General features: G+C 40.3%; 1 protein-coding gene and 1 long non-coding RNA gene across 3 annotated transcripts; one reads left to right on the top strand and one right to left on the bottom strand.

Moving 5' to 3' along the window:
- Positions 1-7,003: 7,003 nt before the first annotated feature.
- LOC131478566 (uncharacterized) lies at positions 7,004-14,074 on the bottom strand. The gene is made up of 3 exons (XR_009244552.1): positions 13,430-14,074; positions 9,864-9,995; positions 7,004-7,105 (listed from the first exon to the last, which is right to left on the bottom strand). It is a non-coding gene; the product is annotated as an uncharacterized LOC131478566 (long non-coding RNA).
- Positions 14,075-19,559: 5,485 nt separating this feature from the next.
- KLF8 (KLF transcription factor 8) lies at positions 19,560-62,498 on the top strand. 2 transcript variants are annotated; one of them, XM_058659024.1, is made up of 5 exons: positions 19,560-20,211; positions 49,966-50,530; positions 53,228-53,339; positions 54,308-54,447; positions 62,135-62,498. In XM_058659024.1, exons 1-5 carry the CDS (start codon positions 20,146-20,148, stop codon positions 62,314-62,316), a joined length of 1,065 nt encoding a protein of 354 aa, XP_058515007.1. In that variant the 5' UTR covers positions 19,560-20,145; the 3' UTR covers positions 62,317-62,498. The 2 variants fall into 2 exon arrangements, with proteins under 2 accessions (XP_058515007.1, XP_058515008.1); XM_058659025.1 differs by lacking the exon at positions 19,560-20,211 and adding an exon at positions 40,109-40,400.
- The last annotated feature ends 45,476 nt before the right edge of the window (positions 62,499-107,974 follow it).

Raw genomic sequence — 107,974 nt, 5'->3', positions numbered from 1 at the left:
CCATCTTCTTATATGGCACTCGACGTCCTCTGCAGGCATAAATGAGCCAGCTGTCATGTGCCCCTTATGCACCTCAGCATGCTGCCCACTACTCAGGCTTCAGCAATCAAGGAGGCCCAGTCCTGACATAGTCATTGCAAGGTCGGACAACAAACCCAATGATCTTCCCTGTGGGATGACCCCAGGCCTAACTCTCAACATGTGCCAGCCAGCACTGGGTCTGGTTCAGTCCATCACCTATCGGACTATGCACACACACTGGTGATTGTAGTTGCTTGGTCAGTTCCATCCCCAGCCTGATGTCCTATGCAAACCTACAGGCACTGGGGCCCAGCCTAACTCAGTCTGCTGCAAACATGGCCCTTACACACCAGCAGAGACTACAGCCTAGTTGGGGCAACCCCCAATAACTTCTACCAGGCCCGCCCCAGGCACTGGTTCTTGTGTGTACCAGTAGGCACAGCAGACTAGTACAGTACATGCAACATCCCAGTTGGGCTCTCGTATACACCTCTAGGTGTTGCAGCTTAGGTCAGCCTACCTACCCCAAGACATAGCCCACACATAAGCCAATTGGTGCTGCCACCTTATCCAGCATGGCTCTCATGCATTCCAGTGGGAGCTGGAGCCCAGCACAGTGCCCCTAATTTCCTTACTAGGCCCACTTCCAGTCCCTGACCTTTCACTTTCCAGGAGGTACTCCAGTCCAGTCTGGTATGACTTGCACCCTCTCCCAGCACATGCCTGTAGATACTGTGGCAAAGCCCAGCCAATTAACACCTATGCTGGCTCTTGCATGCACCAGTGGATGCAATGACCTGGCTTAAACCAACTCTCCCCCAAACCCAGCTGACATGCAGCCCTTCGGTTGTTGAAGTCCTGCCCAACCTATTCTGCCCCAGTTCCAACTCCCATGTTTATCAGTGGGAACAGTGACCCAGCAGGGGAATCTCCACAGTTCCACACTGGTGCACTCCTAGCCTGGGTTCTTGCATGGCCCAGTCTTGCATGACCCATCTCACCTTGGCATTTACTGGTGGATGTTACAGCCTGGCTCCATCCAGGCTGCCCCTAGTGCCACTTCATGCTGAGGGTACTGCAGCCTGGTCCAACCCAGCCAGGCCCCAATACTAGTGCTAATGTGAACTGTCAGGTGTTATATCTCAACCCGGCCTGGCCTATACTCCATCCTGTCGCACTTTCCAGCAGGTGTTGCAGACTGGCCCAGCCTGGCCCACCCCCAGACTTGACCCACATGTATGTTGACAGGTACCATAACTATATTATCTCATTTAATTCTCATGATAATTGTATCGATTGGATATGACCACCATTTTCACTTTACAGAAAATTAAGCCTAAACACAAGGAGGTAAACTGACACATCCAAGGTAGCATTTCAAACGGCTGATAAAGATAATACTCTTGCACAGGAAATCTTGATTCAGAACCCATATACTAAACTTTACTACTTGTAACCAACCTGTAGAAATTTTGAAATAAAATCAAACACAGTGCTCGGCATGATAGCCTTGTGGCTAAATCCTCCCCTTGCAAGCTCAGGGATCCCATATGGGCACAGGATCGCATACCGGCTGCTCTAATCCCCATCCACATCCTTGCCTGTCTGTGGCCTGGGGAAGCAACAGAGGACGGCCCAAAGTCTTGGGACCCTGCACCCACGTGGGAGACCTGGAGGAAGCTCCTGGCTCCTGGCTTCAGATCGGCTCAGTTCCTTCTGTTGCGGTCACCTGGGGAGTGAACCATCACATGCACAATCTTCCTCTCTGGCTCTCCTTCTCTGTGTATCTGCCTTTCAGATAAAAAAAAATATTTTTTAAAAAATCAAACATATTATCAGACTTTAAATAAACCAAAGTGAATCAATCATTTAGGTTCCATTTCAGTTATTTTTAATGACAGAATTTGATAATAAATACTGTGATATAAACATCATAAGAAATACATCTCCATCTATTTTTCTATGACTGAATTTTTAAAAATTTATTTATTTTATTATTTTATGACACAGTTCCATAGGCTCGAGGATTTCCCTTCTTCCCTACCAGTGAAATTATATCACTTTCAAAGGCCAGGCTTAGGTACTTACAGATTTTTCCAATAGACACAGGGGAGAAGTGGCAAGCATCAGAAGTTCCATGAAAATATTCTGCTTCTATATGATATCACAGGTTAAGATAAAAGGTCTGTAGACTTCTAAATGGTGATTTTTCAAAAAATGCTAAAACGAATCAAACAATTCTGTAAAGTTGCACAATACAAAATCAAAATTATATTTCTATACACTAATAATGAACTATTAAAAAAAACTCTGTAAACAATCTCATTTCCAACAACATCCAAAAGAGCGCAAGTAATAAAGTGAAAGATCTGGACTATGAAAGTTGTTAGACATTGACAGAAGAAATGGGACAAACATGGAAAGGCATATTTTGTTCATGGATTGGAAGGACTGACACTGTTAAGCATCTATGTTGGTGCAATGTATTGTACAATTTCAATTCAACCCATACCAAATTCTAATGACAGTTTTAAAGAAATAGTAAATACCTTAAAATTAGTATTATACAACATAGAGATAATTAAAACAGTGTCAAACAAGATCAAAACTGGAGGCATTATACTTCCTGATTTGGAACAATCTTATAAAGTTATAGAAATTGTAACAATCTGTTGTTGGTACAGAAGCAAAAATATCAGATAATCTAGTGGAACAGAATAAGCCAGAATTAGGCCAGCATGTATAATCAACTAATCTTTTACTAGAACATCAAGAACTTATAATGGGAAGAGGACAGATTTTTTGCAAAAATGGTGCTGGAAAAACTGGATACCCCCACGTGAAAGGTGGATTTCAGAAGTAATGATACTTTGCAGTATGTGTCTCTACTCTCAGATAAAAGTTGGACTCCCAAGGAAACATTCTAATATACCTTTACTAGGATACTAGATTTTCTACGTTCGTCTATACCTTTTATGCCATGATGCACTTAAATAGCAGAAAGTTAAACCTATACCTGTTACTAAGGCACAAGACTACTGTGATAATATAGAAGAAAATGGTGGGAGGGAAGAAACGGAAGGAGGAAGAGCAGAGGGAGGGATGAATGGAATTGGACTTTTTCCTTATATTTATATGCAAACAATGAACTCAAAATGGATTAAAGACATATGAAATATGAAGTATAAAATTCCAAGAAGAAAATTAAAAGAGTATCTTTGACATGAGTTTTTGGAGATGAGCTAATGGGTATGACACCAAAACTACAGGCAACAAATGCTAAAATAAATTACTGGAGTGCCTGGCTTGATAGCCTAGTGGCTAAATCCTCACCTTGCATGCACCAAAATCCCATATGGGTCCCAGTGGGAGACCGAGAAGAAGCTCTTGCCTCCTGGCTTTGGGTTAGCTCAGCTCCGGCCAGTGCTGCCACTTGGGGAGTAAAGCAGCAGACAGGAGATCTTCCTCTCTGTCTCTCCTCTCTATAAATCTGCCTTTCCAATCATTACCATCATCATCATCTTCTTCTCTAGGGCCCTGAGTGGTGGCCTAGCAGCTAAAGTCCTCGCCTTGAATGCCCGGGGATCCGATATGGGCACCGGTTCTAATCCCGGCAGCTCCACTTCCCATCCAGCTCCCTGCTTGTGGCCTGGGAAAGCAGTCGAGGACGGCCCAAAGCCTTGGGACCCTGCACCCACGTGGGAGACCTGGAGGAGGTTCCTGGTTCCCGGTTTCGAATCAGTGCAGCACCAGCCATTGCGGTCACTTGGGGAGTGAAACATCGGACGGAAGATCTTCCTCTCTGTCTCTCTGTCTCTGTATATCTGATTTTGCAATAAAAATTTAAAAATAAATTTTAAAAAATAATCTTTTAAAAAATTAAAATAAATGACTGGAACTATACAAAGTAAAAATCTTATGTGGAAACACTCAAAAAAAGTGAAAGGGAAACAATATTTGCAAACCATATATCTGATAGGAAAGCAATGTCAAAAATACAAAAAGAATGACTGCAACTTAATAACAAAATAATACTAATGCTAACAATTTGATTAAGGGGCAAACTTTTTTCAATGTTATTTTCTGCAAATTCAGATGTGAATGCATAGTTAACTTACATGGTTCCTCTGACAGTAAAGGGAAGCCAAAAATTTAATGCCAAGTCCCAGATAATGAGATTACAAGAAAATATAAACAGTGTCTGCCTGAGTTACAAGGGACAGATATTTGATACAGAAGTTAAGACATAGCTTGGAACTATGGTGGAGTTATACAAAATAGTGCCTACAACTAACAATATTGTATACTTACTAGTTGCTAAGAAAAGGACAGGTGCCACGGTGCAGCAAGCTAATCCTCCATCTGTGGTGCTGGCATCCCAAATGGGGGTCAGTTTGAGTCCTGGTTGCTACACTTTCAATCCAGCTCCCTGTTAATGGTCTGGGTAGCTAGCAGAGAATGGCCCAAGGGATTGGGACCCTGCCATCTGTGTGCAAGACCTGGAAGAAGCTCCTGCCTCCCAGGTTGAAACCAGCCCAGCTGTGGCCATCGCAAGCATTTAGTAGAAAGCATTCGGGGAGTGAACTGGTGGATGCAAGATCTGTCTCTGTCTCTCTTCCTCTCTCTACAACTCAAAATTTCAAGTCAAAGAAGTAAATCTTTAAAACATTTTCTAAGAATGTGGATACTAAGTGTTCTTACCAAAAAAAATAAAAATAAAAGTAAAAATAAATGAGGTTAAAGGAAACTTTGGGGCTTGGTGCAATAGCTCAATGGCTAAATCCTTACCTTCCAGGTGCCAGGAACCTAGATGGGTGCCAATTCACGTCCCAGCTGCCCCACTTCCTGCCCAGTTGCTAGTGGCCTGGGAAAGCAGTTGAGGATGACACTGAGTCTTGGAACCCTGCACCCGTGTGGGGGACCTGGAAGAAGCTCCTGGCTCCTGGCTCCTGGCTTTGGATCGGCACAGCTTCATTGTGGCCACTTGGGGAGTGAATCAGCAGACCGAAAATCTTTGTCTCTCCCCTCCAAAAATCTGGGCTGCCTTTCCAATGAAAATACGCAAACCTTAAAAACAGTGACAACTTTGATACGCATGATGGTCTCATTTATCCCCAAATTCACTGACATGGAGAGATGAAATAAGCATATTTTTTTTACATTTTAATCATATCTCAATAAAGTGGTTTTGTAAATTGAGCCCCCTGAAAAGCACAGTAACCTAAGTATGGCTTACCCCAGTCATTTCAAATAGACTCATTTTGCTAGACTTAAACAAAAATACCAGTCATATTATTTATCAAGTGGAAATAACAGAAAGCCATAAACATTCTGATAATTTGAAAAGGACAAGAAAACATTTGTTTTGAAAGAGATCTTCCATCTGCTGATTCACTCCCCTGCTGGCCATGAGGGTTAGGGTAGGGTCAGACTGAAGGCAGGAGCTTCTTCTGAATCTCCAATGTGAGTGCAAGGATTTACGTACATGAAACTTGCTCTGCTGTGTTCCCATGTGCATTAGGTGGGAGCTGGCTGGCAAGTGGAGCAGCCAGGAATCAAACCGGCACTGCTATGGGCTGCCAGTGCCGCAGGCACAGCTTAACACACTGTACCAACGCTAGGCCTTCATTAAATGTTAGCAACAGTCCTCAATATTTCTCTGACTTACAAAATCTAATCAATTACTAAATTCTTTTGTTAAGAACTCCTAGAGGTGGAGTTGGAAGAATCAAATTAATGAATCAATTCATATATGGAACTACTCCAGATTTACTGCAGCAGTGGCCCTAGTGAAAGGCAGAGCAACTATTTGCTTTACATTCCAACAGCAGGAAAGAAAACCCATCATTAATGTCTGTCTCTGTGTAGAGGAAGATTCAGGGTAACCTGTTCTTAGACGAAGGAATCACAGAACCTTGATGCTTTGCGTTGGATTAATTTAAAGTTAGCTTACCTATCTGAGACACCATGTATAAGCTGTAAAGATCCACTCTGATACAAAGAGAAGGTAGTAAGGTATCATACCTGAGCTAGAGTTCTGGAAACTGATTCAAGAGCTTGGATTACAATGCTAGAAAGCAGAGTCCATTCAATAGCAAATGTACAAAAAAAATCTTGAGGTGTGATAAAAATAGCCCTTTTTTTCTATGCCAAAAAAAAAAATATTCTGTGAAAGGAATTCCTAACGAAGTTGGCTGTTTCCAGTATAAAAGCCTAGCAATAAACATACCACCAATATCTTCTCTTAAAATCAATAATCCTTCACTTTTACTATAAGCAGGTTGTAATTCTTTCTGAGCAATGGAACATGGAGATCAAAACAACTGAGTGTTTTTAGGAATAAAAAAATAAAAATTTTAACCTTTGAAAGTAAAATCTAACCTGTTTACTGACATACATAATTATTTTGACTCATAGTAACCAGTCATAAATACAGAGGAAGTTTGGAATGCCACTAGAGGTTTTGACTCTTTAATTTATGCTAGATCCCAAAGGACAAGTCTCAAAAACTTGTCCATCCAGATCTGTGGAGGATTGGATTAGGCTTTTCCACTGAGGTATTAGCGATGTGAAAAAGAATCCAGAGTTGGGCCCAGTGCAATTGCTCAATGAAAAAATCCTTATGCACCAAGGGCCAGGATCCCACATGAGTGCTGGTTCTCAACCCAGTAGCCCTGCTTCCCATCCAGCTCCCTGCTTGTGGCCTGGGAAAGCAGTCGAGGACGGCCCAAAGCCTTGGGACACTGCAAGTCCAAAGCCAGGAGCCAGGAACTTCCTCCAACTCTCCCACGCAGGTGCAGGGTCCCAAGGCTTTGGACCGTCCTTGACTGCTTTCCCAGGCCACAAGCAGGGAGCTGGATGGGAAGTGGAGCGACCAGGATACGAACCAGCACCTATATCAGAACCTAATGCTTGCAAGGCGAGGACTTTAGTCACTAGCCTACTGCGCAGGGCCCCAGAGGGATTTTGTTATGTTTTGTTGTTGTTGTTGTTTTGTTTAATTGTTTCCTCTGTAGATCAGGCAACAGCAGGCTTCTAACCTTTTCAGAGCAATACTATTTTGGAAGATATATCTTTCCACTCACTAAAGAGAAAAAAAAAAAAAACCAGACCATTAGTCCTTTAGGGGCAATCCTCAGATAAACAACATCAGCATTACCTTTAAGCTTTTTTCTTTTTAAAGACTTATTTATTTTTATTGGAAAGGCAGAGTTAGAGAGAGAAGGAGAGACAGAAAGGAAGATCTTCCATCCACTGGTTCACCTCCCAAACTGCTGCAGCTGCTGGAACTGAGCCAATCTGAAGCCAGGAGTCTGGAGCTTCTTCCAGGTCTCTCTTGTGCATGCAGGGGCTCAAGGACTTGAGCCATTCTCCACTGTTTTCCCAGCCCATAAGTAAGGAGCTAGATCAGAAGTATAGCAGCTGGGCCCAGCTGTGTGGCCTAGCGGCTAAAGTCCTCGCCTTGAATGCCCTGGGATCCCATATGGGCGCCGGTTCTAATCCCAGCAGCTCCACTTCCCATCCAGCTCCCTGCTTGTGGCCTGGGAAAGCAGTCGAGGACGGCCCAATGCATTGGGACCCTGCACCCGCGTGGGAGACCCGGAAGAGGTTCCTGGTTCCCGGCTTCGGATCGGCGCGCACTGGCCCGTTGCGGCTCACTTGGGGAGTGAATCATCGGACGGAAGATCTTCCTCTCTGTCTCTCCTCCTCTCTGTATATCTGACTTTGTAATAAAAGTAAATAAATCTTTAAAATTTTTATTTTCGTTGCAAAGTCATATATATAGAGAGAGAAGAGACACAGAGGAATATCTTCCATCCAATGATTTACTCTCCAAGTGACTACAATGGCCTAAGCTGCACCAATCCGAAGCCAGGAGCCAGGAGCCAGGAGCTCTTCTGGGTCCCCCAAGTGAGTGCAGGGTCCCAAGGCTTTGGGCTGTCCTCAACTGCTTTCCCAAGAAGTGGGGCCGCCGGGATGAGAACCGGTGCCCATATGGGTTTCTGGTGTGTTCAAGGCAAGGACATTAGTCACTAGGCCACGGTGCTGGGCCCTGACATACAGGAATTTTAAGTGCTTTCTTGAATTTTAATTCTTTGTGAGGTACTTTTTTTTTCCATAAAATATGTACTATTCCCATAAGCCTGTCACCTACTTTGTTTATGTTTCTCTCCTAATGTGTTTTAAGCAACACTCATGTTTGCTTTGTACTGTGTCATAGCTTTTACAATCTGAATAAGGAATCTTACGTTTTGTAATTTCATTTTAAATATTATAATTTGATTTTTTTGCAAAATAGATTGTGATGCAAAGTTATTTGAGTGTAAGAATAAAAACCCATCTTGATTATTTTATACAATGCCAGACATTTTCATTGCTTTAAAATGGGAATAATGAGAAAGATCTTCCATCTGTTGGTTCGCGCCCCAAATGGCTAATTCACTACCTAAATGGCTCTAATGGCCCAAGCTGAGGCAATCCAAACGCAGGAGCCATGAGCCCCCTTCAGGTCTCCCACACAGATGCAGGGTCCTAAAGACTTGGGCCATCTTCTCCACTGCTTTCCCAGGCCACAAGCAGAGAACTGGATGGGAAGCAGAACAGCCAGGATATGAACCAGCACCTGTATGGGATGACCACACTTGCAGATGGAGGATTAGCCAATTGAGCCATCATGACAGCTCCTAAAGTTGTTCTGCACCAAGCAACCCCCTTGGTGACCATGAAAAAGTGCCTCTTGCTTTACTTCTACCTGGGTCATGACTAGAGGAACCTTCCCCATTCTCATTCCAACAGAGAATAGTCAAAGATATGAATGTTCAAAGAGAATTGCCATTTGGGGAAACTTGTACAGTTTTGAAATAATTCCTTATCCAGACCTCTAGTGTTCTTTTACTGAGTATTGTATGCTCATTGTATCCAGATCAAATCGTAGCAGCTGAAGAGTGATGGATTATATGAGCATGCAAAAGCAACTTAACTTCTCTGCCTCCATTTTCTCCTCTATAAAATAGGGGCTTTGCTAAGAAAAAAAAATAGGGGCTTTGTACTTGTGTGGTTGTGACAGTAACTAAATATCTTACTATACATAAAGTACTTAGAGGAGATGGTAGCACACAGCAAGCACTCCATAGATATTTGTTTTGCCGATGTAAATATAGACTAATTCCAACCAGAAGCTGTTTCCCCAATTGTCATTCATGAGATAAGAAAACCTACTTAGTCTCCCCCCACCTCTATGACCACTTGTCATCTAAGCAAATTCAGGAATTTTGCGGATTAGGGAAATGGAAGATGAATACTACATTCCAAAGTGAATAAGGATATTCTTCCATCAGCCAGTCAGTGAAGAACTATTTCTTTTTTTTTTTTTTTTAAGATTTTATTATTATTGGAAAGCCGGATATACAGAGAGGAGGAGAGACAGAGAGGAAGATCTTCCATCCGATGATTCACTCCCCAAGTGAGCCGCAACGGGCCGATGCGCACCGATCCGAAGCCGGGAACCAGGAACCTCTTCCGGGTCTCCCACGCGGGTGCAGGGTCCCAAAGCTTTGGGCCGTCCTCAACTGCCTTCCCAGGCCACAAGCAGGGAGCTGGATGGGAAGTGGAGCTGCTGGGATTAGAACCGGCCCCCATATGGGATCCCGGGGCGTTCAAGGCGAGGACTTTAGCCGCTAGGCCACGCCGCCGGCCCGAAGAACTATTTCTTGAAGAAGTACTTTGCTGTAAGCAGTGGATGACTTCCATGGTCAAAACCAGCCTGGATTCAGCCTTCACCGAACAAGGTCTAGTGGGAGCCACGAGCAGAGAAAACATAATTACATACATTTTTAACTTACATAATTACAAACTGTCACTATTGTTGCTGAGGAAAATGGTTCTGCCAAATGCATAAGGAGGGAGAAACATGCAGCATACATTTATGAACTTGAGTTTGTAAAGCATAGTCCTAAGCAGCCGGTCAATCCAGGCTGAGGAAATGAGACGATGGAGTAAAATATGAGCTGTTTCTAAAGGTCTTGATTGAATAGCACACTAAGAGATTTTTATTTTTATCTTGAGAACAATGAGACACATTTTTTTAAAAGACTGATTTCATTTTTACTGGAAAGTCAGATTTACAGAGGGAAGGAGAGACAAAGATCCTCCCCCCACTGGATCACTCCCTAAGTGGCTGCAGCAGCCAGAGCGGAACTGATCCAAAGCCAGGAGCCAGGAGTCCCCTCAGGGTTTCCCACCCAGGTGCAGAGTCCCAAGGGTTTGGGCAGTCCTCGACTGCCTTCACAGGCCACAGGCAGGGAGTCAGAAGGGAAGTGGTATAACTGGGATACGAACCAGCGCCCATATGGGATCCCAGCACATACAAGGCAAGGACTTTAGCCACTAGGCTATCATGCCCGGCCCAATAAATAAATCTTTAAAGAACGAAAAGATATGACCCAAGTAAGTAATTATGATAAGATGCCATTTTACAAACAATTCACCCTATTTGTTCTACTCTAATTATATAAATGAACAAATTTGCTACAGAAATTTAGAAAATGGGAAAAATATAATAAAATTCATCATACTGCTTCATCCAACCACAAGTCTAATCTTGTGTCCAACTCAAATGTTTTTTTCCAATTAAATACTACATGACTATTACAAAAAAATTAGGTAAACTTTCCTTGTTGTTCTACTGTCCATCTCTTTTTATATTTTAAAATGTATTTGTTTCTGTGGCAAAAGTTTGACTGTGTATGTTTAACAAAATACAAATGACAATGTAAACATTTTTGTGTCCTTTTTTTATGATTTATTTTATTCTTTACTGGAAAGTCAGATATACAGAGAGGAGGAGAGACAGAAAGGAAGATCTTCTATCCAATGATTCGCTCTCCAAGTGGCTGCAATGCCCAGAACTGAGCCAATCCAAAGCCAGGAGCCCAGAGACTTTTCCAGGTCTCCCACACAGGTGCAGGGTCCCAAGGCATTGGGCCGTCCTCGGCTGCTTTCCCAGGCCACAAGCAGGGAGCTGGATAGGAAGTGGAGCAGCCAGGATTAGAACCAGAGCCCATATGGGATCCCGGCACATTCAAAGCAAGGACTTAAGCCACTAGGTTGCTGCTCTGAGCCCTTGTGTACTGTTTTTATACCTGATATCACTACATAAATATTTTCAGTGATAATGAAAATAGTTGAAACATTTAACGCTTTAAAAAACATTTATTTATTTTTATTGGAAAGTCAGATTTACAGAGAGAAAGAGAGACAGAAAGGAAGATCTTCCATCCTCTGGTTCATTCCCAAAGTGGTCACAACAGCTGGAGCTGAGCTGATCCAAAGCCAGGAGTCAGGAGCCTCTTCCAGGTCTCCCACGTGGGTACAGGGTCCCAAGGCTTTGGGCCATCCTCGACTGCTTTCCCAGGCACAAGCAGGGAGCTAGAAGGGAAGTGGAGCAGCTGGGATACCTACTGGCGCCCATATGGAATCCTGGTGCTTGCAAGGCAAGGACATTAGCCATTAAGCTACTGTGCCGGCCAGAAACACTGAAATTCTAATTTTGTGTTAATGTCCATCATTGCTACTGTAACAAAATACCAAAACCCCCAAACCATGGCAATTTGTAAGTAGTAGAAATGTATTTCTCGAAGTTCTGGAGGTTGGAAGGGCCAAGATGAGGGTGTTGGCAGATTTGATGTCTCATATGGACTGCTCTCTGCTTTCAGGATTGCATCTTGTTGATGCATTCTTCAGAGGAGATAAACACCATGTCCTCACAGAACAGCGGAGACAGAGCAGTGGAGGTATTTAGCAACACTGGTACAGCCAGTTAAGCCACTTGTATGAGAAGGCATCCCATAGGAGTACTTGTTCGAATTCTAGCTGCTCTACTTCTGATCCAGCTCCTGCACATGTGCCTTTGAAAGGAGTAGAGGAAGGCCCAAGGACTCGGGCCCCTGCAGCCCATGTGGGGAGACCCAGATGAAATGCCCAACTCTCAGCTTCGGCCCTGTCCAGTCCTAGCCATCGCCACCATTAGGGGAGTGAGCTGAGACAGGAGAGATCTGTCTCTTCCCCCTCCCTTTCTCTGTAACAATTCCTTTCAAATTAAAAAAAAAAAAATGCATTTTTAAAAATAAGAGAGAAGAGACAGAAGGGAAAGGGAGCCAAGCAAATGGCTCCATCAAGCCCTTTTGTAGCAGCACTAATATCTCCTCTCCATAAATCTGCCTTTCCATTAAAAATAATTTCTTTTTAAAACGTGTGTGTGTGTGTGGGGGGGGTGTGTAGTATGATGTCTCAACTGGCTAATCTTCCACCTCCAAACACCATATGGGCTCTCAACTTCCCATCTAGCTCCCTGCTTGTGGCCTGGGAAGGCGGTAAAGGATGGCCCAAAGCCTTGGGACCCTGCACCCACGTGGGAGACCCAGAGGAACCTCCTGGCTCCTGGCTTTGGATTGGCTCAGTTGCAACCATTGTGGCCATTTGGGGAGTGAACCAGAGGATGGAAGATCTTCCTCTCTGTCTCTCCTCTTCTCTGTATATCTGACTTTGCAATAAAAAAAAAGTCTTAAAAAAATTACTGATGGTTAAACTCCTGATCTCAAGGAATTTACAATCAAATGCCATATAAAAGGTGTGCTACTATGTCACGAGCGCTGTGGAACAGCTATCTCAGATTGCCATAAGAACCACAAGAGGTACCATTAACTCAATTTAAAGATCCAAGAAAGAAAAGTACAAAGCATTCATGTAGGCTCAGGGAGGAAATGCCAAGTTCTATTAATTATTCTGTCATGGGCAGAGGAAGAAGAAACCATCTTGCTTTTTTATTTATCCTTTGGGTATTGGACCTCCCTCTTACACAAAGTGTCATTTACCAAACGGAGAGGAAAATCATTGTTTGCTGAAGTTCAATTCTTTATGTTTCAACTTCATAACTTAATATCTGAGTACCACCTGTACCATTATGTACTTGGTATAGTTCTTGAAATGAACTGGCATGTTGTACCAAAATAAATGTCATCAAAAATAGCACTACCATAAATGGAAAGCCAATTTTATTCTCCATAAATAGAAGGTAACCATAAAAATAAATACACATTATTAGAAAATATTTATCTATGTAACACTTAAAGTAATTTTTTATGCCACTGTTTGTGTGCATGCCACATGTTTAAAAATGAAATAACCTCTTTACACCCTTCTTAACACCATTCAGAAATTGGGTGACTTAGTCTTTCTAACATGGTGTGCCTCCAGAAGTTTATTTTCAAGATATATTCTTTCCACTTGTTCACATTATGTAAACAATTGGCATTTCCTGTGTCCTCATGCCATACTAATTAGACTTTCATTCTTGGTCAAACCATTTACCTTACCTTAGGAAATGAATTACTACTACTAATCCACCTACCTTCATCCTCCATTCACGGCTGACCTGATTTCAGAAGATAATGTCTTGTCATTGTCGCTCCCTGGTAAACTTCTCCAACTATATTTGTGGAGTTGACTTGATGGAAAAGATTACCGCAGTGCAGGGTCATCTGGGCAAAGAAAGAACAGAGGAAATAAAGAAGAAAGGTACGATACTGCGACAGGTGTTAGTGGAAGTCTTAAGGAAGCAGTGAAAAAATAAACTCCCCCTTCTTTCTTCCATTTACTTCTTGAGGGAAGTGATAAGACTTAACTGGGAAGAAGAGTAAAAGTCGAACAGTGGGAGATATGTACTCACCTCTTTCTTTTTTAGGAGATTTATTTTTATTGGGACGGCAGATCAGATTTTATGGAGAGGAGACACAGAAAGATTTTGCAGCCATCTCCCTAGGGCCGCGCTCTTGGTGGTAAAGGTTGCTTGTGGTCACACAGGAGGGTAAGAAGGAGCCTGTCTTTGGGATCTTTCAGGGCCCTGGCGCCTCTTTGGATTAGCTCAGTGATAAAGAAGTTCCTGTTCTATTTATACATTTCCTTAGACAATCTCATTTATTTATTTTTTTTTAATATGAAAACAAGACTTAAAGTCTACTTCTTGCACATTAAATAGGGTTCTTCCCTGATTCAGAAAAATACATTTGGGGGATCAATTAAGGATGTTATCCCTTTCCTGCAGGTGAGGGTGAAGCTCCCAGTTTTTCTGGTTTGACTTGCTGTTTATAAAACCTCTTCCCTCCTCCAATTTATGGGTGTGGTAGCTTCTAAGAGCAAAAGGAGCGTGAAATACCCATGCACACTCAATCTCCTATACCTAACACACAGACACACACACACACAGACATACACACACGTGCACACAGATCTAGTCAAGCTCTTTGCTCTTAAAGTTAGTAGCCGGAGGCACAGCTAAACTTACAGGAGTTAACAGGCTTGCTGGAGCGTGTCTGCAATGGAGCTAAGCCAGGAGAATTTCAAACGCAGACCACATGGTTCTGGCTAATTGGTCATTCCTAAACTACATTTAATAATGCCTCTGAGTGTCCCAAGCAAACAGTTTGTTTACTAATGTTTATAAATTGGTTTATTTATATATACAAGGAAAGGCGCTATGGGGAACACGGGGGCGTGTTGTCAATGGCCAGAAAGAACTGAGCCTAAATTTGGTAGATTTCACAGCTGAGAGTAATAATTAACTTTTCTGGCGAGCTTTCTTTGCGATAGAGCCTGTGCTTGCTAAACCATAGTCTCATTAAGGGATGATGTAGGTTTGGGGAGGCCCGAAGCTCATACAACTTTGGGGAATCTTTTTAAGAAAACTATGCTGATCCTGTCCAGAGTCTTGGAAAGGGGATCTAAAGCCTGAGTTCATGGATGTCACTGTAAGCTAGCTCTATATATTAGCAATGCTTTTGACAGTTCTGTGGAATATGTGTAACTGCTAGAAGTGCATCTGTAAAATAAATGGGTGGGGTGACTGTCTCGCTGTGTGAGCGCATTTGCGGAAGGTTGTATGTCTTGTGAGGTAAGTCTGTTTCCAGGCCTTCTCTCAGCTGAGTAGACTCCCCTCTCCAAAATAGAGTGATCCTTTGCTGACAGTAACTTTAGCCCCGTCCTCTGGGACAAGGGAAGAACTTAGCATTGGTTCTACATAACAAAGGGACAAGAAATCTTCTGCTAGCTCAATCCTGGGGGGTTGGGGTGTAGGGGTGTGTGTGGAATATACCCTTTGAACTGCAAGCCAAGAAGGCAAGCCAGGGAGGGCAATCTTCTTCGCACTAACTATGAGATAGGCACTGGTTTTGGCTAATTTTTTTGTCCTTTGCACAGCTGTATCTTAAGAATGAGGGTTTTTCTGTTTATGTACTCCTTACCTTCCCTCCTGTCCCTGGGCCACTCCGTTGGACTCCAAACACCCCTCCTTTTCCCTTAGCCTTCTTCACCCTTTTCTGCCCCACCTCCTTGTCAACCCCAACTACTCAAGCCTCTCTCTCACTTTTTTTTTTCAGTATTGTTGTTCTACTGGGAGCAGAGAGGGTGGAGTCCTCTTACGGAGGCTTTTCCTCCTCCCCTCCCTTCAGCCCTCAGGCTGGGCTCCACCCAGGTAGTTTGTCAGCTGGATTTCTGGAGGAGGGGGAAGGGGAGGAGAGGGAGGAGGAGAAAGCAGAAAAGGAAGAGGAGGAGGAGTAGGGGAAGGGAACAGCATCCTGTGGCTGGTTACGGGTCAGGTGTCCGCATACCTCTCAGCCTTCCCTCCTCGTGGCCTGCTTAGTTTAACTCTTAACCTTCCTCATCTGCTCTTTGGTTACACAGACTTGGCGCGGGCTGCAGCTTCCAGCAGGTCTCCAGCAGGCCGAGGGAGCTGGGAGGGGTTGAAGGTCTTACAGGTTGCTGGTAGGTTTACTTCTTAAACGGCTAAAGACAGCAGACGCGTGATGCTTCCCGGAAACAGAAGCAATCCGCTAACGAGGCAGAGTTGTCCTTCGCTTCTCGCTTGCATCCTTCCCTATGACAGAAACAGTCACATCCTGACTCTCGGTGTGTCAGATACTCAAATAGTTAGCAAATATTTGACAGGTGGCAAAAATATAAAGGAAAAGTCCTGCTTTCGCATTTCCTGTGGCTATGGAATACAGTTTCTTGTGAGCTATCTTAGTGTCCAAATTTGAGTGAAAGCAGCTTTATACGTAAGACTTGGAAGGGAAATGTGTACTAATAACACTGAATATGGTGAAACTGACAGATCCTCCAGGGGAGCCTCTTGAAAGGAGTGGATGTTCTCATCTTCCCCCAAATCCTAGAGATCCTCAATATGCTGTACTGATTAAGTGCAAATGGATGCAAGAATAAATGGGGAAGAATCTTGGGGCTTATTTTGGCAAGTTTCAATGATTTATGTTTTTCAAAAGTTGATTTCCCACACATAAAGTTGAGGCAGTATTTCAAAAACAAGCAAAAAACTAAGGCTTAAAATAAGTTAGCCAACAAGAAAGACTGCTAATATAAATATAAACTGTTTAGTTCTCTGGAAATGGGCAGCTCTGCTTGAGCAGCTTTTCCAAATTGAACAGGGAACTTGAGATGACCTTAAAGCAATTCCTACCTAACCAGAGTTGTACTGGTTATACTCTTCAAAATTTTACTTGTTATTTACTCATTTTCATCTGCATGTCAAAAAATGCATTCATTCTTCATATAAACAGTTTAGTGTCCCTTCCAAGGACTTGGAATCTAGAAACAGCTTTCCAAGTGTTGCTAAAAATATCTTTAGTTGGAGTGTTGAAAATCCTATATAAAATAATGCTCTCCAAATTTTATTTCTATAATAATAACATGGTATTTTTTAAAATTTATTTTCAGTTTATTCGAAAGGTAGAGGCGCTGGAATGACGGATCACTTGGTAATCCTTCTCCTGCAAGTGCTAGCATGCCTTTAGGCATCGGTTCCTGCTCAGGCTGCTCCACTTCTGAGCTCCCTTCTCACGGTCTGAAAAACAGCAGTAGAAAATGGCTCCAGTGCTCTCGTCCCCGCCCCCAAGTGGGAGATCCAAATGAGGCTGCTGGCTTGTCATCGGCTCAGCTCTGGCCGTCGCTGCCACTGGGGGAGTAAAGCAGCACATGGAAGATCTTTTTGCCTCTTTTCTCTGTAAACCTGCCTCTCCGATAAAAACATAAATTTATAATATATATATATTAGAAAGGTAGAAAGACAGAGCCAGATAGATAGAAGGAGAGATTTTTCAGCCACGGATTCACTCCCCAAATGCCTGCAAGAGCCAGGGATCAACCAGATCTATGCTGGAAGACCAGAACTCAATTTGCCTTTCTATTGTACCTGGCTGGAAACCAATTACCATTATCTTCTGGAATTTACAGTCTATGAAAAGAAACCTCTGCTGCTTGAGAGACAGGAAGAGGCCTGATCACAGAGTGGACATGACCAGGAAGTTGGATTAGAAGCAAACTAGGGGGCCCAGCAGCGTGGCCTAGAGGCTAAAGTCCTCGCCTTGAACGCGCCAGGATCCCATATGGGCGCCGGTTCTAATCCCGGCAGCTCCACTTCCCATCCAGCTCCCTGCTTGTGGTCTGGGAAAGCAGTCGAGGATGGCCTTGGGATCCTGCACCCACGTGGGAGACCCACGTGGGAAGTTTCTGGCTCCTGGCTTTAGATTAGCTCAGCTCTGACTATTGTGGTCACCTAGGGAGTGAATCAGCAGATGGAAGATCTTCCTCTCTGTCTCTCCTCCACTCTGTATATCTGACTTTGGAATAAAAATAAAATAAATCTTAAAAAAAAAAAAAAAGCAAATTAGGTACTCCAATACAGATGGGGGGAGTCCCAAGTGGGACTTAACTACCAATCCAAATGCTATACAAGTAAGTAAGTATCCAAGAGATAAGGTGATTCTTTTTTGAAGAATGTGTAAAGTTGAGGAGTGGTCTATATAGATATATGGTTCCTTATCTTTCCTTTAAAGTTGGGCAGGGGTGGGTGCAGAAGATGGTAATATATATATAGAGAGAGGTCTTTGTAAAACTGTGCTAAGGGGACATTTTTCTTGCAACAAATATGTGCACACATAAATTAATGAATTAATTATATTTAATTATTTAGTTATTTAATCCCATCCTTACTAAAAGATCAGTTCCAGGGTCCTGCCTTGACTGTGGAGCTGCATAGTGATGCCATTGTGGTACCTGGTGAACTACAAGAGGAAGAACACACTGTTTTGGTTGGAAGATGAACAACTGATAAGACATTCAAGCAAAAATGTCAATAAGCAAGAGGACGTATGTGTTGAGAAATACTGGGTTATAACCTTCAGTTGCTTTTATTAAAACATTTTTAAAAAGGGAGGAACACCGGGTGTACAGTAGTAGCTGTTTTTCAGGGTTGTTACCAGAAAGAAATGGAAAAGTGATGAATCCAAGGCTACCTGGCCCAGTGACCTGCCCGTATTAGGTGCTGAGTAAATGATAGCTATTATTTCTTCTGTCTCAGTGGTCCCTCCCTTCCTCTGCTTCATTTCTTGTCTCTCTTCTTTCCTCCCCTGAAGAATTTCGCCAGGGTCCAGTCCCTGAAAGGGGCTGTGACGCTTGGGAATTACTTCCTGGCCTTCAATGAAAATGGGCCGACTTTTAGGCTAAGGCAAAGAAATCCTGGAATCCTGGCTCCTATCCTATGCATTTAGCTCTCCGGGGATCCTTCCCAATGGCTGGCTGAGAGGCGGTCTCAGGGGGCTTTCTTAAGTCTCCCTGCTGAGCCACACCTTATTCTCAATTCATCTTCAACTCCTCCTTCATCCCCACCCACTCCTTTACCTTCAACTCCTTCCCTTATCTTTTGCTAGAAAAAGCATCCAGCTTCTTTCCTGTTAGCCTCATCCTAGAAAAGGCACTGTGACCTGGCTGTCCTTGAGGGTGTCACACTGTTACCATGGAGAGCTAGGACGGTAAATATCGCGTCCTGTTGCGCCAGCGTTCTTGTTTTTCGCTTTCCTCATTCCTTTCTTCCTAGACAGCTCCCAATCCCAATCGCTGCACCTCTTTCACCCACCCCTGGAGAGTTAGCATAATTCGAATGAATAGGTAATCAAGCGGTGCGGTCGTAAGCCTCTTGCTGGGACGGAAAAGGGAATTGATTTGACTTGTACCTGCGGCTGCTGCTGCTACTGCTGCTGCTGCTTGGGAGTAAGGGAGGCGTCGGTCTGGGGCGAGGCCAGCTCTCGGCCAGGGCCCCGCCCCACCCCCACCCTACTCCCTCCGCCTTCTCAGCCCCACCCTTCTCCACCTCCTCCCACTTTGCTCGCTCCTCTAGCGGCCGCCAGTCCCTTTTAAGGAACTCCACCCTAGGTGGAGTCCTCACTATAGTCACACCTCTCCTCTGGGCCTAGCTGGGCGGAGAAAGAGGAGTCACTCCACCCACTCAGGTTGCACAGAGAGCACTTTAGGTTCTGACTCGCGTGGGTCGCGAGCTCCCCAGTGGGGCAGTTAGGTGCCTCCAAGAAACCCGGCCCTAGAGGACCCCCGCGAGTTGCTGCCCCCCCCCCCCAGCCCCTACGCTCGGCCGGTGTTCTGTATGTTCCTACCAATCGTCGGCATTTTCTCCTTCCTTTTTTCTTTTTAGGAGGGCGCTGGGGGTGTGCGGTGGCAACGGCGACGTTTAAGGGATCCTATTTTAATATTTCCTCGTGGGTTCTTGAAGGATTCCTTTTCTGACTCAACTTTGTGTTTAAGTGGTGTTTTCAGGTTTGGGTTGGTTTTCTTAGCCCTGCTCCCGGCCCTCTCCTTTTCAAGGGTGTGTGGAGTTCAGAGGATGGGTGGAGAGTGGGCTGGGCCGGAACTGAATTGGTAGAGGTAAAAGGAGCGGAGGATCTTCAGTCTCAGCCACTCCGGCCCGCGAGCCCACTTTATTTTTAGCCGAGGAAAGGCTGCAGGAGGAGGATTCTTTTTAGGAAGTCTGTTCCTGCCGGCCCCTGATTTGGGGCTTGGATGCTTGAGAGCTTTGTTTTCCTCGTTCCGAGGGTGGCCCAGCTGGCTCTGAGTCGACTCTCCCCTTTCATCCCCCTCCCCATTTTCTAGCCGGAGAAAAAGGGGAGGTGGGAGATCAAGAAAGAGAAGGCGAGAGAGCGCGTTGCCTGGTGCGCTGTCAGACAGAGGCGAGTGTGAGAGGAACAGCTGTCTTGCGGTCAGCTCTGGAGTATGAACCTCCGCGAGGACTGCGTGAGCTCCGGACACTTCAGGACTCCGCAGCTAGTGACAAGGGCGGTAAGTGACTCTGGATTACGACCTATTTGCTCTCATCTCTTCCTTCTACATTTTGCACCCCCCACCCCGCTTCTCTCTCTCTCTCTCTCTCTCTCTCTCTCTCTCTCTCTCTCCCCACACACGCATACCCCCACACTCCCTACTTCTCTCCTGTGGGTTTTAACAGGGACTGGGGAAATAGAACTGTAAGAACACTATGTCTGAATCAAATGAAACAACTCAAGGAAAAATGACTTTGCTAAAAGGTTGAGCAGAAAAGGAGAGGGGGATTTTCCTGAAATGAGTGAAAGGGGTTAGAATAGATGGATTTGGTAGTTTAGTATGTCTTGGCTCAATGCTCTTCAAATCCCCTTTAAGTAAGGGTTGTCTTTTAACTTAACCCCGCACAGTCTAAGTCACATCTGGAGAGAACCCAACTGAGGCAGCCAGTGCTCCCAGGTAACCCCACTAAGCTGCCGCGGGGATCCAGAGATGCTTTCAAAGAGAGGGAGGAGGGCAAGGGGGTTAAGGTGCAAACCTAGGGTGTTTGGGGCACCTAGAGCACGAGGCCCCGCAAGGAAAGCTGGGGAGGAGCTGCTTTGGGTGTGCCGGCTCTTTAAGGCTCCAAGGAGGAAGCTTGAGCCTTGGCCTAGCCCAGACCCACTAAGATGTGGCCTGGAAGGTCTTTTCCGTGTTGGTGGAAATCGGGGTGAATGGCTGCAATGGTTGGGGTGGACTTGCTCAGTCACTTGATGAAAGTCTTTCGGTGGCGTCCCCCCAACCCCCTTTTTAAACTAAGCATTTGAGGAAAAATAAGGTACTTCCAAACAGGTAGCCAAAGGGGCAGCACCTTTAAAAAAATAAATTCCTTTGGTATTGTCTTTTGTGAAGAATAACTCATATTAGGTGCCTATCACACAGTGTGATAATAACCGAGCAAAAAATTTTAATTTTGGATTTGTTTAATTTTGAATTAGAAAATGGTGAAACCCGTGACGATCTTGGCAGCAAAAGGTGTGGTTTGAAACCCTGGTTCCATCAGTAACTGTGCCATTACAGCGGTTACTCTCTCCTGTGTAGTATGCAGATTAATAATTCCATTTAAAACAAAAAAAAATATTTGGATAGATTAACTACCACATGGTGACTTGCACTTACTTTCTCCGTGTAGTTTTGAGAGTCTTTCCGTGAAGAACTGCTAATAGAATTTTGCTTTGCTCTCTTTCAAACACCTTCTAGATGAAGTGAAAGGACGCCTTAGCTGGTTGTATTAGTTTATTCAGTGACTGCACCCAGAATACAGGTTTTATTTGCTTCTGATTTGATGTTGTTCCCACTGGACCTTATCAATTATAAACGGCCACTTGCCTACCTTCCAATCATGCTTTGGGCAACTTCACCAGGATAGAACCTTTGGATAGTAGAAACCAGTGACTCAGAAGTGATCTCATCCTTTTCTTCAGGGTTTGAGGAGTTAATCTTTGGTGACTATTGGAGACATTGAGGATGAACTGGATATAGTGTATGTAGGTTGGTTTTGAGAGTAGACAAGCAGAAAACATAGGGCAGACAGAAGAATAGCTATAATAAATAAAGGTGAGAAATACACCTATCTAATCCATCCTCAAGACCAGGCTAGTTAGTTAATGGCTCTGCTTTCAGGGTCCTTGGAACCATAGATAGCTCTTATCTAGGCTTGCAAGATCCATCGGAAAATAGAACCTGAAGCAGAGCCCTACCGCCATCTAGCACATGCGTTTCTGAAATGGGCCCTTACTGGCTCAACTATTGGAGTTCAATAACCCAGGTACAACATCTAATCTAATCACCACCTTGCCAGCTCCTCCGTGTTTGGCTTTGAGGAAATGGACCACTCATGTTTTCACAGCTGACAACGACTTTGTTATTATTTGGTACATTTATGTATTTACGCTTGCCCTGAATCAGTTGTTGTTTATGCTACCTTTAAATTGTTGAATGAAGAGGATTGCCTTTGGATATGTAATTAATTAAACAGATAAGTATTGGCATACTACACATTAGACACTGAGACATTTTTTGAAAATATATTTAGCTTTGTTTGAAAAGCTAAGTTTCTAGAGAGTTTGAAAGAGAAAATTTTCCATTTGTGGTTCATTGTGCAACAGTAAGGGCTGGGTCAGGCGGAAGCCAGCTACCTGAAATTCCATCCAAGACTTCCATGTAGGTGGCAGGAACCCAGTATCTGGGCTATCATTGATTGTTTTTCTGGGTACGTTAACAGGGAGCCGGGTAGGAAGTGGAGCTGTCAGGACCTGAACTGGCACAGGCAATTGCTGAACCCATTTATCAGAATGCTGGCCGCTCTTTTTAAAATGATTTTCTGAGACTGAGAGAGAATGAGTGAGTGAGCGATCTCCCATCTTTAAAAGACCATTATAGCCAGGACTGGGCCACGTTAATCCAGGAAGCTGGAATTCAGTCCAGGTCTCCCAAGTGGGTGGCAGGACCCCAACTTACTGAGCCATCACCTGATGTGATCCAGGAAGTGCATTAACAGGAAGCTGGATCTGGACTCAAAGCCAGGCATTAGAAAATGGACTGTGGGCATCACAAGCTGGGACATGACCACTGTGATGGAGGTCCATCTCCCCCCACCCCTCAAAATACAGTTGCTTCTCTATTTCCATTTCAAATCTCTCTCTCTCTTTTTTTTTTTTTTTTTTTTTTGCTTCCCATATAAACCATAATCTTCCTTGAAGTCCTGCTTTGGCCCGTGTTCCTCACAGCAAGTCCTCTTCTTGTTTCCTCAGCTATGTCTTACATATCATAAACTCCTGCTCACTTGATACTTAACACAAATAATTGTCTGATAATGCACTGTTGCAACAAGTTTTCCTGAAAAACAGTCTTTATATATTTCTTCTATCATTAATCCCAATGTAAAGACCTGATTCTTGTTTCTGGAAATAATCTTTTTAGTTCCCATTTCACTTTTTCTGCATTTTCTGGAACTGCATTACTCTCTTCCCTGCATTTTGGTTATTATCTCTTTTCCGGAATGAGAGATGATTGATGATATAGGCTGTCGTCGTTTTCTTCCAAGTGTTTACGCAGTACTTCTCCATGTAAGCACTTGCTATGTGTTTTGTAGTTGATTCTCTGAAGATCAAAATCTGAAAGGAGCGTTCTTGTGAATAAAGGAAAGCTTGGTTGTGATGATTGATCTAGATAATCACCTAAAAAAACTGCTATCTCATTACAAAGTCGAATGTGATTAGATAAATAATTTTGTGGTATGGAATTTATTTGTATTTATCCAAAGAAACTATGAGACCATGTTTGATTTTGTTTCTGATTTTTATATAATAATTTATTTAGAATTCAGATTTTTTATCTATTTATTATCCCCGATTCAGCTTAATTGTCCAACTTCTGTTTCCTCATTTTTTTTAGATGATATAGTAATTTGTGATTATAAATAATGAACACACTGGATCCAGTGCATGACATCTAATATATATTTAATAAGAATAGGGTCTCATTGGTTTTATTTTGTGTAATTTGTTTTATTGTAATGTTTTTTGTTGGGAGGAGAGAAGTGTAAATTAGCATGATACAAATCCTTGTTTAAATACCTGGAGCATACTTGAGATTCTGTATAGTATATGAAAAATGTTATCTGTATACTTAGAAAAAAAAAATATAATGTGAACAACTCAAACATGCAATCATTAAAGGGAAAAAAAAAACAACTCTAGACCCCAATGACGTTATTTCATATTGCTATCATTTTAGGGTTTGTTGTAACTTTAAATTTGTCATAGCTGGCTTTAAGTTACAAAATCCAACTTACTATTTATTTTTTAAGATACACTTTTTTAAAGATTTATTTATTTGTTTTATAGAAAGTCAGATATATAGAGAGGAGGAGAGACAGAGAGGAAGATATTCTATCTGATGGTTCATTCCCCAAGTGGCTGCAACGGCCAGAGCTGAGCTAATCCAAAGCTAGGAGCCAGGAGTTTCCTTCGGGTCTCCCACACAGGTGCAGGGTCCCAAGGCTTTGGGCCATCCTCCACTGTTTTCCCAGGCCACAAGCAGGGAGCTGGATGGGAAGCAGGGCTGCTGGGGTTGGAACCAGAGCCCATATGGGATCCTGGCACGTGCATGGCGAGGGTTTTAGCCACTAGGCTAAACCACTGTGCTCTTATGATATAATTTTTAAAATTTATATTATAATCAAAGGCTTAATGGGTCTACTGAATAATTAATTCAACAATAATTTCTACCAAATTAACTAAACTCACCATTTCTAAAATAGAACAGATGATTACTACCATATTCTCATCTAGCTTTCATTTAAGATTCCGTTCTGCTTCCCTCGTTTTGTAGCATTATAATCTTAGTGAACTGATTCAAGCTCTGCACTAGAGTTTTCTTAGATGTGAATCTGGGTTAGCAGAAACTATTTACAAAAAATGATAATCACAGGGGCCTGGCTGGGCGCGGCAGCCTAGTGGCTAAAGTCCTTGCCTTCCATGCACCGGGATCCCATGTGGGTGCAGGCCTCCCGTATGGGTGCCTGCATTCCATATGGATGCCGGCATAGCATGTGGGTGCTGGTTCATGTCCCGGCAGCTCCACTCCCATCCAGCTCCCTGCCTGTGGCCAGGGAAAGCAGTGGAGGACGGTCCAAAGCCTTGGGACCCTGCACCTGCATGAGAGACCCTGAAGAAGCTCCTGGTCTCTCCTTCTCTGTATAAATCTGACTTTTCAATAAAATTTTTAAAAAGATAGTAACAAAAATAAAAAGAAACTATTTCATGTTGCTATTGTGAGGAATAATGTCTTTGTAAGGCTCTTGTGAGAGGGCCCGGTGCTGTGACCTAACAGCTAAAGTCCTCGCCTTGAACGCACTCGGATCCCATATGGGCGCCGGTTCTAATTCTGGCAGCTCCACTTCCGATCCAGCTCCCTGCTTGTGGCCTGGGAAAGCAGTGGAGGACGGCCCAAAGCTTTGGGACCCTGCACCCATGTGGGAGACCTGGAAGAAGTTCCTGGCTCCTGGCTTTGGATTGGCACAGCACCGGCCATTGCGGCTCACTTGGGGAGTGAATCATCGGATGGAAGATCTTCCTCTCTTTCTCTCCTCCTCTCTGTATATCTGACTTTGTAATAAAAAAAATAAATAAATCTTTAAAAAAAGGCTCTTGTGAGAGTGTCCAGCTCTCATGTCCCATGCTCAACATGCTGGTGTCAAAAGTTTCCACTTGCTTGGTTTTCTCATCTCCCTAGTGGCAAAAGCTGGTTTTGGAGGTTCTGTGTGTGTGTGTGTTTGTGCGTGTGGCCCTTGCTTTGTTTATATTCTAATTGTCATCTCCTTAATTTTAGTCAAAGGTGCACTTAGCCTACAAACCAAATATGACTCAGGCTTATGTTTGATATACCCTAGAATCTTCTAATTTTCTTTTTAAAATTTTAAATTTTAAATTTCATTTTAAAATTTTCATTTTAAAAATGCATTTTAAATTTGTGCTGTATTTTATATGGTTCATGCCCTGATACATACAAAAGCTTACAGAGTGGAAAAAAAAAATCCCTGTTTCCTATCCCCTGGCCATCCTTTATGTCTCACTAAAGGCAACTAAAGTTATCTGTTTATTAGGAATCTTTAGATATTTAATTCATACTAAGCAGTGGATATATACATATTTTCTGCTCCTCCTTTTTGATACACAGTTGGTGACATGTTCTCCTTATTGTTGTACAACATGCTTTGTCTGCTTAAAATTGTACTTTATAGTGCTTTCTACTTAGGTACATTTAATAATGCCTCTTTATCTTGTGTGACTGCTTTGCTTTTCATGCTACGAATTAGCTATGATTTTCTAAACAGTTTTCTATTGCACAGCATTTGAGATATTTCCAAACTTCTGCTGTATTGTTTGTTGTAAGCAGTGTCTTAGAGGGCTGGAGCTGCCATAACACAGCAAGGAAACACTCTCTGAGTGTTTTCACCAAAATATTGTTTTTTCCCAATCCTAAAGTATGGAAGTTTGAGAATCAGGATGCCAGCACAACCAGATGGCCACCTTCTCTCTGTATGGATTTTTGTGCAAAGTAGGGGGAGTTAAGTTTGCTATTTCTTTTTATAAAGATGTTAATATTATCAGGTGAGAGCCTTGAGAATTTACCTTGATTACTTCCGTGAAGGTCCCCTTTTTCCAAACATGATCATCCCGACAGTTATTGCTTCAACATTCAAACTGAGGAGAAGTAGAAGATTTAGACCATAGCAGTATGTTGATTTGCCTATCACGCACTTTAAAAAATTAGATTCTATCTTAAACTTTGCAGTTCTATTTCACTTAAGTAATAAGAAGATACTGAGCATTCACTCTTGCTAATGGTTATATGAGGTTGAGTTGTTATCCCCTCCCTCCTTGTAAAATTTTAAAGTATTTTTTAAAAAATATGAGCTCTTAGTTTAAATGTATTGTACAGGGGTGTTATTGCCGCTTGGGAGGACTGCACCCCATGCCAGGGTACCAAGGTTCTGGTGCTTGCTATGTTTTTCATTCCAGCTGCCTACTAATATATAAACTGGGAGATAGTGAAGTATGATTTCCATAGTTGGATTCCTAGATATTGATTGAATTCACAGATCCCAGCTTCAATCTGTCCCAGTCCCAGCTGTTGCAAGTATTTAAGAAGTGAACCACACACACACACAAAAGAACCTCTTGCAGTCTGACATGCGTTCTTTCTCTCCCCTTTCCTTCGTTTGCCTTTGAAATTTGAAAATGAAATGAAAAAAAAAATGAAATCTATTTTTCAAAAAATTGTTGGGTAATTTATTTAATTTTTGCTGGCATTGTGGGACCAGGCCAGCATCTACCGTGGGCTGCTGGTTTGCTCTGTCTGACCTAGACTGCAAATTCTGAAAATTCTGTATTCCTAATGCTGAACCTGGTCTTTTCAAGACAGTTATCAGTCTAGCTTCTCTCCCCCTACTTTTTTAATGCCAAATGTAACCTTGATCTAGGCTTGTTCTTTGAATTTGAGGATAATTATCCCAGCTTTTTTTTCTTAGCTTTTTTAAATTGGAAAGTCAGATACACAGAGGAGGAGAGACAGAGAGGAAGATCTTCCATTCACTGATTTACTCCCCAAATGGCTGCAACAACCAGAGCTGAGCTGATCCAAAGTCAGGAGCCAGGAATTTCCTCCAGGTCTCCCACATGGGTGCAGGGTTCCAAGGCTTTGAGCCATCCTCCACTGCTTTCCCAGGCCACAGAGGGAGCTGGAAAGGAAGTGGAGCAGCTGAGATTAGCACTGGTGCCCACTTGCATGCAAGGTGAGGAATTTTAGCCACAGATATATATTCTATTTCTTTAAAACTGGTTCACTGGGCTGCCATGATGTTACAGCAAGCTAATTCTCTGCCAATGGAGCCAGCATCCCACAATGGCACTGGTTTAAGTCCTGGCTATTCCACTTCTGATCCAGCTCCCAGTTTATGACCTGGAAAAGCAGCAGAGGATGGCCCAAAGGCTTGGGGCCTGCAATCATGTGGAAGGCCCAGAGAAGTAATCTGGTTTCAGATTAGCTCAGCTCTGGCCATTGCAGTCAGTTGAGGAATTATCAAACAGATAGAAGATCTCTCTATGTCTCTCCCTCTATCTCTTTATAATTGTTTCAAGTACATTACATAAATCTCGAAAAAAAAGGCTCTGATGGATATAAATGAAAGTTGGCACAGAAAGAACAAATGTCATACTTCCCTCTCACTGGGTAGCTAAATACTAGGATAGATGGATCAGATTGAGTTAGTTACTGCATTAATCTTACCATCTGGGGTTCTTTAAAATGGGAGGGCCCAAGACTCTTCTTTAGACTATTTGACTTGGTGCTTTGGGGCTTGGAAAGGCTATAAAAAGACAATGGCTCTGTCTCTATGTACCTATGCACTATACATGGAGAAATTACACTGTTTTGTCACAAGTTCCTTTTTGATTATTAAAGTGACAGCATGTTTAATTTGTTGGAGGAATCTGATACATGAAATGCTGGCATCAAGTTATAATGAGGATTCTATGAGATTTTGCATGATGCTGTAGAGCGGTTTTTCTTAAGCTTTTTCACCCTTCTTCTAAAGTGGACATGCCTTAGTGCCAGACTGAATTTTGACTCCTAGAGGTTTTCTTCTTGGATTAAAATCACAATTAGTGGTAATAATTTAATACTTCTCCTAATCTCACCTTCCAAGGTGATTTTTCTTTTAAATTTTCTTTTATTTAAATTTTTCCTATAGAAGCTTAAAAATATAAGCATATTTTGCATTGATATTTTCTTAAAAATTTACTTATTCAAAAGGCAGAGTTCCAGAGAGAGAGGGAGAGACAGAGAGATCTTCCATTTGCTAGTTCAGTCCCCAAATGGCCACCAGAGCCAGGGCTGGGCCAGGCTGAGGCCAGGAAACAGGAGTCTCCTGCATGGGCGCGAGGGCCCAAGCACGACGGCTCTCTGCTGCTTTTCTCAGACGTACTGACATGGAAGCTAGAGCTTACATGGAGCAGCTAGGAAGCAAACAGGTGAGATGTGGAGTGCTGGCATTGCATGTGGTGGCTTTATCCTCTACCTTTATGTTTACATCTTATAAATGATTTTTTACACGTGTCATCAAGATTAGTCTTCATACAAGGGGACAGGGCTAGGCTGATGTATTTTGATCTAAGGAGAAAACTGAAACATGGTCAAAGCATTTGTCTAAAATCAAAAGGCTTGACTCTTGAGTTCCATGGCAGTACATCTTATCATTAATTCACTCTGCTTCATTACTCAAACTTAGCTGGTTATTGTAGGAAGGATGTTATAGTCTATATATATATATTTTTTTTTTGGTCATTGTCATTGTCATTTACAAATGACATGTGCTGTCAACTTTCATTTAGTTTTGTAGTAGCACGTTCTCACTCTTAAATTCTTGCTCTTTTTGGCATCTGGGTTGGTCCCTACTTCCTCTCATCTCATTCCAGTGAAGCTGGGGTTTCCTGTCTTGGAGTCACTTCCAAGTACCTTCTGAGTGATTGAACTGAATACTACACATGTCCTTCAGTTTTTGTGTAGCTGGAATAGGAAAGTCATTAGATGCTAGCTACTGAAATGGCACAACTAGGGGTTTCTTCAGGTTATATTTTCCAGGGATGCTTATGGTGATGTGTGTTAGCCTGTTTGGAGTAAATGGGAGAAATTAGAGGCTTTTCCATTTCTTATTATAACATAGTTTGTTAATAGGAATTGTTTACCCTAACAATTTCTGAAGCCAGGATCCAGGAGCTCTTCCTGGTCTCCCACGCCGGTGCAGGGTCCCAAGGCTTTGGGTCATCCTATACTGCTTCCCCTGGCCACAAGCAGGGAGCTGGATGGGAAGTGCAGCTGCCGGGATTAGAACCAGCAGTCATATGGGACCTCGGCACTTGCAAGGCGAGGACTTTAACTGCTACACTATCACACCGGGCCCAATCTGTCCCTTCTTAAATAACCCCCTGGCCTATGGAGAAGGATCAGACACTACAACCTCCAGACACAAAAGTTTGAGAGCTAAAGTAAAAAAATGGTTATTATCGTAAGTAAGTAATTGGTATGTCTGATGCCCTTTTGCCTGGATGTTTCGCATTTCAATAGCTGATGTATATATTATAACCTCCTTGGTTTTTTTTTTGAAAAGATTTATTTATTTTTTATTACAAAGTCAGATATACAGAGGAGGAGAGACAGAGAGGAAGATCTTCCGTCCGATGATTCACTCCCCAAGTGAGCCGCAACGGCCGGTGCTGTGCCGATCCGAAGCCGGGAACCTGGAACCTCCTCCAGGTATAACGTTCTTTGTACGTTTCCTTATCACCTCCCTCATTGCCAGCTTTTGTGAAACTTCTAGTCTGCTTTAGACACCAGAGCAGCAATTCCTTCTCTAGGGAAAAAATGAGATTTATAAGACCCTCTTTTTAAAAAGTGATTTTTTTTTCTATCACGTGGGGCATTTTAAGTTTATTTTTTTGTATAGTAATATAAAAAGAATAATATACATATAATTTAAAAAATTTTATTTCATAGATACAATTTACAGTTCTAACATTACTGTACTTCCCTCACACTCTCCCTTCTTCATTCTCCTCCCTTTCTTTTTTAGTGTGAGTTTTGTAATAACTTTCAACTTACTATAAATAATAGGCTTGATGTGCCACTAACCAGAATATTCACCAAGTAGAATGTAGGAAGATCGTTGTTCCTTAAGGAATATAGAAAAGATTTATAAACAATAATCAAATAATAAGATATCAATAAAACTGAGACTTTAAGAATGTTTGTGGACCCTAATTTTGCTTAGTTTTCAATTGTAACAGATGAAATAGTAAAGCAGGACAATTTAGCGAGGAGTATTGTTCCTGACGAATGTCTCTGCCTGTCCCTACCAGCAGTTCCTGTTGCTCTTTAGAATTCTGCTCAGGACGATCCAGTGGCTCTTAAAGTTAATTTTGAGGGGATGACACTAACTAGAAGTGGTGGAGACATTCCTAATTTTCCATCACCTTCCTTTATCCATTTGGCTAACGTGTGGTGTGTACAAGACAAGGAGTCTCTTTCTGCCTTCTTGATTGTTGCTATCAAAGCCTGTGAAAGGGCCCGGTGCAGATGGCTCAGCGGCTAAATCCTTGTTGCTTGGGAAAGCAGTTGATGATGGCCTGGGGCCTTGGGACACTGCACCCGCCCTGGCTCCTGGCTTCTGCTTAGTTCAGCTATGGCCCTTCAATGGAGAGTGAGTCGATGGATTGGAAGATCTTTCTGTCTCTCTATAAATCTGCTTTCCCAATTTAAGAAAAAAAAAAAAAAGGCTTGCAAAAATAACTAAGTAAAGCCCGCACAGAGAAGCAGCTGTGCCTGCAGATGTTGCTCCAAGCATTCCCATTCTGGATCATTCATTCCTTCACTGCGCATTGACACTGAAAGACAGGGATGCAAAAAGCAATGGAACTAGATGACTTTTGGGCAATCCATCTGGTTATGAGGGAAACAGGCAACTCCTCTCCGGGCCGGATTCTGTGAAAACTCAAAAACAAATCAGCTCAGTAAGTCCTCATGATAACTCTATGAGCTTGTACTATTATTGTTATTCATACTTTCCAGATAAAAACACAGAGGAATTGGAGAACTCTGCAGGCTTCAGGCTCCTGATTTCCAGCCAAGCTGCTTCTGTCATGGCCATCTGGGGAGTGAACCAGGGTGTGCAAGATCTCCCTCTCTGTAAATCTGCCTTTAAAATACAAATAAACAAAGCTTTTTAGAAAAAAAATGAAAAAAGGTTGCAGAGCCTGCACGTGGCCCAAGGCACTCACTTCAGAGCCCATACATTTTACCATACAGTGTTAGATATGTGAAGTATTCTAGAAGAACATCACTGGGATATGAGTTTAAGAGTTATTTCTGAAGTGAAATTTATTGCAGGTGATAACCAGAAAGATAGAGAAGAGTCAAATATAAACATTTTTAGGCTGATAGACCAGGTCGATAGTGGCACCAGAAATTAAGATTGGAAATATAAGAGATGGAGCAAGTTTGGGAAGTCAATGAATGTAAGAATACCCAGGAGATATTGTTCTGATCCAGAGATCATCATGGGTGATAACGATGATAATGATGGCCAGTTGAGAATTTCTTAATTTTAATTCACGTGTACTGACATGGACTCCTCACATTAACCTCACATTAATGAGGCGCTCCTTACTGCCCCCTTCCATACCACCACTCCCCACCTGCTGACTCTCAGCAGAAGAAACTGAATAGAATTCGTAGAATCTAAATGGCCTGTGGGCTTCATTCTGTTTCTGCAACCGTACTGTTGCTTAATCCGTAGGAGTTGCAGAATAGATAAGAGACAGCTTTCAGCTTTTGTAAATTGCCCTGGCTAGAAACGGTGAGGCCTAGGTGAAGGCACCATAAATTTAGAAGGAAAACAAAAATCTCTGTTGGCTCCTACAGATTTTGGGGACGACTACCAAGCAGGTTCTCTTGGCTTTTTGGTGCCCCCCCTGTGAGCTATGCAAGAGTTACATGACCTGATATTTGTCAGCACGCGTTCTAGTTCTGTCCTAGGGCTCAGAACAATCTACGTACCCTGACTGTCAACTCTCCTTTCCTAACTACCCTTTAGATTTCTGCTATGGATGATATCTCTTTCTTTTATAATTCCAGAATTTAGGAAAACATAGTACTGAATTCCCCTGTCACGATCAAAAACCTTTAGGGGGCCCACATTGTAGCCTGTCTGGTAAAGCAACTACTGGCAGTGCTGACATCCGCTTCATGTTCCGGCTGCCCCACTTCCAATACGGCTCTCTGCTAGTTTATCTGGGAAAGCATCAGAAATAAAAATGGTATATGTGCTTGGGCCTTTGCACCCATGTGGGAGATCCAGAAGAAGCTCTTGGCTCCTAGCTTCAGCCTGACTTACCCTGGCTGTTATACCATCCAGGGAGTAAACCAACAGATGGAAGATCTCTCCGCTCCCTCCCTTCTCTCTCTCTCTCTCTCTCTCTCTCTCCAGCTTTCCTTCTCTCTGTAATTCCAGTTTTCAAATAAATGAGTTTTTTAATTAAAAAAAGCTTTATGAATATATTGAAAACTTACCATGTGCCAGGTCATGTTCTAAGCCCTGAGAATACATCAGTGGAAAAGTAAATGTGAAAATGTTTTCCTGTGAGGAGCTTGTATTGTATATAAAAATTTTCTGAATTTTGAGTTTTACTACACTCATTTACTTTCTTTTAAAAAAATTATTTATTTTTATTACAAAGTAAGATATATGGAGAGGAGGAGAGACAGATCTTCCATCCACTGATTCACTCCCCAAGTGGCTACAATGGCTGGAGCAGCACTGATCCAAAGTCAGGAGCCTGGAGCTTCTTCTGGGTCTCCCATGCAGGTGCAGGATCCCAAAGCTTTGGGCCGTCCTCCACTGCTTTCCCAGGCCACAGGCAGTGAGCTGGATGGGAAGCAGGGCTGCCGGGACACGAACTGGTGCCCATATGGGATCCCGGTGCATGCAGGGCAAAAGACTTTAGCCACTAGACTACCACGCTGGGCCTTCCTTTCTTACTATATTAATTCTTCTACTATTATTCCATTGTCTCTGCCCCAAGAGATACCAAAAAGTATTCTTAGGGCTTTGCAGAAGAGTTTGAAATTCTTTAAATCTAGGTAGACCTATTGAAAATTAGGAAGAAAAGGATTTGCCAAAGATTATAATATGTGATTGATTTCTGTACATCTAATTCTCAGATCAGTGATTTTTGTCACACTTGCTGAGTCTGTATATTTGGTTACCACAGAGTCCAAACTGATAGTGATATGCCTAGTATAATTTATGATACACAGTGATTATGCAACAAATGTGTAGTGAGTTCTGCTCATATATCTGGACCAAACAAAAAAAAAGTGAGCTTTTAGATCTCAAAAACTGAAAGATATACTTTAGAGAGTGTCAGAACTCTCTAAACTTTGACTAGTGGCCCAGAAGTCTTCCTAACAATTCCCAAAGAACTTCCCTTGTGTATTCTCACTTAGTTCTGAATGTGTTTTTCAACTCCTGATAATCAGTGGATATATTAATTATTTTAGGTTCATCTTTTTCCTTTATCTGGAAGTAAATGCATTTGAAACCCCGAACAATTAGTAGATTTATAAATGCAACCAGGTCGTAAGTGAAGAACTAACTACAGTTGACTAGCAAAGAGTGGAATCTCAAATCTAAACAATCAGTTCATAAGTAAGCTATGAATTGTCATACTTTAATGCAGCTGAATAAGACCAGCATCTCCCTTCTTTCATGAGAGAAAAAACAAGGTCACAAGTAAATATCTCCAGATTTGTAACTCTGTTCAGCAACAGCTAGATCAGGAAGGGAGGGTGCAGGATACTGCGTACCTACGCTTACACTCCTTTTGAGGCTGGGCGGATTAGACAGGGTGCAAGAAACAGATTCACCGATATTTAGAGTTTGGAGGAAGAAAGCAGCTAATATTTGGGGGGCTTAACTATTTTTTTTTAGAAATTTACTAATATCTTAGATTCTCAGGTACTAGAAAATGCATGATTGCTACAACACAATTCTCATATTAATGTGATAGTAATACAAAGAGAGCAAGTTCAATGTAGTTTATAAATACAATTTCAAGAATATAGTAATAAATCGAATAAATCAAAATGTTTCAATGACTTCTCAGTAGCTACTAAGTCCTGGAAAACAAAGCTCACACTTAGAACGTTGCCTACAACGTGGTAGGTTTTCAGCAGAGGTTTGACCAAGGCATACCTGTGGCATGCACATAAGGTTAGATTTTTCTTGTAAACGTTGTATCTCTCTTGTCTCTTCCTAGATATGGATCAACTCATAAACAATTTGAAGGCCCAACTTAATTCAGAAGGTGGCTCAATGCAGGTTTTCAAACAGAGCAGGTATCAGAAAAATGAGGTAGTAATATTGAGGGCGTATTGACTGTGGCAATTACCTGGTAATTGCTGCAAAATGAAAACTCATTTTTCTTTATAAGAGCATGCTTTGATACTGAGAAGGGATGAGGATAGTTCATTTCCAGAAGTATTTCAGTGACTAAGTTTCATGTCAACTAGAGAATATATTCAGCTTAAAAGACTGAGGCCTAGGGGCAAAATTCTATCTTTGATAGATAGCAGCGACCATTTTTCTAGCACTGTTCTGTATTTCAGGCACTGAAGATTAATTGCACTATCTTATTTAGTCTTCACAATGATACTGTTCAGCATCATATTAGTCACCATTCTCCAAGGAAACAAAACCACAAGCTATAACACATATAACAAGATATAACACTTCATAGAAAATATATACTATGGGGAAAAAAAGCCTATGCATAGATTTCAAAAATATTTTAGCACTAAAATGAGCTCCGTTTTAATATTTTCCATGGTTGCTTGAAGTAACTATGCATATACATACATTTACATTATGTACATCCATGTATGTCTTTCTGTATAGATTAATACATAGCTACAAATCTGGCATAGTTGGTACAGATACATATGTATCTTTACATATATCTATAGATATCTATAGATAAGTACATATGTATCTCTATATATATAGATATATCTATAGCTAAGTATTTTTTTAAAGCTAGTTAATGTGACTGTGGCAGTTTGGCAAACTCAAAATCAGGTGGAATAGGGCAGCAGATTAAAACTGCACAGGAGTTGCAGTTCAAGTTCAAAATCAAACTACTTGCAGATTTCTTTCTTGCTCTAGCTAGCTTAATCTTTGTTTTATTAAGATCTTCAGTTGATTGGATGAAGCTCAGCCAACATTGTGGAGGGCAATTTTGTAAATGTTGGTTTCATCCAAAAATGTTTTCATGTAAATATCCAGTATAATTTTTATGTTATCTTTTTCAATTGTTTAATTTTTACATGTTTGATTAGGGTACAAAGCATCAACGGCTAGAGGAAAGTGGGTGAGACCATTGTTTTGACATTCTCTTTCTTCCTTCCTGTATCTGGTGGCGGGGAGGGGAGAGATACGGGGAGAAGCCACATCCAGTCTCCCACCCATCCCAGGTCCCCTATGTGTGGCATGGTTCGGGGGTCCTGCTCAAGTGGTTCGGTAGGTCTGTATTGTTGCTGATCTTGCCTCTCCAATCATGATGGAATCTCTCCGGACTCCACTGGTTGACATAGTTCACCTTAGAGTCTCCATTTGCCCTGGTATTCACTGCCAACTCTCGGCTGGGGTGATTGATCTATTTGTTCTGTCCTCCATCCTCTGTTAGGGTACCAGGTGTCTTCTGCAGGCTCCAGTGCACTGCCATATCCTTCATGTGCTTCTGGCTGTGCTGTCCACTGCTCCATAGAAACCACTGAAGAGACCCAGCTCTGACACATGCATTCCGCGGTCAGACCATGGAACCTGCAATTTCCTCCATGGTTGGAGTTCTGAGTCCAGCAGTTCAGTTGGGGGGATTCCCAAAACAACTTCGTCTGAGACCCGATTCTTGTGTGTGCATGCCAATACAGGGTCTAGCACAGTCCATCACCCAACTTGGTCTATGTGCACACTGTTAGTTACAATTGCTGGGTCAGTTGCCTCCAGCCCTGTCTTCTACGTAAACTAATGGGTGCTGCAGTCCAGCCCGATCCTGCTCATCGCTCACTAGGACCCCACACAAACCAGTGGGAGCTGAAGCCTAGTTAGAGCAGCCTGCAATAACCCCCACCAGGCCTGCTTGCTGCCCTGCTTCCCATGCTTGCCAGTATGTACTGCAGCCTGGTTCTGTTTGTCTCGCATCCCATTTAGCTCTTACACATGTCAATGTGCATTGAAGGCTAGTTTAACCAAACCAGTCCCACTATCCAGCCCACACACTGCCGTTGGGTGCCACTCTCTGTCTAGCCATGCCTGCCCCAGTCCTGGCTCTCATGCTCACCAGTCAGAGTGGCAACCCAAGAGGGAGGTATCCACTGTTTCCCTGCTGGGCTCACTCCCACTCCTGGATCTTGCACTCTCCAGGTAGTTCTACAGTTTAGCTCAATAGAGCTCCCCCCCCCCCCATTCCAGCATCTGCTAGCTGATACTGCAGCAAAGCCCAACTAACCCTCACCCCCTCTGGCTTATGCATGTACCAGTAGGTACGGTCCATCCAGCCTGGCTTGTCCTTGTTTCAGCTTACATGCAAGCCAAGAGGTGTTGTAGCCCTGCCTGGCCTGGTCTGCCCCCAGTCCCAGCTCTCACACTCACCAGTGGGAATAGGGGCCCAGCAGGGGAGCTCTAGCAGTGCACCCCCTGTACTGGGTTTGCCCATTCTCTCCTGGGTCTCACATGTGCTGGTTGGGTGCTGGGGTCCAGTATGCTATGGCCCGAATCAGCTCGGCATTTGCCAGTGGGTGGTGTAACCTAGCCTGGCCCAGCCCGACTAGCCCCCAGTTCCAGCTCATGCTGGTGGGGACTACAGCCTAGCCCAGCCCAGACAGTCCTGAATCCTGGCCCTAGTGTGAACTGGTTGGCATTGCAGCCTGACTCATACACCATTCTGGCTCTTGGATTTGGCAGTGGGTAATATGAACTGGCCCAGCCTGGCTTGCCCCAGACCTGAGCCAAAAGTAAGCCCATGGGTATTGTAACCTGGCCTGGTCTGGGCTGCTCCCTTTCTTGGTTCTTGCGCTCACCTGCAGGGACTATCTCCACAGAGGAGTTGCCAAACTTCTCCATCAGAACCTCTCCCAATGCCAGATCTCGCACCCACGATGGGTCCATGGGCCAGCCCTACCTAGTTGCAGTTCAAGTTCAAGATCAAACTACTTACAGATTTCTTTCTTGCTCTGGGTAGTTTAATCTTTGTTTCATTAAGATCTTCAATTGATTGGATGAAACTCAGCCAACATTACAGAGGGCAATTTTGTAAATGTTGGTCTCATTCAAAAATGTCTTCATGCAAATATCCAGTATAATTATTGACCAAATGTCTGGTTCTGTTCCCAGGGAAGTCACATAAAGTCACTCTTTTCAAGGTTCTCACTTTGCAGAAAAGAAAACTGGACATGGGTAACTCAAGAATAAAGATAAAAATTATCTATTATTTTATAGCCAAACACCATGTGCTAGAAGTTGAAGTATCATCACATTCATGTAGAGTTTATAAGTTAAACCAAAATACAATCAAAATTACCCTTAAAATTCCCTTATATTGCCTATAAAATTACATGTGCTGTGTTGTGTAATTGTGAAATACCATGCATGTTTTTCCCTTATCGTAATTTAAATATACTGAATTTCCAGAATTTGAATGCTGGAGAGTAGATGATGTAATTACTGTTTTGGATATTTCTTGCCATTTCTAGGATATTTTTATTACATTTTTAAGATTTATTTGTTTTTATTGGAAATTCAAAGATACATAGATAAGGAGAGACAAAGAAAGATCTTCCATTTGCTGGTTTCCTCCCCAATTGGCTGCAGTGGCCAGAGCTGAGCCGATCCAAAGCCAGGAGCCAGAACCAGGAGACAGGAGCCCCCTCTGGGTCTCCTATGAGGATATAGGGTCCCAAGACTTTGGACCATCCTTTACTGCTTTCCCAGGGCACAAGCAGGGAGCTGGATAAGGGAGTGGAGCAGCCAGGACACGAACCAGTGCACGTATAGGATCCTAGAACATGAGAGGCAAGGATTTGGCTACTGAGCCAACACACTGGGTACTTTCACCCATTTCTTTCTTTTTTCTTTTTTAAACTGTTATTTTTATTCATTTTATTTTTTTTTTAAAGATTTTATTGTTATTGGAAAGCCGGATATACAGAGAGGAGGAGAGACAGAGAGGAAGATCTTCCATCCGTTGTTTCACTCCCCAAGTGAGCCACAACGGGCTGGTACACGCCAATCCGATGCCGGGACCAGGAACCTCTTCCAGGTCTCCCACATGGGTGCAGGGTCCCAAAGCTTTGGGCCGTCCTCGACTGCTTTCCCAGGCCACAAGCAGGGAGCTGGATGGGAAGTGGAGCTGCCGGGATTAGAACCGGCGCCCATATGGGATCCCGGGGCTTTCAAGGCGAGGACTTTAGCCGCTAGGCCACGCCACCGGGCCCTATTTTTATTATTTTTTAAAGATTTATTATTTTTATTGGAAAGTCAGCAGAGAGGAGAGACAGAGAGGAAGATCTTCTGTCCGACGATTCACTCCCCAAGTGGCCACAATGACCAAAGCTGCGCTGATCCAAAGAGCCTGGAGTTTCTCCAGGTCTCCCATGTGGGTGCAGGGTTCAAGGCTTTGGGCCATCCTTGACTGCTTTCCCAGGCCACAAGCAGAGAGCTGGATGGGAAGTGGAGCTGCCGGGATTAGAACCGGAGCCCATATGTTATCCCAGTGCATGCAAGACAAGGACTTTAGCTGCTAGGCCATGGCACAGGGCCCCACAATCCATTTCTTAACAGGTTTTTTTTTTTTTTTTTGCTTTGCTATTGCTGTGTTTCTGAGGCTCTCTCTCTCTCTCTCTCTCTCTCTCTCTCTCTCTAAGATTTATTTATTGATTTTTTTTTTAAATCGGAAACTTAGATATACAGTGAGAAGGAGAGACAGACAGATCTTCCATCCACTGGTTTTCTCCCTAAGTGGCTGCAACAGCTGGAGGTGAGCTGATCCAAAGCTGGGAGGCAGGAGTTTCTTCCAGGTCTCCCGCGGGGTGCAGGGTCCCAAGGCTTTGGGCCGTCCTCGATTGCTTTCCCAGGCCACAGGCAGGGAGCTGGAAGGGAAATGGAGCAGCCTGGTTACGAATTGTCACCCACAGGGGAACCAAGTGTTTACAAGGCGAGGACTTTAGACACTAGGCTACCGGGCTGGGCCCTGAAGCTCTTTGTAAATACTGGATATTAGTCCCCTATCTGTTGTTCAGGACATAAAGATTTTCTCCCATTGTGCTATTGGTGTTTGGCTTTGTTGATACTTTGCTTTACTGTTACAGCAGCTTCTTAACTGCTTTTTAGTTTTTCTCATAGAGGCAGTCCATGTCTTTGGTTAGGTTTATTCCAAAGTATTTAATGATCTTTTCTGCTGTTTTAAAAGGGTCTGTTCTGACTAGTTGATTTTCAGCCCTGGAGTTGTTTGTGTATACCAGGGCCATCAGTTTATGTTCATGGATTTGGTACCCTGCCACATTGCCAAAGTTCTAACAGTTTCTTTATTGAGTCTGTTGGTCCCCCTCTATATAGAATCATGTAGTCTGCATCTATTAAGATGATGTGCATTATGTTTATTGATTTGCATATGGTAAACCATCCTGCGTGCCAGGGATAAATCCCACCTGACATATTGTTGGATACTGTTGGCTAGTGTTTTGTTGAGGATTTTTGCATCTGTGTTCATCACAGATATAGGTCTGCAGTTCTCCTTCTCTGTTGTGCCTATCTGGTTTGGGTATTAAGGTGATGTTGGCTTTGTAGGAGCTTGCAAGGCTTGCTCCCCTTTCCATTGTTTTAAATAGAATGTGGAGAATTGAGGTCACTTCTTGGAATGTTCAGTAGAATTCAGTAGTGAAGCCATCTGTCCTGGGCTTTTCTTTGTTGGGAGGGATTTAATTATTGGTTCGATCTCCTTCTTGGTTATAGGCTTATTTAAATTTTCTATTAGCTCATGAATCAGTTTTGGAAAACGGTATGTGTCCAGGAGTCATCCTTTTCTTCAAGGTCTTCTGATTTGTTGGCATATAGTTGTTTGTAGTAGTTGTTATTCTGTGTGTTTGAAATATCCAATGTTATGTTTCATTTTTCATCTCTGATTCTATCTATTCATGTATTCTTCCTCAGTTGGCCTAGTGGGGTATCTATTCTATTTATTTTCCTCAAAGAACCAACTCTTTGCTTCATTGATTTTGTGTATTGTTCTTGTCTCGATTTAGTTTATTTCCTCTGTTATTTTGATTATTTTTTTCGTTCAGATGTACAGGTAGTTTATTTACCTTGTGCATTTCTTGTTTTCTGACATAGGCACAATGCATTTGCCTTGCAGTGTTGCCTTGGTGGCATCCCATAGGTTTTTGTATGTTATATTGATATCTTTATTCACTTCAAAGGTTTTTATAAAATTTTCTGCTCCATTGTTTGTTCTACTTATCTTCTAAATATTTGCATATCTTATGGAGTCTTTTGACTGACTGGTTTCCAGTTTCACTCCATGGTGGTCTGAGAAGATGTCTGGAATGATTTTGATTTTTAAAAACTTGCTGAGGCTTGGTACTGACTTATAATGTGGTCAATCTTAGGGAAGGTTTCATGTACAGATACAAAAAAAGGTATATTCACTGTACATGTATGAAAGGTTCTGCAGATAATAATTAGGCCCATTTGTTCAATTATCTAGGTGAAGTCTCTTGCTTCATTGCTGAGTTCTCTCTCATCAATTTGTCCATTCATTTGTGGAGTGTTAACGTGCCCCATTATTAATGCATGGGAAATCTGTATCTCCCTTAAGACCTGTCAACTGTTGTTTCATATAACGAGGTGCTCTGGTATTTGGTGTGTATACATTTATTATTGCTATTTCCTCTGGCTGGATGAATGCCTTTATGACTATACGGTGTCCATCTTCGTCTCTTTTAATGCTTTTCACATTGAAATCTGTATCATCTGATAATAGAATGACTACACCAGCTTATTTTTGCTTTCCATTATCCTGGAATATCCTTTTTCACCTTTCTATGCTTCACTTTCAGTTTCTGCATATATTTGTTGGTGAGATGTGTCTCCATTAGGCAACACATAGATGGATCCTGTTTTTAGATGCAGTCCACTAATCTGTCTGTTGATTGATGAGTTTAAGCCATTTGTGTTTGGGGTTAGTATTGATAGGTAGCAATTTGTTTGTGTCACCTTTTCCTCATTGTCTAATTTTGGTTTCCTTTGTCGTTTTATTGGGTAGATCTGCCCCTTTGCCATGTTTTGTTTTTCCTGTCTTCAGCACGTTTTTGAGTAATGTTGTAGGGTTGGTGTGGTAGTGGCAAGGCCTTCCAGTTTATTTTTGCTTTGCAAGTATTTTATTTAATTTTCAAGTACAAATGAGAACTCTGCTGGATTTGTTATTCTGGATTGATGGGTTTGTTTTTGTTTTAGGATCTGGAGTATGTCACTCCACTTTTCTGGCCTAAAGGACCATTCTAATGATGGGACCTTCTGGTTTGGTTTTGTTTTGTTTTTTAAGATTTATTTATTTTTATTAGAAAGGCAGATATACAGAGAGGAGGAGAGATAGAGAGGAAGATCTTCTGTCCAATGATTCAATCTCCAAGCAGCCGCAACAGTTGGAGCTAAGCCAATCCGAAGCCAGGAGCCAGGAGCTCTTCTGGGTCTCCCACGTTGGTGCAGGGTCCCAAAGCTTTGGGCTGTCCTCCACTGCTTTCCCAGGCCACAAGCAGGGAGCTGGATGGGAGGCGAGACAGCCAGGATTAGAACTGGCACCCATATGGGATCCCGGCACGCGCAAGGCGAGGACTTTAGCCATTAGGCTATCACGCTGGGCCCTTGCTGTTGGTTTTTTAAAATTTGCTCTATTGCATTCTTCAGCTCATGTATTTCAATTTGGTTCTAGTTTACAGCTTGTAGCTCCTTTGTATCGTATTCAGTTCTTGCCTTTGTTTCCCACTGTCTCTGAAGAGTTTATTTCATTTTATTTTATTTTTAAAACTTTGTATTGGAAACTCAGATATACAGAGAGGAGGAGAGACAGAGAGGAAGATCTTCCATCCGTTGATTTACTCCCCAAATGGCTGCAATGGGCTGGAGCTCAGCCAATCCAAAGCCAGGAGCCCAGAGCCTCTTCTGGGTCTCCCACAAGGGCACAGGTTCCCAAGGCTCTTGGCCATCCTCCACCGCTTTCACAGGCCACAAGCAGGGAGCTAGATGGGAAATGGGGCTGCTGGGATTAGAACTGGTGCCCATATGGGTTCCTGGTGCATGCAAGTTGAGGACTTTAGCTGCTAGGCTAACACACCGGTTCCACGTTTTTTTTTTTTTTTTTTTTGATTCCTTGTGCAGTAGCTCCTTAATGTCTTCATCGTGTAACTCTAGATTATCTTTTGGTCATTTTTAAAGGAAACACTTGTTTTCTGCTTTGTGTTGCTTATGGTTCCTCTGTTACCTGTGGCCACTCTCTTTCAGAACTGCAGGTTTTCTCTTTAGGCGGGTTCTGTCTTTACATTGTGTCTGTCACTCCCAAATTTGTGCGTAGATTTTACCGTTCCCATTCTGTACCCCATTTCCTGTTTGTTCTCGATCTGCGATGATGTCTGAGTGCTTGTGTGCCTGCGCTGCTTGCTCCAGGGAGCTTCTGCCTTGGGCTCCCCTGCTTTGGTCCTACCTTGTTACCTGCAATCAGTGATTCCCTGGCTGTCTCTTTTAGCCCTGGCTGCTCCTGGTTTGTATCCAGGCATTTTCTAGTGAGAATGAGAGACAGGGTGAAAAGTCTTCAATCCACTGCTCTACTCCTCAGATGGCTGCAACAGCCTGGAACTGCATCAGGGTTCCTGCTTGGATGCAGTAACCCAGCTACTTGAACTGTTTTTCGCTTCTTTCCCAGGAATGTTAGCCAGGAGCTGGATTGTAAATGGAGCAGCTAGAACTCAAACTGGCATTCATATGCCATGGCAGCTTTGCAGGCCGCGGTTGAACCTGCTGTGTCATCACACAGGCCCAAATCCTACTTTCTAGTAATATGCATGTTCATTCACTTCTCTTCTCAAATATACAAACATATAATGCTCTTATTGGAGAATTGAATTTTAAGAAGATTAAACTGACTTTCTGATTTAGAACAGCGAGTGTGTGCATGTGTGCACATGTATACATGACTCTAAACTCAGAACAGAGCTAGAATATAGACCTTTATACCAACACCTTTTATCTTTCTGTTTGGGAGGAGCCAGAGCTTAATCTTGTTTCCATGACAACACCACTTCCTGTTCTTTCCATCTACTATGCTGTCTGTAGTATTTTATTCTTTCATTTTCTTTCTAGTATTCTATTCCCTTTCCATCATCAAGTTCCATATTAGAGGTATTTCCAATAGCACATTAATATTCTTTTCTTCTTTTTTTTTTAAAGGAGAGATTGCTACCTATCTATTCAGAGTAAGTCTGCAGCAAGCTCTTTTTTAAAAAATATTTATTTATTTTATTACAGTCAGATATACAGAGAGGAGGAGAGACAGAGAGGAAGATCTTCCGTCTGATGATTCACTCCCCAAATGAGACGCAACGGCTGGTGCGCGCCGATCCGAAGCCGGGAACCTGGAACCTCTTCCAGGTCTCCCACGCGGGTGCAGTGTCCCAATGCATTGGGCCATCCTCAACTGCTTTCCCAGGCCACAAGCAGGGAGCTGGATGGGAAGTGGAGCTGCCGGGATTAGAACCGGCGCCCATATGGGATCCCGGGGCTTTCAAGGCGAGGACTTTAGCTGCTAGGCCACGCCGCCAGGCCCACATTAATATTCTTAACGATTGATTTCTATGATTTTTTCAACCAAAGCCTTAGTACCTTTTTTCATCAAATATGCATGAGCACAAAAATGCTGTTGAAATTAACCTGGATTTCTTTCTGAAATTAGGCGGTCCTAGGAAACTTTCTCCACCATCTTTGGTAATGCATCAGTAAGTAGTTCTTTTTTGCTAACCCAGAGTGACTTAAGGTAATCTGATTATGGTGCTTCATAGGAGAGGAAATTAAAACGTATCTTGCATCCACTGAGATGTTACTGCACTTCTTTCATGTACAATGTTTTACACAGAATCAGGAATCTTACAAGGTGGCAGCCTCAAGTTTTAAAATAGCAGAAAGGAAAGTGATTCTGCTTTTTCTTTGAAGAAGATAGTGATTGAGCAGAAACCACTTAAAAACTGAGCCCTCATGCAGTGTTGACTATAAAACAAGCTGACTGAAAGAGCAGCTCAATGGGGCCATTTAGTGAGAATTCCTAAAGTCACCAGAATTGTGGAGCCCAAACATAATTAGTCCCATAAATTATGTCTTCTTCAGAATCTTCGGGAACTCAGCTCATATAACATGCTGTATAGCAAGAGAAAGGAAAACATTGCATGATGCCTTTTGAAACCATAGGGATGGGTAGATTCAAAATTAATCTACCCATTAATTAGATTAATTAATCAGACTACATGAAAGGTTATTCAAATAGCTCATGCAAACGAAACATAATGGTAAGTTTACTTCAGGGTAAATATTTTTGAAATTCATGGATAATTTTTTCATAATATGCTTTCCATGAAGTTTTTGAAAGCCCTTGGCATGGAGACTTATTAAAGCTGCTTTAGTTATATTATGGTAAAAAGAGCATCTAGTGCATAAAAACGACAAGTCCTGAGAGTGGTAGTGTTCAGATAGAATGTTTGCTCTTTATCTAGGGTGTCGTGTTGTTTATTATTTGTATGATTTGCAGGTATAGGCGTTCTCTCCCCTGCCCCTCCTTCTTTTCCATCCCCAACATGCCCTTACTATTATTTCCCAAATGATCACAGTAGTATAGTCCCTTAATAACACAAGATTCACTTTTTAATTTTTTTAAACAAGGAGAAGGAAGGTCAGACGTGAGTGCTGCTGTTCTATTGTGGTGAGTTTTCTTGCCAAGAACAGCAGGGATGCCTGGACAGTAGTTCTGGTTGCTGAAGCTTCGTTTACTTGGCTGTAACAGACGTACTTGTACATGATGTGTATAGAAACTTACATAACTTGGGAGAGTTACTATTGAAAACTAAAAACCTAGTAACTTTTCTGCATTTTTCCAAAGCCTGTGATGATGACAACAGAGACACAAGGAATGGAGTCTTGTTGTAGACAGAATTTTGTCTAGTAAATGATAGGCTTTGTTTGAAAAAGGGCTTGTTGTAGCAAGAGCCTATAGTATTGTATCTCATCAAGACAATAAAAAAGTAGATTTGTTCAGTTTCTGTATGAATTGTTTCTATTTAGTATATTCCTAAATAATGGATTTTTCAATAAAATAAATAACTGTAAATCTGGTGCCACCTAAGCGCAAGGCCATGAACTTTATTACAGTATCTTGGGAATGGCCTGTGTTCAGCAGAAGGGTATGATTTAGCACGATAGCCTCCATTTTATGTTTAAGATTCATAGCTTCATCTTTCTTATTTTTTTAGACCTAAAGCATAGAAGGCAAAAACTTTCTAGAAATTTAGATAGATTTTTTTCTCAATGTGAATAGCCAGGTTGTGTCTTTATATATCTGTGCTCATAATCTACATTTAAAAAAGATTTTATTTTATTTTTATTAGAAAGACAGATATATAAAGAGAAGGAGATAGAGAAAGAAGGAGCTTCTGTCTGCTGGTTTATTCCCCAAGTGGCCACAATGGCTGAAGCTGAGCAGATCTGAAGCCAGGAGCCAGGAGCTTCTTCCACATCTCTCATGCAGGTGCAGGGTCCCAAGGCTTTGGGCCGTCCTTGAGTGCTTTCCCAGGCCACAAGCAGGGAGCTGGATGGGAAGTGGAACAGCCGGGATTAGAACCAGCACCCATGTGGGGTCCTGGTGGATGGAAGGCAAGGATTTAGCCACTAGGCTATCACACCAGGCCGCATAATCTACATTTTTATAAAAAAAAATCAATATTACACTTAACCATGTGCTGCATTTCTCACTGTTCTTAACAGTCATGATACATAATAGACTGTGAAAAGAAATCCCTTCCTACTGTTCTCTACAGATTCCCTGGATTCTTCCCCTTTAACCTAGAAACTGAGTCAGGCAGGTGATGACAAACCAGAAATTATAGAGCAAATAAGAGTTTAAATTTACTTGTGCATTTCACAGGACAAGGGATTTTTATGTCCAGCAAAGTCACTCATGACAGCTTCTCCCTATCTCGCCCTTGGTCCCTGAGATTAGGATTTTACCATCCCCCCTTCCCTGGATGGCTTGAATCTACTTTTAGGTGTGACTTCAGAAATATACAAATCTATATGATAAGACACAGGAACCATGTCTTGGAGGAAAAACTGGAAGCAGTATTTGGGCCGTAAATAAGACCTGAGTTGACGTGGGAGTTTACAAATCAAGAAACCAAGAGTGTCTCAGAATAGCAGAGGGAAGAAACAGATGGCAGTCTGAGTGGATTCTAGATTATTTTGGTGCCATTAGTCATTCTCAGCCTATTTTGAGGGTTTTGTCAATGGAAGTGAGAGCAAGAGGATGCTTTCGGGGTGGAATTGTGGTGCACAGGGTGAAACCAGTGCTTGTAATGCCAACATCTCATGTTAGAGTGCTGGTTCCAGTCCAGGCTACTCCATGCGTGCAATCCAGTATTTCTGGAGGCAGCAAATGATGGCCCAAGTGCTTAGGCCCCTGCCACCAACGTGGGACACCAAAATGATGTCTGTGGCTCTTGGCTTAGGCCCAGCTCCAACTACTGTGGCCATTTGGAGAGTGAACCTGCAGTGGAAAATGTTTCTCTCCGAGTCTTTCACTCTCTCTCTTCCCTGGTCTCTCTCTGTTTTTCAAACAAATCTTGAAAACAGGACATTAAGTCCCCATATCTTCCAGCCCTCTCAGTACTCACTTTTATCTAATTACAAAATAACTATTATCATTTCATTGTCAAACAGTAGAATTAATAATTCTGTAATGTCATTCAGTAAATATTTAGATGTCTCCAAATGACTCCTAAGTTTCTCATAAGGATTTTTCCACTTGTTTCCTTTGAATACAATCTCAGTGCTCTCTCCCCCAACCTTCTTTGAGATCTAGAATTTGCTCTACCTGTGTCACTCACCTCCTCTACACAGCTTCTATCACACAAGCTTCCCTGAACTCCATCTTCCGCCATCTGACACGTACATAAAATTAAAATATGGTTACCTTTTATATAAAAGATGCATTTTTGAAAATGTGTCATCATTTCTAAAACTCCCATAGCTCAAATATAATGCTGATAGAGAATAGAGGCATGTCTTGTTTATTGACTTAAGTGGCACCATCATGCCAAGGCTTCATTTAAGACACAGAATATTGGTTGTAATGGTACACATAGCTCACAATATCCTGGACTTTCAAATTCATAACATTTTTAGAACATTTTTATTAGGATAGAGTTTTATGCTAAAAATAACATATATGATGATCATTTATTATATATTACAGTTTTAAAGTTTTAGAGTTCAATTTTGTACATAATACAACTAATTGTATTGCATCATTTATTCCATAAGCATTTTGTTTGTTGTTACGCCTCTGCCAACTGAAATGCCTCTGTTATCTCTTTTCTGCATAAATAAGTTCTATAACTTCTCTAAGGCTTATCTAAAATATCACTTGCTCTTTGAATCCTTCCCTGAATGGAAAGAATGAATTGTATCCTTTCTTTTTCAAAAACACTTTGCTTATTGTCTGTTACATCACTTGTCATGCTACAACTTGTAAGTTATCTTATGTCATAATTATTGTGTTAATGTTATTCTTTTTAAAAAATATTTATTGATTTTTATTGGACAATCAGATATACAGAGAGGAAGATCTTCCATCTGATGATTTGCTCCCCAATGGTCACAATGGCTGGAGGTGAGCTGATCCAAAGCCAGGAGCCTCTTCCGGGTCTCCCACGCGGGTGCAGTGTCCCAATGCATTGGGCCGTCCTCCACTGCTTTTCCAAGGCACAAACAGGGAGCTGAATGGGAATTGGAGCTACCGGGATTAGAACTGGTGCCCATGTGGGATCCTGGCACGTGCAAGGCAAGGACTTTAGCTGCTAGGCCACCGCACCAGGCCCTAATATATTATTCTTGGGATTGGCATGATAGCCTAGAGCCAAAATTCTTGGCTTACATGCACCGGAATCCCATCTGGGTGCCAGTTTGTATCCTGGCTGCTGTACTTCCATTCTAACTCCCTGGGAAAGCAGTCAAGGACGGCCCAAAGCCTTGGGACCCTGCCCCTGCATGGGAGACCTGGAAGAAACTGGCTGCTGACGTCAGATCAGCTCAACTCCGGCTGTTATGGCCACTTTGGGAGTGAGCCAGTGGATGGAAGATGTTTCTGTATCTCCTTCTCTCTGCCTATCTGCCTTTCCAGTAAAAATAAATAAATCTTTTTTTTTTTAATGCTAGTCTTGGCTGTATCTTATTCATTTATGCTGCTACCAGGTTTAGCATAATGCTTGTATTGACTACTCAGAAAGTTATAACCTTCATTAATATTGTAGTTAATGTGAAAACTACATGGAGTGATTTTTATTAGTATGATAAAATGATACAGTAATTCCATACTTTTTAGTGTACTCCTGTGTCTTTTTCCTAATGCCATGTATATTTATTTTAAAATATTTATTGGTTTTTATTGGAAAGTCAGATATACAGAGAGGAAGAGAGACAGAGAGGAAGATCTTGAAGCCCATGGTTTACTTCCCAAGTAGCCTCAACAGCTGGAGCTGAGCCGATCTGAAGCCAGGAGCCAGGAGCTTCTTCCAGGTCTCCCGCATGGGTGCAGGGTCCCAAGGCTTTGGGTTGTGCTCAGCTGCTTTCCCAGGCCACTAGCAGGAAGCTGGATGGGAAGTGGAGCAGTCAGGATTAGAACTGGTGCCTATATGCAATCCTGGCATGTTCAAGGAGAGGATTTTAACCGCTATGCTATCACACCGGGCCCACTTTCTTACTTTCTTAAATTAACTAGAATATTGCTGCTTAAATAAAGTTTTCTTAGCCTTTACATTTTTTTTAAGATTTTTTTTTGGGGGGGGGAAAGGAGGATATACAGAGAGGAGGAGAGACAGAGAGGAAGATCTTCCGTCTGATGGTTCACTCCCCAAGTGACCAAAACAGCTGGTACTTCGCCGACCTGAAGCCAGGAGCCTGGAGCTCTTCCGGATCTCCCACGTGGGTCCAGGATCCTATGGCTTTGGGCTGTCCTCCACTACTTTCCCAGGCCACAAGCAGGGAGCTGGGTGGGAAGTGGAGCTTCCGGGATTAGAACCAGCACCCATATGGGATCCTGGCGCATACAAGGCAAGGACTTTAGCAACTAGGCTGCCACACCAGATCCATTTTTTAAATAAAGATTTATTTATTTTTATTGGAAAGTCAGATATACAGAGAGGAGGAGAGACAGAGAGGAAGATCATGTATATTTTTCTATGGAAAAGGAATAGAGATTTCTTTCTTTCTTTGTTAATATAAAAACTAATAGTATTTTGAAACTTTGTTTATTTCAGATCTCTAGCCCTGTCCGGATCAGAGAACCGTCTCAGACAGCAGGCAGAGTTAATATGATGTCTTCACAGCTCCTCGATGCAAACTCCATGGAGAATCCGGTACTGTTCAATGACATCAAAACTGAGCCACCAGAAGAGCTTCTGGCTAGTGATTACAGCTTGCCCCAGGTGGAGCCAGTTGACCTCTCGTTTCACAAGCCCAAGGCTCCTCTGCAGCCTGCCAGCATGCTGCAAGCTCCAATACGTCCTCCAAGACCACAGCCAGCAGCGCAGCCCCTTGTCGTGTCAGCACCAGCATGCGACACAAGCAATCCAGCTAACATCCCTACTGTTTTAGCTCAAGGCTCTATCCTGGCTTCCTCTCCGGCCGCTGGTGGTCAGCAGATCTTACATGTGATTCACACCATCCCCTCGGTCACTCTGCCAAATAAGATGGGTGGCCTGAAGACCATTCCGGTGGTCGTGCAGTCTCTGCCTATGGTATACACTGCTTTGCCGGCAGATGGCAGCCCTGCAGCCATTACAGTCCCACTCATAGGAGGAGATGGCAAAAATGCTGGGTCAGGTGAGCATCAACCCTTGTTTCTCCCTTCCAGTGTTCCTTTTTTGGGTTGGCCTATTTCTTATCTCTTTTCTCCCCCCTCCAATTATGCTTACACACTGCTTGAGAAGTAATACTTCATGAAAATGCTTATTGGGTTCTCCTCGCCTTTAAGTTTCTTTGATATAAGAATTTTGAGATTCTCACTTGATCTGGAAGTTTTCTAACTACTAGACTGAGTTTTTTTTTTAAAGATTTATTTATTTTATTACAGTCAGATATACAGAGAGGAGGAGAGACAGAGAGGAAGATCCTCCGTCCGATGATTCACTCCCCAAGTGAGCCGCAACAGGCCGGTGTGCGCCGATCCGATGCCAGGAACCGGGAACCTCTTCCGGGTCTCCCACGCGGGTGTAGGGTCCCAAAGCTTTGGGCCATCCTCGACTGCTTTTCCAGGCCACAAGCAGGGAGCTGGATGGGAAGTGGAGCTGCCGGGATTAGAACCGGCGCCCATATAGGATCCTGGCGTGTTCAAGGCGAGGACTTTAGCCACTAGGCCACACCGCCAGGCCCTAGACTGAGTTTTAGTTAGGATTTGAACACATCCATGACAAGGAACATGTGAGGATTTCTCCTAACATAGCTGAAAATAAAGGGAGCTAACATGTGTCAGGTGCCTACTAGGTGCTAGGTGCATGTCCCGTTATTTGCATTTAGAGGCACAGATGCAAGGCCAAAGGGAATGTCTTTTTTTTTTTTTTTAAACATTTTTTTAATTCATTTTATTACAGCCAGATATACACAGAGGAGGAGAGACAGAGAGGAAGATCTTCCGTCCGATAATTGACTCCCCAAGTGAGCCGCAACGGGCCGATGCGCGCCGATCCGAAGCCAGGAACCTGGAACCTCTTCCGGGTCTCCCACGCGGGTGCAGTGTCCCAATGCATTGGGCCGTCCTCCACTGCTTTCCCAGGCCACAAGCAGGGAGCTGGATGGAAAGTGGAGCTGCCGGGATTAGAACCGGCGCCCATATGGAATCCCGGGGCATTCAAGGCGAGGACTTTAGCCGCTAGGCCACGCCGCCGGGTCCCAAAGGGAATGTCTTAACCTGTGAGGTGATCCTAGAAATTGATCCAGGAAGCCAGGAATGAGAAAGGTCAATTCAGTAAACATACATGAAGTCTGACTTCAGGCCTGGTCCTGTGAGTTAAAAATGGAAAAATGAATCACACTCTGACCTCATCACAAAGGAAGGCGCATCCTCATCACATCACAGTGCTCCCTGCCACCTGTCCCTGCAAGCACTTCTGTTCCTTACTATGTTAAGACCTAGAAACATAAATCTTCCTTCTTTATAAATACAATGTTTCATTTATGATTTTTCTTTTTTTTTAAGTTTTTTCTTTTTTTTAATTTTTAATTCATTAATTACATTGTATTATGTAACACAGTTTCATAGGTACTTGGGTTCTCCCCACCCCTCCCCAAACCCTCCCACCATGGTGGATTCCTCCACCTTGTTGCATAACCACAGCTCAAGTTCAGTTGAGATTCCCCCATTGCAAGCATATACCAAACATAGAGTCCAGCATCTTATTGTCCAGTCAAGTTCAACGGCTTCTTAGGTATACCCTCTCTGGTCTGAAGGCAGAGCCAGCAGAGTATCATCCTGATCAATTAAAAGCTCCAACATACCATCAGTAAAAATTTACATCATTATGGAATTAATTGACATAGTAATGAGTAACCAATATGTTAAAAGTAAATGCGAGTTCTTAACCACCTTCTGTGACCACCTCATTGCTCCTAGGAATATATCCAGAACACTTGTTTTATGAGAAACCAACATGCACTCCTATGTTCATAGCAGCACAATCAGTAATTGCAAAAACATGGAAGCAGCCAAAATGCCCATCAGCAGAGGATTGGATAAGAAAGCTATGGTTCATCTACTCCATGGAATACTACTCAGCTATTAAAAAAAAAAAAAAAAAAAAGAAAAGAAAAGAAAATGCAGTTCTTTGTGGCCAAATGGGCCAAACTGGAAACCATAATGCTAAGGGAAATGAGCCAATCCCAAAAGGTTAAATACCACATGTTTGCCTTAATTTAAGATGATATGATGTTATGTATAACATGTTATGTTATGTATATTATATGTTGTGTATAAACTAAAATTGAAATGTCAATGAGGTGGTCACAGAAGGTGGTTAAGAACTCGCATTTACTTTTAACATATTGATTTTTCTTTTTTAAAGAGTTATTTTATTTTTATTGCAAACTCAGAGATACAGAGAGGAGGAGAGACCGAGAGGAAGATCTTCCATCTGATGATTCACTCCCCAAGTGGCCACAATGGCTGGAGCTGAGCCGATCCTAAGCCAGGAGCCCAGAGCCTCTTCTGGGTCTCCCACACGGGTGTAGGGTCCCAAAGCTTTGGGCCGTCCTTGAATGCTTTCCCAGGCCACAGGCAGGGAGCTGGATGGGAAGTGGAGCAGCCAGGGTTAGAACCAGAGCTCATATGGGATCCTAGGCTTGTGCAAGGCGAGGACTTTGTCTGCTAGGCTATCATCCTGGGCCCTTTAAGTTTTTTCTTAATTCTCTATCTTTCTGTCTCTTCTCAACGTGGGCCAAACCGGGAATCATGCAAATAATTACAGAGAAAATTATTACACAGACAAATATGTTCTGGTACACACCGCCCCCTTTCTCTGCTTTCAGTGAAAGTTGACCCCACCTCCATGTCTGCACTGGAGATTCCAAGTGACGGTGAGGAGAGTGCAATTGAGAGTGGATCCTCAGCCTTACAGGGTCTGCAGGGACTGCAACATGAGTGAGTATTTAAAAAAAAATGTTTATTTTCATCTACTTGAGAAACAATGAGAGAGAAGGAGAGAGCCTTCCATCTGCTGATTCATTCCCCAAGTGGCCACAACGGCCAATTCTAAGCCAGGCCAAAGGCAGAGGCCCAGAATTCCATCCAGATTTCCGTCCTAGGTGGCCGAGGCCCAAGTGCTTGAGGCATTACGTGTTGCCTTTGAGAGTATGGATTAGCAGGAAGCTGCGCTAAACGTAAAGTAGCCAAGACTGGGTTTGGCACTCTGCTAGGGGCTGTGCGCATCCCATGTGGCAAACTCGTTTGCTATTTCCCAGCACTCACCGCTACAGCGAGTATTTGTGTCTTTGCTTCAGGTCTTTGTGTGTGTGCATGTGCGTGTGCCTGCACTCAGACATAGGTGAAGGTGATTGTCACACACAAGAGTAGAAATTTGTGGAACTCAAAATATGGGTAAATTTCTCTACCAGCAAAAGCATGTGAACCTGTGTGTACATATGTGCATGCACAGGCATGTTGTGATGGAGTTATGTTCTCATTGTAGATCATCAATTTCAACCTTGAAAAATCCTCAAATTTTCCCTAAAGTACAGTTGTGGTTCATTGTGTTAAGTTTAAAACAGAATTGTCTTCCAGTGTTGGAACGAATTCTAAGTAGTTGACAATGTTGCATGAAAAATAAGTTTAATATTTAGGCATAAGAATGACACCATAGAAGTGAAATGCTCCCACTGGGAATATAACTAACCAAGGAAATATTACCATTTTGCATGCTTTCTAAAAACATGTATTTTCTGAGAGGAATGGTCAATTGAGAGATTGCCTTTGCTATTCCAATTATTTTTCTCCATGGTGACCCAGCATTAAATTTATATAAATTAAAAGCAGGCATAATATGACACTATTGTACGTAATCCTGTTTCTTTAGTCTCTAAGTCTTTGACCTTATCTGGTTCTTTGCACAGACCAACTGCAATGGCACAAATGCAGGGAGAAGAATCGCTTGATTTGAAGAGAAGACGGATTCACCAGTGTGACTTTGCAGGATGCAGCAAAGTGTACACCAAAAGCTCTCACCTGAAAGCTCACCGCAGGATTCACACAGGTCTGCCAACCCAGTCGACCTTACACACACACACACACACACACACTCTGCAAGTTAGGTAGAGAAGGAATTCTTGAAATAAAGACTGATTTATTTGTAGTTATATGTACAGGCTCCATTTAATGTTTTTAACCTTTGCCTTGTTCTTACTATAAGGCAACATAGAGAAAAAAACCCTAGGAAAACACTTAGTGTCATCACCATTGCGATTCTAATTGGAAATTTGTAGCACTGAAACAAAGGTTAAGGTAACTAAGATTTTATTTCCTCCCATACTACCAGGGTTCCCATAGGGTTTGCTGAGCGTGGAGAAGGACTGCAGCAATTTAAAGTTAGTAAAATCAAAGCAGAATTTTGGAGATGTACTTTTTATTCACAGTGGGAAAAAAATGTTGAACATAAATAAGTAAAGGCGCCTTAATGCTGATGGAGTCAAGTGGCAGGATAAACAACCGCCATCCATCTGCACCTGAGTATTAGGAAATGTCAGTTTTTAAAGAACAACAACAACGAATATTTATGTGAACAGTCTGAGATTTTTAATTTAAAATCCAGTTCAAAAATTCTTTAATGACCCTAAGAATTCCCAGGAACCTGCCCAGAAGCCAGATGCAGCATTTACCTGTAAATCTGTGCTCTTTGAGTCTGTGGCTTCCAGCTTAGAACTGAGACTTAGGTAACACGGACAAGGCAGAAGCCCTCTGTTCTTGTCAGTATTTTCTGCTTTGCTTTCGCCGTGTTAAGATGTATGTTGATCACTTGTCGGCCTTTTGGCCAAGGTCAAGTGTAGATGTGTATTGAAAGCTCCAGAACCATTGTTGCTGTGCCTTGAGGCTGTGAGCAAGAGATCAGTCTCCAAGCTTCATTGTTCCAATATTTCCATAGCTTTATTCTTCTTTATTAATGTTTTTATTTGCTTTTATTTCATAAGAATGGAATCTGATTCTACTGACTACTTTTCCATGGGTCTGTGGTCTCAGGTATACTCACTTAAAGGGATTCACAGGTTCAGTTTAATTTGCCATGTATTTGTTACATTGAAGCTTACACTTTTTTTTTAAAGATTCATTTATTTTTATTGGAAAGTCAGATATACAGAGAGGAGGAGAGACAGAGGAAGATCTTCCATCCGATGATTCCCTCCCCAAGTGGCCACAATGGCTAGACCTGAGCCGATCCGAAGCCAGGAGCCAGGAGCTTCTTCTGGGTCTCCCAGGCAGGTGCAACGTCCCAAGGCTTTGGGCTGTCCTTGCCTGCTCTCCCAGGCCACAGGCAGGGAGCTGGATGGGAAATGGGGCTGCCAGGATTAGAACCGACACCCATATGGGATCCCAGCACATTCAAGGCGAGGATGCCAGGCCCGAAGCCTAAACTTTTAACAAAGAAAAAGTAATAGTTTATTGGATTTTGGCATACTCTTCAGAAAACTTCATAAATAATATCAGTCTGCCAATTTTGTGTCCTCTACATTCCCACTTTCCACCCCCATTCACTTATTGTATTACATTGAAATAAACCCTAAAAAATCATAGGTTAGTCACAGATACTTCAAAATATATTTTAACAGACACCAAAATAAGCACAATACAATTAGCAGGTAAAATTTATTTACTATCATATTTTTCAAAATAATAACTATTCTTTACAAGATTTGTTCAAATCAGTATCTAAAGAAAGATCATTCATTGAATTTGGTTGATATTTCTTATAATTGTCTTATATAATTGAATTTCTCTGCCTCTTTTGTCTTTTTTAATACTTTATTTGTTCCAAAACATTGGTCAATTTTTTCAATAGTTTTCCATGTTCTGAATTTTTATATCTTTATTATATCATTGTAATATGTTCATTGTTCACCATAGTAACTATAAGTTGATGGCTTACTATGGAGAATTAATGAAATTCAACTTCAATTTTTGGCAACACTACATTATTAAAGGTGTTATACTTTCTGTCTCATGGCAGTGTCACTTGATTGTCTCTATATGATGTTAATTTATCAGTGGGTTTAGATTATAAACTTAGAAAGTAGGTCTGAAGGTTTGAAGGCAATTGAATGAATTCAGCTAATGAGAATCAAGGTAGTAGCCTACATGTATTGTAGATTAATACAGCTAGTATTAAGTTCAGCTTTCCTTTTCTTTCTGTTTCCTTTATATACTAAAAGGTATCAGTTCACATATTTCCCCTCTAAATTTTAAAATTATAGTTCATCAAAGTAAAGAGAAAAAAGCACTGAACAAGAAACTGAGTTCTAATTCCAGTTCTCCAACTAAGTGCTCAATTCATCTGGTTCAAGTCTCTTTAGCTCTCTGATGTCGCATTTCTGCAATTAAAATGAGATGATTGGATAAGTGCTCCCATGTGACTACCATAATCTGGAGACCTAAGATTTGAATTTAATTTATTCCAGCATATGTCCCAATTAGAACAGGTTGGAAGTATATTTAAGATACTATAGGTTGGGCTTTCTTTCATGTATCACCTCTTTAGTTTTGAACTGAGATAACAGCAGCTATAATTTTTTAAAGATTTATTTATTTTTATTGGAAAGGTGAGATTTATGCAGAGAAGGAGAGACAGAGAGAAAGATCTTTCATACCCTGTTTCACTCCCCAAGTGGCTGCGATGTCCAGAAGCTGAGCTGATCCGAAGCCAGGAGCCAGGAGCTTCTTTCAGATCTCCCATGTGGGTGCAGGGTCCCAAGGCTTTGGATCATCCTCTGCTGCTTTCCCAACCCACAAGCTGGATGGGAAGAGGAGCAACTGGGACACAAAGTGGCACCCATATGGGATCCTGGCGTTTACAAGGGAAGAATTAGCCAGTTAAACAATTGTACCAGGCTCTACATATTACTTACTTTTATTTGTCTTTCAAAAGTCAGTACTTTTTTCCTCTAGTGGTATTAGCTTCCTGTATGAGCAAGAAGATACCTTCCTGTATGAAGGGAGAAGATAGAGCCAATGTATAACTCTAAGCTTGGTGAGTGGATTAATGCCTTACATGGGCATGGGGAACATCTGGCCCATGGGCTATAGAATGCCCTTGAAGTCATTTATGCTGGCTCTGCTACAAAATCTGTAGGCGGGACCTAAAGTTCAATGAATCTGTAGCATGTTAATTTTTAAGTTAATAATTTTGTATAGCCCAAAATGATGTAAAATCCTTGGCAGGAAAAAGGTTCCCCATGCTGTAAGAGATATCTGGCATCCAGATAGATAAATAATGATAACAACTAATGTTTCCTTGACTCTTACTTCAGTTAGAATCAGTATTGTTCTGATTCTACATTATTCTCAGGATTAAGTGGGTATGTGATCTCAGATATAGTAACTCATAGATGCTTGATAGACATGTTTTACCTTAAAAAAAAAAAAAGAGGACATGCTTTACCTTACCCGGACTGCTTTAGTCATAATAGCATGGGCCAGTTTAGGGAATGATTATAGACAGGTAGGACATAGTAAGTGTAATTCGAAGTGGAGATAGCACTGAGGTACAAAATAGTGAGAAGACCATTTCAGGGGCTAATGTATTGATCCATACCAAAAATAAAAAAAAAATATGATGACTAAGATGTTGTTATTGGAGATAGAAGGAGATGAATGACTCCCACTTTTCTGTTTTTGGTGACTTGGTGGAATGCAAGTATACTGAAATGAGGAGTTTGCCAATAATTGCACAACTAGTAAGTGAGAAAAACATGTAGGAATCTATCTTGGTATGCAGCCTTGGTATATGCTATTTGCTGGTATTTCGCAAGTTCTTTGGGACCAAATCGGTTGCTCTAATGGCAGTTTCATCACCCTTCAGAGATTACAGTCATTGCTAGGAGTCCTAGAGAGTGACTTCGTTATTTGTGTCAGATACTGTTTCAACGGAGAGCTCGCAGGCTCTTACTGATTGTTAAAATCCCTCTAGCGAGAAATGTAACCCTTAATCTTCTGAGTTTTTTAATCATACAAAGCAGGCAATACACATGCAACAATTTCCACGAGGCACACTGACAGGCTCCAGCTTTTTTTATGTGATGATATTTGGCATAGGCTCAAGATTTATCATTTATTATTCATCTGAGAAGCAGAGACAGAGAGAAGGACAGACAGGTACACACACACACACACACACACACACACACACACAGGTACGGGGTGGGAGAGAGACTATCAGAGAGAGTCACCCACTGGTTCATTCCCTAAATGCCTTTGATCTGGGGACCAAAGCCAGGAGCTGGAAGTACGATATAGATTGCCCATGTGGATTATAGTATCCTAGTCAACTTGATTCATCACTGCTGCCTACCAGGGCTTGAATTAGCAAAAAGCTGGAATCAGGAGTGGGAGCTGAGGCGTGAACTCAAGCATTTATGATATAGGGTGTGGGTGTCTTAGCTGCTAAACCAATCATTCACCACCTTCACTGGTTTCATTATCTGAGAACAGAAATAGTGTAAAACACTCGCAGCATCTGGCATGTATTAAACTGTCAATAGATATTATCATAAATAGCTGATATTATTTTTTTTCAATTGCAATCCCTTTGCCACCCATTTAGATTTTTAATTACATTTATTCATGATTGCCTCACTAATTTGACAGTTCATGTAAGCTGTTTAAGAACACTGTGTATTCTAGTAAAGTCTTCACTATAATCCACCATACATATCATGACTATATCATTTTCATGTACAACTTTGGCCAAGTGACCTTTGAGTTAGAAACACCTTGTGTTACCTTCACACATTACTCCAGTTGCCTCCATGAAGTGGTGTACCAAGAAGAGGGGTGTGGGAGCTGTCTGTCCTGTCAATGAGAAGTATTTTATCAATGACAAAGTTTAAAACTGGCATGTGGTGATAAGAAAAATTAATTTTTGACTGTTTTATTATTTTAAAAATTTCTGTTGTCAATTCATCCCCGTTATGGTTCACCCCTAATTCACACTGCTCCTGACCTCCCTCCTCCTTTTTATTAAGTACAAATAATAGTCTAGCTTTTTATAATAGGCATCATCTCAGTACTCTTACCATGATGCCTCGTCCTCTAGGATGGCTAGTCTATGTACTGCCTTACCATACCTTGCCCCCAACTGCTGACTAAGTTGCTTTCATCTGTTCTACTCATCTAACACCTACGCATGCCTCTATATCACTGCTTTCACTCTTAAAGAGTGCAAATCATATAACATACACTATCTTTGCCACATATGCCGTATGTTTTATGTTATAAATTCCGCTTCCCTATGTATGTCTTATTCTTCAGTTTAGATGGTAAACCGGGAGGCATTATGAATTGTGTCATATGAAGTTGTCATAAACAGAGTCTGTTATAAATGATAAGGATAGTTATTGAAAAGGAAAATAGACCTTATTGCTGAGTTCCTTCTTACATGATGGTTTATGTGTTTTAGCAGTGAGCCCCAATCACCACAGGGTGTCACTGCCCTACACATCACTTTTATGTGATTTCATTTGGGTGAAGGGAAGAGAAAAAAGTCTCAGGAGAAATTCTGGAGAGATGACAACAAAATATAGCAGTGTAGCAGTTGAGAGTTGTGGAGATGATACAAAATTGTATGGCACAAAACCAAAATACCATTCACACGTTCTCAGCACCCTCTGAAATCACCCCCCCCATGTTAATAGTATTCGGTGAAGCCTTCCGCATTTTCCTTTGTTGTGTGTGTGTGTGTGTGTACGTATGCACAAAAAAAGATACCCAGAGCTTTAGAAAACAAATGGGATTCTACTTTGTGTGTGTATGTGTGTGCAGTCATTCAGTAGCATTCTCTTTTCATTTGATAACATTCCATTGTCCTAGCTCTTGTCTCAATACATGCAGCCCTAAGCTGTTCTTCTAACTAAGCTAATGCAGACATCTCTGAGTATTTACATGATCAATAGTTGATATCTTTAACTATCAAAATGGTTGCTTAGGTATGGTTCACAGCTGTGAGTCAGGCTGGATTTTATTCTGTTGCCCACTATTTGAAAACATACAGTTAATTAGCAAACACTTCAGAGGGTTAGTAGGTGGTGAGCAGTAAGTTGAAAAACAGTATGTGCAGACCAGATTGCCACCAGAATTTAGAGCAAAATGAAATTAAGTGCCCTGGTGACTTTGCAAGAATGAAGGGGTGGGGGAGAGACTATGAAAGTAACACTTCATTTTATATGTGCATTATCACTCATTTCTGATTACAAAATAATAAATACTTCTTATATGAGATGGAAAACAGTTATGTGCATTAAGTAAAATTACCTAAACATACAACCCATTTGTAACCACAGTTTATTTTTGTTTTCATTCATATTGCTTCTGTTTTATTTTAGAATTTTTGATACATACAACACGAGGAACATTCAGAGAGTTATACAAAAGTGAAAACCGCCTTTTCACCCGGCCTCATCATTACTAATATATCATCTCATATTTTATATTTAAGTGTATAAGTATTAATTTGGTTTTTATTCTGTGTGTGATTTAAACAACAGAGTGAGGTCATCCTGTGTTACTTTTTTAAAAGATTTGTTTCTTTTTATCGGAAAGGCAGATCAGATTTACAGAGAGAAGTAGAGACAGAAAGATCCTCCATCCACTGACTCACTCCCCAAATGGCTGCAAAGGTCAGAGCTGAGCTTGCCAATTCAAAGCCAGGCATCAGGAGCCAGGACCTCTTCCAGGTCTCCCACATGGGTGCAGGGTCCCAAGGCTTTGAGCTTTTCCAGACCACAGGCGGGGAGCTGGATGGGAAGTGAAGCATCCAGGACCCAAACCAGCCTTCCTATGGGATCCTGGAGCATGCAAGGCAAGGATTTAGCCACTGAGCCATTGCACCAATCCAGTTATCTTGCTTTTTAAGCGTGCTTTTCTATTTAGCTTCTATCCTGAACACGTGTTTCCATATATAAATCACATGCAACCTGAAGATTTTGAGTGTGAGGTTATTTGAAAAACTTTGACCCAAGATCTGTGCCTATGGCATCCCATGTCCTTTGTTTTCTGACTCTTCACAGAAAAGGATTGGTAGCCTTAGCTAAGATCCCTTTTCTATTGAATCACATGTTCTTGCTGTGTGTATGGCTCTTATTTCAGAATGTTTCTTGGGAAAATTAGAGGAGAAGCCATGGTTGCTATATTTTGGTATAGTGAGAAGTAGCGAAAGATCTGAGGTTGCGTTCTAGTTTTATTGTGTACTAGCTACCTGTTAAGAAGAAAATGTTTTGAACATCCCTGAGAGAAAGTTTTATGAAGAAACAGAGATGCAACCAGGAGAGAGTTTGTTAGAGCCAGGGTTCAAATGAAGGCCTGTGTAAGGCAGTGCTTCTGTGTTTTTCCACTCTTGTACTCTCAGCATTACTGTGAATAATAATGTATTGTTTTTCAAAATTACTAAGAGTAATTTGAAGTCTTCTCATCACAAATTAATGTGCGAGACTAGGCATGTGTAAATTCTATGTAGTTAATCCACAGTGTGTACAGTGATATTTCAAAATATCATATTGTGGTCAAAATATAAATGTAATTTGTAAATCAGCTAATTAATTTTATGCATGAATGAGAGTATGTCTTAAAAATTATCTCACCTGTTTGCTAATGCCATGATAAAAAAATATATGTGTCATTTTGTCAGCTCGTAGTCAAGCATCTCCCCTCTGATTCTGTTTGTTTTGTCACGTTCTTTTCAGGAGAGAAGCCTTATAAATGCACCTGGGATGGCTGCTCCTGGAAATTTGCTCGTTCAGATGAGCTAACCCGCCATTTCCGCAAGCACACGGGCATCAAGCCCTTCCGGTGCACAGACTGCAACCGCAGCTTCTCTCGCTCCGACCACCTGTCCTTGCACCGCCGGCGCCACGACACAATGTGAGCAGCACAGGAGGAGCTGCGCTGGTCTCTTTCCTACATTTGGGTTGAGGTCAAGATCATTTTTTCCTCTGACTTCAATTTGCCTCTGGGATGGGATTTTGAGCAGCCTACTGAGCCAGGTTGAGAAGACTGGAGGGAAGCACAGCTGTTTTCTCATGGACCTCTTCATATTCCACCTCCACCTCCCCAGTCCTCACCCAGTCCTTCACCTCCCACTGTCCAAACCTCAGTTTTTTTTCAACCTCCACATAGGTTGAATTCCAGAGCGGCACCCATGGCTGCCCCCCATCGCTTTGATCTAAAATAAGACATTTTCCGACAATAACTAAACAGGAATCAACTCAAGGCTGTGAACAAACATACGCTGCTTTCCCCCCTAATTTTTCTCTTGTTTTCTAGAACTCTTATCCACATATATATATATATATATATATATTTTTAATCAATACTTAAATGACATTTTCCCTGGACAGTAGGTGCAAAACAATGTAGTTAACTGCTAAGATTTACAAGGACTTGAGTCCTGAGTGTGGGGCGCATTCTCAGTGTATAAACTGAATCCCATACCAAACTCAAAGATTTTGTAAATCCAACTCTGTTTCTTCTTGCAGTTTGATTTTCAGACAGTGCTGGTGCTTTTGCTTCTTTAATCTATCAAAAGGAATAAAAGGATTTTCTTGTCCTTCTTCCAGTCTTCTACTCCTCCTCCTCCTCCTCCTTCAAGATTAAAGATTTTGCTGCACAATTACATTGTTTGTTAAGCTAAATTGGATGAATAGTTAAAGCACACTTAGACACGTCGCTAGAGAGCAAAGTGCTCCATAAGAGTATATTGGGCAGTGACAAGAACAAATGGAGTTGGGACAATCCTAGGACACGCAGAGGGAACTTGCATTTGGATATCAAAAGTGCTGTTAGTCATAAACCTCATTAAAATGGTCGCCCGTTGAGGCAGTGTCTTAAAGGATTGCACTGTACTGTTCATTCTTTTGTTTACATAAAGCAACTATTGAGTGTATTGTATGAGAAATCGCACCCTGGGGCCATATTATAGAGAGGTGAGGAATTAAAAGAAAGAAATTGTGTTTACTCCATGGCATTATTGATAGTTATTCTTGTGTTTCAAATGGAATATGGCTTTTTTGGTGAAAACTGACATAAAAAATATCCAACAATAATTTGTTTTGTAATCACTATGAAGACCTAAGCCATTTCTTTTGTATGTTATAACAGGTTGCATAACACACAAATATCATCATCCAATTAGACTGTTTCAGAATATGCTCTGGGGCATAAAACTTCTCTGTTTTTGGCCTTGGACTTCAGATCTACCTCCACATGGCATATTTCCTCTCCTGGGTTGGAGGGGGGAGCTTTGCATCATTTGGATTCATACTCATCCTATTTCCCAAGTGTCTTCATATTGAACCCTTTTTCCTTGGTAGATACTCAACCAGTCCCTGCTTGAAAACTTTAGGTTACTACCTCCTAAAGCAGTCTACACTGAGCAGAAATTCATAGAGTTTTAGCACCAAGAAGGGATTCTGTTAGCTGATAGTCTACTACTCATTTCTCATATTTTACAGGCGAACCAAATACGGGTCAGATTCTTCCTCCAGATATTTCCTTAAGCCTTATACATCTGCACACCCATTCTCCCAGAGATCACATCAAGCCAAATTAAAGAAAAATTTATGTAATAAATTCTATTCATCCAGTTTTACATATTTCAGAAAAATTCAGGTCACTCAAAAATGATTAATAGTTGTTTAAATTTTAAGTAAAATGTGATTGTGGCCATTGCCATATGACATGAGGCACATGGTTCTATCCTTATACTTGTATGATATCTGTTTCATTTGCCACTTCTGCAACGTGCAATGTTTTTCCAACCCTTATTCCTCCATAAATTTAAGGAGTATCTATTTTTTTCAAAATGACATGTGAGTTTTTACTGATATCATCGTGATTTTGTTATGAGCTTATGTCTGATATTTAGTGTTTGATTTTCAAACTTTATAATTGTTAACGTACTAGTAAATGTTTAGTTTATTCTATTAAAAGGGAATCTCTGTGTAACTGAACAACATTTTGATAAAGGTGAATTGCTATCATATATATTTAAGCTTATAATTGAATAGTTGCTATGACGTTTCACAGCAGAGCCCACCGGCTGACCCATTTTTCTTCACAGTTTGGATCCCTTGTCCTGAGTTTCGAATAGACCTATGCCTGTAAAACCGCAGAATTTTTGCATTGAGACATATCTATTTATAAATACTGTCAAAAATACTGTTATAGTAATTGGGATGATCAAACAATGATCCCAAATGTTAGCATTCCTGATATCCTTCCATCTTGATTCAAAAGTTTTTAATATAAGTGGATGAAAAGCTTTTTAAATGTTTTATTACTTGTCTATACTCAATAATCAATTTTAACATCCTCAAATAATAAAATCTTTCAATTACTTATATATGCTCTAAGAAATGTTCTAATTTTTCTTAAAGAAATTTCATAAGATTATAGGAATTCAAAAGCAATGAGTACAGAGTTACTTAAATGCACATGTAGCTTTCCTAGCTGAACAGTGAGGCAAAACAAGCTAAAATGTCTCCTGGATAGTATTTGGGGTTAATTGAGTTTGCTTTGTTTATGCTTACAGAGAACTGTTAGTGTGAACGTAGCTGACCGTATCATGAATGACCTTGTTTGGTAGGACTGGATAATCTCTGATTTATTGCAGTGGAATTCTCATTCTATAGATGATTGGCAATTGAATGCAACTAAAATTATGGTTATATGATTTACAAAAAACTATGACAAATGTGAGCTGGTTGGGTAGATTGGGTAGAATGCATTATGTGGAAAAGTTTTGTGTTAGTAACTTTGTTTTAAGTAAACTTTTGTGCAGCAGTTTCATGTTTATAGAAAAATTGCAATGAAAATGTGGAGGAAGTCCCCATACACCTCACATCTAGATTCCCACATTTTTTCCTATTTGTTACAATTCATGAAATAGAGAACATTGATATTAACTGAAGCTCATTCTTTGCTCAATTTCCTTAGTCTTTTTGCTTTACATGACTTTTGTTACAGCAGTTCATTCTGAATGCTGCATTTACATATACTGGTTGTGTCTCCTCAGGTTCCTTTTAATTATGACAGTTTCTCAGATTTTTCTAATTTTCAATTACTTTGACAGCCTGGAGGAGTATTTCCCTCCCTTGGGATTTATCTGATGTTTTCCATGATCAGACTGTGATTATGGGGTTTTAGGAGGAAGACCACAGAGGTGAGGTGCCATTCCATGACTGACCACTTACGTACACGACTTACTATTCTTGGTATTTACCTTGCTCACCTGCTTTAGGCTGTGTTTCTCAGGTTTGTCTCCTGTACTCTTTCACTCTCTTTCATACTGTACTCAGAGGAAGGAAGTTGCTAATGCACAGCCCACGCTTCAGAGGTGCTGATTTATGTACCACATCCTCGAGAACAAGAACCCATGAATAATCTTGAAATTTGTCTGCTTGCACAGGAGATTTTTCAATTTCTCCATTTATTTATTTAAGCACTCATTTATTTATGTTAACATGGACTCATGGATATTTATTTAATAGTTTGTGTTATAGCCCAATCCTACTTTATTTATTTGTTCAAATCATTCCAGATTTGTTCAATGGGAGTTCTTTTGGATTGTCTCTCAAGTTTTTTTGGTATAACCCCATCATTATTTTAAATGTGACTTTACTTTCTGGTAATGCAAGATGGTCCAGGATCATCTTATATACTTCAACTATAGGTTTATTCCTATAGTTAGTCATTTCTCTAAGGTGTCCTGATTCCTTAAGCCAGGCAAATGTATTAGAAACCAAGATCTGGGCACTTGATATGCTTCTAGGCCTTCCAAGCTGATAGGACAAGAAAATATATGTGTACACACTAACTTATGTATATAAACATAGATCTTTCTACATGTAATCATCCATCTATTTATTTAGCTAACCATGAGTTCATATCTGTGTTTTCAACTCTTAAATCATTACTGCACAGATTATTTCAGCTTTTTCCTTATATATAGCTTCTCTCCTCAACAGTGAGAAATCTGCCTCCCACCCTCTGCCATCTATTTACTTAATTGTTTAATTCCAGTATATACATATATTGCATTATCTGAATTATTAATCTCGACACCCAAGGAAAACAAAATGATCAACTTTAACACCGTGCTTATGTACAAGATAGAAATATTTTTTTGAATTCTGAAGATATTTGAAACTTTTTAAAAGAAATGCAATATTGGATATTTCTGTGATCTGGGGTCTATGCTACCCTCAAAATGTTCTCTCATTAACTCAGTCTTTGGAATTGACCTAGCTTTGAATAAACTAAGGGAACCTATTGATCCTTTATAGTTTACTATTCCCTATATGAAGTGTAATAGAAGGATGGATACAGAAGATCCAAGTGGCTACAATTTAAGGAAACGCCTAACAGTCATTTCTCACTGCTAGATATGATTATCTGACCATAGGAGTGCTACTCTGAGTTACTTGTCTCCTTTATCTCCCCCCTCTTTTACTTAATTGACCTTAGGCAAGTTATATCACTTGTTTGTGCCTCAGTTAGCCCATCTGCCAAATGGGGATCCAAATATCTACCTCACAGGAGTGTTGTGAGGCTTCTCATTAATGGATGTTGGCAAAAATGATGAGAGATCTCTAAATGAACAACAAAGTATTGTACTCATCACTGTGATGAAAATTATACTACCCTATGTTTACCATATGAAAATACAGGATTAGGCTTCCTAGATAATAGAGTTAAACTTGAGTCAGTAAGAAGGGTTACTGAAAGTGGACACTGGAAGCAATATGATTTCCTATGCTTACTTTCCTTACGTTCTGTTTGTTACTAGCTGTAGGATTATTTTTTTCAAGACGCAAATCCTTATTAGAATCTAAGGAATAGATAAGCAAAATCCGATGCTTCAAAGTTATAATTCACTGCTTTGTCACACCACTTGGACCATATTACACCTCACTCTGTGAGAAGCACAAGGACAATTCCCTGATGCCCTTCAGCCTTTGGCCAGGTCAGTTTCATCAGATATGTTCTCTCTTTCCTCGCTGTATTCGGAAAGTATGGGTAGGAAATAAACGGGGCAGAGTGATTGGGTAGTTGTGTGCTGGAAGAGGGTGGGATTTGCACCAGTGGTGGGATTTTCGTTTTGCTGGCACTGGTTTTACTTTCCACTTCCTTTTCTGGTTGTGAGGGACAGGAGAAGAAATGTTCTTTTGGTAATTAAGAAACTCTCCTTCCCTTCCAGTAGATGTTTCCTAGGGTCAGTACAAGTAGATGTGTTGAGCATTACTTTGTTATATGCAGTGCTGTTTTTATTGTATTACTGAGTAAAAGCGAAAGAGTCCCTAGTGGTGCCCATCCCTGTTTTCTAACTGGAGGTCACAGCAGGAGAGCAGTGCCACAAACTGACTCTCTTTTTGTGTTGGGGAAAAGGAGTCTGCCATCAAGGGACTGACTGGGTTTTCATCATTGTTAGTTTGTTTAATGAAATTATAAAACAGTATATTAAGCTTTAGTGTATGTAACTTTTATGTTCGTTCTGTTAGTGCTTAGGAGTGGCACCCTGTTTTTCCTCTATTTTGCTCCCGAGGCATGGCTTTGAGGCTAAGATCATGAGCGGGCTCTCAGACACAAGTCTGTTATGCACCTGGAGATACTCAAGAATTGCCTCAGTTAGAATGGACAGTTACAGGTTACTCTATTCTAATTTAGTGGGACACTCCTACTGTGACATTTGGGCAGGGTGTGTGCTTGGGTACTAAGCAATCTTGTTCAATTTGATTATTGTACTTTTTTATTAATAAAAATATTTTAAGCTTCAGAAACCATGGCTGCTCTGTTTGTTCTCAAAATGTGTTTCCATAGCACGTCATGAATAGATCGTCATCTTTACCTATAGCTCAGTACAGTTCAGTGAAATCACTGGGTAAGAAATGAAACCGGGCTATCACAAACACAATAATTTCTCTGTTTAAGCACACGAAGCCCTCCCCAAGCTTAGGGTTCAATTCCACCATGTCTCTGAAGGGGGTTAATGAAGAGTTTGCTCCTTTTATTTCTTACAAATAGTTCCACAAGAGTTTCCACATGGAATCCACATGCAGTGGGCCAGATTTTCCCATTTTGTGTTTTCTAAGAAGTGAGAGCGAGGTGGAGGGAATTAGGAGATTTTCGAACTCTGAAGCCATTTAGAAATAACACTAACCCTGGGTAGGGATGTCGGCAGGTGCAGCCTCTGGAGCTTTGGTTTTTCGCAGAAACGTTGGGAGAGAACTAGACTAGTGAGAGGGGAGATGAAGTAAACAACTATCAGGGCCAAATGAAGTGACTGCAGGGCTTCCAGAAAGAGGTTTTTACTATAAATGATAAAAAAAGGAATCTGATTTTATTGACTTTCCGGTAATACTCTTTAGTCGTTTCTTTACGCTAAGAGACAAAGCCATGTCTTGGTTAAAGGCATCATCAGGTCAGTGCTCACAAATATTGACTGAAAGCCTGCCAGTAATCTAAATTCTTTTCTGGTTGCTATGGAGATACAAAATACAGCTCCTGTACTCAGGAAATTGTCTTCCTAATGGAAGAGGAGTGCTGCGTTAACAAACAAGCAACAAAAACAGCAGTGACATGTCCCCACACATGCTTAGTGTTCTCAAAATATAAATGATCCAGGACAACAGAAGCAAGATATACTATGGCTGAATAGATTTGCATCTGCCACAGGGAAAAACACAGACAGTAAAGGAAGCATAGTAGTTCCAGGAAACAGAGGGAACTTCAGTAAAAAAAATTATGGAAGCCAAAACAGCAAAGAGACTCAGAAAGTACATAAACAGGGAAGAACAACACAGACTCCAGCTCTTCCCCCAGGTCCCCTGTCGGGAGGACTCAGTCTTTCAGGGAAAGGTGTGGGGAAGCCCTGTGATCCCACAAGCCGATTGGCAGTTCTAAAAAGAGGACACTTCCTCAGTCTTCATTGTTTTTTTAATATTTATTCACCTTTTTTTATTCTTATTTTGGAAGGCAGAGTTTCAGAGTGAGAAGAAGAGGCAGAAAGAGATCTTCCTTCCACTGGTCATTCCCCAAATGGCTGCAATGGATCGTGCTGGACCAGCCTAAAGCCAGGAGCTTCCTTCGGGTCTCCCATGTGGGTGCAGGGGCTCAAGCACTTGGACCGTCTCTTGCTGCCTTCCAAGGCCTTTAGCAGGCAGCTGAATTGGAACTAGAGCAGCCAAGAATTGCACTGGCTCCTGTTTTGGATGCTGGCACCACAGGTGGCAGCCTAGTTTGCTATGCCACAGAGTCAGACCCTCCTGATTGGTTATAAATACAATCTAGAAAGCTGGAATCTTTCTAGAGCAGCTGCTTTGATACAATAGTGTGACCAGTGTCTCCTAGCCCCTGTCCCAAAGCCCCACACCAGAGTGGCCACAGTACAGCCACAACCTGGCTAAGATCACCACTGCATCCTGACTCTCTGGGATTTTTGACTGTAGCTCAGAGTCCCCAGAATACCTACGATTGCCCTTCAGGGGTTGGGCAAGGCTGTGGCTCAGTTCCGTCACTGCAGGTCCATAGCTTCCTGGTCACAGCATAGGACCTAGGCACGGCACCCTATTGGTTCTGCAGCTCTGAGACTATAATCGTCAGTACAATATGCTTTAGCATCACTTGACCCCACACTGGGGCACCTATGGAAGATCCTACAAGATCCTCTGGGTCAGTAAAAAAGCATTAATATAATCTCCTAACCCCGGATGGGATCTGGATGAGTTCCTCATTAATTTCCTTTTCCTGGAACAAGGAGAAGTCCCAGACACATATAAAGGTTACAGGGTTGTAGCTATTCATGCCACAAACTCTAGTATCACTCAAGATTGCCTCAGGGGAAAAGAAAACAGCTTACTTTGTGTCCCACGGCAGCAGAAGTAGCACTGCTACCAAGTCAAAGGCGGGGATGCTTCATGCCCAACGCCCCGGGGCCTGAAGACGCAGACACGCACTTCACAGTCACTGCCGCCTCCAACAGCTGCTGCAAAGCTCTCAGTGTGGGCACACAGACAATACAGCGTTGGGTAAAGTTGATGAAAACCACTCTGAGCTTAGACTTCTGGGCTGAACCAGAACCAAAGCCAAAGAAACTAACCAACTCAAACCTCACATTTCACCTTCAAAGTGTCTTTTCCAATGGAAACTGCAACATGAAGAAGAAGCAATTGTTACACCACGTGTGCAGTTATCTAGTGACACAGGAAATACAAAGAAGCAAGGAAACATGGTATTTCAAAAAGAACACAATAGTTCTCTTGAAATAGATCCTTTTTTGGAAAGAAATCTATAAACTTTCTTACAAAGAATTCAGAATAAAAATCATTAGGAAACTCAGTGAGACAAGAGAATACAGATAGAAAAGTCAAAGAAATTATGAAAACATGAATAAGAAATTCAACAAAGTTGGAAATCATTGAAAAGAATCGGGGGGCAGAGGGTGGCACGATAGTGTAGTGGCTAAAGTCCTGGCCTTGAACATGCCTGGATCCCATATGGGCGCTGGTTCTAATCCCGGCAGCTCCACTTCCCATCCAGTTCCCTTCTGTGGTCTGGGAAAGCAGTTGAGGACAGCCCAAAGCCTTGGGACCCTGCACCAGCATGGGAGATTCGGAAGAGCTCCTGGCTCCTGGCTTCGGATTGGCACAGCACCAGCTGTTGCGGCCACTTGGGGAGTGAATCATCAGACGGAAGATTTTACTCTCTGTCTCTCTTCCTCTCTGTATATCTGACTTTGCAATTAAAAAAAAAACCGTAATAGTCTTCTGAAGTACAAACTTAAGTGGTAAAATATATTCCATGAAAATTTAAAATTAATTATACATCAATAAAATTCATATGTATATTTAGTTATAATTAAATATATTGTGGTTCAAATGTTTCCAGTATGTGGATAATTTAATGATTAAATTTCTGTAGAAAAAATCAATCATAAATTTGTGTGAGCTGAAAACTTTAAAATAATTCAAGTAGAATAAAGAAACTATGATTATTAGTGCAACAGTTGAAAAATAATCCAGTCAGGAAACTTGTGGCCTGGGAAAGCAGTCGAGCACAGCCCAAAGCCCTGGGACTCTGCACCCGTGTGGGAGACCCGGAAGAAGCTCTTGGCTCTTGGCCTCGGATAGGCTCACTCCATCCATTGCAGCCATGTGGGCAATGAATCAGTGGATGGAAGATCTCTGTCTCTCATTCTTTCTGCAAATCTGACTTCCCAACAAAAATAAATAAATCTTTAAAAAACAATCCAGTCAGGAAAACATATAGAAGAGAATAAAAAGAGTAAAAAATACCATTAAGGGAGTAAATATTCACCATATAGGAATCTTCAAGGCAGAAGAGAAGTAAAAAGGCTCTGAGAATCCATTTAATGAAATAATGGTTGAAAATATTCCAAGTCTTGAAAAATGTAACGCTATTCAATACAGGAAGCTTAAAGACATCCAACCTGACTGACTTATTCAAAGATTATCTTTTGCAAGGCACATTTACACTCAAGCTAACGCTTAGAAAGAGTCAAAGAACATAAAGTTTCATGAAACTTATTTAGATTAAGGTCATACCTACCAGCAGGAACTCTGCAGGCTAGAAAAGAATGTGATGATATATTGAGGGTCTCGAAAGGAAAAAATATTGATCAAAAACACTGTAAGAATTTATCCTTTAGAACTAAAGGAGAGGGACCAGCGCAGTAGCCTAGCGGCTAAAGCCCTTACCTTGAATGTGCCTGCATCCCATATGGGCGCCGGTTCTAATCCCAGCAGGCCCGCTTCCCATCCAGCTCCCTGCTTGTGGCCTGGGAAAGCAGTCAAGGAGGCCCAAAGCTTTGGGACCCTGCACCCGTGTGGGAGAACCAGGGGAAGAGGCTCTGGGCTCCTGGCTTTGGACTGACTCTGCTCTGGTCGTTGCAGCCACTTGGGGAGTGAATCAATGGACAGAAGATCATCTCTGTCTCTCCTCCTCTCTGTATATCTGACTTTCCAATAAATTAAAATAAAATAAAAAGTAAAGGGGAAAGTAGACATGTACAATGACAGAATTCATCACCATTAGATTATCCCTTCAAAAATTCCAAGAACTCTATTAGATATAAAAGGACTGGGCTCAGTGAGATAGCCTAGTGGCTAAAGTCCTTACCTTGTATGCCCTGGGATTCCATATGGGAACCACTTCATGTCCCAGCTGCTCTACTTTGCATCCAACTGCCTGCAGTCAAGGACGGCCCAAGGCCTTGGGACCCTGCACCTGCCTGGGAGACCCTGAAGAGGCTCTTGGCTTCTGACTTCTGATAGATTCAGCTCCGGTCATTGCAGCCACTTGGGGAGTGAATCATCGGATGGAAGATCTTCCTCTCTGTCTCTCTCCTTCTCTGTATATCTGACTTTCCAATACAAACTAAGTAAATCTCTGAAAATAAATACATAAGTAGAAAATAAAAAGAACACAAGAAATAAAAGGACTGTAATGGCCATCAAAAAAGAGCACGATCACAAAAAATTCAGTTACCGAACCAAAAAAAAAAAAATGGTAAGATAAAGAAATGATAATCCAGCAATCAGAATGCTATCAAAAGGAAAAGATAAAAATGAAAAGAAACAAACAATACGAAAGACAACTAGTAAGCAACAGTCAGGCTTTGTTTTTTGTATGGAGTCTATAATTTTTTTTAAGATTTATTTATTAATGAAAAGTCAGATATACAGAGAGAAAGAGAGACAGAGAGGAAGATCTTCCGTCTGATGGTTCACTCCCCAAGCGGCCGCAGTGGCCAGAGCTAAGTTGATCTGAAGCTGGGAGCCAGGAGCTTCTACCAGGTCTCCCACATGGGTGCAGGGTCCCAAGGCTTTGGGCCGTCCTCCACTGCTTTCCCAGGCCACAAACAGGGAGCTGGATGGGAAGTGGAGCTGCCAGCATTAGAACCGGCGCCCATATGGGATCCTGGCATGTTCAAGGCGAGGACTTTAGCTGCTAGGCCACGGAGCCAGGCCCTCTCCTTCACTTCTAAAGGCTGGCTTCTGTGGAAGCAATACTCTTGGTTGGATTCTTCTTTTTTTCTTTTTTTTTTCTACTTTATGACACAATTCCATATGCTCTGGAATTTCCCTTACATGCTCCCCAAATTCCCTATTCACCTTTTTAGATTTTTTGTTGTTGTTGTTTTAATACCTTGACTATATGTCATGCCAGTCTCTTCTAGACTCTCATGTTTCTGTTGAGAAGTCTGATGTTAATAAGTATTTCTTCTTTATATATATAACTTAGTCTTTTCTCTTACTGTCTTTAGGATTCTCTCCTTGTCTTTAACTTAACATTTTGACTGAAGTATGCTTTGCTGGACACTTCTTTTGTACATAAGTCAAACTGCTCTGGCAGGCCTTAGAAAACAGTGCGTATTGATCACAGTAGTTGGCAATGGGTGCTTCTATTTTTAAAAAACGACCTTAATTGCCTAGATGGTGTTTCCATTAGTGTCTGAGCGCCTAACTGCTTTCAGAAAGCCTCTGTCAGATGAGAAATCCAAAGTGGCCTGCTAGGGGAACAAGTGGGTGGGCATTACTGCTAAGCTGCTTCTGAAGACCTTGGGGACAAAAAATGCAAAGACAAATTGAGGAATTAGAAAAACAAATTAAATAAGTGGTAGAAGGAGAGAAATAAAGATTGGAGGAAAATTAGACTGTAAATAATACAGAAGATTCAAACAATACAAGGTTCATTTTTTTGAAAAGATAAAATTGACAAGCTTTAGCCAGAATAAGAAAAACAATGAGTGATGACTCAAAGAAATGAAACTATATGTAGAAAGATGCTATAGTCAGTTCACAGAAAATCAAAGAATTACAAGAGAATACAATGATATATGCCCCAAACCGGATAACCTAACAGAAATGGATAAGTTTATTTATATGTATAATCAACCAATAATGACTCATAGAACACTAAAACCCTGAACATATCATCAAATCACTATTAAAAATTATTCCATCAATGAAAAAGTTCAGTTGGTTTCATGGGTGAATTCTACATACATTGAAATATTGGATAAAGTAGATAACGCAAATACAGCTCACACTATTCCCAAATAAACATGGAGAAAGTCTTCTCATTACATAGGCCAGCATTACCTTGATATCAAAGGCAAAGACACACACACACACGAAAGCAGAAAATTACCAATTAATATCCCTAGGCAATATACATTAAAAAAAAATACCCTCAACATACAATACAAGCAAACTAAATTCAGCAAGGCATTAAAAAGACCATTCACCATGATCACAGGCGATTCATTCCAGTAAGGTTGATTCAAAACATCCAAATGCATAAATATCAGTAAAATTAGCATATGTATGTATGTATGTAATGTCTACATGTAAAGTGAATGTAGAAAAATGTTAAAACTTAAATTTTAAAGCCAAGATAGAAAACCTATTACAATATTCAAAAATATAAGTTTATATGTGTGATATGCCACGTTAAAAGAATGAAGGAGGAAATCATAGTATGATCTCAATGGATGCATTAAAAGAACAAATTTCAACATTCATTAACGGAAGTATACACAAACCAGGTTTGGAAGGAATATGCTTCAGCACAACAAAGCCTGTGTGTGCCAAGTCCAAGCAAACGGCATACTCAATTGGACAAACTCAAAGTCTTTCCTCTGAAATGATGGTCTTCATGACGCAATGTGTTAAGTTGGCACTTGGGTTACTCCACATTACACATCAGTGTGCTGGTTCAAATCGGACAGTATTGTTTCTGATCCAATTGCCTGAAAATGAATTCTGGGAGGCAAAAAATGATGCGCTTGGACCCCTTCCCACCATGTGGGAGACCCAGGTGGTGTTCTGGGATTTTGGCTTCAGCCCAGGTGAACCCTGGCTTTGTGGATATTTGGAGAGTGAAATAGCAAGATAGCAAATGAATCTCTTCTGTCTCTTTCTGTGCACATCTGTATCTTTCTCACTTTGCCCTTTAAGTAGATTAAAATAAATAAACTTAAAATGTTAAAGCCTTTTCTTCTGTGAATAAAAAAAAAGAAGAAGCATTCTCTCTGCCATCACTTCCGTTCAACACAGTAATAAAACTTATAGCTAGAGCAATTAGGGAAGCAAAAGAAGCAAAGGGTATCCCAAATTGAAGTAGAAGAAGATAAATTGTATTTCTTTGAGAATGATATGATATTATGTTTCAGAAATTCTGAAAAGTCCACCCAAAACACAGAAACAATAAATGAATCTAATGAAGATGAAGAACACAGTAGGGCCTTTAAGTACTAATACAAAACCATCCTGAAAAAAAAATGAAGAAAATGACTACGGTTAAAATAGCTGCAGAAGTTCAGATAATTAAGAGTGGCTTTAGCCAAGACAATGAAAGACATTTGTAATAAGAAATACATCATGAAATAAATTGTAGTAGACACTAACAAATAAAAAATACCTGTTTTCATGGATTAGATGAATTGTTAATGTGTTATATTACCCAAAGCAATTTCAGGCTGAAATTCAGTGCAATCGCTCAAAAATTCAATGAAAATATTTTAAACAAACTTCATATGGGACCACAAAAGACCTCAAATTATTGAGGCGTTTTTGAGCAAATGTACAAAGCCGGAGACATCACAGAACCTGATTTCAAAATATAATATGAAGCTATAACAATCAAAATAGCATCGTAGCAGCATAATATGAGACACGTGGATCAACGAAACAATCCAGAGTCTAGAAATAAATGTAGTTCATTAATTCTGGGGGAAAGGTGTCTGGAACATACAATAGGTGAAATATACTCTCTTCATTATTTTACGTTAGCACAACGGAATTTGTGCATGCACTAAAATGAAGTTTGTTTACATTGTTTATGGCCAATGATGTGTTTTAGGTCTGACCTCAGAATTATAGGCAACAAAAGAGTTAATACAGGAATGAAATCTATTAAGCGGAAAAGGAATCTTCTGCACAGCAAAGCAACCAATGTAGAGAGTAAACAGACAACCTGTGGAACAGGGGAGAATGTATAAATCATAATCTGATAAAAAGGTTGATATCTAAAATATAGAAGAAATCACAGAACAATAGAAAAAAACCCAAATATTGGAAAGTAACAGAAAAGATATTTACTAAAGAAGACATGCAAATAGTCAATAGACATTTGAAAAAAAATGTACGCCATCACAAATAATCTGAGAAATGCAAGTTAAAACTGCAATGATATATAATATCTGCTATGAAGGATATAATAAAAAATGGTGAAAGGAAAGTTGTACTCACGAGGATGTGGGGAAAAGAGAATTATGTTATTAATAGTAATTACTATACCAATTATAGAAATATGGTTTGGAGAAATTAAAAGTGAAACTAGCATATCATGCAACAATGATACACTTCTCAGCATATGCCCAGAGGAATTGATATTAATATGCCATACACAAATTATTGCATCATTTTTCACAATATTCAAGATTTTAATAAAGCATAAGGGCCTATTAATAAAATGAATAAATGTATATGTACATGTATATTATACATCATATATGTGATAGCATATGTATATATATCAACACTTTATTTAGCCTTGAAATTTGAAATCCTGATGTTTACACCAACATGAATGAACCAGGAGGAAATTAGATTAAATAAATTCATGGGTTCTAATCCTGGCTGCTCCATTTCCCTTCCAGCTCCTTGTTTGTGGCCTGGGAAAGCAGTTGAGGACGGCCCATACCTAACACTTAGTCCTGTGCTAATACCATTCACTATATTAATGTGAGAAGGCATACAACTAATCAAATCATTTGGGAATAATCATTTATTCAAAAACAGTTCATCAAACACGTGTTGAACAGTGTGCTAATGTTGTTTCTAGGAATAGGGTATTTAACAAGGTCTCATCCCTGATCATTGAAGCTTCTAACTAAAGAGTTGAATTAGAAGCATAAACTGTCACATTGTTTTAGTTTATCTCAAACTACTTAAACATTGTGATTTATGTACGTAATTTGGCTTTATACCTTAGAGGTAGCAAGTTAGCCTGTGCTGCAAACTCTTTAAAAGTCTACATTTCGGGCCCAGCGCAGTAGCCTAATGGCTAAAGTCCTCGCCTTGTATGCACCGGAATCTCAAATGGGTACTGGTTCTAATCCCGGCAGCTCCACTTCCCATCCAGCTCCCTGCCTGTGGCCTGGGAAAGCAGTAGAAGATGACCAAAAGCCTTGGGACCCTGTACCTGTGTGTTGCAGATTGTTTTTGGTCAACCCTGTTGGGAGTTCTGTGCCCCTTCTATATTCTGTTGTCCAATTCTGTTCCAGATTAGGGAAGTTTTCCTATATTATTTCATTAAATACTTTTAAAATGCAGTTTCTCCTTCTGTGCTTTCTGGAACTCCCATAACTTGTATTTGGCCTTTAATAGTGTTCTTTAATTCTCGAATACAATTTTTTAGCCTGACCCAGCTCTGCTTCCAGTTTTTTGATTGTTTCCCCATTGTGGCCAGAAGTATCTTCCAACTCTGAGATTCTTTCTTCTGCAGCCTTCATTCTATTATTGAGACTTTCTACTGAATTTTTAATTTGCTTCATTTGGTCCTTCATTTCTTTTTTTAAAATCATTTTAATCAATTGAATTAAAATCTACATTTCTCTCATTTAGATATTTATATTTCATTTCTGTTCACTCATCACAAAACCCAAACAAAAATGAATTAAATCAAATGCATTACATATCTACTAAATATATGTTAAAACAGCCAAAACTATGCTTTTGCCAACTGATCTGAGAAATAAATATTATTTTACATTCTGGCCATTTTAAAAAGCTACAGTAATTTAAAAATTAGGGCCCGGCGGCGTGGTCTAGCGGCTAAAGTCCTCGCCTTGAAAGCCCCGGGATCCCATATGGGCGCCGGTTCTAATCCCGGCAGCTCCACTTCCCATCCAGCTCCCTGCTTGTGGCCTGGGAAAGCAGTTGAGGACACCCCAATGCATTGGGACACTGCACCCGCGTGGGAGACCCAGAAGAGGTTCCAGGTTCCCGGCATCAGATCGGCGCGCACCGGCCCGTTGTGGCTCACTTGGGGAGTCAATCATCTGACAGAAGATCTTCCTCTCTGTCTCTCCTCCTCTGTGTATATCTGGCTGTAATAAAATGAATAAATCTTTAAAAAAAATTAGTTAGAAATGTACTATTTATATTGTTAAAGTAATGCATATAAACAACTCTAGTTGTCCTAACTACAGAGTATAAAGCACTTTCTCTTTAAATTTTACTTATTTATTTATTTATTTTGACACAGTTTAATAGGCATTGGGGTTTGTTTCAATGTTGCTATAGTCCTTAAATTCCTGGATGTGCTTCTCACTGATAAGAAGCTTTATAACAAGAGTTTAAATTTTTTAATCCCAGATTTCCTTGATGTGTTTATTCCCCAACTCTGAGGTTGGCAAAGGATTTTGCTCCTTTACAGGGGAGTCTTCAGTAATATTCATTGTGTCTTTGTCTCTTCTTTTGCTTTTGGACATTGTACTTCTGGTTAGCAGATTCTCCTGGGGCAGGTTTCTAAGCTGTGTCACCACAGGTCTACAATTCAATTTTGCTTGTTGCAATTGGTACCTGGTTCTTAGTTTGCAGTCACTTGTGCCACTCCATCCGGGGAGTTTCCGGTCTGGACTCTCGTGTTTGGCTTTCACCATGGGCTCCATAGCCCCAGCTCCTGGCTCACCACTCTCCACCTTCTGTGATCTCTTGCTGTGGCTGCACCATTGTTTATACAACCTTTCTCCCATTTCTGGTTTGAACAGTTCCCAGGATTAGGGAGACACCAGGTGTCCTAAATAGCTAGGTTGTTGTTGGTGCTGATCTTGCCAGAACCTGTTGGCCATTAGGTCCCAGGGCCACTCTGACCTATTTTGACCCGTAGGATGCCAAAGTCAGTATTATTTTCCCTATAGGACCACCATAATACACTAACCTGTAAGTGAGTTCACTCCCAGCTCAATACATACACAGCTCACTGTAGTTTCTCCAGTCTCACAGCCTTTGTCACATGGTACAAAATGGTGTCTCATGTGCCACTCGTGAGGTCAGTCTGCTGGCCATTAGGTCTGGGGGCTCTCTGGGCCTGTTTTGAGTGGGACCTATAGAATGCTCCTGCAGTGCAATGCACTGAGCTACAAATTATTTTGTTCCCAACTTAGTGTATGCACAGTCCTGTCCCATACACTTCACCTCCCTATACAAAATGGCATTCATTGCGGCTCTGATGGGGGTCTGGGCTGTGAAATCCACCCTATTCCTGCACCACTTGCTTGGGATCCGCTGCACTGTCTCTGCTCCTGGTTGAATCAAAGAAACCAATAGGATGGGCAATTCTTTGCCTGAGTTCACCTCTTGAGCTCCTGGTGAACTCCCCTCCCCTGGCCACTGGTGGAACTCAGATCACCACTCACTGACTGCCACTGTTGTGTCTGGCCACTGCAACACCACATTGGATTCTCCACTAATTTATTTTGTCCGTCAATCTGCCCCTATTCTGTCAGAGTGTCCTTTCCTATTTCCTGGAATCTGCCCTCTCTGGTTCATTCTGGCTAATGATTCTTAATCTGTTTAAATGTGTGCTTATCCTATTCCACCATCTTGATTCTCACTTTTTTCACTTTATTTAAATAAAACAGAAAAAAAAAAGATAATCTTGCCAGAGGCCAACACCAGCCAAGTTCGGAGCTCGAGAAGGGGGTGTGGAGTTGGCGAAAACAGACATGAACACAGTCACTTGGTGCCTTCTTGTAATAGCTCAAGAAGCTATCCTTTTTCTTTATCCAGCCACATCACAAGCTTGTGCACAAACATTTAATTGTTCTATTTTTAGTGCATGACTAAGGGCACATGCACATTTATTTGGTCATTCTGTTTGTACTTCATGGTTAAGCAGGTCCTCTCTGTCTCTCCTCCTCTCTGTATATCCGGCTTTCCAATAAAAATGAATAAATCTTTTTAAAAAAGTTGTTTAAATACTTGTTTATTAAAATGTCTGTTTAAATATTTATTTAAAAAGCAGAGCAACAGAGGGAAGAGAGATAGTCATCTAATATTTTACTCCTTAAATAGACACAACAGCCATTTCATGGTTATTTCTATCACTTTTCATTGCTATCCAAAACAATATTTTCATTATTATTAAATATTTATTTGTTTGTTTTAATTGGAAAGGCAGATTTACAGAGAGGAGAAACAGAGAGAAAGATTTTCCATCCACTGGTTCACTCCCCAAGTGGTCGCAATGGTCAGAGCTAGGTCGATCTAAGCCAGAAGCCAGGAGGTTTTTCCAGGTCTCCCTCGTGGTGCAGGGTCCCAAGGCTTTAGGCCATCCTTTGCTGCTTTTCCAGGCCACAAGCAGGGAACTGGATGAGCAGTGGAACAGCCAGGATACAAACTTATGTCCATATGGGATTCTGACACATGCGAGGTGAGGATTTAATCACTAGATCAATTGCGCTGGGCCCAGATTTTCATTATTAATTATTTCAGGCACATACAAGTTTCCATTATTCATAATCCAGTAAATTTATTTTGGGAAATAAGCTAGCTTTTAATGTATGACAGGTAAAATGATGATATCGACTCTCTCCAAATGTGTCTATATTTTACCCTGGATTTATGAGCATATTACCAAATATGAACAGAGACTGCAGCTATGATAAAAGATTCAAATTAGCATTCATATAGGCTGCCAGTGTTGCGATTGGTGGCTTAGCCTTCTGTGCCACAATTTTGGTCTCAACTAAGGTTTCTTAAAGGCAATAAATCTAAATATTTAAATTGTTTACGAGTAAGTAGCCAATATTCACAAAACAGATCATTCCCACCAGCACAGGAATTAAAAAAACTTAATAACATTCATTTCAGTCAGGTACAGGCACTAAAATAATCAGAACATTGATTTCTCATATATTAAAATCAAATAGGATTTCTACTGTTCTTTTTTTTTCAGGACATGAATGCATAACAATCAAAATGGAACCAATCAGCCTTGACTCCATGAGAGGTGGGCTAGAAGGATCTGAATTAAACGCCTCACAATGATGTAGACACAATGAATTTTGGCAGCTATGATCTTCCAACCCTCAAGAGGGTTGAAATTGAAAGTTCTAGGGCTTGTCTCAGACAAAAAAAGACAAAACTTTCAAGGTTTCCCTTCATTCTAGCTTGAAACATAGGAGAATCAGCAATTCTAGCTTCAACAGTAACAGCAGGTAACATTTATTGAATAAATATCTACGCTGCAGGTATTGCACTAGGTGGTTTAGCATGTATTATCTCTTGAAATACCATAATAATCCTGTGTGACATAAACAGTGCTCTTTTGCTATTGCACAAACGATGAAACTGTGGCTTTAAAAAGTTCAAGTTCTCATAATATGTAAAGGGTGAAGTTCAGAAATCAAACCTAGAAAATTTGATCCCATATGATAAATAATAGTAATAGTTAGCAATTATATTCAGAACTATGATAGTGATGATGATGACGAATTTTACATTGGTTTAGCATTTTGCAGTTAATAAAATTGCTTGCTTAGAAAAAAAATCACAACAATCTTACACGCAATTTAGAAAGTATTATCCTCATTTTGAAAAGTGTGATTCAGAAAGGTTAATGGCTTTGTCCAATTTTAAACACTTTACCATACCAAGTTTACTTTGGTGCATGCCAAGGTGACTCGATTATATATGTCACTCTAATCTGTCTTGAGCACTCTGCCCTCTGAACTGAGCAGTTTCATTGTTACTTGTTTTTCCTGATACCATGATGTGCTCTCCCCTATAGAAAGCAAAGCAAAACCCAAACTTCAATGATCCAAGTACATTTTGATTTGTCGTTTGTAGTTTAGGGTGACAATGAGGCCATGTATTACAAGGAGCCCTTGCTCGAACCAAATCATACTTTTCTTCCCCCTTAAGAGATGGTTAATGATATCCATGCCACTCACTCCGTAAGCTTCTTAGATTCAAATTAATACTATAGTCATAATGTTGTATAGTTGAAGGTGGCATTATATATCATATTCCATTGCTCAAATGTAACCTGAAAGTTCACTAAAGCAGCGCCCTCGTCGCCATGTGAAAGCCATCAGGATGTTTCTTGTTCTTCCTCCTTAAACTTTGGTGAAGTATTTTAATTTGGAAACAAGTGAACTATTACCTTCTTTTAGCTTCTGTAAACGTTTTCTTTCACTGCTGCTTAGCAAAAGTTTATTCTATTCTACATGACAGCATACAGAATTAATTCTGGAAAGGTAGATTAAAAATTCAAAATTTGTCTAGCAAAAGGCAAAAAGAAACCTTTCCCTTCTTTCTGTTAGAATATTTCCTTGAGATATTAATCTAGTGATTGTAGATCATTTCTCTTTCCCTTTGATATGAATGAAAAATATTTTAAAGGCTAAATAATCATTTTGCCAATATTACAACCAAAGAATGTTTTAATTAAGAGTCTGGGAGCCATTTCTTCAAAGTCATTTCTTTGAAGTATAAACATCAAGGGAAATAAGACCCCTATCTCCTTGTCACAGCTTGTTCCAAGCTGTAACCACCTGCTTTTCATAGAGATATGAAAAATTTTTATTATTCTTTTGGATAAAAGTAGATAGTATAGCTGGCTACCCAATTACTAGATTGATTTATGATGAATCATAAAGGAAAGTATAGCAGATTGTACTACTATTTGCTTTTACACAATAGTAAATTATTATTTATTTTGAGAACATAGATATAATGCATTGTTTCCTTTTGGTTACATGAAACAAGGTATATTTATTTCCTTATTTTACACTTTCCAGTATATATGCTACCCATGTTTACTTCATCATATAGTTATAAAAATATGTAAACTGTAAACAATTGAATTACTTCACTTATCAAAGTGAAGAGGTTAAGGCTGAGAAATCGCCACATGTTCTTTGACATCCACACAATAACCTTTTATATTGCATTTTGGAATTTTGTCAGAAGTTAAAACTGATTTTATTAATTTATGTTTCTCAGAACACCATTTATTAATTTGCAAAACAAAAAACAAACAACAAAATTTACACATACCAATACCAGTTTTATACTAATTTAACCTTATTGACAATTATTGACAATGTCTAGCACATCACATTTTCACTGCATTTTCCAAATAAATCTTATAACTACTAAAGCCCTTATTAGCATGATAGTAAACCAAAACACATTTGATAGCTTTGATAGCTTTAAACTGGTCACAGGGAAGATTCAAAAGTTTTTCTCATTAAAGATGAGAACCATAATCAACTTCAAACTCATATGCAGTTCTACATTAGAATGTTTATTTTCTCTGAACAAATTGCCAATCTTGTTCTACGGTGAAATTTAATCTAGTTAATGACTCCTCAAAGGTATGTGGCAGTAAATATGTCTTAATTTTGCCTGGTATTATAATGATCATGATCATTACAAATATAAATACAGAGACAGTATCTATGATACCAACAGCCTCTGCCCATGCTCACTACAAGGCGAAGAATATTTTCTAGTTTAACTTCCACGGAGATAACAGTGCGCCAGTTGGATTTAGTCCAAGGTATTTGTGTAAGAGATTAATTTGAGGCACAGACATAAATAAAGTGCAAGAATAGGAGCAGAATTTATTTACAGAGATTAATGTGCTAGTACACACTCAAACATGAATCCAGGCAGCCTTGAACTGGAGCCCCTCAGCAGTGCCTTGAATGCTAGATAGCATCAGATTGCAGCCTCTAACCCTCCATCCCTTAGCTTAACTTACTGAATTGACAGAGTGGAATAGCCAGTCCTACAAGATAACTGTTACAAACAACACTTAGGATTTTCTTGAGAAGTTTCATTTGTGGGAATTCCAGGTCCAGGCAATAGGGCAGAAAGCAATAAAGACCACTTGCCCATCACAAACTTTCACCAGAGAGTATGGCCTTGTTGACAAACCAGGAACTTGCGCATGATTTAATTTGCAACACAACCAGATGACTACTCTACTCTGACTGCAACAAGTCTTTTATTCCCTGGCCAGATGCCAACATACACTACTCTTTATCTTTTGTTTTCCTTATTCTTGATTCCCCCCTCCTTGCAATCTTGAAAATCCCAAAGCACCTTTATTCAGTAGGGTGACAGGTTTTTGTTTTTTTAGGATTTATTTATCTTTATTGTGAAGTCAGATTTACTGAGAAAAGGAGATACAAAGAAAGATCCTCCATCTGCTGATTCACTCCCGAAGTGGCCACAATGGCTGGAGCTGAGCCGATCTGAAGCCAGGAGCTAGGAGCTTCTTCCAGGTGTCCCACGAGAGTGTGGGGTCCCAAAGCAGGGAGCTGGATGGGAAGTTGAGCAGGCAGAATAAGAACCGGCACCCCTATAAGATCCTGGTATATGCAAGGCAAGGACTTTAGCCCCTAGGCTACCATGCTGGGCCCTGTGATAGGTCTTGAAACTTGAAATTCTGCTACTCCCTCATCTTTTGAAAAGTGATACTTTCCTTTACCTTCAAACCTTGTCCTCATTATTTTGATTCAGCACTGGGAACAGTATCAGTCTCATGAAGAGAATATACAAATGGAGTGGAGTTTTGAGGGAGAGTTCAGCGTAAACGATGATCTTTGGGAAGGTGTTATGGCATCTACACAGGCGACTCAGAGATACCTATTCATTATGTCATCGTCTTCATGATGGTGAACCCCCAGATGCAACACTGCAGTGTGAGTATGCTGAATTGGAATGGAAGGGGGTTGAGGTTTTAGTGGTGTAGTGGTAAGGCACAAAGATTGCTAGAAACTTCTCAGCTTTTTTTATTTTGCACTGACTTACTGCCTAGTCCATATAATAGGTAGGCAACTTGAAGGATAACTGTAGAGGAATGCTGTCTGATCAAGGCCAAGTGTGAGAAACATCCCAAGGCTATGAATAATGCTCCCTGATTTTAAAGTCACAGATATATTAATTGCAAGTCTTAAAAGTAAGCACTTAAAAAAATTAATTTTTACAAGGAGGAGAGTAATTAATTCTGGAAACTTACTCAAATAAAGAAACAATTTTAATCTGAATCTGTTAAATGTAAAATTATATGTAATAAATCAGAAATTATATATAATGTTTTTAACTTGGGAAATTTTATGAATGGGAATCTAGTTAAATAACTCTATGGGAAAATAGATTGTTTTGTGAAAAATGCAGTTTTTATTTAATTGTTTTCTATAATCTCTTCTTTATTCTTTCTTGTTCTGTGGGTTCCTTCTTTCTCCGGGGACTTAAAATGTATCCTACAATTGTGTAAACTGGATTCAGGCCATAGATGCATTTTATTTGGCCTGTGGAATGTTGACAAACTTAAATTAGCTGCTGACATTTTATAAAAGAAAAATTCTCCATAAAAATATGTGTACATGCACATGCACACTTTATTTTTTCTATTTCTTCAACTAGGTCATAGTTCCTCTTAAAAAGTAGGCATTTTCATAAAGATGGATCTATATGAAAACAATGGGCTGAAACTGAATTAGTGGTTCTCCCTTTCAAGGAAATTGACACTGTTCTATTTGCCACGGGCTTCATGCCTTCCTATCACTTTTAATCATGCCCTCATTTCACCTACTAAGTCCCTGTAGGAACTTAGTTTCCAACCTAAGACACAGAATTTGTGTTAAAGTAAACATGACACAATGTGTGATTTCTTTCAACAGAAAGGGAAGAAGGCCTTCAAGACTCAAAGAAGACATTTCTCAAGAGTAATTTCTTAGCCTGTTTCTCTCGCAATCTGGAATATATTATGTTCACTGTGAACTTCAGCTTAGTTTTTTTTTAGCTGCATAGGAGAAAACTCTATCCTGGTCATTCTTTACAAATTTTATATAGTAATAAAATCTGAGTGGTACTGAAGAAGCTCTGATCCTTTCTACAAGGCCTGGAATTTATGTCAAACATAATTCAGTCTGTTCTATCTATTGACACAGTAGAGAGAAGCAGCAAAGAGCAGACATTATGTAAATATCGCCCATGAGCACCCAGTGGCTCAACTGCCAAAGCTGAAGGGGCTTTGTTTCAGGAAATTTGCCTGACAGAAATTTTTGGTGATTTAGCAAGGGAAAGAGGTGAACTCTCCAGGAAGCAGGTGGGGCCTGGGAGTACGAGCAACAATCACCTGAGCTCGGCTGAGATCAGCGTGGTGTCCGGCAGCAGCACAAGCTCTCAAGTACTTGGGTGGAAAATGTCACATCACCAGTCACAGTGGTGGCAGAGATGGGGCACACAAAATGATCTGGAAGGGCCAGAAACACTGCCAGGTATGGAATCTCGTGACCCACACGGACTCTGGGGCTAAAGGAATGCAGCAGTGTGAGAAAAAGCCCGGTAGACTGCTGTGGGCTTGCTGCATTCCCCGTTCCACCTTCCCCCATTGGATGCCCTCCCTCAAAAAAGGCCAGCAAGAAGCCACCATTTTGAAAATAGCGACTTCTGCATCTGCAGTGTCATGCTGTTCGCCCAGTTCAGCACTGAGGCACGCAATGAGATGGCTCCATCAAAAGGAGAAATTGGTGTGTCTCACTGGCTTGGATTTGGGGCAACTAACATGACTGGCAGCACATACACATTTAAAATGCGCATGTGATTCCTTTTAAAGGATAGCCAATCAGACTTAAAGCTGGTTTTTCATCAAAAACCTTATAGGCAAGGAAAATATGAAGATTCATAGTTCCAATCTTTTTTAAAAGATTTATTTATTTATTTTTAATTGGAAAAGCAGATACACAGATAGGAGGAGAGACAGAGAAGATCTTTCCTCCGATGATTCGCTCTCCAAGCGACCGCAATACCCAAAGTTGACCGATCCGAAACCAGGAGCCGGATCCTCTTCCAGGTCTCCCATGCGGGTGCGGGGACCCAAGGCTTTGGGCTGTCCTCGACTGCTTTCCCAGGCCACAAGCAGGGAGCTGGATGGGAAGCTGGGCCGTTGGGATTAGAACTGGCACCCATATGAGATCTCAGCAGTGCGTTCACGGCAAGGATGCTAGCCACTAGGCTACTGCGCCAGGCCCTATAGTTTCAATCTTAAAAGCAGGAAATTACCAGCCCAGAATATTACACGCAGCAAATTTTCCATTTTTATATCAAATCCAAATAAAGATATTAAAAAAAAAAACAGAAAAGAAGAATTTGCCATCACCTACCTGGCCCTACAGAGGAGGCTTAAGGATGTGCCACACCCCAAAACAGAAAATGACAATCGACATATTGAAAGAATGTTAAATTAAAACATATCTCACTAAAGGCAAAATGGAAACTCAAACACAAGCAGACTAAACTCCATAGTCAAAAGACACAGACTGACTGAATGATCAAAAGATAAGGCCTATCTATTTGCTGTCCATAAGAACATCTCTCATCAACAAAAATACACACATGCTCAAAGTGAAAGCATGGGAAAAGATATTCCGTGTTGACACAAAGAAAACACAAGCAGGTATAACCATTCTAATTTCAGACAAAAACAATGGAAAGATGAAAAAGGTCATTACATAATGATCATGGAATCAATTCAACAAGAAGTGAATGTTTATGCTCCCAATGGCAGGGCACTTAGTTATTTAAAACAAGTGCTAATGGATCTAAATGGAGAAATAGAAATAATAATGGGGGATTCCAACACACACTTTCTTCAATGAACAGAATGCTTAGGCAGAAAACCAACAAAGAAACAGCTAACAATCTATACTGTTGATCAAATGGATTTCATTGACAGCTCTAGAACATTTCATCCTACACATGCAGAATACTCATTCTTTCATCATTTTGGAATCCACTCTGGGTCACATGCTAGGCTCTAAAGCATGTCTCAGAAAATCAAGGAAAAAATGAAGTCATACCATGTATTTTTTTCTGATCACCATGGAATAAGCTGGAAATGAGCAACACAGGGAATCCTAGAAAGTATACAAGCACATGGAGGCTGAGTAATATGCTACTGAATGAACAGTGGAGCATAGACGAAATCAAAAGGGAAATAAAAAAATATTGGGAACAAATAAAAACATATCACAGCATATCAAAATTTATGGGATGCAGCAAAGGCAGTGTTAAGGTTGTGATTCAAAGCAATTAATTCCTACATGAAAAATCAGAAAGCATAAATAAAAAATCTATTAATGCATATAAAGGACCTAATAAAACAGCAACAAATCCAACCCAAAATTAGTAGAAAGAAATAATTAAAATTAGAGCAGAAACAAGTGAAATTGAAACAGAAAGGATACATAAGATCAGCAAGTTGAAGGGTTTTTTTAAAAAAAAAAAAACAGAATTGACACACTATTGGCCAACTAAACAAAAAAGGGGAAACAATCAAAATCAATAAAATCAGAGATGAAAAGAGAAATATAACCACAGACACCACAAGATACACAGATTCATCAAGAATTTCTACAAATAATTATCCACCAACAAACTGAAAAATTAAGAACTAGATTTCTAAACATCTATTTCTACACAATCTGCTTAAATGGAGTCATGAGAACACAGAAGACCTAAATAGGCCAATACCTATGGTAGAATTTGAATCAGTAAAAAGGACACTCCCAGAAATGACCAGGACTAGAAATCTTCCTTGCAGAATTCTACCAAACTTTTCAAGAATTCACTCCAATTCTTCTCGAACTATTGAAAGCAAGAGAAAGGGAGGGAATGTTTCCAATCTCCTGTAAGGCCAACAGCACTCTAATTCAAAAACAAGAAAAAGATAACAACATAGAAAAGAACTATAGACTAATGCCTGAGGCATATAGTTTCAAAAATCCTAAATAAAATACTAAGTGAGTCCAACAACACATCAGAAAAATCATTTACCAGGACAAAGTGGGATTCATGCATGACATAGTGTGCAAGCATGGTTCAACATACACAAATCAATATATGTCATGCACCGCAATGACAATAAGATGAAGAATAAAATCCATATGACTATCACAATAGGTGCAAAGAAAACATTTGATAAAATACAACATCTTTTCATTATTAAAAATTAAATAAATTAGTTATAAAAGGAACATTTGTCAACACAATAAAGGTAATATATGAAAAACACACAGCTAGTACCATATTGAATGGGGAAAATGTGGAGGGATTCCCACTAAGATTAGGAGTCAGACAAATACGCTCACACTTGCTGCTGCTTTTCGGTATGGTCCTGGAAAATTTACCCAGAGCCATTAGGAAAGAAAAAAAAGCAAGCAGATATAAATTGGAAAGCAGAAAATCAATATAACTCCATTTACAGAAGCCACAATGTCCTATATAATGAAATCAGAAGACTCTACAATTATAAGAGAATTTGGTAAAACTGCAGAATATAAAATCAATACCAAAAAGAAAAAATTAACAGCTTTCGTATATACAGACAATTCCATGGCTTAGAAAGCACTTGTAGGGGCAGTCCCATTCACAACAGCTGCAAATAATTTAAATGTCTTGGGATAAATTTAACCAAGGTTGCAAGGGATCTCTACAATGAAAATTTTTAAAAATTCAAGAAAGATATACTAAAAAACACCAAAACATGAAAAAAAACTCCTGTGCTCATATATTAGTAGAATATGTAGCATTAAAATATCTATACTTCTAAAAGCAACCTACAGATCTAACCCAGTCCTAATTTAAATCCATATGACATTCTTCTCAGATCTAAACAAAATTATGCTAAAATTCATGTTAAAATACAGGAGACCCTGAATAGTGAAAACAGTTTTAAACAACAAAACAAAGCTGGAGTTATCATAACACCCAAGTTCAAGAAGTACTACCAGGCAACTGTAATAAGAAAACAACTTGACTGGCAAAAAAACAGATATGTAGATCAATAGAAAAGACTAGAACATACAGCGGAACACAATGGAACACACATTTACAGCTGTTTTTTTTTTTTTTTTTTTTTTTTTTTTTTTTTTTTTTAAAGATTTATTCCATTTTCATTACAAAGTCAGACATACTGAGAGGAGGAGAGACGGAGAGGAAGTGGAGCTGCCGGGACCAGAACCAGCAGCCATATGGGATCAAGGCGAGGGCCCTAGCCACTAGGCCACGCTGCCAAGCCCACATTTACAGCTGTTTTGACAAGCAATCCAAAACAGTCGGTGGAGTCCCTTCAACAAACGGTGCTGTGTAAATTGCATCTATATGTGCAACTCAATTAAACAAGACCACTAACCAGCATCTTATACAAAAATCAGCTCAAAATGGATGAGGGATTTTAATCTATGCTCTAGTATCATCAGATTACTTGAGGAAAACGTAGGGGAAAATCTGTGGGCCATAAGTGTTTGAAGACTTCTTGGAAAAGACCCCAGAGGCACAGGCAGTTAAAGAAAAAATAAACAAATGGGATTGCCTAAAGCTAAGAAGTTTCTGTACTACAAATACATTCATCCAGAAAGTGTAAAGGCACTCAATGGGATGGGAATACATATTTTCAAACTAAGCCACTGATAGAGAATTAATATCCAAGGATCTAGCAAGAGTTCAAAGAAGCACAACAAACAATCCAGTTAAGAAATGGGCCAAAACCTTCATGCAAATTATAAGATCAATAGCCCTTTCAACACAGTGTTTCTGCAGCTCGTGGGTTTTGATATTTTTGTTTTTATTTTCATTTATTCAAAATAGTTTCTTTTCTCTTATTAAATTCTTCCCTGACTCACAGAACATACAGTAGCATCCTTTGCTCCAAGAAGGTTTTTTGTTTTTTTCATTTCTTTATTGACATATTTGCTGTTCAGTAGCATGTTATTTAACTCCATGGTGTGGTAGATTTTTTAAAATTTTATTCCTGTTGTTGATTTTGTTTTATGACTTTTTATTTAAGGGAATGTGTAGTAACTGTGTAATAAAGACTATCATATCCAGATGTGAAGATATGATGTAGTATGCATCTCTACTTCCAAATCAAAGATGGACTCCTAGTGAAACTCTTAAATCTTGCCAGTAGGGTGCTTGACTATCTGCCATGGTCCGTACCCTCAATGTCAGGATACACTTTCATAGCAGAATGATGGGCTTATGACTGCTTATGAAGGACTTCACTATTATAATCATATGGGGGAAATCAGTTGAGGGGGGAGGGAGTTTAGGGAAGGAGTAAGGGAAATCCCAGGACCTTTGGAGCTGTATCATAAAATAAAAAAATAAAATAGAAGGAAAGAAAAAAAGAAATGGGCCAAGAACATGAACAAGAATTTCTCAAAGCATGAAATTCATAGGGCCAATACACAAATGAAAATTTGCTCAGATTCACTAGCCATCAGGAAAATGCAAATAGAAATCACAATGAGACTTTGCCTCGCCCGAGTTAGAATGATTGTCATACAGAAATCAGAAAACAATAAATGCTGGCAGGATGTGTGAAAAAGAACCCTAATCCACTGGCATTTTGTAGAAAATAACAGTGTAACTTGATAAAGAAGAGCAGGACAGACTGTGCTGGAGTCTTGAGTTCACACACTGCTGGTGCCAGAGACCAAGGCCAAACTCTGCAGTCAATGGTCTGTGAGTGGGCAAGAGTCCAAGACCAAGTTTAAGCTATGTGGGTGAGGGTCCAAAGTTGGGCAATGGTCCAAGGCCACAGGACTGTGTGCTTTAGGACATCCTTGAGACAGTCACGTACTGAATTCTGTACATGGGTCACACTGTTGCTTCCTGATCATTAACCATTAACATCAATATGAATTGTAGTTGTCAATGTTTGTGCCACATCAATTCTTGTAATTTGACTCCTAAAGCTGTTCAATAAAAGAGACCAGGAATCTTTTAGTTTCACCTCCTTCCTTAGAGAATGGGGCTTCCCTCTGGCTGCCTGCTTTTTTAGTCCTTATCTTGTGTCTGTCTCATTTCTTATTTTCTTAATGTCATGTTGCACCTTCTCTAATCCTGTTTATACCAAGAGTAAACTAGTGCACCTATTATGGAAAACAGTAGAGAGACAACTCAGATATCTGAAAATAGAGCTGTCATATGACCCAGGTGTCCCACTGTGGGAATTTACTCAACCGAAATGAAATCAAGATATGAGAGAGAAATCTGTATACCCATATTGTAGGTCAATTCACAATAGCTATGATATGAAATCAACTCAAATGTGTAGCAGTTGATGACTAGATAAAGAAAATATGATTTTACACACACACATACACACACACACTATGGAATACTACTGAGCCATATAAAATAATTACATCATGTCTTTTCCAACAAAATTGATGTAATTGGAAAGCATATGTTTAGTGAAATAAGCCAGTCCCTAAAAGATTAATATTATATGTTTTCTTTGGTCTTTGATGACTAATGCAGGACGAAAAAAAATGCAATGTATGTAAATGAGTGGAGCATTTGAGATGTGACTTATTTACAACCTTTGTTTATGCTCTTGAGGAATAGTAGGGTTTTTTGTGCTATTATTTCTTGGAATCTTTACTCATGGGGTGTTAAGCCTGTGATTCTGAAGTTAAATGAATATATGTCATTGTCAACATTTTAAAGAGAATAAGAAATGAGGAAGGAGGTGGACTACCCAGACAGAAGGGAGGGCATGGTGGGAAGTATCACTATTGTACTACATTTGTAGTGCTCAATACAATTTGTACTGTAAAATTAAAAATAGAAAACACAATGAAAAATAAGTTATGCTTTTTGCTCCGTTCAAAAAAGGAACTTCAAAGGTAATAATGCTTTGTAATCACACAGCTCTAGAAATGCTTTCCATTTTCCACTGGAAGAGGGTTCCCTACAATAATGCGTGACAGGTATTGTAAGAGTTCTTTATACTTCCTCCAGTCAAACTGCCTAGACCTAGAAAATCCTTTATTTAGAGAAAAAGATGACCCAGGTGACTTCTGACAGGTCTGCAGTACACCTGTGGACTTCATGGGGCCTGGTGACTATGGTTCAGAGATGTGAACCAGTCTGTTGATAGTCTTAAGTGGCCAAGGAACTACCTTAACGGCCCTTCCACCTTGGGTAAACAGTAAGAGAAACAGAACTATTTGCTAGGATTCAGTTCTGGACTGGAAATGCCCAACCCTAGGTAGAACATAATGGTCCCTACCTATGAGTGTTTTGTCTTGGGAGTTTGTGCCCTCAGCTTGTAGCCGGGTGAGTATGACTGCCTACAACCCAATGGTTGTGTAGCCTCCTGAAAAGCTACTAGCACAGACTCAAAGTAATTGTGGAGCACACGTTTGCTCCTCTTAAAATTCCCTAGTCACAGACATACACAGATGCTGGTGAATGCCACAGTCACCACCTACTTCATTGATCTTCAGGTGGTGTAATACCCTAGTTGGTCTAGTCCTCCTGGGGGTGTGGGAGGAATAAATGGCTTTTTCCCCATGATGATTCATACACAGCGTGGTTCCTCTCCTGCTTCCAGTCTAAGCCCAAAGACACTGCAGTCCTTAAGATTCTGTGTCAGGCCATGTAACCCATGGTACTGAGTTTCATGGTCCACTCATGAAAAGCTCTGTAGTCATTATAACCATGCTGTATTACTGGGTGTAGGAAGATAGTTTCTTTTTAAAAGTCATTTTATTTATTTTAAAGGCAGAAGTATAAAGAGAGGGAGAGACAGAGAAAGATCTTTCATCTGTTACTTCACTTTCAAAATGGCCACACCAGCTGGAAATGGACTGGCCTGACCCAATGACATTCTTCTGGGTCTTCTGAGTGGGTGCAGGAGCCCAAGCACAGGGGTGACCCTATACTACTTTACCAGGAGTATTAGCAGGGAGTTGGATCAGACTAGGTCTTAAATCTGCTCCCACATGGGATGCCAGCATCACAGGAGGACCCTTCATTTGCTACACTACAATGCCAACACCAAGATATTTTCTTGGTATAAATTTTTGGAAGTTATTTTAAGTTCTGTGTATCAGAAAATCAACTATTTGCCACATGTATTGCGAATAATCTTGTGGGGGTAAATTGAATTCATTGCATTTTACTCTGTAATACAGGGTTTCTGGATTGTGATACGTCACACTTACAATTTTAATGGCATTATTAAGGGGAGCAACAATACCCTTCCAGGATGACATGTATCCTTAAAACTAACATCCTTTAAACTCATCAACCGAACGTCATAGATTAGTAGACTGGATTAAAAAACAAAACCCATCTATTTGTTGCCTACAGGAGACACATTTCACCAACAAAGATCAGCAGAAACTGTATCTCATGGATTTTGATTTTTTTTGTTGGTTTCATCTCTTCAAAATTCTTTCTTCTGATTAAATTCTTCAGTGAATCATAGATCATACAGTAGCATCATTTTGTTCAAGAAGGTTCTTGATTTTCTTTTATGTTTCTTCAGCGACACATTGGTCATTCAGTAACATGTTATTTAACTTCATGGTGGTGTCAATTTCTTTTTTCTTCCTGTTGTTGATTTTGTTTTGTGGCTTTTCATTTAAGGGGATGTATAGTAGCTGTGTAATGGAGATTATCATATCTATTAGCATGTTATTTAACTTCATGGCATTGTAAATTTCTATTTTTCTTCCTGTTGTTGCTTTTGTATTGTGGCTTTTCATTTGGGGAGATGTACAGTAACTGTGTAATGGAGACTAACATATCCAGATGTGAGGATACAATGCAGTATTCATTTCTACTTCCAGACAAAGATGGACTTACATGAAACTGTTTACTATATCTTGACAATAGGATGTTGGACTCTCTGCCATTGTCCATGCCCACAATGATGGACATATGACTGTGTATGAAGAACTATACTATAGTAATAATATAGGAGAACTCAGTAAGGGGGGAGGGAATTTAGGAGGGGTTGGGGAAATCCCATGGCTTATGGAACAGTAATAATAATAATAATGATAAAAATAAATAAAAATTTAAAAAGTAGTATCCTTAGAACTAAGTCATCTTGAGTTTTGTTTCATTATCATACCTCCAAAGAATTCAGTATAATACTGGTTCTTAAATGTAGATATTTCAACTTCAGTTAATTTTTTTTTGGTTTTATGAAATTGTAAAATTTTGTGCATTCCTACATACATGAATATGTGTGTTTCAGAAAGGAAAGATCCACAGCATTTATTAAATTCTCAAAGAATTGTGCAGACTCCAAGATTAATATCAACTACACAAATACTTATCTTTCTAATCATTGCAACTGTTAAGTAAACCAACATCAGGAGATAAAAAGAAGAAAAATAGATAAACTCCAGCCCCAACCCTGCCATGTGTAAATGTACCACTCCCACTTTCTAGATCTCTATTTACTCGTTTGTTTATCATAGGTGAGGTTATACTTAAGGTGAGGTCATTTCTAGCATAGTTAGTTACTTTGCATTTTCTGTACTCACTTATATAACACAAAAATTAGTCTCAAATCTCTCCCTGCTTTTCTGTACAAACATCCCTAGAACTCGAGTGACAAAACCTGATTGCAGCATCACACCTGCTCCTTGTTTCCTGTGGCTACAAGCCGTTTCTGAGTACCGTAGCATTCTGGCTATCATATTAGTGAATCTAACACCTGCTTTCCAGACTGATTTGCCGAATTGGTTCTCATATGGACTTTTGTTTGTGTCTTCTCACTTACTGGATCTTCAACCTGACTGCTTGTGATTCTATACCAAGGTTGGACGCAAATGAAAACCATATGGAAAGCATCTAAAGAAATAATGTTACAACCAAAATGAGACTGGGATGAATATAACTGTATTATATATGGAAGATGTTTGCTAAGCAAATGTATAGTATAGACAATCCTGCAAGAGTATATTTTTAACTGACTATAGGGAAGACACATCTTGTTAAAACCTTTAGACTAGAAACACCCATTTGGAAATGAAATCAACATAAATGCTTATGTGTCAGATTCCAGTGTATTGCTATAAACCAATTCTCTTTTTTGTCCAGTTTGTTACTATGTTTCCTTGAAATAAATTGCCCTTATGTCTCTTTAAAACATCAAGCATGTCAGTAGCCCAAATAGAGAGCGTGATTGTTTCAAACAATAATATATATATATATATATATATAGTTTTGTTTGCAAGAGCAGCCAGTATTAAAGCCACTATAGCACTTGGCCGGGCACCCATACAATTCCTTTAAGCACGTTCCAGTGTGACTGAATGTCTTTCATGCAGACTGAGAAAATATTTCAATGGAATATTGACAAAGATAAAATAATTGCTAAATCTAGTTTCAGAAATTTCAACATCAAGCTTTAGAGTTTGCTTGCCAGATGCTTATGCCCTAAAGAGAAGCTTAGAAATCTATGTCAAAAAGCACCATTCAACAGGGTCCCAGCTCCCAGCAGGCAGTCTGTTGCCTGGCTGGTTAATAATTTTAATTTTACTTTTGAGTCAGTCTCCTCATTTTGAAACTGGGGTTGATTTAAGAGAAAATGTATCTTAGGACCTAAGCAACAACAACAAAAATAAACAGCCTGGATATTTACAAGTTCTAATGAATAATGCAAGTAATTTTTATTTTTTAAATTTGCTTCTAATTAAGCTAAATGAAAAAGATCAAGGCCATAAATGCAATAGGGACATTAGTCTTTCTAGTCTAATAGCAACCTATGTGCAACATACACTAAACTCTTTGGTCTGAGATATCAGAATCATTCCTGGGACAGTGTTTCTCCCTGCTGCTATATTTTCTGACTTGAGTACATTTCTTGCCTTCTCCTATTGTGATTCCATTAATCTGTGAGAAGCCTAAAACTCTGGACCCAGTATGTCGACTGGGGAGTGATCCAGAACTGGATTACACAACGGTATGATGACCACAAAATGGCTAAGTTTTTATGTCCTATTAACTTTCTCACTGACACGCAATAGCATCGCCTGCTTCAGGAAGAACTTCGATTTTGTTTTTCATTTCTTCAGCAACATATTGCTCACTTGGTAGGATGTTATTTAACCTCATGTTGTAAGTTTTCTATTTTTCTCTGTGTTGTCTTATGGCTTTCCATTTAAACAGATATATAGTAACTGTGTGATAGACACCATCACAGGCAGATGAAAGACAGCATGCAGTGTGCGTCTCTGCTCGCCAATCACAGGTGGACTCCCAATGAAACTGTTGAATGTGTCTTGACGATAAGATGCTGGCCTCTCTGCCATTGTCCATGCCCACAATATCAGGATACACTGAAATAGCCAAATGATGACTTATGATTGATTATACTATTGCAATGACATGGGAGATTAGTGTGGGGGAGGGCAGGGGTTTGGGGAGGGGAGAAGGGAAATTGCTGAGCCTATGGAACTGTATCATAGAATAATGAAATAAAACAAATTTAATATGAAAAAGAAAAAAGTCAATTTGTATATATGTTTTTTTAAAAGTAAGAAACAACACGCCAAAAACACTCAAGTAACATATGCAAAGCATTTTTCTTTTATTTGTTATACTAAGAAACAAGCCATTTTACTGAGAGGAGAAAGCATTGCCCACAGCCAGAAGAGCAGGTGCAGACACGCGCCAAGCAGCCCCTCTTCCCCACAAGCAGCCTTCTTTCTGCCTTCCGCCTGCGTGACTTACAAAACAAGCCATTTTAAAACTAATCCTCTAGTGGGCATTTGGTGCTGTAAAGTCACCTTGTGGAATGACTACATTCTATATTAATGAGCCAGTTCGAGCCTGGCCACTCCATTTCCAATCCAACTTCCTGCTAATAGACATCCTGCAAGGCAGCAGGTGATGGCTCAAGTGCTTGTGTCTTTCCAACAGTGTTCTGACACATGTGGAAGACCCAGATGGAGTCCTAGACTGCTGGGTTCAGCTTGGCCCAACCAGACATGTTGTGGGCATCTATGGAGTGAGTCATTGTATAGAAAATCAAGCAGGCTTGCTTTCTTTCTTTCTTTCTTTCTTTCTTTCTTTCTTTCTTTCTTTCTCTTTCTTTCTCTGCTTTTCAAATAATGGGAACCAATATAATAAAAAAGATAAAAGCTAAAAAGGAATAAAAATATAAAAAATCATTTAAGAAATGTATATATCACCTTTTAAATTTTGTGACTGATACTAAGATGCAAGTCATTGGAAAAGACTAGCCATAGTGATGGGCATTTGACATAGTGGTTAAGATGTCACCTAGGAGGCCCAGAGTGATGGCTCAGTGGCTAAATCCTCTCTTTGTATGTGCCAGGATTCCACACGGGTGCTGGTTCATGTCTCAGCTGTTCTACTTCCCATCTAGCCCCCTGCCTGGAAAAAAGTAGAGGATGGCCCAATGGCTTGGGATGCTGCACCCATGAGGGAGACTGGAAGAAGCTCCTAGTTTCTGACTTTGGATAGGCTTAACTCTGACCATTGTGGCCACATGGGGAGTGAACCAGAAGATGGAAGATTTTTCTGTCTCTTCTTCTCTGTAAATCTGACCTGTGTTTCCAATAAAAATAAATAAATCTTGAAAGAAAAAAAAAAGGTTTCACCTAAGATGCCCACATTCCATTTCAGAGTCCAGAGTGCTAACCATTACACAATGGAACCCCACATTCCATTTCACACATCCTGGTTCTACTCCCAATTTCTGCTTCCTGAAGGGAGGAGCAAACCAGCAAAGCAGATTGGATATCTGCCAATCACATGAAAGACCTGGATTGAGTCCTTAGCTCCTGGCTTTGATTTGACCCAATCCCAGCTATTGTAGGCACTTGGGTGGTAAACAAAAGTTTGGGAGATCTCTCTTTTCCTTTGTCATTGATTCTCAACTAAATAAATAAGATCAATAGAAAACAAAGCACTAATCCAAAGTAAAGGAAATATAGATTGTGATAACTAATCAGCACACACATTCATTGTGGTATATTCACAATACAAAAGATATGGAATCAATCAATCAATGGACACTTATTGAACCCATACAATGTTTCAATAGCTAAATCCTCACCTTGCAAATGCCAGAATTCCGTATGGGTACTGTTTCTTGTTCTAGCTACTCCACTTCTCATCCAGCTCCCACTTGTGGCCTGGGAAAGCAGTCCAGGATGGCCCAAAGCCTTGGTTCTCTGCACTCACGTGGAAGACCAGGAAGAAGCTCCTGGTTCCTGGCTTCAGATCAGCTCAGCTCTGGCAGTTGCAGTCATTTGGAGAGTGAACCAACAGATGAAAGATTGTTTTCTGTGTTTCTCCTTCTCTCTGTAATCTGATCTGCTTTTCCAAGAAAAATAAATAAAATCTTTTCTACAAGAAAAAAAAATACAAATGGGGAATATACTCAAAATGGGATGCTACTCAGCCATAAAAAGAAAATGTTGTAATTTACAGCCATATTGATGATCTGAGAAATGTTAAAGGAAATGTAACAGACAAATAAAGACAATAATGTATGACACCACTCATACGTAGAAAAAGTCAAACTCAGGGGCCAATGCCATTGCATAATGGGCTAAGCCTCTGATTGAATCACTGGCATCTCATATGAATGCTGTTGACCCTAACCCTAACATATGTTACTTAACCTGATTTAGTCATACTACAACGTACATACACCTAAAAAAAGATTCATTTATTTTTACTGGAAAGGCAGATTTACAAAGAGAAGGAGAGACAGAAAGATCTTCCATCTGCTGCTTCACTTCTCTAATGGCTGCAATGGCTGAGTTGAGCCAATCCAAAGCCAGGAGACAGGAACTTCTTTCAGGTCTCCCGTTGGGGTGCAGGGTCCCAAGGCTTTGAGCAGTCCTCTACTGATTTCCCAGGCCACCAGCAGGGCAGTAATTTTGAGTTTGTAAAGAAACAAGTGTCAGTTGTAAGAAATCACAGCTAAAATTATTGAAAGAAATAGTTCTAAGTTTTTCCATTTGTGATGTTGCAATATTATTTTTTCTTCAACTTCAAATATGTGTCAGTTTTAGTGTTATGCATTTTCATTCATTATTCTGCTTCCATTTCAAAAATAACATGTGGTCTCATATATTTTGCATATTAAAAACTGTCAATCATAAAGATTGAGTAATTTTTCCATAGAACACACTGCTAAAATAGGAAAATACTGAAAGTGTCAATGCATTATTTCCTCACACAGGCTAATTTTCCTAGAATATGCACATTTGTAAATATGTGAAAGATGGAATATATAGCTTTTACTGTGCTCTAAGAAGCTCCTTTCATTTCTACTTTAAAGATCTTCTACCACCTGTCAAAGTATATCTCTTTTGTCCCCAAAGTAGTGATATCCAAACTTTCAAACTGTGCAATCGCTCATTCAAAAACTTAGGGATCCATTTTATGTTTAACAAGCGCACACTATAACACTGGAGACTTGATGCTGAGGGAGAGATATAGTTTCTGCCATTGTAAATTTGATGCTCTAGTAGGAAAGACAGTCAGTAGGTTAATAAATAAATTATAATACACAAATATGAAATGAATAAAAAATCAGAGTGAATAATTGAAAATTGCTGTAATTACTACTCATACTAAGTAATCAAGGAAGAGTTTTCTTGGAAGGTTCTATGCAAATAGATATTAAAAAAAACATAAATAGGGGAATGAAACAAGATCTAGCAAGTATTCATTTCAAGCAAAGAAAACAGCAGTGAACCAGACCTCAGGAATTTTTTTTTCTTTGTATTCAATAAATCAGTGTGGCTGCAACTGAGTGAATGAAAAAGAAAGACACAGCAACACGTATCTCTAATATGTGTTCATATATTTATAAATTTTGATCATGTACTACAATTTATGTAGACATGTTATACATTATCAAGTAATCATAGATACATAAATTTTATGATACAATAACACAAATATGTTTTAAAATTTTCTTCTCATAACCCAGCAGTTACCTTATGTTCTTTTCGCTTGGATATGTTGCATGCCACATTGGAGGCCATTGTTCCAAACATTTACTATGACTTAACACTATGCAGTTGCATCCACAGTCACTACCAAACACCGCTGTTTGCTTCTCAGCTTTAATCATTTTCTCAGTATAGCCTGATAGGAATCAGTTCTCTGCCATCAGCAATTCCTACTCAGAATAAAGGGTTTGCCACGATGTGACAAATTTAAAATTTAAAGTGAACATGCTGGTATTTTTCTTGTGTGCCTACTTACCATATGAGATACTAAACGTTCTTTATCTAATCTTTACATTATTCTTATTCAGAATCTGATTCTGGTTTTACAGATGTGGATCCAAAATACCAGAACAAAGTACAATGGTTTGTGGTACATTGCAAAGCTGGTGAAATGATATGAGTTCCTTTAATATAAAACAAAGTAGATGAACAATAACTACCATTAGCAGTAATCTAATGGGTTTAGTGTCAGGAAATGAGCATAAAACACAAAATGATAAGGAGAATGGCCACCACTGTGGTATAGTACAGAAAGTACTCCACAGGCCAAAAGGATGGTGAGACAATGGCCTAGGAAAGCAGTCAAGGATGGCCCAAAGCCTTGGGCCCTGCAATGTGAGGGAGACCCAGAAGAAGCTTCAGGCTCCTGGCCTCGGATCGGCTCAGCTCCAGCCGTTACAGCTGCTTGGGGAGTGAATCATCGAACAGAAGATCTTCCTCTCTGTCTCTCCTCCTCTCTGTGTATCTGACTTTCCAATAAAAATAAATAAATCTTAAAGAATAAAAAAGAATGGTGAGAGAAATCGGACCTGGAGAGAAAAATGTTACAATAAAATATGTAATGTGACATCAGGGATTCATTACAACAGCAAGTATTTACTGAAAAGTTGTTGTGTGTCCATGGGAATAGAATTAAAATCTATTATCATGAGCACACTATTGGAGATACTAATTATGGAGGGTAATTATAACTAAAATGCATTCAGGAGCTTCTTTTTGCCTAGGGTTTTTATATGCACATTATCACTAAACTTCGTAACGACTGTGTGTGGTATATATTATTGTATTGCTTTTACAGATTTAGAAGCTGGGATTCTGTCATATTCTGATTTCAAAGGTTATATGTTTCTCTAAAAACCAAACTAGGGCTAGATACTTATTAACCTAATTCCTCATTCTAGTTTGCTAAGCAACCAGAGTATTGTTTCAACCTCTTCTTTCTTTGCAAGGAAAAAAATCTTTCTTCAGCTCTTCTCAGTCTTCTACTGTAATTACTAAATATTATTATGACCTTTGTTACAATCAAGTAGCCTGGACTGTGGCTGGAGGATATTGTAGAGGGAATGATGCAAGTTGTCCCCATTTTCTCTTTAATAGAAAGGAGATTAACTCTCCCTTGGTTACCGACTGAAATAAAAATTCAATGTTCTCTTTCAGTATTGCCTGGCAGATAAATGGAATGAGTTTTACAGAGTGCCAAATCGGTGTTTTTCAGAGAACATTTCAGTCCTGTGTAAATATACACTTCTTCCTCTCTTCATATGTTAATGTTTTTCATTAAAGCAAATGCTCTGCTCTTATTTTTATGCAAATAATAGGAATTCGATTCAAAATCAAGAACTGTACAGATTCTATTGTAATAGTCTTTCAGAAAAACTGTTTTTGCCTGAGTGTTTCAAGCCTATATTTCCAATTCAGCTCAGGAAGGTAGCCCTCCATACCCTGAACTCCATCAACCTACATAACTGATACTTCACTGAGAACTCGTGCTAACCTATAGGGAGAATAAGCAGGTCTTTTGTCTAAAGTCTTAAAAAAGCTACTTCATAGCTTGGTGATTTTTAACACAGTCTGCAATAATATTAATAACAAAAATTACTACTGCTACTTCTTAACACCCGTTTTAGCCACTGTAGTAGTCTAATATGTATAGAAACTCTAGCAAGCAGGTTCAGGTTCAAGAGGTAAACGACTTGCCTAGAGTCACAAGACTTGTTGCTAGCTATGTTGAGGTCCTAGGTTCCTGTTCAATACCACAGCCTTCTACTTGCTTTGTACACCCAGAATCCATCTCTTTTAAAAGAGGTCTTGGGGCAACACGTTTGGGAAGCTACTCAAGGGCACTGCTCACAGCCTTGAGGCCAGACATTCTCTGGTTACAGAGTTAATTTAAAACTAGGGCTATTCCAACACTGGAGAAAGTTTCACTGTGTGTTTCATGGTGTTACTCTATATCTAAATTTCTCTATAACTAGAGCTACCGTCTTCTACTCATCCTGGGTTTTAAATTCTCTTGTCTACCAGGACAGTTGTCTATATCTGCTGTTACATCATTTTGTCATTGTGCTTTGTCTAGCCTCATGCTCTTTGTCCAATCCTTCTTTTTCTTGTAAAATTTTCCAATATCCTCTGATAATTTAGAGGTATCAGGATATGTGTTTGTTATACAGTGGTGAAAATGAGAAATGCAGATGTTGTTATAACACAGTTGTTACCTAAATATTTTGCACAAAGATCTCTCATCATTTTTATGTGTTTCCATATTCCTCAAATATTAAAAATTTGTCTAACAACCCAAATTTATTAATAATTCATGTTAATGAAGAACTGATACATGGAAAACAAGGCTTCTTGATTTGTTCAACAAACATTATTAAATACTTAACATGTACCAGGAACTATAATAAATGCAATGTGGGGGGAAGAAACTGTTGCTTTTCTAAAACTTTATTTGAAAATATTTATGGATCCACAAGAAATTAAAGAAAACAATGCAAAAAAGCCCACTTAACTTTCACCTAACATCCCCAAGGCATATCTTATATGATGATAGCATAAAAACAAAACCATTACATCAATATAATTTGTATAATTTGTGTGTTTAGTGATACACCATTTTATCACATGTGTAGATTTGTGTAGTTACCACTACAATTAAGGTAAAGAGCTATTCCATCACCACAAATGCTTTCCTCATACTCTTGTAAAGTCACATACTTGCAAAATCACTGTTGTCCCTAACCTTTGGTAACCACTAATCTGTCCAATGTCTCTATAATTTCGTTGTTTGAAGAATCTTATATACATGAAATCATAAATACATGACCTTTTGAGGTTGGCTTTTTTCATTCAGAGGGATAGTTTGAGATTGGTCTCAGTTATTGCTTATATCAATAGTTAGCATCTATTGCTGTGTGGTAATCCTGTGCACACGTAGCACAGTTAAACTGTTGCTGTTTAAATGAACTTTCCATCCCAAAACTTATACAAATATTTAAACTCTAACGGTTATGCTAACGGTCAATGGATTGTTGGATTAAGGGTGGAGACATTATTTAATCATGACATCAGGGAGGTTGACTTAGTAGGAGGTCTTCAGGTCATTTTATTATCAAATGGTAGTTCTTATGAAAAGATCTTTTTAAAATCCATTGTTTTCCTTTGCGTTTTTTTTTCTGTTTCCTAGCTTAGCACTTGGTGACCTTTCCACCGTGTTTTAGCCTCATCAGATAGTACTGTCCAATCTTGGATTATAAACTAACAAAACTATAAACTGAACTCTTCTTTCTTGTGAAATTGCTCCTCTCACATATTTTAATTGAAGTAATGAAAATTTGACTAATAATCTTATTGCAGACCATTGTGATTGTTTCCAATTTTATGTATGCATCTGTGTAAATGTTTCATTTATCTAAGATAAGCACACATGAATTCAGTTGCTGAATCTTACAAATGTGTTTAACAGTTTAATAAACTGTCAATCTGTTTTTAAGAATTATTCTAATTTTTTGTTTTCTATCAGCAATATATAATAAAATCAGCTTTGTTGCATTTCCACCAGCTGTTTTTAGTAGTTATACAGAGCTATCAGATCTTAGTCTTAACAAGCGCTTCCCTAGTAACTAGTGGTGCTGAATATCTATGGACATCTGTTCGTGTCTGTTACCACTATACATGTTCAATGAAATGTATCATGTTTTTGCCCATATTTACTTGTATATATGCTATATTCATTTATGCTTGTTTATGGCTAACTTTTAAGAATTTTGACATATATTCTAAATAATAGTCCTATTAATATATATTTTAATGTAGTGGTCCTATTTTTAAATATTTATTTATTCATTTTGATATTCGGTATTATAGGGAGATGTGAGAGGATTTTTTCATCTGATAGTTGACTCTCCATGTGGCCGCGATGGTGAACACTGGGTCAGATCAAAGCCCGGAACCAGGAGCTTCAGCTGAGTCTCCCGTGTTGGCGGCAGGCACCCAGACAAGAGGACCATGTTCCAATACTTTTCTCAGACCATTAGCAGAGAGTTGATTTAGAAGCACAGCAATCAGACATAAATTGGTGCCTGTAAGTTGTGCCAGTATCTCAGACAGCAGCTTTACCAGTCTCTACTGATCTTGTGTTAAGTGTTTTGCAAATATTTCCTTCTAGTTTATACCTTATTTTTTTCATTCATTTCATTAGTTTTGGTGACATCCAATCTAGCAAGTATTTCTTGTATGGGTTACACTTTGGGTATCATCTCTTAAGATCTTTTCATCGAGGGCCTGGCGGCATGGCCTAGCGGCTAAAGTCCTCGCCTTGAACGCCCCGGGATCCCATATGGGCGCCAGTTCTAATCCCGGCATCTCCACTTCCCATCCAGCTCCCTGCTTGTGACCTGGGAAAGCAGTTGAGGACAGCCCAAAGCTTCAGGACCCTGTACCCGCGTGGGAGATCCGGAAGAGGTTCCAGGTTCCCGGCTTCAGATAGACGCAGCACAGGCCGTGGCTCACTTGGGGAGTGAATCATTGGATGGAAGATCTTCCTCTCTGTCTCTCCTCTGTGTATATCTGACTTTGTAATAATAAAAAAAAAAATCTTTAAAAAATAAATAAAATCCTTTCATCGCATCCTATGTATCAAAGTAGATCTGCTAAGTTTCCTTCTAGGTTTAGTGAATTTATATTTTACATTTGACCCTATCATATATTTGTAGGTAATTTTTATATAAGTGCCAGATTAAATCAAGATTTATCTTTTTGCTTATGAATTTCCAATTGCACTTACACCTTTTCTTGAACAGACTTTGTACCCTGAATTTATATGTATATGTATATATATATATATATATTTTAAAGATTTTTTTCTGTTGGAAAGTCAGGCCAACAGAGAGAAGGAGAGACATAGAGAAAGATCCTGCATCCACTGGTCCACTTTCCAAGTGGTCACAATGGCCAGAGCTGAGCTGATCCAAAGCCAGGAGCTTCTTCCAGGTCTTCTATGTGGGCACAGGGTCCCAAGACCCTGGGCTGTCCTCCACTGCCCTCCCAACCCACAAACAGGGAACTAGAAGGGAAGTGAAGCAGCCGGGACACGAACCAGCATCCATATATGATCCCAGTGCATGCAAGATAAGGACATCAGCCACTAGGCTATTGCGCCAGGCCCGATATGAGTTTTGTAATTCAAAAATCAAATGACATTCTTAATGTGATAAAGAATATTATTCATAATGTTTTAGTTTTTAACAGATTCATTGCTGTTCATATATATACTTCTCAGGCCTTTTCTGATCTATCTATCCTTTTATTTTTTATTTGAAAGGGAGATTTTTTAAATTTAATTTTTATTTTTGATGATATTTACTGAACATCATCAAAGGGTGAGACCATTGTTTCCAAATCTTCCCCCCTCTTCCTTCTGTATCTGAGGGAGGGGGGGGAAACTAGGGGAGAAACTGCCCCCAGACTCCCTGCAACCATAGTAACCGGGATGGGGAATGGCCACCCAGTGTCATTCCAGGGTCTCAAATGTGGAGCCTATTCCAAGGCATGGCTCGAGTGGTTTTTAAAAATATATATTTATTTTTTATTTTAAAATTATTTTTTATTATCTGTTTCAGTGGTTTTGATAGTTCTGAAATGCTGTTGATCTCACCAATCCAAGGATGAGGAAATCCTTCCAAGATCCATTTGCTGACACAGTCCACCTGAGTCTCCATTCTTCCAGATATTTGTTCTCAATGCTTGGCTGGGGTGGTTGACCAATTTGTTCTGCTCTCCTTCCTCTGCTGTGGTACCAGATGTCCTCTGCACGCCCCAATGGACTGCCATATCTTCCATGTGCATCTGGGCATGGTGTCCCCTGCTCCATTTTAGCCACTTAAGAGGTCCAGTTCTGACACATGAACTCCATGATCAGACCAAAGGTCCTATAACTGTTCTGAGTTGGAGTTCTGAGTCCAACAGTTCAATTGGGAGAATACCCACAGAAACCTTGTCTTAGGTGATCCCACACTTGACTCTTTTGTGTGCTTGCCAATATGGGTTCCGGCTCAGTCTGTCACCAATGTCAGCCTACACATACTGGTAGTTATAGTTACTGGGTCAGTTTTATCTCCCATCCTGTTTCTTCCATGAACCAATGGATGTTGTGGCCCAGCTCAACCCTGCCTACCACACACATGGCCCTCATGTTCACCAGTGGGATATGCAGCCTTCTCTGGGAGACCCCAATAACCCGCACTAGGCCTGCCCCCAGCGCTGGCTCCTGTGCTTGCCAGTATATGAAGCACACTGGCCCAGTCTGTCTCACATACCATTCAGCTCTCATATACATCAGTAGGTTTGAAATTTAGCTCAACCCAATCAACCCTACTATCTAGCC

This window comes from Ochotona princeps, chromosome X (assembly GCF_030435755.1).
Source record: "Ochotona princeps isolate mOchPri1 chromosome X, mOchPri1.hap1, whole genome shotgun sequence".
In the NCBI taxonomy this organism is placed as follows: domain Eukaryota; kingdom Metazoa; phylum Chordata; class Mammalia; order Lagomorpha; family Ochotonidae; genus Ochotona; species Ochotona princeps.
Note: the sequence above shows the minus strand (reverse complement) of the source record. Positions and strands in the feature narration are given on the sequence as shown.

What these genes read in the sequence shown, in the direction of transcription:
- KLF8 (XM_058659024.1), top strand. Translation starts at nt 20,146, where the DNA reads ATGAACCTCCGCGAGGACTGCGTGAGCTCCGGACACTTCAGGACTCCG. An exon ending in CGCAGCTAGTGACAAGGGCG is followed by an intron (nt 20,212 to 49,965) that starts GTAAGTGACTCT and finishes TGTTTATTTCAG; the next exon opens with ATCTCTAGCCCTGTCCGGAT. An exon ending in TGGCAAAAATGCTGGGTCAG is followed by an intron (nt 50,531 to 53,227) that starts GTGAGCATCAAC and finishes CTCTGCTTTCAG; the next exon opens with TGAAAGTTGACCCCACCTCC.